The sequence below is a fragment of the Mytilus californianus genome, unplaced genomic scaffold (genome assembly GCF_021869535.1).
Source record: "Mytilus californianus isolate M0D057914Y unplaced genomic scaffold, xbMytCali1.0.p SCAF_15, whole genome shotgun sequence".
NCBI classification, from domain to species: Eukaryota; Metazoa; Mollusca; class Bivalvia; order Mytilida; family Mytilidae; genus Mytilus; species Mytilus californianus.
The window spans coordinates 2,122,672-2,266,850 of NW_026262637.1; the positions used below are offsets into that span (position 1 = coordinate 2,122,672).

At 31.2% G+C, this 144,179-nt stretch overlaps 2 protein-coding genes and 2 long non-coding RNA genes across 13 annotated transcripts; 1 reads left to right on the top strand and 3 right to left on the bottom strand.

The window, feature by feature from the left end:
- Positions 1-4,768: 4,768 nt before the first annotated feature.
- LOC127725201 (uncharacterized) lies at positions 4,769-14,716 on the bottom strand. The gene is made up of 2 exons (XR_007992838.1): positions 13,817-14,716; positions 4,769-5,305 (listed from the first exon to the last, which is right to left on the bottom strand). It is a non-coding gene; the product is annotated as an uncharacterized LOC127725201 (long non-coding RNA).
- Positions 8,607-82,952, top strand: LOC127725203 (uncharacterized). Its single transcript, XR_007992840.1, has 3 exons — positions 8,607-9,216; positions 39,227-39,266; positions 82,769-82,952. It is a non-coding gene; the product is annotated as an uncharacterized LOC127725203 (long non-coding RNA).
- On the bottom strand, positions 28,778-99,380 carry LOC127725186 (endothelial PAS domain-containing protein 1-like). Of its 10 annotated transcripts, XM_052232031.1 has the most exons (11): positions 98,960-99,380; positions 74,212-74,399; positions 48,354-48,457; positions 47,178-47,267; positions 44,730-44,865; positions 44,312-44,385; positions 42,376-42,569; positions 35,588-35,694; positions 33,885-34,026; positions 31,794-33,017; positions 28,778-30,911 (listed from the first exon to the last, which is right to left on the bottom strand). In XM_052232031.1, the coding sequence occupies exons 1-11, from the start codon at positions 99,022-99,024 to the stop codon at positions 30,704-30,706; spliced, it is 2,532 nt and encodes an 843-aa protein (XP_052087991.1). In that variant the 5' UTR covers positions 99,025-99,380; the 3' UTR covers positions 28,778-30,703. The 10 variants fall into 10 exon arrangements, with proteins under 10 accessions (XP_052087991.1, XP_052087999.1, XP_052087994.1 ...); XM_052232039.1 differs by lacking the exons at positions 47,178-47,267; positions 48,354-48,457; positions 74,212-74,399; positions 98,960-99,380 and adding an exon at positions 47,130-47,160; XM_052232034.1 differs by lacking the exons at positions 47,178-47,267; positions 48,354-48,457; positions 74,212-74,399; positions 98,960-99,380 and adding an exon at positions 47,082-47,112.
- A 16,648-nt stretch (positions 99,381-116,028) lies between these two features.
- Positions 116,029-129,972, bottom strand: LOC127725938 (uncharacterized). The gene is made up of 4 exons (XM_052233244.1): positions 129,916-129,972; positions 122,385-122,577; positions 121,225-121,326; positions 116,029-116,123 (listed from the first exon to the last, which is right to left on the bottom strand). The coding sequence occupies exons 1-4, from the start codon at positions 129,970-129,972 to the stop codon at positions 116,044-116,046; spliced, it is 432 nt and encodes a 143-aa protein (XP_052089204.1). The 3' UTR covers positions 116,029-116,043.
- Between the last annotated feature and the right edge of the window lie 14,207 nt (positions 129,973-144,179).

Here is a 144,179-nt window from a genome sequence, read left to right on the forward strand (position 1 = left end):
ACGCTAAAGTTTGTCTAGTCGTATTCGGAACAACGATTCGGAATTTTTGTTAACCAATGCTCGTCAAATTCGTAATATTTAATTTGACTTTGCAACTGTTTTGATTCGAGCGCCTACGATGAGTTTTAAATAGACAAACGAGGATCTTATAAACCTTGATGAATTTTAACAACAATTGGGTTGATGACAATGCTGGTAGATGTTTCGTCCCCGAGCCCAGTCGTCACCACTTTTGTGATGCCATGCAATATCATGGATATGTTCATTTTTCGTAAATTTACTACGAATAAAATGTTGAAATATTCAAAACGCAAATTGTTTTTACCACCAGGTGTAGATTTCCTTGGTCGTAGTTCGGAAAACCTTTCGGAATATTCGGTTATTATTGATCTTTGTAATGTTATACTTGAAATTTTAACTGATTTGCTTGGAGCGCCACTGAGTATTATGTAGACGAAACGCATTTTGTGTTTGATAAAATCTATGCATAGGTTTTATCTCTTTCCATGGACATTGAGTCATGTTTCTTTTTTTAACGAGAATATTGTTACTTACTTAAATATACTGCTGATATCAATTTTTCATTTCTATGTTACTCTTTTTTTTTCTTGCAGATAATGTTTCATTGCAGTTTTTTGATTAAAGTCTTTTTTTACAATTTCTAAAACAATTTCTATGCATTTCCTGCCTAACTTCAGATACTGTGTCTCCATTTTTCTCAGTCGATATTACAAAGTCTCTATTCTTCACGAAAAATACTTATACAAATTCAATACCCACATCAATAGTGTTAACGAAATATTCTGAAAATCAACTTACAATTGTATGGGCTCACAATCAACAGAAACATTTACCACGTGAATCATGTAAATTCCGCAACTCTGGCAGGGAGGAGAAGGTATTGTTCTATCTTACTTATATGTTTGGCTGTCGAGTTGAGCGTACCTGATAAAGGTAATTTTGGACGGAAACACGAAATGTGGGCACGAAATCAATCAAATGTTTGTTTTTTGTTTAGATTGAGGAATATAGCTAAATCGTTGTACAACTATGATAATAATTGTATTTGGATACTATTCTAATCAATGTTCTCTTTAGTTTAAACATATTTCATTGTTTAAAAGGACTAATTGATCAGACACAAGTTTTTCGATTTAGTTACGTGCTCTCTTTAATTTTCCAATCTGCATAAGAATCAGGCAGTGGTGAAAACCCGACAAATAAAAACCCATTCAATTTTACATTTATTTATGTTCAAAATGTATTATGGTGCACGAATACAACATCGTTTCCTTTTTCTGTTCTGATATTACAAGATATAATTTGGTTGAAATGCACTAGAAATTATCAATTAAGGGGAGTTAACCAAAATTGTCTAGATATTTTTCGAATAACCAGACACGCAGACACAAAAGACCTACTATTTCTAACTCAGGGGAACTACAAAATAGGATGGTTAGGTCAGTGGGTTGCTTTATGGCCATGTTTTGAAATTCTTCTAAATTGCCTGATTATTCAGTACAAAGACTGGCACTTAATAGTTTATTTTTACCTAATTTTACAGGATAACATGCCTGGAGGCAACTACCATAACTTTAGTCACAGAATATGTTTATATGTTTTTTTTTCTACCAACCTATCAATTTTTCATTGTACATCAACAAAAAGCTTTATAAATGAAAAAAAGAAAATTCGGAGTTGAAAATCAAAGTATTGTAAGTACACTGATGACCATTCTGTTCTTTTTGATTCTTATTCACACTTATTACATCTCTCCACCTAAGTTAACTGTCTGACAAAGTTTTAGATCAGGGTAAGATGTAGCTTCTATCAATTTTCAAACTTGTTTACAATATATATATATATGACCCTATTCTTTCCCATGTATATTGTTATTTCTTTCTTGAAGGGTTTACAATTCTGAAATTGTATTAAGCACGTGTTTTGTAGTGAAAATCAGGATTTTGATAAATATTATTTTTTTTCAATTACTGAAACCTATTACATAAAAAAATTACCAAAGGATATGACTGTATTGAAGGAAATGTTTAGGACCATTTGTATTAAAAAATCACAAAGTAAGATGTGACATTTTTCCTCACTTGTTTTGGAGAAAATGCGATTCTCTCATTTTGCTCATGGTTTGTATATTAATAACAGATTTTCCAGTTTGTTCAAATGAATATCAAATTACAGATCTCCAAAGATAAGTTCCCAAAAAATGTTTTCTACAGATATTTTGATGTGAATAGAAAATAATTTAGATGAAGCAATGGATATGATTTAACAAGACTTGTTAACGTCAATTTCATAATTTTGATACAATGATAATGAGGAAAAAGATGACCAATAGCATTAAAGTCAACAGAATACATTATCTTTTAAAATGATATTTCCCATTACGTATTGTGTGTTTTAAGGGTTAACCCAAGGCAGTTAAGTACATCGAAATTTTCTGTAGATATTTATATATTAAACTACAGAAATTGATAGTAAACTGTAAGAATCTTAACTTCTTTTGTACATTGTACCAATTCTAAGATTCAATTCTCTTAAGTTTAAGTTACAGTAAATGGGCTATGTCACAGATTTTCTAAAAATTTTGCATACAACTTTGGCTCGTTGAATTTTAACCGAAAATTGAAAAAAAATAATGGATTTATTTGTTTTATTTCGGAAATACTACTGATTGAATTCTTTCATAATAGATGAACATTGATTTAGAAAGCAAATAAAATCGACGAAAAACGCTCATAAATCTGTCTGAAATCATCAAATTTCGAACTTCAAATACATATAGAACCTATATATTGTTGATACATAACTTTCCGTTTTAATGATGTAAAATAATAATAGGGTCACCAACTTCGTTTTTAATGGTATTCATGGTATTATGGTTGTGTACTAGGTAAAATGAGATAAATCATTATTTTTTTTCGATTTTCAGATATAATTTAACGAGCCAAAGTTGTATGCAAAAATTTACCAAAATCTGTGACATAGCTGTTCCTTTACCTTAACTCAAAGGTCTTAGTTCTCATGAAGCCTCGTAGTTATATCGGTCATATTTATACGTTTAGGCTTTACAAAAAATATGCTGTCAGCTTTGTGAATTTAAGTTAAGCATGTAAATTGGACCGATTTGAACTCAATTGGTAAATTCTTATCAACAAAACTACTCTCTGTCTTGTCAAGTTTCAATGTGATTTTATCCTTCCAAGGGACTATTCGTGTGTTGTTTATATAGTGTTATGTGTCTCTGAACTAAATAAATATTAAATGTTCATGTAGCAATCTCCCTGCAGTACTTGTATATCTAGTATATACTTCCAAATTTGTACGATATCACAGAGCTTTCGTTGAGCTATAAAAACTTCATTGATGAAAGATTGCTGCTTAAAAGCCAGGATTTTTAAAGGTAAAGTTGAAGTCATCTCGTCGAAAGATTTTCAAGCGCCATCAGGATTTGATTATTTTGTCTACTCGCTTTAGGACTATTTTGCTCTGACAAGGACCCCGCATGTCCACAATGTTATTTTACTGGTATTACTGGGTTTGTTACATTTCTGAATGTGACATTCATTAGTAAATGTGATTTTAGAATCATGTCACATGTGATAATGCATAGCAGGAGGTACTTACCCTGTAAGCATATCTGATCTCACTTGAACTTCATGCAATTCCGTTTTGTTTGCTGACGTTTTCATCTCACAGTTGATTCAGTCTTTGTTTTTCCTGTTATGAGTTCATCGGTTGAGAAATACCACAACCTCTCCTAATTTTTCCATTTGCGACATAATTAAATGAAACTTGGCATCGAATGTTTACAGTTAAAATAACACACATGACGGGTGCTACTAGTAGAGCAGGAACGACATATATTTTTTTTGGGGTTTGTCTTATTCCTCAATGTTTACTTCTATGTGTTTTGTTTTGATAATAGTTGCTTCTCTTTTGATTTTTTGTTTTCATGGTTACAATATCATGGTTTTGATTGCTCCTGTATCTTTGTTCTAAGACATTTGTTCTTCTTTGCAAACTTCAGATATATATGATGTTCTAAGTAAGTGTTGATTGATTGCTGGTTCTTTTAACATCTAGATATTCGATACAAATTTTTGATTTTCAGTGGCGGATCCAAGGTTATCAAAATAGGCCAGTTAAAAATCATACAAAATGTTCTGAAAAACACAACGTTTTTGCAAAAAGAAGGAACAGGCTTCTTTGGAGTCGCCCCTGGTTTTGTCCTCCGAAATAGCATTCAAATATTTATATGAAATAGTGACAAGATTATACAGTTTCAGTATGTTTGCGCTAAGTTGTTATCCATCTTTTTATTTGCGCTCTTTGATATAATAGTACGTCTTATTTTTATTTGTATATTCTGATTATTACTTTAATTATTGTTGTTATTATCAATATAATTAGTATTGTTGTTGTTATAATAATCATCATTATTATTGTAGTAGACTGTAAAGAAAGCCAATGTTAAGGCCAATTGCAATCAATAGTATGTTTTAATCGTAATTATGATATTATTTCTATTATTAGTATTATTATTGTTGTTATTATCATTTTTGTTGTTCTTGTTTTCAAACTAGTACAGTTGACAGATTTTGCATATTCCGTTGTTATATTTTTTAATTTTTTTTTTATCTTACTTTACTTCATCTACATCGTTCACCTTGCTAATATTTGTCATAACTTATATACTAATTTTCTTGCACTTTTACATTTTTATAGAGGATGCCACTGTTTTTTGACTGCAAGTATATCTAGCCTTCAAACAAATGTTATAGTACATTCGTGATCTTACATTGATACTTGCAAAATTTCCAGTTGAGAAATTAAAGGTGTAAAATTTGTATTTTAATAGTTGTCATCTTAACGTATAGATGGCCCTTTAATTGATAGTTTTGGCGTAATATTATTGTTGTTTTTGAGATAATGACTCATTAAGAGTTCTATTAATATTTAGTGGATTCTCGCTTTTTTTTTAAGCGCCTTTTGGCGGTAGAAAGGGTTTTTGGAAATGCGAGTGATGGTATATACATAGTGCAAACAGTTTAATTCGGTATTTTGTAGTTTTGTTTTATAAAACTACAAAAAAAGTGTTCCTTCGAATAGTTATATGAAACATATTATTGAACTCATCTGATCCTGTTTACAGTAAATTGATTTGATTTGATATCTATGGATTGATATTGTAGAATTTACAACCTGTTGGAGTTCTGCTGTGCAATCTCTTGAATTTCTACCATGTATTAAGTTTATACCTCTCGATTTATGTTGTAGTTAACAGTATCTAAAATAAAAAGAGACATGTATACGTCAATTTCACAACATCTCAGTGACAAACAAAAAGTTCCACAAATAACAAATAATAACAAACACAATAAAAACATTAGTCCTAAAGAATTACTCCGCACTCAAACTATGAAATTACAGTAAAAATTATATTGTTATAAAATGATGGTTTTGTAGATCCTTCGGCTTCGCTAGCACAGACGAATTTGTGATTCGATGCTTTTTTTCGTGAGGAAATGATAACATAATTGATTCTTTTTTCCTCAATGCATTTCAAATTAACTTTTCAGATTGTGATAAGAAGACAACTTTGGAATAAAGAGACTGCATAGGAAAATAAATATACATATTTGTGAATTGAGTAGACACGATGAGAAAAGTAAGAAGACAAAACGTATGCTTCTTTTTCTTCTTAATAAGATTTATTCACCTAATCAGATTACTAGAACAATATATAATCTTTCAATACAAAGTTCATATTTTGTTAACAGCCTTTGAGACTATTTTACGTTTTATGGATAGGTTATCATCAAATACTGCCAGTCACTGTATTAATTTCCAAATTAGGACTTAATTTCCGCACAAAATTTCATATTGGTAAAAGAAAATCAAAGTAACTTATTCGGATGAGATTGAAGTTAGCGTGCCGTCACGAGATTGAACTTCATAAATCTGCCATTTTATCAGGTGTATATAATATGAAAAACCACATGACGGACTGTCAACCCAGAGAAGTTCATATACGGATATTGGACAGTAATCTTGTTAATTATCCAAAATCATGCAACTTCTTAAAATTTGATATTGTGTTATCATTTCGCTTGAAATAAAATATTGAAATATGATTTAATTTTGAAAATGGAACAAACAATGATTTTGATCAACACTTTTTCATCATTTCTGATTATTTTATGATAATTTGTGGAGATTTATAAACCAACCTGGATACCAAGTGGCTGTTAACTGCTTTAACAGCAATCATTATTTTGAATCAATTATGAATACTTTTAGTTTCCTATCATGCTTAGCTTTGAGGGGTCAATAAAGTACTGCTATATGTTTTAGAAATACTTATTTTTTGGTTATAAAAGATTAGAAGATCAGTTCTGATTTTCCAATCAGACGACTATTCACCATATTCCAAATGACATGGATGTAAGTAGCAATAGGTCACCGTACGTCCTTCAATTATGAACCATTTTGGATTTGAATATGTGTTGTCTGATTTTTTTATTAGTGTTTTAATTGCTTAGCATTATCACCAATCAATATCTATATCTTAAATTCTTTAATATTCAGCACGATAAAAGAATTATTTCGAGATAAACCATAGATTATTAATTAAGCTATACATATATGTATCGTTCACTGTTATATTCATTGTATTTATGATCCTCACCTGAAACTTGACATCCCTCATTTTTTGATTATCTTAGGAATCCTCCAATTTTTTTTTACATTTTGTACCAAAAATAGACGTAAAGTAACTAGTATTTTATCATTATAATAAAAAAAAAATATTCTACCCTTTTACATGTGAACAAAATAGTCGAATATTTTATTTTTGAACAGCGGTATACTACTATTGCCTTTATTTAAAGAACAGGTCACCAAAAAATTTTATTTAATCATAAATGAACTTTTAACTTTTGTTATTAGCAAAACATGCAATAAAAAGAAAGAGAGAAAAAACAAAGGAGTAATCAAAACTCATAAGTCGAATAAAAACATAACAGGACCATGGGTAAAGAGTAATCCGACGAAATCCGACGAAATCCAACGAAGAGACAAAACACTACACTGAAAACTTGATATTGAGCAACAAGATTTCAATCGAAGACAGTTTGTGCTCAGAAGTTCTTGCTCCATTAGTAGGTAACACCATGTTACTCCTGTTAATGACGTTGGCGAGTTATGTCAGGTGAATAGGCCTCTTGCAATAACTTATTGATAAATGTCTCTTAGATATAACCAAATGCATAGACAATGATAACTGACAGCAAAAAGAAAATACGAAATAGGAGAAGGGAAATACAGTCCAGAAGTACCTGAACTATTTATGGGCAATACATATTGATTTATATTGACATATGCATATTATAATTCAATTTCTAAACTTTATTGTTGTTTTCGGGATATATATAACATCTCAAATATGATTTAATACTGTCTGATTGTGTTTTGGGCGAACGTTTTTCAATCAGTAATTCGGCACCGTCGGAGTAGAATATATTTATATTTTGTGTTACATTCACTAAATGCTCATTGCAGAAAAAAAAATTGGCAGTTTGTTTAATGATATATAACCTTAAGAATTGTAAGACTGACTAGTAATATGTTCTTGGTTTGTTGTCTTCAACATCTTGCATTGAGATTTATAATGTATGAACTTCAGAAATAACGATTCAGAATGCAAAGAAGATGGTAATTATTTGATTATTTTACTCTGATGTGATGGCATTTGTATAATTCACACCTCAAAAGAAATTTAATAGTCGTAGTTTTTCTGAATACTGAAAGAGAATTTAAATCAAGGCCTTAATTCAGGTATAAAAACTGATATATAACAAAACATTAAGTTTTAATGATTTTCTTTGTTCTTTCGGATCAGGTAAAGCATTAAGAGTTTCATTATTGATAAAATCATTTTATATCAAAAATACGTTAAGTACACATCATTTATAAGTTAAAATTAAAGTAAAATCTCTTATTTTCTGATCTAAGACGGAATTACGACGGCCGCTGAACCGTCTTTGAATCTAAAACTACTCAGCATTAATTGCAATTTGACACGAACGGGCCGACTTAATCAGGTAACAGGTTAATAATGTATTCTTTCCATGTTGATTAATTACCATGATAACGCATATTGGACGGAAGTCCATCGATTTGACTAATTGTCTACCGTTGTTTAATAAAAGATGAAAATAAAAATGAAATAAAAAATACAAACATGAAAGTGAGTGATCAAGTAAAAAACGTACCGTTGATGACATCATTAACCAAGTTTAAACATAATTTTGAAATATTAATGCAGTAAAAAAGCAAAATATACTGAAAAAGGTCAAATGTTTTAATCAAATGTAACCTTTGAAAAGATTACATAATTAAAGTATAAAAGCATTTTGTTTGGTTTGTTTATCCAATGAAAAGACTGAGCTTTTAGAGGCAAAGTTTATTTATATGAAAAAGTTACGAAAAAGCGGAATTTAACTATTTAAAATAATTTTCATTTTCTAATTCCTTTTAAAAATTTTGGATTTGTTTTTTTTGTGTTTTTTTTTCATTTTAATATTTTTTTCTGCAAGTGTTAACTTTTAAAACAGATAGAAACAAAATTGATAAAAATTCCGCAAACCCAAAATTTGCAAAACGTTGTTCATTTGGGAATTCAGGATTTGTGAGTGTTACATTAAGTGTTGTTCTACAATTTGCGCTTTTTGAGGGTCACTAAGATGATGTCATTCTCTTTCAAAAAATTAATTTGGAATTGTATTGAAAGTATGTTTTCCGTTAAACATCTATATTATTTGGAAAGAGTTTCTAAAATATTTCAGTCGCTGTGATAATATATTTGAATCCTACATGCAGAGGAATTATATATAAAAATTTGTACACGTTCTATCAAATCATTTGTTTAAAAAAGATGTTTTCTAAAACTACTGTATACTCTTAAGTATTGATCCATTGAATATTGTATATTTCTATTAATAAAATTAAAATTATTTGAGGTGATGAAATAAAGCTTTGTTTCAAATAATTTGTAGATAATTGATCATTTTACAAACCATTTCTCAGAACAATGATTTCCTGGTAGAAACATTTTGACACATCAGCATGCCATATAAGGCTTGAATGTGACTGGACTATCTATTAAGAAGCTATTCGACACGAGGGTTTAATAGTAAGGTAATGTTTTATTTTATTTTTTACACAGAGGAAGTGTAGGGTACATGACAATAAGACATCGACCCAAAGACAAAACGATTAAAAGACATTTGAGGTCAATATACTACCCTAAGCAATGTAAAATGTTATGAAATAAGTTAAAAATAAAAATAACATGCATATACTATCAACGTTTTTAACATCAACATCCAATTGCCTATTTGATACATCAGATAAGTAAACTAATTATAGAAACCAGGATCAAAATTGTGTACGCCAGACGCGCGTTTTGTCTACAAAAGACTCACCAGTGACGCTCGAATCAAAAAAGTTTAAAAAGGCTTAATAAAGTACAAAGTTGAAGAGCATTGAGGACCTACAATTCCTAAATGTTTTGCCAAATACAGCTGAGGTAATCTATTCGTGGGGTAGAAAATCCTTAGTATTAATATAAAATTACTGATGAGATTCGTGACCTCATCCGATTTGGCCGCCTAACTGTTTTGATTCAAGTGTCTTGTATATGACTAATCATAACGATACTCGGTCAAGTTAGAGCAACCAAATTGCACTGATTATAAGCTTGATTTTACTTCTTTCGTTGATCTTACTTGATTGAGTACCAGAATGTCCTACCACAGAGAGGTTAACCTGAAGAAAAATATATACTCCGGAGTTAGAAGTCGGTAATATGAAAATAGTCTATTGAATGCGAATTATTTCCCTTATTGGGAATATTACTGATAATGATTCGCTGCAGCTGAGAGCAATGGTAAATAAAGGCAACAGTTATATACCGCTGTAAATAGTAAAAAGTAAATAAAAAACAATGTATCACTTTAATGTACAAACATTATCAGCCTTAAAATAGAGCTTAATTACAAGTATTTTGAAATGCAAAAGACCATTAATAATTGTTATATTTATATAAACCAAATATTAATTTTAAATCAACAGGGGTTTAAAACTGATAATCGTTGACTCTTCATTGAGCTCCATTATCGCAAAGGAGTTCTACTTCCGACAAGGGAAATAACTTGCTTCAAATTTTAATTTTACAGGAAAATTAATGATTCCGGAAATGAGTTTCTGTAGATTTATATTGACAAATATGTGTCTGGCGTAAAAAAAAAATATTAGCATTGTACCTTTGTTGAGTTTTTGGGCTATCATATGAAAAAAAAAATGAAAACAACACGTTATTGATGTCGTGCGTCTCAGGCGCTTTTCTGGCTTTACATTCATCAGGAACGCTCAAAGCCGAATATTTGAAAGCCGAGGATGTATAAGAACCAAAACAGTTGAAGAGTTATATGACCAAAAAGAACCTACAAAAAATAACATAATTCATCTAAGGTCAACTTTGCCTGATGGAGTTGAAACCTTAATTTCTCTATAACTTCAAAATTTATAAACGGACAATTTAAGAAAGATTTGTTATAAATCATGTCAATACCGAAGTACTGACTACTGAGCTAATGATACCCTCGGGGACTTATAGTCCACCAGCAGAGGTATCGACCCAGTGCTGTAAAAAATGAAAACAACACGTTATTAATTTCATGCGGACATGTATATTACTACTAATTCGGGTCGGACAGGAAGAACACATTAAGGTAGTACGTATTTCAATCTAACTTGACAGTTCTCACGCATAGCTGTAACATTCAAAATATGTAAAATATATGGGTAATTTTGAAATGTAGACTTTAGACCTGGGATCACTGTTGGTCTTGTTGAAAGTTAATTTTGGTAAATGAAATAAATTGTATAAAATGAAAACAGAAGGACATATTTTACTTGTTTCTTAGATCCTATGTACCTGTTTTGCACTTCCGTGTGCAAATCTGTGCCCTCTTAAATTCAGTTAAATGTATGGTAAATGTTTTAGCATAAGTCAGGTTAAGATGTTTGGTTTTACATGAAATGAGTGCTACCTTATCTTAACTTAAGACGTAATGGCTATAAATACTGGAAATAGTGGAATCAAAAACAGAAGGCAACAGGGTCATGAATGAATGATTTTATACCCTAAAGATAGGTTGTATAATTGCCATTGAATAAGATATGATAAAATTCTCAATTATTAAAATTAAATGATAAGTAGGGTTTTTATCGTTAAGCAAAAAAACCCAGCTGTGTATCTACATATTACTTGGTATTCAGACTCATATGTGTAAGTCCAGAGGCATGTAACTACATTGAAATTGTATATAGGCCATTAGCCAACGTATATGAATGGTATTCCAAGTTTAAATTATATGGTAGTTATATTATATATTCTGAATTTTTCCTCGATGTTTTGTAGGTTTACTTTGCACAGAAGTTTTCTGTGTGGTTTATCTTTTCATTTTTTCTTCGTTTACTGCAAACAAGTGTTCACTTCTTTTTACTCATGATTTTGAATGTACCTTTTGGTATTTTCAACATATTTGTCATATTTGAATAGTAAACATGCTAACATTAAGTGGTTGTCGTTGGTTGCTTACTGTCATATCTGTGTATCGTTCATTATTTTGTCATAAATAAAGGCAACAGTAGTATACCGGTGTTCAAAAGTCATAAATCGATTGAAAGAAAACAAATCCGGGTTACAAACCAAAACCGAGGGAAACACATCAACTATAAGAGGAAAACAAATGAACAACAGGAACACCGAAGTGCAACAAAAACATACGCAAACACACATAGAAACGAACTATTTGATAACAACTGCCATATTCCCGACTTGGTACAGAACATTTTAAGAAAAAATGGTGGGTTGAACCTGGTTTCATGGGATGCTAAACCTCCCACTTTATTACAATGTTAAAAATTATCGCTAAAACACAACATGCAAACCATAGAACAACAACGAACATATTCCATCAGGTCATTGTTGGTTTTTTTTTCTTTAGCATTTTTTTCACATTCTATCATGCCGGTGCCTTTTATATATGACTATACGGCATGGGGTTTTCTCATTATTGAAAGTTGCACTGTGACCTATAATTGCTTAAATCTTTTTGAACTCTGTTGCATGGTTGATCTCATTGGCAATCATACCACAGCTCCTTGTTTTATATAACATAATAGCCATTCTAGGAATTTCAACACCAAAAGAAAAGAATAAAACAAAAGTACCAATACTAACGAGTTAATCTAATTTGGAGCAAGTGTAAAATGTGCTGTAATATAAACTGTACCTAGACTTATCAAACCATGGGTTTTGATTAGTTGTTCCATTGAAATATCTCTTTTTATGAAATTTATATATTTTTAAAACGTTCTTTAAATTTTGTTATTCATACTGTTTTCATGTTGTCTAGTGTAGCAAAATAAAATTGTGATCTTTATATACTTAAGAAATCGCATTTTCATTGTGAGTTGCATTTCGACACAAATATTCAAAGTCGCCAAATATTTCTTTCAGGATTTTTAAAATTATAAGTAATGATCCAGTGGTATATCCAATGACAGATATTATATAATGTATATGTGGGTCACAAGGTTATATCAATTATTTAACACAAATTGAACTTTAAATGATAGTGTACATTAATGTTTAATTGATATGGTTAAAATTATAAGTTAACTGTTTTACAAACTTTTGAATTTTTCGAAAAACTACGGATATGCATTTTGCTGAACCTTTTGCAATTTTGGGTCCTCAATGCTCTTCAACTTCGTACATTATTTGGTTCTTTTAACTTTTTGATTCGAGCGTCACTGATGAGTCTTTTGTAGACGAATATATTAAAATCCCCGTATCTATGATGAGTTTATATATATTTGCGAAAAGATCACAATAACAGAGTTAAAATAGAATAACATAACATCGGAAAGGTAGGTAGCTGAGAAAAAATATAAATGCATATTTACAAAATCTATGTTAAAAACATATTCAAAAGCTTTTGAAATATAGCAATAACAAGAAAAACACGTGTTTCTTAATATTGTTTAAATCTTCAATCTATAAATTTTTTATATTCAACATACACCAATTTAGGACAAGAAAATATGAAAAATAATTTTAAAATTCTTTTTGATATTAAACCTCAATATATAAATTTATTGTTTGCAGCATACCAGTTTTATGCATACATCATGTTGGGAAAATAATAGTTAGATAGCTGAAGAAGGTGCTGATATTTTTACAAATATTATATATTTTGTATGAACTATTTTTAACACAAATATTCCATCGTTGATACATCTTTGTATTCTCATTTAAAAGAACGTTTTGCGTATAACTAATTTTTTAAAACAAAGACTAAAATAATTATTATAGAACATCAAAAGTTTTTCATTTGATATGTGGTCAATCATGATTTGATCTACCTAACATTATTTACAATTTGGTTTTATATAAATTGCTTACTGTTCTGTAAAAGTTTTTTTAATTCATCTTAAGATAGCAGGTATCATTAGTTATTTTTCATTATGTTTAATCATTATGGATTTGTTAATTTTTCATACATGCAGCTAAAAATAATTTCAAAATTTATAATTCTGCATGCAGGTATCATTGAGATATTCAGGTAGTCAGGCGGTATTCAATAATTGGTTTTCTGCACAAAAACAGTAAATAAAATTCATAGCAATAATGTAATTAATAATTAACACTTGATCTGCCACTTACAATTTCCGATAAAAGCCTAATCCAATCTCGAAATGGACACTGATGGTGCAAAATCAAACGCAACTTATTTGACGTATTCTGTCGTAAACTATATCCGTACAAACATGTGATTATTCGAACGCAACTTATTTGATATACTCTGTCGTAAACTATATCCGTACACACATTTGGTTATTCGAACTTATCCATATAAGAATATTAAGAATTTCCCAGAATCAGTAATACACAAGTGAAGTACTTTCCAATGTAAAATTCCAGTAAACATTTTTTCCTTGTAACATATACAAACGGTTTGGATGTTACAGAAAAGCTTACAAATATCTAAATGAGCTCGTGACAGTGGCCTAAGTCTTTTTATTCATGTCTCGCATGCTACATGCAAATTTTCTACATTTCGTGTGTTTCTACATTTGATGGAATATAGATTAATTAACCATATCTAGAAGAAGTAAAAAAAAACGCGACAACACACTTTATTTGCGTGCAAATTTCTATAATATGGGTGCATAATTTTAATCATTATTATATAGAAATACCGACAAGACCGTGTTTCGAGAATCCCTAAATTGACAGAAAGTTACTAGATGCACGAACTTTGTGCGTGTATTTGTAAATGCGTGATACACTGACTTGTCAAAGTCTCATCCTTATTTAAAAGCTTGTAAAGTGACTAAAATCACCTCTAAACATGAAAAATTATTTAAGGAAATTGGCCGTTGAAATGAATTACGGCTTCAATACTAATATTTGCTTAAGACACGATTCAAACTAGGTTTAACAGGAATTATATCCTTATAGACACATGAAATAGCTACGATTATTTCATTCAATGTCGACATAGGGAAGAAAAGGCACTTATTTCACAATAACGTGACGACCATCCTAATCTCTTTTCAAATTTAAATAATTAAGAATTTTAGATCAAATATCATTGTAATGTCATTTATTTTAGATAACTTTTTTGTTAACATTTCTCAAACATAGTTTTTAAATGGAATAATGTAAACAAATACATCTTTTGGAATTGGAATATTTTTTATCATCTGAGTATGTTTTTACTTTTTGTTTTGTCAATTCGAAAACTAAACTAAACTTGAGAAGTTAAATGTATACTACAAAAAAACTGTATATTCTTCATACTTTAAAACGTATTTCCCTATATGGTATAACAAAAATCAGAACAGAATATACAACAACAACAACTATACAAATATTATTATAAATATTAATTGATAAGGTGTTGTAATAAATGTCAGAAAACGTCAAATTTTCCATGACAAGGTAATTGAAATATTCAGAAATATATTTAAGTGTAAGAAAATTTTTGATATAGATATTTCTGGAAGAGAACTGTAACAGATACTTGGATATTGAACCATTGCGAAAATTTCCATCCAATCATATGATATTATGTTTCACGTCAAGATTAATCTTCGACCTTTTACTTATCATTTAACCAACCCCTTTTCAATAGCTCTATAACTTAAACCAAATATTGTGTAAAAAATGCTTTCCTACCATAATCGTTTGGTATAATTGCTTTTGTATTACTGAAACTGCAGTAATTTTAGTTGCGATGTTGTACGTTAATATGTCAATGAATCTTGTAAAATTGTACTCATGCGAACTTGTAAGGGATTCCGCCTGGTTAATTTTATGTAATGACCCTATACATGACACAATCCATTTCCTTACGTTTCTACATGAAGATTTGGAATACAATAGATTATCTTGATTTTGTGGTGTTTTTAAACAAAGAATAATCTGTCATATGTACAAATAATAAATGTAGTATTCACAGTTCTACACTAGAAATACATAAATCACATTGTTTTACACCTGGTTTGGTTCTGGAACCAAATATTGACAGGTGGGAGAAAAACATCAATTTCAACTTTGACAGAAACATGAACTAATTATATTTGAAATTGTATTAGCTAAGGAGTTCTTTAATTAAATTTAACTTTATCATTAATAACGTTTGCTGATTATGTATAGCAATGCTTACTATTTCAATGAATAAATGAATTGAATCAAAACTTTGCTTTGCTCTGATACATTTCGGATTTGTTAAATAATATACAGATAAAACATTCACAATTTTCTTATCCTAGGAATAGATAGACCTTATCTGTGTTTGGCAAAACCTTTCGGAATTGAGGTCCTCAATGGTCGTCAACTTTGTACTTTATTTGGCCTTTTTAACCTCTTTATGTGAGCGTCACAGATGAGTCTTCTATATACGAAAAGCGTGTCTGGCGTACAAACTTTTAATCCTGGTATCTGTGATGTGTTTATCCATGATGAATGTATTTGACCACTTCGAGGCACATCCCGAAACTGCTATTTGAAAATTACATCTTATCTCCATTAATATATAAATAATGCATATAAACATGTATCGATTATTGTTTCATGAACTGAATGCTGATTCCGAATGCATACCCACACTAAAGAAACAGGGTTCTACCAATTCTGTGTTTTTAAAGTTGTATATTATGTATGTCCTAAACTTCATTTCCAAATGTCATGTTTGGAAGACCTAGTATAGCAGCAATTATGTTTAGCCCGGAGTATCCATCAGATATGAGCAAGATATCTTTTTTTCTTTAAAACGTAGATTTGCATTTGGAATTCGAATGTTCGTTACATCTGACTTTACATTGACTTCTATGTCTGGGTGGTAGTGCTTTTATAAATCACATTTCAAATAAAAATGTTATTGCGTTTTCTTTCGGATATCCAAAATGAGCATGTGTATAGGAATACAGCTTCTAGTAATATAGCAGACAGAATACAAAATATCAAATGTACTGATATTGAATGTAAATTCTGTAAATTACAATATCGTGATTGACTGGTTAGTCTTCGATCTTAGGACGAGCTTCGGAAAGAATTTGGTAACTAGACATTTCATGGAAGAATGGTCAATGATCAGATTGCGTCCGTTTGTTTTTTTTAGATTTATTACGTCAATCGGATACCTTATTTAGATGAGCAAAGACAACTTTCAACATCTCTGTAGAGGAATCACTAGATGACTTATCTTTTGGTCCAGTAAACTAGTTTTTTTATAGCATACCTACTAGTATTTGACTTTTTGCAAACTTTTTCTCATCTTGAATAGCATGACATACTTGCTACTGGACGTTTACCAAGCAACAAATTATAAATCAATCGATGTATATATCATCATAATTGTTAATTTGGTATTTTTCAATTTACCGAGTCATTTCATAAATTCTCTGAAAGTTGGTAAAAATCAAAATTTCCATATCCATGTTTGTTTCAAGAAAATACAATTAAACAAGCATCTCCCCTTTCTTCTGTAAGAGTACAAGTATGTTTAAATCAAATCTGATTACTTTTACTATACATCAATTTGATTATTTTACGAAAGATCTTATTTTACAAAACCTTCCAATAAATTTCCAAGTACAAATTTGAAAAAAAGGTTAATTAATATTCTGTATTCCTTTATAAATTGTTTACTTTTCTCATGTGGCGAGCAGTAATGAAACATTTTCGTAATCTCTCTTATTATTGTCAATTTGAACAATGTTCCTCAGACGACAAATGAACATTTCCAAGACAACAAATTCGAATATTACCATCGCAAAATAACTTTATTCATTTTTCATTTTATTTCTTTTGCAACTTAATTTTCTTGGTGTTCCCTTAGCGAAGCCGGTACCGATACATTGTAACAAGTTATTATACACATATAAAAGATTGCGTGCAAAGAACGGAAAGTGAATTCATGCTTTGCATCTCTGGGATTTACCTCGCGTGTGGAAAGGCAGACGATCACAAAATGTGATGGCAGCTGTCGAAATTACCATTAGATGCGACAGAATCGTTTGTTTACTAATTTAGATTGTCAAAAAGAAGGGAAAATGCTAAATAATTGTCAAATGGTGCAATATTTCAACATTTGGCAGTATTGTATTCATTGACGGTATCATCTTAGGGTCATTTTTTTCTGAATGCTAAAGGTCACTCAGTTACAACAGATAATTACAAATTTTTAACCAAGAATCAACAAAGTAACATTTTTTATATACTTTATATTTTGTTGCTTATTATTTTGAAAAAGAAATTACATTTGCGATATTACGAGGTAAAACTATATGTTACGTATAAAATATACAGTACGCGGCAAAATCGAAATTGCTCCGTGTATTTTTTCTTAAAATGTCATGTACCAAGTCAGGAATATGGCAGTTGTTATCAAATAGTCCGTTTCTATGTATGTTGGCGTTTGTTTTTGTTTCAGTCCAGTGTTTCTGTTGTTCCGTTGTTTTCCTCTTATAGTTGATGTGTTTCCCTCGGTTTTAGTTTGTAACCCGGATTTGTCTTCTCTTAATCGATTTATGACTTTTGAACAGCGGTATACTACTGTTGCCTTTATTATCTAGGCTATAAAATCAGTACAGTTCTTCAGATTGTGAGAATTTGTTATGTTTGCTATAATTCACATTAGTAAGGTTTATGTCACTGTTGATGGACAGAAAGTGGGTAGTGTACCTACCGATAAACTGTATGTGGTCGAAAGTATCGTTCGCCTAGTTGTTACTTCTCTAATTCATATATAACTAAAGATTTCCAAGTCATAAACACTAAACTGTTTTAAATTTAGGCTGCCAACACCCTATGTATGTGACCGTTTTAAAGAAGTGTTGCCATGTATCATTGGTTTGGGTTTAATTGTGTATCTATTAAATGGAGTATAAAAAAGCATTTCGAATGCAGAGATTTTGAATAAAAGAAGATGTGAGTAGCTGTTAATGACATAATGACTTACCATTTGAAGGTTAACACAGTGCACTCTGTAATTTATTTTGATTAAGAAAATTATGGTTTGAAAATTTATGTAATTATTGAAACATAAACTGTGTACATTGGGAAATCCTAAGTTATTCAATTATCTTTCTAAATATTTTGTCATATATATACATATAATCAATTACAAATTAGAGTTGAATAAAACTATCGGTAATTTATTTCTATAAACTAAATTAATGTCTTTTCATAATATTGTACTTGTTAAATGTCTATAAGATTCTTCGGAAAGCATGTCTTGTATTTATTTGAAAAAAAAAAACACAAGAACTATTTAAGGTCATTTAAAGTTATGTCTTTGAAACATTATTTAGTTAAATTATGTCAGTGTAAATTGAATGTAATTATAGATACTTTAGTGTAATTTGTTTGCTCAAGTAGTGAAAACCAAACAAATAAATTGCTAAAGGAGTAAAAAAAATATGTCGGACACTTAAATTATGATCATACAAGAGCTTTATAATATTAATCATTTTGTCAAAATAAAAGTTGTAAGTTGTATTTAAAACTTGTCATAGAAAATTGCCTATCTTATATAACAAAAGTCGTTGGTACAATCTCAAATATTCGTTAATAAATATATTTAAGATTTTTGTTTTTCTCTTATAGCAAAAAAAAAAAACAAAAACAAACAAGACACATGGGTCCGATATGTTTATACCAATGGCTATAATTCTACAATCACTTACTAAATGTGTTATTTTCTTCATTGATATTGAATCATATATGAATGAGATGCATAGCAGGAGATCCTTTACATGTCCAGACACCTCGTCGCATTCCTGTCCATAATTCGTGTCCATAATAGATAAACATAGGGGATGTTATATATGCATTTTTGTTGAAATAAGCACTTAAAATAAAGTCGAGAATGACTGTTTAATTTGGTATTAGATTTCTTTTGTTTTTTATAAGTATTTTAGGGTATGACTATGTTCCCTTCTATCTATATTATGGTAAATGATACACAACAAAGCTCAAGATATTGTGCAATGTCTTTTAGTTGGTTACTTTTGTTGAAATAAAGTTTTCTATGTAAAGGCTGTAAAGTATGAGAATGCAGACTTAGTTTTCTCTAAATTTGTATAAATTCTTACAAAATTCACAGATATTTGGCGTAGTGAAAAAGCGGCAAACAACATGACCCTCTTAAAAATATTGTTTTATTTATATTGTACATCTTTTATTATCTTTTGTCTCAAATTATGAGAGCAACATAATTTGATATCACAATACTTGTACCGAATCAGCAGACAAGGTAAGGAACAACGTGCCAAAATAACTTTCTACTAGCAATTTAAAAAAACTGAATAATAATGAAGAAACGTTTTCATATAAGTTGTAGCCAAACTAAAGTACTAAATTCAATTGGAAACATTGTCTAGTAGTCCTATGAAATCACTATTTTGTTTTAACAAAGGCAAAACGCAAGTATGGAACACAAAAGGAAAATGATAAAGGTCTTTTTTCCATTTCCCTGTACTACACAGGACAACAAGAGTAATTGTGATTAAATATAAAATTTAATATACGTGTTAAGATATTTTAGAGAAAAGAATTATGAAATCGTAATAAAAACAACAATGTCATGCAGGTATCACATCGTAGTTTGCATCTAGTGGAAAGCTTGAAACAAAGGAGCACAATGAGGATTCTTTGATATTCAATTTTATAGAAGGGGTATAATACTAAACAATATAGTAAGTAAACACTTTTACCTTGATTGAAAAATACGATCACATTAAAATATGTATCTTCTTCCTTGCAATGTATGTCAGGTTATAACAAATAAATATCACAAACGGCATAGAAATAGCCTGTAAATAATGATAATTTGTGTATTTAGATATATATAATATATATAGAAATAGATATTTTATAATTCAAATACATAAGTTGGATAACCTTTTGATAAAAATACACAGCAAAATGACAATTATTTTAATTCAAACGTAAAGATTTATCTGTTGATTATTATATAGTATTTATACTTGCCTTATCAAATTAACATGTTTGTTTAATTTGGAAGAAAAACATAATTATATGAATAATGAGTTAGTCCCCTTTAAAACCTATATGCAAATATCGCTTACCATTGAAAATGAATTAGTTAGTTTTAGTCATGTATATATAGCATTTCAAATATGTTTCAATATAACAGGTCGGAAAAGGGAGGTAACCTTTGTGATACATTGTTTGATAAAGAATGGTAAATGTTAAAGTTTGGACAATGTATCATCATAATTATTTTCTCTTTAATTCGACCTTAAGTTTTAAATTTTATGTTTCCTTAAAATCTGTAACTATAACATGATGATAAATAGATACCATTAACTTCCTTATAAGTAAAGGTCTTCTGATAGCTTTAACATTATATTAGCGATATCCGAAGCAGGTTATAGATAGTAATCTGCCAACAGCCAGTAACAGGGTCCAATAGTGAAAATCTATTAGATATATTTTTGAAAAGATGTTCCAGTAAACTTATAATAAACATCTCCATATATTTAAATAACACGTGCAATAAACAATTTTCTTCTTCCTTCTGATTTGAACAATATTTACTTCCATATTTTACATACAAGAAATTATGAGAAATTCACCAAACCTGGTGGCCACCAATTACAAATTACTTAAACAGTAATGTTAAGATCGGGAATAAATCCATTTCAAAGCATTCACCGTCGTCTGGTAATTTCTTTAAGTTTTCGCCTGATTCTACAAGTATATAGTGTAAAAATAAATAAGCATGCGGAGAATGACTTTTATGAAAATTCTGTTAGTCGGTGATTTTTTAAAAATGAAGCATGGGTTGAAAATTGATACTTTTACGCGTCTTTAATCAAGTCCAACAATGTAAAATCTGCATTTGCATTTATGAGTTCATATCTTTCCCTCTGATCAATTTGAACTGTAACTGATTAGACAGCAATGTTTATAACGCATTTGCGATGCCTTGCGCCCTACACTATATATGAATACAGATTTCATTTGGCTGATGATGTCTTTTTTTTACTGGCTAAATATAGAGTTGTAAGGTTTAAGTCTTAAGTGTTTCTTATGAGTTTTTACAACCACAAGGTTGATGACACTGATGATAGACGTTTCGTCCCAAAAAGGTATCACCAGCCTAGTTAAAACGTCATTGCTACGGTCTTTTGTTTGTAAATCTAAGACTCATAAAAAGCTAAAAGCGTTCGAAATAGTACGTTTTTACCCCACGGCATACATTGGCATGGCCAGATTTGCACAAATTTGGGTTGGTTTTAACTTTTTAATTGTAATATGTAATAGATTTTGCACTTTCCAACTGCTATGCGGACACTATCACGAATTGTTTGAACGATACGATGTCTCGGTGTCACAACTCACTAGCGACATGTTTTAGCGATCTACGATCTTTAAATAGCAGTATAGGCGTCTGTTCTTAAATTTAATAGATTATGTCTTATATTCCAGAGTTTGATATTTGACTGAGAATGAATTTGCATAGCGGTTGATGCATGCATAACATGAGACGCTTACCCTGTCAACGCACCGGTTCTCGCTCCTTTCGAAATTCATGTTATTCTCTCTGTTTTTTGGTGTTACACTGATTTATTTCGTCCTAATCGTTTTACGAGCTTTGAAAATCGGTCATCTATTGTCGCCTTTATGTATTATGGTTCCACTATAGAAGAAAGACCAGACGCTTTACTTAAACATAAGCCAGGTATCTTTAGTGAGTTTTTGTCTAACACATTACAAACAAGCACATTTTTTATCGACCCTCATGGTAGTGTTGAACAAATACCAAAAAACAAATATACACATAAAACAAGTACCAAAGAGTAGACAGTATGAAGACCCATTGGTGGCCGTCGGCTGGTGTCTGTTCTATGGTCGGGTTGTTGTCTCTTTGACACATTCCCCATTTCCATTCTCAATTTTAGTAAAGTATTTACCTCAAACAAATACAGTGATCAAATGGAAGAAGCAGAACTCTGTATATTATTTCAATGTGTTCGAGGCAGATATATATTTATTTGATACTCATAGCTCATGTAATTAACATAAATAATTTATGAAAATAAAGATCGCATGTATACAAAGTTTTGCCAGTGCAGTATCCTATTTTGCATGATTCATAAACTCACCATAGATACCAGAATTTAAATTGATACATAAACTCACCAAAGATACCAGGATTTAAATTGTATACGCCAGACGCGCGTTTCGTCTACAAAAGACCCATCAGTAACGATCGAGTAAAAAAAGTTGAAAAAGCCAAATAAAGTACGAAATTGAAGAGCATTAAGGACCCAAAATTCTGGAAGTTTTTGCCAAATACAGTTTATTTTCTTTTGTTTCCTATTCTGACATCGGACTCGGACTTCTCTTAAACTGAGTTTTACTGTGCGTACTGTTTTACGTTTGTTTTTGGAAAATGACGCTATCAGCGGCATGTTTCCGATACCATTGACCAGAACTAACGGAAGTTGATTATCCCTCCGCCTACCGCACTCGGTTTCATATTTAACCAGTTTACATACGTTATTTTATTTACCAAAAAGATATCTTGAACTGTCCATATGTTTTTTGTTATTAAATGGTATTTGGAGCTATCCCTTTGTTATATTTTTCATATTTATTCGAGCTTTGACTTTTATGCACATGTCTTACAATCGTAAACAATCGGTATGTATACATGATAAATAGATCCGTTTTGTTATGGTGTTGGACTTTTTACCCTCCAATGATCAGCAATCGCTAGACAAAATAGTTCTAAATATTGTCAGCCTTTCATGCCATTTCAACTTTACAATCATTAAAAAAGTTATAATCGGAATCATTTTGATATTCATTGGATAGAAACTGGTCTTTATCCAGATTTACGAAGATTTTAATAATCGGAAATTAGTAATACGGTTATACCCACGCGGTGCGTATGAATCTTTGTTTACAAAGTTATAGCAGCAGAGTCTGTAACTGTATCATTATTAATTAACTACACTGTTATTGTACTTAATATGATGAAAACTGCATATGCAATATAAGATGTCAACTCGGCCAATACAGATTTTTTTTCCGTATTTGCCGAGTTCTGATCCGGCCAAAACAGGATTTCGGAACGTCTCTAGTTTTTAGATCGTAAGTCACGATAAAACTCAAACTGAAAGTAAACAGTTGTTTGTACGACGCAGTTTTTATTTACTCACCATAAACAAGCTGAAACGTTCAGTATGGCATATATGTTATGTTAAAGACGGTCCCATTCATTTGAAAAGCATTTTGAAAGTAGACGATGGAATTATTTCAGGTTTGGGGAACGAGTAAATTATCACAAAGTTCATTTCTTGACGACCTCATAATTTCATCATGTCGATGGTACAAATCGATTTTTACTGTTTACTTTCGCTTCTCATGTTTTGTAAACGGTCTTTTATTTTTAAACCCGAACCAGGCATATGCATTCTGTAATTGCGCAAATCTTCGTTCTTTGGTCAATTGGCTTATGGATAGTTGTATCAATTTCAACTCTTACATTATTTTTTTTTTAAATATATTTGCATTACACATGCAATGGCAGTACCTTTCCACTTACTATTTATGTGTTGTGTCTAAATTAAAGTTGTAACACTTTATAGTGACTGGAAAGGGTAGAAAAATTCATCAGATGAGAAAAGGTTGAAGATACATGGAAACGGCACCAAATCATTAGATATTGCATCTTATAAAAAGAAACTGAGATTTGGATAGTTCCACTTCAAGGTAAAAATGTTTATCTCTTGTGAAATGAAATAAAAAAATATTGTAACACTGCAGTTAATTAATAAAGATACTATTACATGTATTTCTGTATTGGCCTTATTGTTGGTCCTCGGCTTCGCCTCAGACCAATACACCAAGACATGGACCAATAACAAGGACAATACAGAAATACTTACGCAATAATATTATAGAATGACAGTATGGTTCAATAGCGGGAATCAGCCCCTCAACTACTTTTTACATAAATATTAACTTCTGGCTTCAACTCCTTGTTCGTTTTGTCTGGAGATCTTGTTGTAGTTCCAGTTAGGCAAGCATTTTAGAGACGTATCCCGTCCATCCTCTCTTGACTTGTAATTTCTGGTGATAGATTTTGCCGCTTGACGTTGTATCCTTTCAAGCTTGTTTTTTTTTGTTACCGTGTAGGGGTCCCATACTATGGCTCCATATTAAATTGTAAGATCCATTCCTAAAGGTCTAGATCATTGTTCTAATCTGACACAAATTTCAATAACTGGAATGCTACCCAAGTTGAATATATGGTGACCTACTAGAACAGCATTATCACTATTGAAATTGTGTTTAATACCATGATTGTTCAATGTCATTAACTTAAATGGAGACAGACATTTGGCCTGAAAGGTGGTGTGGGAGTGCAAAATCAAAAACTAACTGACTATGATATATGGTTAAAGAATGAATATCAATTACATGGGTCAACATGGTCAAGGGCAGAGTTGTTATGAAATAACAATATGGCAGAGAAGTGGTTTCAAGTTTCATATAAAGCGACCTGACTGACATGAAATAAAAAATCAAAGGAGTATCCCTATTTGTCTAATCTTCAAGGTGAAATAAAACTAGTAAAACAATATTATACTATTGTCTAAATCTACAGAAATATAATTTGCTTCAAGTAACAGAAATAATTAGGTCACTAGTAACTTATTTAATGAGTATGTGGGGTATAAGAGCTTGATAACAACAGGCTCTTCATAATCATTTGGTTTGAAAAGGATGCTAGTAGTCTATATTCTTGATTTAGAAAAATGTAATTGTAAGACAAAAATCACATTACTTAGAATACTTTAGATCATTCAGGTAGTCTTTATTTATATGTACAAAAGAACAGCCAGTAGTCATTGGATATTGTAGATCATTCAAATAGTCTTGACCTATTTATTAGTACAAAAGAACAGCCAGTAGTCATTGGATATTGTAGATCATTCTGGTAGTCTTGACCTATTTATTTATAGAAAAAAACAGCCAGTAGTCATTGGATACTGTAGATCATTCAGGTAGTCTTGACCTATACATTTGTACTAAAAAAACAGCCAGCTGTCATCTTCACATAACACACACATATACGAATATCAATTATATGCTTACGAGACATGTTGGAATGTTAAACTAATTACGGTATGTGAAAATCAAGACTTGCATAAAAAATATCACAATATTAGAGACAGTGGCGTCATTTTTCCTCAGAGCTTTCAGCTCTTTGATTTCTACATTGGCTAGAGGTATAGGGGGAGGGTTGAGATCTCAAAAAACATGTTTAACCCCGCCACATTTTTGCGCCTGTCCCAAGTCAGGAGCCTCTGGCCTTTGTTAGTCTTGTATAATTTTTAATTTTAATTTCTTGTGTATAATTTGGAGTTTAGTATGGCGTCCATTATCACTGAACTAGTATACATATTTGTTTAGGGGCCAGCTGAAGGACGCCTCCGGGTGCGGGAGTTTCTCGCTGCATTGAAGACCCATTGGTGGCCTTCGGCTGTTGTCTGCTCTATGGTCGGGTTGTCGTCTCTTTGACACATTCCCCATTTCCATTCTCAATTTTATTAGGTAATCCATTCCTGCGGTAGAAAGTCCTTAGAATTTCAAACAATTTAAAGTTTTGTAAATAGTTAATTTATATTTATGACGATATAAATGATAATTCATGTCAACACAGAAGTTCTGATTACTGGGCTGGTCATACCCTCGGGGAGGTAACCTCCACCAACAGTGGCATCGACCCAGGGGTTGTAAATAAACTCATCATAGATACCAGGATTCGAATTTGATACGCCAGACGCGCGTTTCGTTTACAAAACTCATCAATGAAGCTCGAATAAAAAAAGTCGAAAAGACCAACTGAAGAACGAAGTTGAAGTACATTGAGAACCCAAAAATTACGAAAGGTTTTGCCAAATACAGCTACCGTTTATCTGTACAGGTTATTTTACGTAACGGGTGATGTTATTTGTCATATAGATATTGTACATACCTTTATACCGGTAAGACCTCTACACAAAATGTGTTTCCATTGGACAACCGGGTTCTAATAATTGTAAATAGTTATCAAAGGTACCAGGATTATAATTTAATACGCCAGACGCGCGTTTCGTCTATATAAGACTCATAAGTGACGCTCAGATCAAACAAGTACAAAGTTGAAGAGCATTGAGGACCCAAAATTCCAAAAAGTTGTGCCAAATACGGCTAAGGTAATCTATTCCTGGGATAAGAAAATCCTTAGTTTTTCGAAAAATTCAAAGTTTTGTAACAGGAAATTTATAAAAATGACCATATAATTGATATTCGTGTAAACACCGATTTGCTGAATACTGGGCTGGTGATACTCTCGGGGACGAAACAAATTAAGAGAAAGATGACGCATCAATGTGAAATTGACTACCGGGCTTGTGATACTCCAGGGAATAGGTGGATTAACATCAAAATATGAAGAAAAACACAATTGGACAAACCAGAGATAACAAAAGTTGATGAAATATCGTCGGATAACAGGGCTTGCTACTTCTCAATGAAAATGTTAAATTACTTAAAAATCACAAAAAAAATAAATTGTACATTGTACCTTCAATAATCTAGAAAAGTCATTCAAATTTTCATTTTAAATTTCAAGTCCGACTTTCTTTCTTTGACTTTGTTTGATTGTCAAACTTTTACTTGTTTATACAATATTTAGTTTACAAAAACCCATTTTTCAAAAAAATTAAATTCAATGCACATCTTACTTTTACGCACAACTGTACAAAAGAGTTTTAATGAAAGCTATGTGTTAACAATTCTGACTGCTTGCCACAAGATAACATTAAATGACGCTTTTTTGTAGTCTTCAAATTAAGAAATAATTATTTTGTGTAATGCTCTATATAGAAATAAGATGTGGTATGAGTGCCAATGAGACAACTCTCCACCCAAGTCACAATGTGTAAAAAGTAACCATTATAGGTCAAAGTACGGCCTTCAACACGGTGCATTGGCTCACACCGAACAGCAAGCTATAAAGGGCCCAAAATGACTAGTGTTAATCAATTCAAACAGGAAAACCAACGGTCTAATCTATATAAAATACGAGAAATGAGAAACACTCAAGAACCACATCAATCTCAAGGCTGGTCACATATTAGAATCCTTGATCCTTGCCTCTTGGTGTCACGTTTTTCAGAATAAAATGAGGAATTTAACAGAAGACCTTCCATTTCTCGATAATGTCAACTATGGTTTAATTTGGTATGACGATTTTCAAGAAGATGATGAAAATGTGAATTGCCTACATCTGGCAGATGGACTTATGGATGTATAGACTGACAACAAATTCAAAATGATGACTAGTACAAGGCATCTGGCCCAATAAGAATAATTGTATTGCAATTTTCCAACTAACAACCTTAACTTTAACAAAGGATAACATATTTCACCAATTAAAAAGTCTGTAGAAATGAATTCAAACTGCAATTTTATTTTAGCAAATTGGTGTTGTGAATGGACAAAACCTTTTGATTATACACAGTAATTGAAATCATCACAAACTGTTTAACTTAGTGGTGTTTGTATAATATCATTTTTTCCATCTCTACATTTAAACAGATTCTTGCAGTACTATCCTCCAAGAATTGTGTAGTATTAAACATATGTTTGAGCAACCGATGAGTCTTTTGTAGAAGAAATGTGCATCTACACAATTTTATTTCTGGTATCTATGATGAGTTTATGTAATACTTTTTCAGGATTTTTTTTAATTCATATATCTTACTCGTTTCTAGTAATCGATGCATCATGATCATATACTGAGGATTCATTATTATTTGTGGGATAGTTATTTTTGTGGATTTCATGGGAATAAGTGAAACATGAAGTTAAATGTCCGACATAATACAATTTTCCTTAGGTTGGTATGGAGAATTGTGAAAACCATGATTAATGTATCCATGAAAATACAATTTTTCCTGAAAATTGGTATGAAATGAAAATATATGACTTCACACTCAATCAAGTTTTGACTAAAATCACCCAGGTTGACTGCTTGATATGTACATCAGACATGGTGCTTTAAAAAAATAAATAAGACAATAGCTATTTGTTAATAAATTGTTTATTTTATGTAATAAATGATAGATTTTAACATGATGAAGCACCAATAAATAAAAAGAGCATAATAATGACACCCTGTAACATAGGAGTAAAATGAGATTCACTAGATGTAAAACACATCCTTATCTTTTGCCTAACTATGCAGAGTTCTCAAAACGTGGTGGTCCGAAGGTTTTGACACCAAATTTTGCAAGAACCAACAAAATTTTGGTTTTTTGCAATAGAAATAATAGTGAAGACCAGCAATTTTTTTTCATGGACAACCAGGAAAAAGAGATTTTGAGAACTCTGCAATGTTAATTGGATTCTATGAAACATTATCAAAATATTTCTAGTGAATGTAATGATGAAAAACAGCTATATGACATATACATGTACTTCTAGTAGTTCATTTCAAGGTTTTCTCCAATACATCTTCTCAATTCCTTCAAATGCTTTTGTTCTTAGTATAGTTTTAAAAGATTGGTATATCTTATCACCAAAACAATAAATGAACCAGTAGAGCTGCATATTTCATTAATAGCTCCTAGCAATCAAAAGGAAACATTTTAGATATTTTATCTATCAGTGTATCATTTAAGGATTCTAATTGGTCAAGGTCATTCAATGTTCAACACAATAGCTATCCATTGGAAAATGGAGAAAGCATACTAGATTTGTGCAATATGTTAAAGGTTTCTTAATACATAGAAGTCAAATAATATGACAGTGTAGAAAAAGGAGTTAAACACAATCATATGAACAATACCTTTAAAAACATATGAATTCATGCACAGAATATGACTTTTGCTCATTTCTGAAAACTACATGGTGACATGTAATTATTTACATCCTTGTCCATTGGTATATGATAGAAAGTTGTCTCATTAGGAGTCATACCACATCTTTGTTCACTTGCTACATTTTAACTGTAGGTGTACAATTGATTGATTAATTGGGGTTTAACATCACTTTCAGCAGGATTGAGCTATTTCATGGCGGAGGAAGCCGGAGTGCCAAAAGAGTGCCCAGACCTTCGATAGGAAAATTGACAATCCTAGTCAATTAAGACTGGAGTTGAATGCACCTGCCATGTGCCTTTTCCAACTCACAACCTCAGTGTTGACAGCCTAGTGTTACAGTAATTCGACAACTTAGATCACTAAGCCACGGAGGCCCTTACATGTAAAAAAAAAGTATCTGAGTATTCAAAGCTGCTGAACTGTCAAGTGTTTCTTTAACTTAAACAAGGAAACATACAACAATTAACAACAAAACATTTTTTTTAAAAACAAAGTGTGCGTTTTTAACACCCTGTTTGCTCTATAAATGATTATTATTTACAAAATGACAAAATTATTTACATTCATATATCATCTAAATGTAATATCTTTATGCACCAATATGTTCAAAATAAATGCAGCTTTTACAACTATTTTCTTCAAAAAAAGCTATATGATTCAATTTATAAAAAAGAATCATATTTTTCTCTTAGATCACAGAGAAAAGACTTTCCCCTACTTTTAGAAATTCTGTAATAATAATCTCCAAGGTCTGATAATTGAATTGCTTGTTTAGTTTGTAATGTGAAGAATGTTATCTTTACAAATGAATAAATTTGAGTAGCTTGTGTAATATTTAATTTTTTTGACAACAAAAATATAGCCTGGCTATTTGATTAATGGCAAAATAAATCAGCAATATGTATGAGTGACCACTACATATTATATCAATATATAAACCACTATCCATAATTATGTGTAACAGTAACACACTACACATACAGTGCAGTAATTTATGTATAGTGAATATTACATGTACCACATATAACAGCACTTTTCTATGTTTGGGACTTTTCATGTTTGGCAAAGTCATTCTCTCTGAGTATTAAAACACATCACAATATCACAAAATATAACAAGTGTTTTCTATTCACTGAATAGTCACTTTTGAGATATGTGCCATGGTGTCTGCTATTATTCCCCTTGACTTTTGATGACAAGAATAGAGGTCATTGTGAACTGTCCAATCTTTAGGATCACCGTAGGAGGAGTGTGGTGTGTGGTATTGTACCCATGGAGATGTTTTTACAACGGGAACAGGTATGCCGCCTCCAACTAATGGCTGCTTCTCACAGGACCTACAGAAAAAAGTTATACAACAATGTAAGCAGAATCTTTATATGAAGCAAAAGAAACTAAATGTACATATCACTACTCATAGCCTGGGTGAACCTCTCTCTTCATACCAATTACTAATCCTATTGGACATGTCTGGTAAAATACACGAGTGTATGAATATTCACAACAATAACTTATCTTTTTTCTGATAATGTATAATCTTTAATAAGTTAAATGAAATAAGGCCTGTCAATAAAATTATTTTCTATTTTTGGTTGCGATCATTGACATCGAAATTACTTCACATGCCGTTGGTTAAGATGTCTGACTGAGCAATATTTTTATGTGGAAGCTTTTTCAGTCATCTGCCTGTCTTAGTGATGTTTGATTACATTTTAAGTTCGTCTCACCAGATGACAAAAAAAATGTGATAACAAAAATACCAAACTCTAAGACAATTCAAAAACGGAGAACTACACAAAACCAAAATCTCTACTACATCAACTGTTCTAGGGAGTTTTGTGATGCCAGTTTTTACAAGTCTAAGCAGAAAGTTTTGTGATGCCAATTTTTACAAGTGTAAGTAGGAAGTTTTGATGCCAATTTTTTATTATTTTGTGTTTGTGAGTTATTTTTCATTCATCATTTAATAACTTCTGTTGTTACATTTGCAATCATTTCATTTAATAATATTTCAAAGTACTTTTTGTTTCATTTCAATCTTGTAATTGTCTGTGTTATCTATTGTAGTTTACATAGATATTTGTCCATTTAGAAATTTTTGGTATGACAAAGGATAGAAATCCATATTACAATATATTTCACATTCAACAAAAATATCAGAAACTTAATTTGTTAATATATAATATTTTCTTTACAATCATACTACTTAGAAATCTTACCTATTAGGTGGTGACCTGTCCATTAAATGTATGGGTGTGTGTATCACTGATGCTGGGGTAGCCCCTGTTACAGGACTACTGGTAGACAACATTCCTCCATCAGGTTTACCATGGTTCTGCTTGGGACTACAGCTATGATCTGACCGAGGTGTAGAATTAGGACTGGAATTTTTCAGACAAGGATTCCATGAAGAGCCCGGACTACTTATCACATTCCCACGTCCAGAGTTATTGTAACTGTTTGATAAGTGTCCATTCACATGATCAGAATTTCTAGAGTTTTGAATCGATCTCGGACTAGTATTATTTTTTATCACTGAATTATGTTGTAAAGGAATAGTCAGACCTTGACCATTTTGTCCAAGGTCATTTGTAGAGCAAATAACTTTTGTCTCTTTTGAAGTCAAACTTTGTCCGTGAATAATTTCAGGTTTGATCAACGACGATGAGGAGTACCCTGTCCCATGACTGACCATTGAGTCAACACCATTCACGTAACCAGCACTACCGTACATTGATGACGACCTTAAGTCAACCGGTTCTAAACTTCCATTCAGCCGAGGCTGAAGTCGGTCACTACCGTATTCATATGCATATTTTCTAAAATCGTTGTCAAGTCTTGATAAATCCTCACCGTAATGTACCTTTTTGGCAAGTTCAAGTCCATAACTGTCACACCCAAACCCATACCCATATTTTCCAGCAGGTGTCATTATATCAGGATATCCATTTCCATGGTAACCTAACGTATGTTGATACTGTCTCCGATGCGAGTCCAGATAATAACCATTAGCATAACTATGCTTCTCAGCTTCAGTGAAACCATAAGTATCCGCGGATGGATAAACTGTCCCGGGAAAACCAGTATACCCATGTGGACGGTAAACTTCAGGTTCTATCCCAAAATTATTGGGCGGATATGGATACAGAATTTCCGGTTTAAAGTCACTACCTTCAAAGTTCCCGTATTGTGGATAGTTACCACTGAAACCATTGATTCCATTGATAATATCTCTACATCCAGTTTTTCTTTTTCTCCCTGGTGACTGTAAATATTCTCTACCCCCCTGATTCTTCTGTTTCTTTTGCTTTCCATTTTTCATTTTTGACATCATTTCATCATTAGGAAAGTCAAAACCTGAACAAATATCTAAATCTAATAATGGATAGGGCAATTTGAATTCATTTCCTCTCTTGTGGAACAAATCCTGACCTTCATCATCACTGAAAAACACAAAAATCCTTACAAATCTAAATGATAAAAAAAACAAAAATCCTTATATCAAAATATCAGTGAAGATATAAAACCAAAAAGTAAATTGATTGATTGGTGTTTAACGCCACTTTCAACATTATTGTGTTATTTCGTGGTGGTCAGTTTTCATTGGTGGAGGAAGACAGAGTGCCGGTAGTAAAACTGACAATTCTAGTCAATTAAGATTGGGTTCAAGCGCACCTATCACTTGCGGGATTCGAACTCATAACCTCAGTGTTGACAGGCTATTGATACAGTAGTTGGACCACTCTACCACTACTTAGACCACTGGGCTACCGAGTCCCCCCAAAAATTAGAAGGACATAGTCTATATTATAGTAAATAATTACATCAATCTGTAGTCTTCTCTTTCGTCACCTCATTATTGAACAAATCTCAGATAAACAAACTTATCCAAGTTTTTGACAATAGTAAAAGACATTTTAAATTTGTAGAGCAAAAAGACAAGTTAAAAACACCGTACCCTCCACAACTTCATTGTGTAGGCTAAAATTTAGATTTCAAGAACATAAAAATATTAGACGTTAAATTCAAATGATTTTGAGTGGTGAATAGTTTTATATATAAATCGAAGTTTTATAAACCAATAAAACGTACAATTAGTGGACAAACCACCAATTACCAGGACTTTAATTTCAATCAATTTCAACGTAGCGTACATACACAACTCAGTTGTTTATGATGGCATATGTAACTTACTGGTTTTCACAGCTGTTTTTAAACATGTAATTTAAAGAACGGATTCCATTTTTGTGTAAAATCATTTTGTGTTTCATACATAATTTAGAACTTATAATTGATGTTGATATACTCACGTGAGTTGTCTGTGTGTACAGATAACAAAATCTGGTTTACTGTTTTTATAGATAACTTTACAACTAGACTGTAACCATATCCAGCGGAACTCTTTAGTTAACCATCGATAGGCTATCAGTCCAGAACTTCCTGTCTTTATTACTGAAATAACCAGTGTTGATAATTATTATTTTACATACTGTATGTATACATACTGTGGATTTAAAATTGAGAATGGAAATGGGGAATGTGTCAAAGAGACAACAACCCGACCAAGGAGAAGAAAACAGCCCAAGGCCACCAACGGGTCTTCAACACATCGAGAAAATCCCGCACCCGGAGATTGTTTATTTCATGGTTTCTGATTTTTGTGGATTATGAAAAATTTGTGAATTTTTTTTTATATTTTACTTCATGGTTTTGACTGTTTATAGGGAATTTGCATTTTGTGGAATATTAATTCAAATTTGTGGTTCACATATGCCCCAAAAATCTACGAAAAAATTAGAGCAAAATAAATAATAATGAATCGGCAATAATCAACACTGAACTATAATAAACTCTAAAGTGACAGGTTTTATTTAATTAAGACTGGGCAAAACCTTCAGTAAATTGAAAATGATGCAGCAATTAAAGCTTATCAATGCTTGTTTGCAAATTGCTCTGAATTCTTTTTTTTTCTATCCTATCTCACCTTATATTTTTATCGAAAACTGTAAAACTGTGATTTTTTTTCATTCTGTTGGCAGAGAAAAAAATTAAGACCCTTTCGAAACTACAGACTTTAGAACGCAAAAAAGATGCAATTTGTTTGTTTAAACTCAATCACATTTTAACATTAGGAAAGAAATAAGTAATTTTAATTTTATTGTGTTTATGTCAATGTTCATTTATGAATGAAAAAAAATGGTATTATGACATTTATGTACATACTTATTCTTCGGGTCATAAGAATAAAGCAGGGCTTGCTACATGTGCACAGAGAAGATTATAAAATAAAATCAATTTGATCAAACACTAACTTTTAATATTTTAATGAAGCAATATGACAGTGCACAAACCTTGAGGAATATTGACTCTTGAAATACAATGTTTGTTTTACTGATAAAATTTAAAGTTTTTCTGTATCTTTCCTTATTTACATTCTCTCTGTCTTTCCTAACTTACATTCTCTCTCTCTTTCCTAACTTACATTTTCTCTCTCTTTCCTAACTTACATTCTCTCTCTCTTTCCTAACTTACATTTTCTCTCTGTCTTTCCTAACTTACATTCTCTCTATCTTTCCTAACTTACATTCTCTCTCTCTTTCCTAGCTTACATTTTCTCTCTCTTTCCTAACTTACATTTTCTCTCTCTTTCCTAACTTACATTTTCTCTCTCTTTCCTAACTTACATTCTCTCTCTCTTTCCTAACTTACATTCTCTCTCTCTTTCCTAACTTACATTTTCTCTCTCTTTCCTAACTTACATTCTCTCTCTCTTTCCTAACTTACATTTTCTCTCTGTCTTTCCTAACTTACATTCTCTCTCTCTTTCCTAACTTACATTCTCTCTCTCTTTCCTAACTTACATTTTCTCTCTGTCTTTCCTAACTTACATTCTCTCTATCTTTCCTAACTTACATTCTCTCTCTCTTTCCTAACTTACATTCTCTCTCTCTTTCCTAACTTACATTTTCTCTCTCTTTCCTAACTTACATTTTCTCTCTCTTTCCTAACTTACATTCTTGATGAGCAGCTGAGAAATAGTTGAGATCATCAGGGTGTACCAGGTCATAGCCAGACTTTGTAGCTAACTCTCGGTCAGAAAATCCAAACATCATTTTACCCCTGAAATAAAATAATATCACAAAATATAGCTGAAATCCCTAGTAAACTCTGTCAAAAAAATCCAAACATCATCTTACCTCTGAATGCCACTGGACGTTAAGCAACCAACAATCAATCTTACCTCTGAAGTAAAATATTAGATCAATAGTGAAGAAAAGTTTGCATATGAACCTCATAATAATAATAAAGTAATTTGCAGTGTAATTCTAATATGGAAATGTAAGCACATAAATATTTACAGAATTTGGTTCAATCTTTAATGTAATGCCGTTCAAACATGTTTTTTTTTTGGGGGGGACCTATCTCAGGAAAAGGTCTCAGTAAACCAATCCCCTTGAAAATATTAAAAACGCTTAAAACTATGCTGTCTTTTTTTTTATTATTCTGTTATTTATTACTTGTGATATTCATTGATCTGGACGTGCTATCTTGTTGATTTGTTCCTTCAAGGTCTTATATATTTATGACAAATATTTTACCCTGAGCGATAGCGAGGGGTAAAATATCGGCATAAAGGGACAACCCGTGGTAAAATCACGATATATTCAAGCCCCATGAATTATTTCAATTCTAATAGGACAAATACGGCAATTGTTTTGGATCGAAGCGCTCTAGATGAAGGCACTATTAAATTGACGTAAAAGACCGGAGCAAACTGAATAAATGACATGCTTAAACTATTTACAATAACATATTTAGATAGGTTTGGATGAATCTAAATGATAATTGTACTTATATGTCTTATATGTATAAAAAAAATGGCTTATATAACACATTTTAGCATCGTTTGTTTACGTTTCCTTGTTGTGATGATTTTCGATTTCACAAGCGTGTATTTTCCCATAAAATGCTTATATTCTTACGTCATTGTTCTATGACGTCGGGTAGCTCATTGATAAAAAAGCATATGACGCAGGAGTACGATTGGAACAGCCCAAACAATATATTCATATTTTACCACGGGTGTGTACTCAAAGCGTTTGAAGAACGTCATGTTAGAATTTGATGTATTTATGTTAGTGAAACCTTACATTATTTAAAATTATACATTCCATAATTTCTTGGAATACAATGATGATGTAATGTCTCATGATTATATCAAATATATCTGAGCACTGATAAAAAACATTAAATAATAATGAAAATCTTATATATCTAACATCAAAGAAATACCTGAGCAAGATCATGTATAGATACTTTATTTTACCCAAAAATTAGAAAAAAAGAAATCGGAAAAGTTTGCCAGAGATTTTAACAAGATATAATTCAAACAAAAATCAAAAGCCATCAATAGAAATTTAGAATTTATAAAATCCCAATAAATAAAAGAATTGTAAATCAATATGATGCTGAGGTCTCCAATCTGAATTCTAAATTGTAAAAATGTGAATTAAATTACATGTGATTTCATTTAATCTGCATATTTTGTTAATATCTGGTGATTTGATCAATGCAAGGTTGTTGATGTAAAGCATGATAAATGGCTCCACTGGGGACAAGACAAACTTATCCATTCAGATCCGGATGTCATTCAAATAATTGTGGCATAAAATTTACTGCATGTTAAAACAAAATCTACATTTTCTGTGTGAGGTATTAATATGTTGCAGTGGGAAAAAATGACTTTTTAAAATTTATCTATATATTTATCTTTAATGTCATACATCCTAAAATTCTCATTTTACTGAAGAAATAACAATTTAAAGCATGGTGTATTTGGATCAAAATAATATATTAGTGGAAGTCAATGTTACACAACTGGTCATAATTTTTGGAAAAAATAAAAATAAGAAGATGTGATATGATTACCAATGAGACAACTATCAACCGAAGTTCAAATGAAGTGTACAGGAGACAAAATTCTTGCAATACACTACAAAATATCAATGGAACCGTGTAGGTATTGGTGCTCTCTATGGGAATATGATAGAGGGTCTATAGGATGAACTGAATAGCTCTCATCTTAAAGTAAACCCAAGCCAACGTTCTGACTTAGGATGACATTCTTTGATAGTCATTAATAACCCCTTTATAACAGAAAATTCTAATTTGGGAGTAAACATTGTATAGTCTCCCCTTTATTACAGAATACGGAATAGATTTTACAGAATCAGATTTATCATTAAAAATAGTCATTGAATTATTCAATTTGATAAATTTGTATGCAGGCAATAATTGGTTGTCTTTTGTTAAATCTCAATGTTTTGGGAATCTGGTGGCAAACCTTTGATTGCCTCAGTTCGGTTAATTCTACATTTGTTTTATACTTGGGTATATATAAAGATTGATATATTGTAAAAAATCCTGTCTATTGGTGAAGATGGTATGTTGACTCTTCTCTTAAATGTCTTTTTGTTAGTTTGCTGTCCTATTTACTACATTCATACCCAACATATCTTATTTGTAACATATAGTTGCTAACACCTACATCATTTGGACTCTTGTAGATAGTTGACTCATTGGTAATCATACCACATCATCTTATTTATATATATGTACATAAATATGGGATGTACCTTTAATGTCTGTTTATGCAAAGTCACTATGAAATTTTATATCTGTTTAACATCATATCATAATATTCATATAAAGACAAGGCATTGATATGGTCATAAATAACATACAAAAATGTCAAGGTCAACAGAAACATGGTGAAGGTCAGTATAACACTTTACTTAGTCATACTATAATACCAAAGTAACAAATCTTATACAGATATATATATACTCTTGCTTTTGATTATTTTTTTTTTATTTCACACTAACCCTAACCTTAAAAGATTGACCTTTTAAGGGAACAAATTGGAAAAGAAATTATCAAAACTGGCAGGTTTTTTACCATATGACCCATCTCCCCCCCCCCCCCAAAAAAAAAAAAAACAAACATAAAACAAAAAAACAAACATTATTTATAGTTGTGTGATTGGTTTTTTTTTTATGTTATTGATATTTTACTTTAAAAAAACAAAGAAGTTTTTGGGCTTAATTTATTTTTACAAAACATAAGTTTAAGAAGATAAGACTATTCAGTTTATCTGAGATATTAATACAATTTTAATCTAAGATAAAATTCATAATAATATCATTTTCTATATCAGAGAATAGAGATAAGGAAATAAATTCCAACTCAAGACAGAAACTCAATAACACAGATTCACCAAATAAAACAATGTGGAGGTCATCATACAATTAAAAACAATTAAAAAGCCCCACATACTGTCAAAATGTCAAATTCCAGAACCTCGGGCAAGGTAAAAATGAATTAAACAATAATCATATATAAAAATAATACCAAAAATTACCAAAAGGAAGTCTTTATATTTCAAGGAACCTTACTTTATAATATTTTTAAACCCTTATACATTAATTTGTATTGCCATTCTGTATCATATATGTTCTCTCAATAGTATGACCAATGCATTGAATGGCATACACACCATCAAACAATCAAGAAGTCTAATGTTGGTGGTTGACATGGTCTGATGTCCAGTATTATTGGTCATTCCTGTTTTACTTTGTTTGTATCATTTTAGATATGTTTTCAAACAAGATAGAAGTGACACACATTTTCATGTAAGTATTCACTCAAACTTGTTTTTAGTTCTATCAAAATTCCACCCACTACTTGTTTAATGCTATGTCATAGTGTGTTATTTTATATCTGAGAACTTCAGATGTATGAGGTCAGAAATGAATGGATAGAGACTAAAGGATGAGGTATGATAGCCCATAAATCTTTTTAATTTGTCAGTTGTAACCTACATATTGAAATTGTATACTTGTCATGACAACAAGGATGTAAGTTCTAGGGTTAATTAGAAAGGACAGGTTATGATCTATTTCATTCGGTAGTGTAATATCAGCCATGGGAAAAAGTTATAAGGAAATTTTTATGAATGACCAGTTTGTGGAAAATGTACTTTAGTCATTGTTACTCATCAATTTTGTTTATCATTTATTTACTACTTTATCAATTTATTTATAGTTTTGAGGTTGTGAATGCTGCTACATTTAACTCTATTATATCAGTGTATTAAAAGTATTATATATTTCAAATCCAAAAGTTTCCATTCTTCTAGCAATTAAACAGTTAACATTTTTCAGCCTTATACAGTTTATATTGATATTTTACCAATACAATGAAATGTACCCTTCAAACATCATTTTAAAAAACTTTTCGCCAAACATTTTTTAGGTGTCTGTTTTCATATCTCAAAGAATAAAACTAAATAAAAAGAGACTGAGGACAGCATTATTGAGCATTATTGAAACCAATATCAAGACAAATATATTCCAATGCTTGTTTCCCCAATGACCTTTGATTTAAAATTAATGACCTTGACATGAAAAAGCGCCAAGATAGTATGACACTAGACAACTTTTCTTTCTAAATACTCATTTTCTTATCAAATAAATAATTAATATGTGATATAACTTAAATCTGATATTCAAACTACATTACGTAAGCATCAACATGAAAAACAGCGATACAAATTCTGTAAGCGCCAAGTATTTTTGATTAAGACAAATCTACTGCCATATTACAGGTCACAAATTAATTACATCTACATTTAAGTCAGAGAAAACCTTACAACTGTCCATCTGTAATGTTATATTCTAATGAAAAATGATCTACATATTTTTCTGACAATGAAGTGACATGTATTACCATAAGCTTACAAAACATGGCTAGTTTATCAAGGATAAAAATATCATTTAAATATTAAATTTCACTGTCAATTTGTACACAATTCACAAAATATTGTCAAATAAGACATAAATTTATATCCCGGATTCTTATTCAGGTCTTGACATGGAGTTTTATCTGAAATCTGATCTTACCGTATCCAATTCAAAACGGTAGATATTGTTACGAGTTCCAGGTACATATCAAGAAAACATCTTCATTAAAAACACAAAACAAACTTAGAAAGTGGGCTGGGAAGGGTAAACTCTTTAATAAACAGGACAAGATTGTCATAAGTTACAACAGGGACCTTCTCTCAGGTTGTAGCGTGACCGTGGACAATTTGAAATACTAATGATTAAGTTTATACTTATGAGGGTTACGCTGTGAGAATGTTAGTAACTCACCAGTCTAAGATTTATGATGTCAGGAGATCACATTTACTGTACTTATGTAATCCCAGTACATTCGCATCAAACAAATTTGACACGTGTGGGTTTCTGTCTGACAACTGTACTACTGATCAAATTAGTATTTAATTTATCAGATTGTTTATCAGATTCAAAATCAATTTCAATTTCAGAAACTGTGAATTTTTAATTTATTTGAACTAGTATTCCGAGAACAAAATTATCAAAGTTTTCCCATAATAAAATGTCTGTCCAATATATATAAGTTGGGCTCATGTGATAAAAATGTGTATTGCTATGCTGATAAGGACTAAGAGTATTTCATTAAATTTCCAGAAAAAAAAAACCTCAATACATGTACTTTTATTCTACAGAAATCCTAGAACCTTGATACTAATTTTTTTCTCACTAATAATTGTTAACTTGTGATAATTTTTCTAAAATAAATGGCAAGAAGTAATAATGGGTAAATCCACCATTTTTTCCCTGTTTTTAACCACAAAAATTACAGCTTAAAGACAAACTAATTATCTGCATAATCTAGTATATGATGTATCAGGTTTAACAATTGTACATCAATGTGACAAATGATTTGCCAAAAATATACTGGGAAAAATTAATCTGCTTGTTATTATCTCCCCTGATACTGGTACACATGTCTTTAAATTTATATGCCTACAAATAATTTATTGTGATGCAACTTACATCTAAAAAAAGGAATTGTTAGTTTTAATTCATATTTATCCTATACTGTACCATTTGAATTAGTAACTGCAATTATTTATAATTGAACGGGATAGAATTTTTACATACAATAATGATAATTTGTTAGTTTTGTCCCACGTAGAAAAAAAAGATGGAAAAAACTGACATAAAAAAATGTAATCCTTGATTTATGACATGCTATATAACACGTTATACCTATAAATTTGATGCTTAGATAACCCCATCTGTTTCTAGATTACCAAACAACTTCTACTTTCACAGATAAGTTACTAAACCACTTTGACTTTCACATATTATCAGATCATATTTTCAAATCAGATACATGTATGTAGCAAAATAGCTCTAATATGTTCTAAACACCTGCAGCGTATAAATGTATATATCACAAAATACCTCCAATCTGTTAATTCTACTTTCATGATATCTCCAATATGTTTAAAAAAACATATTTGAATGATTTTTAATAAAATTTGATACTGAAAGGTGACCTGTAAATTTTTCAAGTGAATAATTATGAAATATTTGACTAAATCTAATCCATGTTAATTTTATTATTTTTGAGTGTGATAGTGTTGGTGATCTGTTACATGAACTTATATCTGGGAGTTAAATATTAGATATTAATAAAATTATATCTCCGTACCATTCAGAACAATACGTTGGCATGACAGGGTACTCCGTATCAAATAGTCATATTGAAAAAACAGGGTTGAATGTACTTGTCAAGAACTGTAAAAACAGATAGGAGGACAATAGAAAAATTATCATCAAATAGTCATAAAAAAAGAGGTTTATTGTACTTAAAAAAAAAATAAGTGTCGACCTAAGAAAAAACTAACAGTGACAAAGAAAATCTTACCGATTATCCATTGACATTGGAGAGAAGTCCATTTTATGTTTAGATTTAAATGTTAATTCTCTGGACGGCAAGTCTAGCAGTGAGAGTGGCCCAAAAGGACAACATGTGGCAAACAGTCCCATCTGTGGCTCATCTGTCGATCGTGGAGCAATATTATTATGCAACAATCGGATCCAACCATTTATTTCTAAGGTCTGCAAAATAGTAAAAAAAAAGTCCTGTAAAATTTCTTGTTAAAAATCATTGTTCCACAGGAAACTGTGATTCAAATTCAGTGGTTGTTTTTGGTTGCTACCATCTTCATTTTTTGTTTAGTTTTTGCGTGTAAATCACGTTTTCTCATTTGAATTGTTTACATTTTGTCATGTCAGGTCCCCTTACATGACCTATAGTTTCTTACATCCACTTCATTTGGTCTCTGGTGGGTAGTTTTATCATTGTCAATCATACCACATCTTCTTATTTTAATCTATGCAATAAATAACACTTACAGTTTAGTCAGTTATTACACTAACATTCATAGAAGCTCATTTAAAAGTTTCTAAGTATGCATAATCCATACAAGACATAGCCAGAAATTAGTAGTACTTTTGCTAATTAATATTCATAATATGTAAATGAGAATTGTACCACGTGATAATAGTTTGAACTGGACTGGCTTGATATCATTAAAATCTTTAAAACACGGATATTATAAGTTGCCCGTCACAGAGTCCTTGTTTATAATCACTCTGATATTTCCGTAAAGTTGTCAGGCGGTCAAAATCAAATTAATGAACGCGAATTTAGTGAATTTTTCATGTTTTCGTGAGTTTATTCTTCTTGAAATAGGGGCATTTTAACTTTACGTGGGAACCTAGAGTTCAATGACTACACATACAAGGTTTGGACTTGCTTATTCTTTGGACATTCAAGTTTCAAGTTTCATCCCTGCAACCTGTTTTTGTAATGACCTTGTTAGCCAATTTTCAAAACGAAGTTTTCAAATTTGGCGTTTCAGCCATTTTAGCCTGTATTTTATACTGCAATGTTAAAAGCCTCTCGCTTCGATTTTTAAAATAGCTCAGGAACCTTGATTTTTGCAACGACAGTAATTATGTTTCGTTTAAATGGTGTATATTGTTGTGTATATTTATTTTCTGTCCCCGCAACCTGTCTATCACTTAAATTAAAGTTAAAACAGACATTTTTTTTCAAAATTCCCTATCATTTCAATATAATTTCTGTGACCCGTATCCGATTTCTTTAGTATAATATTCAAATAAGCAAAGTGGCGTTGATTTCTGGATATGAAAAGTTTACGATGAATGAAAATAAAGAGTTGTGACATGAGCGCATGATAAACCCACCACTTTTTCAATGATTAAAGTTCCATAACTCATGTCAACTCAGAATTTTATAAAAAAACTAAAGTGAGATTATTTCAATAGATATAAACCAGTCACCAAAGTTTCATGAAAACTGCTCAAAGCATTATTGAGCTATTGTCAGAAAACTAGAAAATTCCTTCCTTTTTTATAAATAAAATCCCATAACTCAGAAACATAAAATTGAAAATTTATAAAAGTCGAAAAGGATCTGACGTCAATAGATATAAACAATTCACCAGAGTATCATGACAGTATACAATAATACTTCCTGTAAAGGGGTATATAAAAATAAATTAAAGAACAATCATAATGTTTACTCCAATATAGAAGAAAGGAAATCCCTACCTACATGTAAATGTTTATAAACAACTGCATCTTTCACTGTAAAAATGGTATGGAAAAACATAGTGTATAACAATGACCCTCCTCTAATATAACCCAGGTAAATTGATGTAAACTGTATAGTCACTGACCTTGGTCAGAGGAATCAATGCACTAAGATGCTATGACTTAAAACTTTTGTTGACAAATCTGAATAGGATGGAATTATAGAGGTTTCTACTTACAATAAATCCTGATGTATTGTCTAACAAACATCTAAATCTCACTGTGAAAGATCTATGTAGGTAGTGGTAGTTTTCTGTAAAATAAATCAAGAAAATATCAAGTTAGATTTATTCTCTTTGTAATAAAATAGTTCTTTTTTTTTTTTCATTAAATCATAATCTTTTTGTCAAAAATCTGTGGCAGAAATTAATCTTAAAAGACCAATAACAAAAAATCGTTAAAATTTTTACTGCTGAGAAATTGGTTAAGAATTTATTTCCCTAACAACCAATCCAAAAATAAAATGTAAAAAGTTAGGTCCAGATTGACTCCAGATGTGCAAGGCTATTACTACTGAAACCAGGAACCAGAACTCCATGGAATTCCATGCAAAAGTCAAAGATCATATTTTCTGATTCTGATGTAGGTTAAACATACCTGGCATCATTATTTCATGTAAGGTCATAGATGATTTTTCCTGAGGAAGTGTAGAATTCCAAGTCAGTTGCTTTTTAAATTCTTCTCTGTCTTCTGAGTGAATCAACTCCATCACACTCTGGTGTATAATGTCTGACTATAAATAAAACAAGGGGTAGGTTAATGCTTAAACTATAGAATCACATTTGAGTGGATCAACTCTATAACACATTAATGTATAATGTAGAATTACAGACAAGAAATCTGTGGGTTTATGATTGAAATAAATAGAAAAACCATTCTACAAATATCTTTTGTACAATAATGTACAATATCATTCAATATACATACTGTGGATTTATAATTATTCGTTGGATACCAATTTTCGTGGGTTTCGTGGTTACAGGTGAACCACAAATTCAAATGTTCAGTTCAAAAATTAATTTTCTTTATAAGGTTTGTATGCAGTGATTGGAAAAACCACAAAATCAAATAGCAACAAATATGCAAGTTTTCCTGAATCCATGAAAATTGATATCCACAAAAATAAAAATCTACAGTACTTTAAGAAAAAATTCATAAAATTGAGGTCAATTATAAAAATTATTTTTTTCATTTTGGTAACACTTTCAATTTTGATTATTTCATTTGAAATAAGAACCTGTATTTTTCTAACATTTCATATATAAGATGTCAGTACAATTATATAACATCAACTGATCATTTCCAGAAAATGTCGGGGAGAATTTTGTAATCTGTTACAGAAGTGAAAGATTGCTTTACGATTGGAATAAATAACTGTTTACCAACTGATTTTGAAGTCTCATTTAATTCCCATAATTCGATCAGTGATAAAATTCTTCTTTAATTTAAGTATCAATGTTATGTTTAAGTTCATCAAGTAATGATCAGGCTGTTCTCTTCAAAGGCTATCAATGTCACATAATTTTGGACTCTTGATTAAAAAATCCTGAATCCGACCCGTTCCATCTTTCTCCATATAGATTGATGGCGTAATTGTATCTTTAAGATTTAATCACATTGTAGGTCGGAATTATGCCATCTTGAAGTTTAAAGGGTCAATCAATCAGGGAATCATAAAATACAGCAAAACTACCTCCAAAAAATAGGAGATTGCACTTGGGGGAGATAATTAATGTCAGTCTTTCCCAGAAGCTTAACAGTAATCCTAGCTTAGTCCTTCTAATACCGCTAATTAATTGCCATGCTTAACTTAAAATCAATAACGAACTTTCAGTTTCCTTAAACGATTTTACTATTTTTATGAGTCAAGAACAAAGAGGAAAGATCGGTAAGATGCAAGTTCTTCCTCAGTCAATTAGATATAAATAGCTTCAAAACAACAGTAATTATTGCATTAAAGTATATTAAGTTTGCCAATTAAGTTGGAATTGACTTTAAGATGTACGGCATCTCAATCAAGTTATTCACTAGGCGGAAGCACAGCGACTTGTATTCTCTCCGTTACTTGCGACCAGGGTACCATTAACAATTTTACGCTCAGAGATCACAGTGAGAATGGGATTTAACCTTCAGATGCTTTACACGTCTGTAAAAAACAAATCAACTTTATGGTCATGAGTTTTATTGCATCATAGTAATTTACCATCAGAATGGAATGGGGAAAGCTAAATTAAACACCATACTTTCTCAATTTTCTGACTCGTAAGAATGGACATTAGACTAAATATGATTTCTTTATGTTCAAGAAATATCTATTTTCATCTGAATGATGTACAGTTATATGTATACATTTATTATTTGTAATCATATAATATGGCAGACATCTCCTTATTTATATCCAAATATAGCTAGTTAGAAATTCAAAATTTTACAATAATTCCTCTCACTGAAAGAAAGCTAGAGACTGTTGGTTATTTAGGAGGGTACAACATATTCATGAAATTTTCACCTGTAGACCTAGTTTGGTGGTCAAGGTACTTAAACAGCCTCATCATCTGATAATTTCCAACACATGACATAAAGGTACATGGGTATCCATTTAGGAGGCCTTACCTGATGAAAGCCCAGATATGGTTCCTCTGTTCCAGAATAGACTCTTACCTGATGAAAGCCCAGATATTGTTCCACTGTTCTGGTATGTAGACTTACCTGATGAAAGCCCAGATATTGTTCCACTGTTCTGGCATAGACCCTTACCTGATGAAAGCCCAGATATTGTTCCACTGTTCTGGTATAGACCCTTACCTGATGAAAGCCCAGATATTGTTCCACTGTTCTGGCATAGACCCTTACCTGATGAAAGCCCAGATATTGTTCCACTGTTCTGGTATAGACCCTTACCTGATGAAAGCCCAGATATTGTTCCACTGTTCTGGTATAGACCCTTACCTGATGAAAGCCCAGATATTGTTCCACTGTTCTGGCATAGACCCTTACCTGATGAAAGCCCAGATATTGTTCCACTGTTCTGGTATAGACCCTTACCTGATGAAAACCCAGATATTGTTCCACTGTTCTGGCAGCAAAGAACACTTCACCATCACAGGTCACAACAAACAGGAAACCATACAAAGCCTACAAAACATATTATAGAGGCTGGAGACCTTATATCTGATGTTTTATCTCTTTCTTTAGTCTAAAAACTAAACAAAGCCTGTTAAATATCATTACACTAGAACCTTAGAAATCAATTAAAACTTATGTGCGCGTGTGTTTGTCTAGTTTGAACAATATCTGTTGAAAAACCAATCATTCATTGGTTAATTTGGCTGTATAAAAAGTAGTCTCCTAAAGATGAAAATACATGTACCAATACTGAATAATGACACTCATGTGATATTGTATTAATTCAATATCAACTAAATTATTTCTACTGTAATACAATTCATTTTTAGTGGGTTACAAGCTTGTATGAGGGAAAAGTTGACTCCACTGCTATACCAACTTTAAGTTTTACATCCCTATAACTTAAATAAACTGATATCATTTCATTACAATATACACTAATAACATTTAAAACAAACTGTCTACAGCTAGAATAGGATCCCAGTTCAGTACTAATCAATGAAGTCCCTTAATAAATCTACCATCTTTTAAATGACACATTGTAACGAGATGAAAATTATGTATAGGTGCTTAAATTTGTGTATATTCAAAGGGTATTCATGACACTTTCAACTTCTGTTAAATTCTATGTGATTCTGAAATGTATAGCAGTCTTCGCACTCAACCACAGGCCCACCAGCCCAGGCTTGTAAAAATGCTGTCAACCTGTAAAATTCATCTTTACAGGCCAATAGAATCTAACAAAAATTTTTGTAAAATTCAGCTTCGGGCCTGTAGATTCAAAAGTTTATCGTGAAGACTGGTATAGAGTGGAAGATTGTCTGAGTAAAGGGTCCAAATTTCATTTTCCATTTAACCAGGATATTATAAAATGACCATACTGTAAAAATTTAAATGGCCAGGTCAACACCAACTGATTCAGGGAAAAGTTTCCTTCATAATAATAAAAATAGTTGTTGATTAGTGCTTGAACTCATATGTTTCTGCAATACATTCTATCTTTTTTTTTAAACCACCCTTACAGCAAAAATAAGTCAACGTTAAAGTTTCCACTACTGAAATAATTCAAATAAAGGTTTTGTTAGTAAAACTTACTTGTAAAATACTTTCTCCTTCTGAGAAGCCATTATGAGGAAAGAAATGAGATCGACTAATGATATGGTGATGTGATTCTAAGTTGTATCTGTCTGGTAAAACAGCTGTAATATAAAATAACATGATAAACTCTGTTGTGTCTGATGGGTAAAACAGCTGTAATATAAAGAATAAAACAACATGACAAACTTTGTTGTGTCTGATGGGTAAAACAGCTGTAATATAAAGAATAAAACAACATGACAAACTTTGTTGTGTCTGATGAGTAAAATAGATATAATAAAAAGATTAAAACAACATGATAAACTTTGTTGTGTTTGATGAGTAAAATAGATATAATAAAAAGATTAAAACAACATGACAAACATTATACCTGCAGTCACTGTAACACCACATTTTGCATTGGAGAGCATATTTCTGATTCTGGTTTATTATTGTTCTGAATATGAATGAAATATTTCCCACTGGACATAAAGCAAACAACAATCAATTGTTATCATTTCTAATAGCTATAAATAAAATCCTTTTTTAATTTTAAGATTTGTATACAAAATTAAACATAATGGATTAATGGATTAGTGGACTAGTGGTTTAGCACAAAGGTTGACAGCACATGGTAGCATCAAACAATTTGTTCATATGTATTAGGCTTTCCTGGTGAATATCTTAGTTCCAAGTGGTCAAGTTGAAATCATCCCTTCGTAAATTTTACGGACGCCATCACGAGTTGGTTGACCGTTATGGAATATCCTTTTCACAGATGATACCAGACATGTTCTTAATGTCGTAACTACAATCCCCTCCCTTTTTCCCGAATGCGACCTACTGAATTAGACTTATCACCAGGTTTGTACTAACATGAGCAACACGACGGGTGCCACATGTGGAGCAGGATTTGCTTACCCTTCAGGAGCACCTGAGATCACCCCCAGTTTTTGGTGGGTTTTGTGTTGCTCAGTCTTTAGTTTTCTATGTTGTGTTTTGTGTACTATTGTTTGTCCGTTGGTCTTTTTCTTTTTTAGCCATGGCATTGTCAATTTATATTCGACTTATGAGTTTGATTGTCCCTCTGGTATCTTTTGCCTCTCTTTTAGAAAACAATATATATTAGTCATGATGAATAATGGGAATAAATGGGATACAGAAAAATCGTAAAGCCCAAACTAGATAGAAAGAAAGAATATAGATAGACTAAAATTGACTGGAGAATACATTTATATCAAAATACTACATATGCAAGCAATGTATATCGAGACGTAAATCTGAAACATTTAAAAGTCGATTTTGACTTCAAAGTAAATCATAAAACATCTGCATGAGATAATAATGTTTAATGATGATATGACCTTGTACGATCTGGTATGCACAATCTTCTGAAGAAAAAAAAATATGGGCGGGACTTTAATATCAGTAATCGAAGAGGTCAGACAGGGTTGACAATTAACTCTCTTTTTCTGCTTGATTTATCGTAAAAAATGTGAATATTTGTTGACAGTTTAAAAAAGATAAAGATAGCAAATTAGTACGCTAAATGATTCACAGAAGATTTGACCATACAAAGTGTTATATCCTATATAATTGATGTAGGATTAACTCAGACTTGTGAAATGTTAATGTATAATTAGGCATAATGGTTTCTTAAAAAATTCAAGGCAATTGATGTTTTCACTGCAATTAAAATTGAAGCATAAAAAAAAAAAAAAAAAAAAACTCTTTAATTTTTGACTTTGTGTGGGTAATATTCAGGGACAAATATTACTTGTTCAGGATAAAAAGTTGATCGAAATACCCTGCTTTTAACCAGTCTGATCTGCTTGCTACCTCAAAAAGTGACAATCTGTAAGAGGAGTAAGAAGATAAGTTCTGGACACATTGTTCAGTCTGTGAGTAAATCATACAGTTTTGTTTTTCTTCTAAGAATCTGTTTTAGTGGAAAAGCAGCAGATATAAATTTTTAAAGACTTAGGTTTGACCATGCCAAGTAATTTACCTTTGAAAAAGGACTCATTCTTCAATTAAGTGGAGAATAGTATTTAGACAATATGTTTATTTAAATAGTATTCTAAAAAAATGGAAATGTACAAATTGCCATCAAAGGCATTGATTGACCTTTTATAAAGTAAAGTCCTTTTCTCCCAAAAGGCATTGCCTTAAGGAGAATTTCTTACTTTTTTGTACAATTTAAAAAAAAAAAAAAAAAAAAAAAAAGATAAAAAGTACATTTTTCAAATCATCAGAATTTTAACCAAATATTCTCCAAAGTCTCCATAATAACAACATAATTCATTATACAAAAATTCTTTCCCTTCAATCATTGGTTGTTCAAACTTTCGTAATCTATACCTTATACACCTTCAACCTACTGAGATCTACATTATGATCAGTTTTTTTTTCCATTTTCATGTTTATCAAATTCATTTTTAGCATAGTCCATAAGTTGTCAGATTAATCGACAACTATTATCAATATCATATTCTATCAATATTTCACAAATTGTAGCTTAAATTTATGACTTTTTCACTACTAAAGAGATCATCTAATTTTTTTGATAGCACACCATGAGAAATATAATTTTGATTTATTTTGACGTACTTTTCATTATGTGTCATTACAAAATGGAGAAAAGATGAAAAGGCAAATATTACATTACTACAATAATTGAAATCAACGTCTATTTAATTGTCTATCACAAAGGAACTCAAAGCTCTTCCTTTCACTGACATAGAGGCTTCAGAAGGGGGGATGTCCCAGCTTATTTAAAAGAATGGTGTCTTAAATAATCTGAATCTGACTTTTACATTATTTAAGAAACATTTCAGTATGACGACTATGTCATATTTGTCTAATAGCTTTTCAAAACAAAACAGAAGTAAAAGATAGGTGTTGAGAAACAAGATGAAAATAAATGTTTCTAATTTAATTATTGTACCCTTAAGAAAATGTATTCAGTCATTAAAGAACTTGAAACTGTTGCGTTTTAAAACTTTAACATTTAATACAAAAACTGAGAAAATTTTCTCTGATACTATAGCAAAGGTGGGTTCAAAAGAAATTTCTATATTATTCTAAGCCCTGATTTTTTTTAATGTCATATATACCAGGTACATTTGTTTATGTATATATACTCTGCAATATTTGAATAATTATGCTGTTCTTGTAGAGAAAAAGACATTGATTCAACTTTATTTCTCCTGTACTGAACCTCTTTGAACAGACAAACTATTGCATTGAAGCAACTGCATGCTCAGATCTACATATGGAAATTTAGTCAATATACAAATTTCCCTTAACTAAACTTCCTTAGCTTTGTACCCCAGAATTAAGACATATTGAGTCAATCTATAAATGTACCCTGTACTGAACCCCTCTGTATATATGAACAGTGTTGTATAATTGGCATTAAGACATTGTCTAAGAAAGTATGGATGTCAACCACTTTAAAAATTGCCATGAAATTTTACCCCATGATTGATTTGTTTTGAAAGGTAATTAAAACTATAAATCAAAACTAAATTTCCGCTCCATTTATGTATGACAGTGGAATTATCATCCGGTAGTTGCAATGATGGTTGACAATGGCCCAACATTACAAGTAAAACATGTTTAAATTAGTGCTTCAAAGTAAAGGATGCTTCATACCTTATAATTAGACAGAAGACCTTTTAGTTTATACAACCTGGAGTATAGATGCTAGGAACGAAAATATTAAATATTATCACTGTTCATCAAGGACATATATACAACAGCAGTTCAAGATGTGTATAGAACAACTATCATAGGCTGGCCTGTATAAATAAAAGAAGTGTGAAATGACTCAATGGTACAGCAATCCAACAACAAAAATACACCAAAAATAAATACCAAGAGGTCACCATACAATACCGCAGAACGAGTTGTGATATCGAAGTATATTTCAGGGTTATATTGAGATACTGAGACTAATTTCAAATTTATTTTTAGACCAAGGGTGATACTGTGAAAAATTCTTTTGCTGAAGGTCATATGGTTTATTTCAGTGAAATATGCTGGTTTACTGGTTAAATGACATTTACAGTAGACTGCTTTATAGCTCCTCTGTTTTCAGGGACATTTTTGTTAACAAAGTAATCTTTCTGTTGATACAGCTCTCAGGCACTCTGATGCTGTCCTTGTGACGTTTTATCCCTAAAAGTGCACCAAATCAAGCAAATAAGGTGCGTTTGACTTCAGACTAAGATATGAATTAGCATTAAAAGTACAAGTATGTTGATATTTAATTACATTATATTCTGTCACTTCAAAGCTGATTTTAATTCCTTGTAATTTGTAAATTACAAGCCAATATATTCTGCTCAGCCATCCATCTGACTTGAGATGAGAGCTAACTTATGTAAAAGTCTGATTTTATCTTCTAATTGTCATAGAATTTTGATTGATGATATTAAACTAAATAGAAGACCTATGATTGAGAAAAACAAATACAAATCACATTGATCAAATTGCCCATGTATGGTACTGTAGCGACATGTTCTCCTAGCATAATTAAGACATATACATGGGCTACCAAAGGCAACACTAATATGGTTTTTATTGACACAGTAATTAACGATCTTTGTTGTGGACATGCTTGACCGGTCGCCCATGAAAATAGCTACCGTATGCTACTTGAGAGTTGTGTAAATACCATACAAGCAATTTTATATAACCAATATTTGTCATAAATGTTTTCCATTGTAAATAAATTTCCCGGTAGAAATGTTGACTTATGAAATAATTAAACACATCAAAGGATTAAACTTTACTGTTGCAGCTTAATCAGATTAACAAATTATACATCATGTTGTGATTAACATATTATACATCATGTTTAATTTTAATAAACAATTTGTATACAAATATATTTTCTTTTAAATTACAAATTAGTTTTATTGGAAAGCTTTGACCATAGATAGATTATGCTATTAATTTTTTGTGTTTCTGTAGAGGTTGCAATTCTGTAAATATAGACAATGCAATTTCCCATCGGAACTCCTTTTACAGCCTAAACTGTACCACTTTTACTAGGAAGTTTCGTAAAATATTATATCCTAGAATGAAAAGCTCATAGGCACTACTATTTTTTTTAAAGGTCAAAATATAGAGCTGTGCTGCATATTTTCAACATTTATAACTGGGGTACAAATCTAAGGAGGTTCAGTAAAGGGAACTTCTAAGAGTTTAAACTTATACTTAAATTCTGTACTACCCCTCCCTTCACTTTGGGTCTACCACAGATTTCAATTTGGCCGCTATTGTGACATGTGTATTTATACTGGTAACATTCCCAAGTTATGTCGCTACGAGATGAAAGATAGAGATCATATCTGGGAACCAGTAAGTAAAAAAAACAAAATATCTATGAATATTATATATCTCCCAAAAGAGGTGTGGTTTGTGAAACAGCTGTATTTACAAAGTGCAACCTAGAAGGCAAATCCAAAAAAGCATTTAGGCAATCTGATGAAAATACAGATCCTATGTCCAAGCTACAGTGATCTGACAACATTCTGTTCTACTTTCTGTTTTGGTAATTATCAGTGAAATTCCTGCTCACAAATTTTGAAGGTGTGGCATTTAGGACACATACAATTTCATAAGAATAAATGTAAACAAATAATTTAATTATCTCCATTAAAATAATATGGGAGACAACTCTCCCACACAACTATATAAAAAGGACATCAATTGGCTACTTTTCAAATCAGAATAGACAATTATATTTGGTGGATATTATCCAGTGTCAACATGCGCAATTTAAAAGTTCCACTCCAGGCATGGATTTTAAAAGTAAGTCCTGCTATAAAAATCTTTGCTCTATAGGCAATGTGAAAGTCTAGAAAGGTTGTTTTCTTATTGTTTTTTTTTTTACGGCAATAATGCTATGAAAGAGATGATAGAATAGTCTCCTAACAAATATCATTGACATGACCTGGCACAAATCTTGTTTATTTCTTCTGAGATTAGACCACTCTGCTCTCACTATTATATATATGACATAATGTTCCTTCTTTAAAAGTTTAAATTTTCCTGAAGTGTTGTGTAAACTTTCTTTTCCTGTCTCCTTATTTAGTAAAATAAAACTCCTTTGAGTATTCTAACAGCTGTAATCAAACTATAAATCATTCTCAATGACTCAAAAGTTGGACAGCTTTTTAAAAATATCTCCTCTGACTCCCCATCCAGACAAGCGGTATTCCTGAAGGAGATGAAATCCATCACAAGTTTGTGTTGGTAATTAAAATATTAATTGTTCAAGGTGAGCATGTTTTCAGCTTATGTGTGAACACAAATTTACATATAAATTGTATTGGTACCACAGTTACATAAAAATTGCATCTATCAATAAATGTTTTTATAAAGGTGTAAAAAATAAGGTTTTTTTGTTGGCATATGGAAGAAACCATCATAGAAAAAATATCCAGCATCTTTTAACTGATACATCATTTTTTCACAGTGTGGACATCAGACTGGCTGATTGATCCTATGAGAAAACGAGAAAGTGTTTCTGAAGTAGAAGCAGAAGGTTTACTCTGAAACTGTATAAAGAAATGTAACTTTTCACTCATTCTAGGTTACCAGAATCCATTAAAGAAAACTTGGAGTGAAATAATTAAGAGTTAGAATAGCTGAGGGTTGAACAAATGTATTTTTTTCAAATGCCTCCATCAAAACAGAACAAAATTGACACTCTACTACCAATTGTTCCAAAATGAGGCTTCCCCAATTGTGGTCAGTATAAATGGACACTGATTTCTTGTGATAATTAGCTTTTGAGTATAGTAATAAAAAGATACTACTACTAGCATCTTTAAAACTGCCATGAAATACTGTCACATCCTCAATTTATAAATCCAGATAATCTAAATATTATTTCACTTGGTTCACCCAGGTTCTTGTTGCTGTCATTTATTTTGCTTGTTCAGCATTTAAAATAAATATTCTTACATTATTGGTAAATTTAATGTTTATAAAACAAGTTTATAATCGTTTTATCAACAAAATAATTTGATGAAAACCAGATGTAAGCGATAGTATGATTATTGGGTTTTAACAAATGGCTAGTTCAATACCTGTTTATATTTGACATTCAGCGTATACAGGGTACATTTAATGTAAACAATCACCCATGATGTATGGCTTTTCTATTTTTATTGCCGTTAGTCAATTCAGCGGAAAATTCATACAAAAGTTCTAATTTATAGTGTAGAGATACAGGCTGGCTACAATCATCATATTTCTGACATGTATGATTCATAAGCAATGTAAAAATTCTCTTCTGATGAGAACAAGACACAAATTTAAACTTTTTTTTTCACAACAAGTGGACAGATCAGTAAAATATAAATAAAATGACAATAGTCAATACATTTATGGATTAAGAAAGGTTTATAAATTTTGTATTAGAACACATCTAATGCAAACAAGACAAAAAAAGTATTTCAATTAGCAAATCTAAAATTTTGGGTTAACCTATTTTTTCCTAACTGTTTTAATTAGTTTATACTGTGGACTTATTCTGAAATTCTGAAAAACTCAAACCATATACATGCATTAGCCAATAGTCTTGCAACTGGTAAAAAAAATGTATTTTACTCTCATTAACAGTTTAAAATGAGATAAAAAAGAATCAACAAAGAATTGTAGAGGTCATCACAATCTTTGCAGTATAACCATCTTTTAAATACAAAACGATACAATAAAATTATATGTGGTTACTGGATAATAAATCTAAGATACAGTTTCGCACCAAAACCCACCAAAAAAAAAAACCCCAAACACATTCTACTGTTCAATACATCAAATGGATGGCAATGTAGTATCTTTCTGAGACGACTTGAAAACCTTGAAACATTTAATAGCGTAGGATGTTGAAATAGATGGCATTTGTCTGAGTCCATCGAGTGCTTGTAATAAGGCTGTCAGTACAAGTTGTCACTCGACCTCTGTGTTAATGATTAGGTAATTCACGGTTGTCACCCTTGCCGATCAATGCAAGCTCTTATTTAATGTGACCGTAAGTCTATGGTGACGAATGCTATTAAGACAAAATACGTCCTTTTCCCTTTTTCTGACATTGATAAGTTTAATTCCGTTCAGAATTCATTACATTGTAACAAGTTAGTTATGGAAACTGATGGCACTTCATTCACAAATCAAAATATCCACAGAAAGTAATTATAAAATGGTAAAAAAAAATATAAAAAACTACAAAAGGAAAAAAAAATGGGCCTTTTAGAAAAATTATTAGTTTTATTGAATTTCACCTTAATTGTAAAATAATTACTTGAACTTTTGATCAAAGAAAACTTTATGTAGCAAAAATATCACTGATGAAAATCATAAATATAATCAGATGAAAAAAAATCCCCATCACTTTGATTGATACAAAATAGTTGCCTTTTGACAATTTTCCAATAAAATCCTAGAAAAATATTTAATAACTGTAGATTTTCAAACAGCTGAGATTTTACCTGTAAAGCCGAATGAAATGGAACTTTGTTCTAAAGAAAATTTTAGTTGACAAGGGACTATGTTATAATCATCATGTAATTAATTGGAAAGTTGATTTTATTTCTGTCAATAATTTTGACCCCAGGGAGATGATGACTGTCAGATTTAAAGACCTGACTGTCGCTATTGTAGGCTCTGGAATCCTAACGGGACATTGAGCAAGTTTTAATTACAATTGAAGGGCCATTTATGGAATACATTGTAAAAATTATACAAATATTACATGTTTATTTTTATATTGGTTCTGTGAAGAATAGTCTTTAAAACTTTGCTACTTCTTCAAAAAAAAGTTATTTAAAAAAAAGTTCATGGTTTAACAGTTCAGAGTCACCTGAATTTCTACCATTAAATTCATAAATCACAAAAAAATATTATACAATTATATACTATATACATCAGTACAATACATGTGACTTCATTGGTGCTTTTAACAGGTGATTCAGATTCTTAATATTAATGCATAAAACATCTTTATAACATCAACTTATTGCACTATTATAATAACTTTTTGGACATAAACAAGAGTATTTCTATTTTAATTTTTTGGACATAAACAAGAGTATTTCTATTTTAATTTTTTGGACATAAACAAGAGTATTTCTATTTTACAGAAGGTTGACATAATGTTAGACGATGTTTCAATATACCAACTCTCTTCCACCACTAAAAAAAGGGAAAGACAAAAAGATTTAAAGGATATCAGAGGTGCTTGTACATGAAAAACAAGCCCATGGAATATATATATATTCTATAGCTGTTCTTTACATTCTAATTATCCATAAAAATGTTAGAGGCTAAAACTGATATCTATCTAGATCTGGTTATAATGCTTTGAATCATTTATTAAACTTAATACATCACCTTTTGTTTTATACAGGTGACTTGGATTATAGTGTATGAAGACTTTCTCTAATAAATGTGAAATGTTTCTGTTAATATTCTATCTGATCCTTACATGTCAAAAGAACGGTAATTAAGTCTCTCTCATCAATTCAGATAAGGTCTCATTAGAAAAGACATTAGACCTTCGGGATATTCCATGTAACGAGACTTTGGCTACCTGGATCCTTTCAGGTGTAAATGATTACAATCTTGATCTATTGGTTAATAACTCCCGATATTCTTTTAATACCGGCCTATGTCTCCACCTGACTCAGGACGTATGCAGATAAATAGTAGGACACGTTTCTTGTCATAGATTGGTCAGGTGTGTTTCTGTTGGTTAATGACAAAATAAATTTCATTTTACATGGACATGACTCTCGCAATAATAAGCCTCATTTTCTTTTCATCTAAATACAATTTTATTTCTCTGTAAAAATAATAATCAATAATGTAAATTTATAAGAAGGATAATTCGTAATCTTTTCCACACACTTAAGAGTAGTTAGCATTCATAGCAAGTCATATTTACTATATATGAAACGAATGTATAGAATTGTTCCGCTATTCAAGCAAGTTACTGCTAAAAAAAATTTATTGAGCCAAAATGACCGATCTGATTTTTCAAAGAAAAAATTTCTTTGGGATCTTTATACTCAAATCTAAATTTTATGACTTAAACCACACATGTGTTTTATCCCATGAAAATAATCCGTTCAAATTTGATTATATTTAAAGCTATTTTATTAATTCAAGATTGTTAGGTAAAAGTGCTTACAACTTTACCTTAGATTTACCAAAGTTTTACATGAGACAAGCTTTTTCAATACTTTCTTAACATATTACAGTTTAAACAAAATCAAAATATGACCAATTAGAAGAAAACTTAGAAAACACGTACATACATTGACATAGTTCTGGTTGTAATTTTCATCAAACATGTATAAAGAGCTGTCAAACTTTTTGTTGCATCATTTCTATTATGATTAGTACTTGATTTTTAATTTAATTAAATCTAATTTCAAACTGCTGCACCCAAGCAATCGTAACCATACAATATGGTTCTACGTCAAACTGCTGCACCCAAGCAATCCTAACCATACAATATGCTTCTATTGTAATCAAACTTTGATGAAACTTCCTTTTTTTACCTGATTATTGTTATATCTGCCATAGTAACAAGGTAGGGTGTCCATTTCTCCTAATTACAGATCAATTATTAATTACAATAAGAGAGATTGTTCTATGATTGACAGTTCAAAGTTAGATTTCACTTTCCCCAGAGGTCATATAATCATCTTGTTGAATCAGACATATCCAATTTAATATGAAATAACAACTACATTAATTAAGGCAAATTCTTAATCAACTTTTGTTGCATTGTGTTATTAGTGCAACGATAATCAAGAAAACTTGTCCCTTTAAATGTGAAACATGGTCCACGCAAGATGTTAAAACATCTCTCTAGAAAAATAGTTAAGCTGAGACTAGCACTGTAACTTCAAAGTATATCCTCCTTTCTTTTCTGTTAACTCATTTACATATGGTTTACTTTTTTCCTGATCCACATTTGAATATATATCAAATTAGCAAAATTAGAAACGCATTTACTTTTGAATTCTATAAATATTTTAGAAATAAATAAAGTTAATTTGTTTTATTTAGATCCATAAGAAGCACAGGTGTAAATAAATTTGTCAGTAATTAGTGTATAATTAATTACCATTGATGTCTTGTTAAATGTAATAGCTACTAGGTTGTAAAATCACGGTCCGATTGTTAAACCGACTATCTCCTTGCATGCTGCATGCAATGTGTCGTGGAAGCCGCCATGTTTTGTTGACAAGATCATTGTTTATTGCCGTTATAACATACAGACATAACAAATACAAACCGTTCACCGTATCGCGTGCAGGACCAATTTGTTGGTGAGAGGAATTGTCTTTCTAAGTTTCCTGAAATAGGCGCTTAAAAAGAATTTGACTGATCATGTGATATTTCCGTAGAGCCGTCACGATACATTTAGTTTTTATATACAGATCAGTAAACTGTTATATGTTATAGTAACGATGTCTATGGTCGAGTTATAAATACATACACAATCGGTATTCAATGACAAAAATTACTGGTTTGCATGTGACAAACATTTAATTATAAATTATACATAACTCTATAGTATTAAAAACACATTGTAATGTAATGTTTGTCTGCAGCAAGTTATAGAGCATTGGGGTCAAATATAATTCCATTGATAGAAGTCGTGTATAATATTTAGGCTTGTTTTCTAATTTAGTATAACATAGACCAATCTGTACAATTTTCCAATCATTTTTTGTTTAAATTTTTTTTTTTAATTTAAGGTTAATATATCTATTTTCAGCAACATATAGTTAAGCAAGAATTTGAGAAAAAAATTTGTGGACAACTGCATAAAAATAAAAATTCTGTAATATTAAAAAAAAAGGATAAATATCATCAAATTAAGTGTAAAAAAGAAAGTAGAAATTGTTTGCAGTATATTTTAAGACAAAACCATAAGTCAACTCTATTGAAATTTCATGATCATACTTTATAACATAGCACTAAGCTTTACTACTTTTAACGGACAATAGCTACGATTTTGATGACATTATTTCATACAATAAACAAGAAATTATTGAATACATTAAAGAGCTCTCAATAAGTTTGTGTTTCCGGTGAATGGTTGATAATCCACACAGTAGAGGGGAGTGAATAAAGATGTCATCCCATTCAATAAGGCGTGACGGCATATCATCAACCTTATCACCTTCTTTATGTCAACGACAACTTTCACAATGGGGGTTCGATAGTCTCTTTTGTTGGAGACGGTATTAAAATCATATGATCTTATCAAGCACTCGATGAAGCAAATAAATATGAATTCTTAATGCTATAAACAGACAAAAAATGATTTTTTATTAAGAGTATTCAATATCAGACAAAAGTTGAGATTTTATTTATAAAAGCATGGTTTATTAATTAAACAGAGAAATTTTAGTAATAAGTCAAATTATGATTTGGCTTTCTTATCTAAAAAAATATTTGAAGCATGTTCCAATAAAAATATTCATCTTTTATTAATGTACCCTAACAGATCATAAAAAGTTTATGTAAATTAATTAAAAAAAAAAAGAAAAATGGTCACTATATGAATAATTCAATTTATGTCTGTAAGTTAATATTCTTGAATCAAGTTTTTGATTGAAAAAACCCCACCCCACAGTTACTTTAAGTTATAGGCTATAATTTCAGTTAAAAGTTTTGAAACAATACAAAAATTACAGGTTAAAGATAATTGTAATATAAGACCTCTAATGGAACTCAAACATTTCTCTTGGCCAAGAGTTGGTTTTAATAAACTAAGCTGACTTTCCATCCCTACAAATTTTTAATTACATATCAATACTGTAAAAGAACCCATAATTATTGTCTGGCATATTTTATATTGCATAATATCATCAATGTCGTTAATGGAATAAACACAGTCCTTCGTTGTCTCGATGGTGCCGAGCATCATTTGGAGAAAAAGTAAGTGATAATTAAATCCATCACGTTCTGACAGTATATGAAATGACTGTCAGTACAGAGTAGGGATGAACAATATCTTCATTTATACTTCTTATAAATGAATCAATTTTGTTGTAAATAAAATCATGTGGTCCACCATTGTAGAGATTTCAAAGTCAAGTATGAAACTTAATTCTGATTTTGGAAATACTAATAAATGTTCTGGTTTAAGGTATACAGTTATATCTAAAAAGGCAAATGTTGTTCAACAATCCCTTATGTTAAATTAACACTTTATATCTATGCTGTCAGTAAATTGAGAGTAAAGATGTAGGTTTATAAAATAAATAAATTTAGTTTAAACTTTTATTTTCTTTGGATATTTAAAAAAACCAAATTCAAACTCTTAATTAAAACAGAAAATATTTCAGATAGGAGGTTAAAAAAAGGGTTGGTAAGGAAACTTCAACAACAGGTGCATTTTCCTTTTTTATGGATTTTATCAGAAAACTATACTTGTCTATCACTCACATTATTAGACCATCATATCACTTTCAATGCATTCTCATAGAAAATTCATTATTTACAATACTTTTTAAACTCCTTGAACTTTTCTTTGGTAAATTCTTCCAAAATTCATTAAAACTGGTTTGCTTACTTGTAATGCTTTTTTTATAACATACTTTAAATACCCATACTTCAAAAAGCTAATTATATTTTTGCAAATACTATTTACCTGCTTCAGTTTATTACAAAATTCTTTTTCATAAATGTTTGATTTCTTTATTTGTCCATATAATGTTGCTGCATATTGTACCCTTAAATACTGTATGGAATAAAGTTCATTCTCTTCAATTATTAAAATTATTAATTGAGAAATTTATAAAAAACTTATTTATTAGGGTCAACAAGGATGAAATTTTCATATTAATAAACACATTGTATCAATTATATCAAGTAAAAATCAACATCTGTTTACGGCTCGCTCGAATGGATATTTTGTTAATCAAGCAATGTATATCACTAATTAATTCCTTTTTTACCAATAAGAGAAAATATCCTTTCTTTTCAGATAGAAATGGTAATTTAGTGTAATCGCATTGTACCGACACATGTTTAATTTCTCCTACATTCAAACATCATGGTTCGGATGATTTTTAAGGCTACATTTAAATGCAACAATCCGATTACGATTATTTAGGTAAATTGACTCAGGATATACCTGTTTCTAATCTAACTAAGGAATGAATTATAACAAAAAGTATGGTTAAATTCAGGTTTTGTTTACAAGGTTAATTTCTCTGACTGATTTAAGTCTTTCATCTTTTGATAAAGACAGATTTAATAATAAAGAAGTTTAACCATAGAATCAGCTGGAAATTTCTTTACAAATTATGCATCGGCAGTTGGACATGAAACATATGCAAATATTTTCTTTTTTCTGTCATTCATAATGTTTTTATTGGGCTTATTTCAAAGAAATCAATCAATTGCAGAAAGAGAAATAAGAAATGATTTGAGACGGTAATAAATTCTTTGCTCCATGAATGAACTATTTAATATATTCCCTACTTTTCTAGACTCTGGCCAAATTAGACTTTAAAATTGACATATAAAATGTGCTCTTCTGATTCAGACTTAGATCAATTAATTTTTATTTCTTTAGCCACAAACATATACTGTAATGTTTTTTCCCCCTCCATTGGGTAAAAACATATTTACTCAAACCTGCAATGGACTATTGCAAGACAAAATCAAAACCTAAGTTAGTTAATTGATAGGTCAAGATAGGTTAACTGGACCAAGACAATTCCATACAATAAACCAATCTCTTAAACAGTTAACTGGACCAAGACAATTCCATACAATACACCAATCTCTTAAACAGTTCACTGGACCAAGACAATTCCATACAATACACCAATCTCTTAACAGTTAACTGGACCAAGACAATGCCATACAATACACCAATCTCTTAAACAGTTAACTGGACCAAGACAATTCCATACAATACACCAATCTCTTAACAGTTAACTGGACCAAGACAATTCCATACAATACACCAATCTCTTAAACAGTTAACTGGACCATGACAATTCCATACAATACACCAATCTCTTAAACAGTTAACTGGACCATGACAATTCCATACAATACACCAATCTCTTTAACAGTTAACTGGACCAAGACAATGCCATACAATACACCAATCTCTTCAACAGTTAACTGGACCATGACAATTCCATACAATACACCAATCTCTTAAACAGTTAACTGGACCATGACAATTCCATACAATACACCAATCTCTTTAACAGTTAACTGGACCAAGACAATTCCAGACAATGGTGTACACCTATCTCTTAAACAGTTAACTGGACCATGACAATTCCATACAAGACACCAATCTCTTAAACAGTTAACTGGACCAAGACAATTCTATACAATACACCAATCTCTTAAACAGTTAACTGGACCAAGACAATGCCATACACTACACCAATCTCTTAAACAGTTAACTGGACCGTGACAATTCCATACAATACACCAATCTCTTAAACAGTTAACTGGACCAAGACAATGCCATACACTACACCAATCTCTTAAACAGTTAACTGGACCAAGACAATTCCAGACAATGGTGTACACCTATCTCTTAAACAGATAACTGGACCAAGACAATTCCATACAATACACCAACCTCTTAAACAGTTAACTGGACCAAGACAATGCCATACACTACACCAATCTCTTAAACAGTTAACTGGACCGTGACAATTCCATACAATACACCAATCTCTTTAACAGTTAACTGGACCAAGACAATGCCATACAATACACCAATCTCTTTAACAGTTAACTGGACCAAGACAATTCCATACTATACATCAATCTCTTCAACAGTTAACTGGACCGAGACAATTCCATACAATATACCAATCCCTTCAACAGTTAACTGGACCAAGACAATGCCATACAATACACCAATCTCTTCAACAGTTAACTTGACCAAGGCAATTCCATACAATACACCAATCTCTCAAACAGTTAACTGGACCAAGACAATTCCATACAATACACCAATCTCTTAAACAGTTAACTGGACCAAGACAATGCCATACAATACACCAATCTCTTAAACAGTTAACTGGACCAAGACAATGCCATACAATACACCAATCTCTTAAACAGTTAACTGGACCAAGACAATTCCATACAATACACCAATCTCTTAAACAGTTAACTGGACCAAGACAATTCCATACAATACACCAATCTCTTAAACAGTTAACTGGACCAAGACAATTCCATACAATACACCAATCTCTTAAACAGTTAACTGGACCAAGAAAATTCCATACAATACACCAATCTCTTAAACAGTTAACTGGACCAAGACAATGCCATACACTACACCAATCTCTTAAACAGTTAACTGGACCACAGACAATTCCATACAATACACCAATCTCTTAAACAGTTAACTGGACCAAGACAATGCCATACAATACACCAATCTCTTAAACAGTTAACTGGACCAAGACAATTCCATACAATACACCAATCTCTTAAACAGTTAACTGGACCAAGACAATTCCATACAATACACCAATCTCTTAAACAGTTAACTGGACCAAGACAATTCCATACAATACACCAATCTCTTAAACAGTTAACTGGACCAAGAAAATTCCATACAATACACCAATCTCTTAAACAGTTAACTGGACCAAGACAATGCCATACACTACACCAATCTCTTAAACAGTTAACTGGACCAAGACAATGCCATACAATACACCAGTCTCTTCAACAGTTAATTGCAAGATAACATAACAACCAACAACTCAAGAAGGTGTTCAATAAAAAGCCATTTTTTATCTGGACTGCATGTTTTATGGACAAAACTCCTCTCTAATAGCTAAGTTTGTATCTAGATATGTTTAGAGGTATACTGTGATCTCTCATCATCAGATTTACAGGATACAATTAGTAACAAGTATTAAAGATACCATATTTAAAAAATATTCAAAATATTCTTCTCCTGTGTTATTTTGCTTCCTCAATGCAAAAATAGTGCAAAAACATATATGAAATATAAACAGGAGAACATTACCAGTTGACATTGAGAAAAATCCTAGCCATGCAGTCTGAATCAAACAAGCCAACAAGTCTGACTTCACCAAAGACATTAAAGGGGCCAGATCATTTATATTTGATTGGCATAACATCATTGTCAAAAGAGACAGAACTTTGTCAAATTTTAAACCTAATAGTTTCATAAATTACACTTCTTAGTTAAATTACCACTATCCCTAACAATAAACAAACCAGATTGGAATCTGTTATGACCCCATGGACCTCTAGCTCACACCCAGTCTATGTAACAATCATCCCGACTATTTATCAGATGTAATACACAAAGAAACACATACCACAAAAAATTTTTTTTTACAAATTTAAATGTAAAATATATATTGTTGTCTAAAAACACGGAAAACAATAGAAGTACTTTTAGTGTCGATGTTTTGTTTATTTCTGTGTTTCAGTTTCATGTTCGCTGGTCTAATATAGGGTAGACACAGACATAAGATACTCCTCATCTGTTAGCTAAATTATCATATCAATATATTTTGTGTAATAATGAAATATAATAAGATATGATATGATATAAAAATTTGTTTGACATTTTTTCAGCTATTAAAGTGAAATCTAAACTTGAAATCTACATACAATATTGTTATATAGATCAATATTACAAGTTTACATACTATTTTCAGGTCAACAACAAAGGACATTTTGTAGTACATTAGACAAACAACTTGTATGGTGACAGAGGACATTTTGCAGTTTTTTATACAAATGAATAAATAAGATGCATTTTGACCACAATTTCTTTTGTCTTATTCAATTCTGGAGTTTAAGCAAAGTATCATGATGAGACAAAAATCACAGTGTCGCCAGTTTACAGTCATATAAAACGAGTTTCTAGTATTACAATGTTAAGGAAATTATTGAACCAATGCATACATATATATACTAAACTAACTCCTCTGTGCACTTATTTTTCCAAACAGTTATTGCAAATCCATTACTTATGACTGACCAAAATATTTTCATTTGTTGATTTTTGACAAAAACTTATGGCTACTAATTAACTTTCAGTGCCGAAGTTTACTTATCATGACCTTGATAAATAATCAACACAGAAAAATGAATGTTTCAGTGTGCATGTGTATAATTTGTGAGATGATAGAGTGATATCATTTGATTTTCTTTAAATTTTCCATGCATTCCCATTTAATAATTAGCTGTAAACTTTGTCATAACAGTTGTTAAATGATATCGTGTATCAAAATATTTTTAGAATCATGTAGTTTAGTAAAACATTTTTCTTTTCATATTTGTTTACTTTTTCTTGTCATGGTTTTTCCATTGGCATTTGCACAGTCTCGCTTGTCAAATTTCTAATGAGAAGTGTCGTGTTAAAGTTACTGCCAATAAATTTTGGAATTTGCGTTGAAGGTTTAAAAGTTGTTGAATCTACAGGATTTGAGGTATATGTCCTTCAAATAGCAACCCAATAACATATCAAAAACAGAAAAATGCAATTTATAATGATTTTAAAAGAGTCGAAAGTAAATTTTCAGTAATGTTAACAGCGACCAAAGTCTATTAATTTATACTAAGTGGATGTTAGGTAGCCATCAATTAATTTAGTTTTATGCTGATTTGAATCTTTTTAGCTGCATAATCACATGCTTCATTTACAAAATTCAAAAATCTCTAAAACCCCATTTTGGCCTCAGAAAATGACAATGAAACATCTTCAATATACGACGATTACAGCAAGACAATGTTGCTTTTAAATATAACTACGATGTTTACTTCCGTGAGGAAATGAGATGTCTTTCCAGCTACGATATAAATAATAATCAGTACTTTATGATCCCACATCTTGTCCAGTGTATGAATACACCCCAATAATGGCCGACCAGCCGCTTGCTCTGTTTCTAATAGGAAATAATTAACAGTTGTTCACTAACTGAATGGCACAAGAAGATGGAATGGTTGTTTTCTAAAACTTTTTAATGTCTTGTGCAAGTTAATACACTCAATTAATTCTAACATTCAGTGTAATTTTATACCACTTGCAATGTTCGCTGCCATATTTGAATAATGACGTCTTTTAAGAAATCTACGGGATATGACACACTCCGGATGCTTACGGAGAAATATTTTGTACAATTTCCTCCTCTTTTGAATCACATAAGAGTCGTAATAATTAGCAGAACTTGCAGAATTATGGGTAATAAAACCTTTTATTGTCGTTACTTTACCTGTGAAAATTAATGTGTAGATTTTATACAAATTGGTGTCAAGCCGAGTGATAAATAGACGCAGAGAAAGGTTTCTATTGAATAGGTATCTATCAGACAATCAGGTAACAAAGGCAAAACATTTCACTACCTGATAAACGCCTAAATCTTATAAAAATATTTATCCAAGCACTTCATTATCTTTAAAGTCTATAATTACTTATTGAAAAAAAATTATAATAGAAGACATCTTATTGACAATATCACTTTTGCATACATTCTAAATATTTCATAAAGTATCTCTTTAATAGAGTACAATTTCTTGTTATGTGAATAACATAGGATCTACAGTCCAAACATATCCGAAATTCAAAGATGTCAAAATTTCCACATCAATAACAGTTAAGTTGTTCAAGAATATGTTAATTTAAAAATTCCACTATTGAAATTCATTGACATGAAAATGAAAAAAACAAAGGAGATGGAAGATACAAAGAGGAGTTAAAAGTGATAGGTCAGGGAGAAACTGACAATGCCAAGGAAACACGTGAAAAGATGGAATATAGAGCTAAGGGCTGACTGGTAACACTGGCATTTTCCAAAGGAAAGCAATTAATAAAATGTCTACTGGAATCAAATTAGTATCAAACTTTAAGGAAAATCTTTTTCCAAGAATTAAATCATATATTTTGTTTTGCTTAACAAAATGCATGTGATCAAAATAATAAATGTAATATATAAATCAGAACATGTGGTATGATTGCCAATGAGAATTTTTTTAACTCAAACAAAAAGGTACATCTACGCGTACCAGTTTTCAAATTTCTGTAATCATACAACAATGTATCTGATTAAAGTTTAAAATAACAAAGTTTTTTAAAGTTCTAATCATTGAATGTTATTACTGCCTTTTGTAGAAAATTTCAAATAAAGGTTACAATTAAATAATCAACGGAAATGTTGAAAAATCAAGTCATGGCAAAACTATGCAACACCTGTCGAGTTATCAACGATCTACAAAAAAATATTTACATAAAGAAAAACTCTTTCTTTTGGCTTCCTTTTCCCTCTCAAACTTTACCCTATCACTTACAAATATGTTTTTCTTTTCAATAAAGTAACAACAATGATCACTATCTTAAAAACAATCTGATTAACCCCAAAAACAAGTTCTAACAATCAACCTGAAATATTACAAATTACAAACTTGATTTGTCAAACATAAACGCAATTAAAAACTCATGATACAATAATGATTTTAATTTTCTTTTATTATTATCTTAAATTTATTCTTTCAATGAATTGTGTCTCCTGCGGAAATGGTATGAAGTACTTTTTGAACTGTCAACCATCCAGCTCTTACAACACCCAATCAATGTATAATTGTAAATAAAGCAATCGTCACTGGCCTGTGATGAGCCTAAGATTAAATCACAAAGTTATTAAATGAATTGTATTTATGTAAATAATTGTTTCTATTGTCTGTGTATTGATTGGACAAATAAAGTACAATTTGTACTCTAAGTTGAAATAAAATTTTGTGTCTATAAATCAGCCATTAATTGGAATTATCAGAACAGATATATATGTAATAAATTTATCCTCCATTGAGAGCATTTTTTAATGAAATTTTAATATGGTGAAGTGATTAACACAACATTATGTAAGTGTGACGGGGTAGCAATTTTCTAAAAACAATGAAATTCTGCAGTGACAAAACACGGCACTGGCACCTTAATTGACTATGAGCACCGTCATCAAGTTTGGCTATGTTATCACTGAAACTGTTCCCAAGTAAAAATCCCTAAATTACCATCAGACACAGATATATCCACAACAGGAGATTTCACATTAGCCAGAGGACACAGATATATATATAATAAAGCTCTTTGGTGAACAGTCGGGTAGCACAAACTTTCAAATGTACTACAGTTCCCATAAAGTGTAGTACAATAGCATCAGGATATGTGGATCAAGAAATATTGAACATCAATTAAGACTGTACTATATATAACAAGGTGATAATGGCACTATATTGTTACCTGGTGAATGAGGTAATATCATTAATTATTGACCATTAGGGAGGGCAACAATAGTGTTAATATACATTGTTCTTTCTAATTACAGACCAATCAACTGGCTTTCATTAAAAGGAAAAACAAGGTGGGACAAGGATATGGTTTCTTTATTGTAATGCATGTATGTTCTGTTAAATAAAAATATTCTTGCATTGTTTTCATAATCCTCTAAAGTAAACCTTTAACAACAGATTCAAACTAAAACTGAATCTTCTACAGATGGCATTAACATTTTTCAGCCATGAGCATTTGCACTTTCAAAAATAAAGAAACAAAAAACTGCAGATTCTGTTTTCTCTCTAGAGTGAAAACAATACATGCAGCACTTGAGACTAGAGAGCTACTTTGCAGATCTGCAGATAGTATTTTCCACTAAATATAAACCAATTATTGCATATTATGTTTAATCTTTGTGATCAGAACAAAATTTCTTTATGGTATTAGTTTAACACTCATCTGATCTTGTTGATAAGCCAGATATATCAATATTTTCACCAAGTTTTATTTCAATAACAGCTTCATATTTGATTATCCCCTTTGAAGATAAAAATCACAAAACATCATTAAATTCCTTCTCTTCAACCAAATCTGTATCATTTTAATAACAAATAGTCAAAATTCCAGATTTTTATGAGATTAATCAAATCAATTTACATTTTTCGTAATTTGCATGAGTCAATTACCTCCCTTGAATAGACTTCAATGTTCAATTTCTAATAATACTAATTAACATCACAGTCAAAAAATCATATGAGGCTCTAGAGGAATTATTAACTATAAATTAATTGTTTTTTTTTTTAAATTTTATGACTTAATTACAAGGTGCAACAACTTTGCCCTAAACTGAATTTTAAAATATGGCAATGAAAAAATGCATGAAATTTCTCAAAAACTTTAGGTATGGGTTTTCCTGTATGAAAGCAAAAAGTTGTGTATTTGTTTTTGTTTGTTTACTATGTATTTTAGTTAAATATTTCTGGTGCAAGAGAGGAGTATATTTTTTATTCTGTATATATACCTTCACTTTGAACAATGCAATGATCACGGTTTTACATTACTGTAGTTTTTTGCCGTTAAGTCCACATCCCTCCCCCCCCCCACTTGGTATAATAATTCAGATCCTTAATCAACCAGGTAGACGTACAGATGGTGGGACAATTATAACAAGTAAGCCACTATTGTTTATTGATCAGTTTAATTCACCTGGGCCAAGAAAGGTAATTGTTGGTTACTGGACCATAATTTCACCAAAAACTCAAACAGATGTCAAAATTCTTTTAACATCATCAAATATTTAAAACCAAACGATTGCTTAGATTTGATTGCTTAGTTTTTTTACGTTTAATTAATGAGAAATGAGGATATGTTGATTGGCCTGAGGGAGACAATTTAATATGTTTTAATTTGATCTGACAGAGTCTGGTTTTCTGTGTTCCCCAAGACTTCACAATCTGTCAACAGGAATATAATATAACATACCTGAAATAATGGTTTAATCAAAAATCCATTAACAATTATATTTTATTAGAAAAAAACATGATTATTTGAGTGTAATTTTGTGTAATTAAACAATTGAGGTAAACAGACACAGAATCAACATCAATTCCTGATTTCTCTGGCTGGTATGGTGATCAGGTTTGATTTCTCTGGCTGGGATGGTGATCAGGTTTGATTTCTCTGGCTGGGATGGTGATCAGGTTTGATTTCTCTGGCTGGGATGGTGATCAGGTTTGATTTCTCTGGCTGGGATGGTGATCAGGTTTGATTTCTCTGGCTGGGATGGTGATCAGGTTTGATATCTCTGGCTGGGATGGTGATCAGGTTTGATTTCTCTGGCTGGGATGGTGATCAGGTTTGATTTCTCTGGCTGGGATGGTGATCAGGTTTGATTTCTCTGGCTGGGATGGTGATCAGATTTGATATCTCTGGCTGGTATGGTGATCAGGTTTGATTTCTCTGGCTGGGATGATCAGGTTTGATATCTCTGGCTGGGATGGTGATCAGGTTTGATTTCTCTGGCTGGGATGGTGATCAGGTTTGATATCTCTGGCTGGGATGGTGATCAGGTTTGATAAATAGAAAAGTTTTAGTTAGAGGGCTTCCAGGAGGTCTAGGAGAAAAAAGGGAAGGTTGTTTTTTTTGTAATGTCTAGAAATAGTTACACAATCACCATCAATGCTTGAATTGTCTGGTATAGTGGGGCATGTGATCAGGTTTGATTCAGAAAAGTTTGACTTTTTGAAGGGCTATTAGGAGAACTATGAGAATCAAAGTACTGAAGTACTGAACATCGGATGACCACAAGTTCTTGAGGATGGTCAAAAGCACTTGTCTCAGAAAAAAAACAACATATCTCTTTACCTGAAACTGAGGTTAATGTACAGAGATATATTTTTTTCTAGACAAGTGCGTGCGAGTATGATGAATAAATGACAGGAAATTCAACCCGTAATAACTATTATATTGTAGTGATACAAATCAGTATACACTGATTTGTTGTTATATATTATATTAAAATAACAGTTTCATATATATATGATTTGCATCCGTTTGTATATCATTCTATTCTACTGTTCTAACAATAGTGCAATGCAAGTGCATGGTGGACACTTTTCTGTAAAAATTCGATTTTTCTAAGATTGGATACGAGTAGGCATTCATATTTTCCCGCAAAAACAATTACAGAGTTACCGGTCCTGTCGCAAAACGTTCTTTGAGATATTCTTCCGCATGCTTTAACACAATTTTTCGGTACGTGTGCATTGATATTATCAATGATTTTTTACTTATATATATATATATCTAACTACAAAACATTTTCACATTATTAATTTATGTTGTAAACAAAAATATTTTTATCAGTATTCATTGAAGAGATGTATTTATATCAAATGACAAGGAATGTTATTTTGCACTCGTTTATGTGCGCATATTTATCATGTTTATAGATCGGTTACAAACCCAAAACTAATTTACATAATGGAAATCTAGGCGATAGCAATACATCGGAATGACCTCAAGGTCATCGCGATGTAAAAAAGGAACACAAGTTATTTTTATTCTACATGAACCATCCTAACTTTGATATTGTAAGGCTATTTTATCATGGCACTGACATTGATATTTTTTTATATTAATGCCTCAATTAAATATGAGTACAAAAAACTTTTTTTGTAATCCATTAATTTTGCTAACCAAGGATTTGTATTTGTATACAAATCATTGTGGTAACTTATATTTTCTTGCAATAAAATATTTTGGTAATATATATTTTGAAAACAAATGACTGCAGACCAAGACTTCTCCTCGGAGGAGAAACATTGTGGAAAACTGTTATGAAAGGTGTCAATTCTGATCAATTTACTCCTGAATTTGATCTTCGTTGACAGAATTTTGCAGTTAAAATGATATGATGAATTAAGTGTTTTGTGGTATTGAATTTGTCTGGTGAATGTGAAATGGTCAGGCAATGTTGTCATTAATTTAGCATGGCCATATGATAATACCAAGCTTATTTGTGTGGTCATCTCGTAATAACGCTGCTGACATCTTGATTTATTGACAGTAAATGTTTTATATGAATGCGAAGAAAAGTACAAACTTTTGTCAGTGACCAGGCTAAGGGGAAATAACTCATTTCAAACTTTGTACCTGACTATTAAAATCTGGGACCAAGTAAGAGCAGCATTGAGAGTGAAAAGATCAAGGTTTGGTATATATTGAAGAAGTCAATTTGTTCTGGTTTTTAACTGATACAACCATACACTAAAGTGAATCTTAAGAAATTCTTACATAAAATGTATAAAATACAATCCAGATGTGTCAGTGACAGGAGATAATGTCAATCTCTCAATGGTTGAAAAGCATGTACAGCATAAAAATGGTAAACTGAGGGCATAACCTGCTGGAAAAATTGATAGAAAAAAGAAAACCTTTAGCAGCAATAAATCATTTTTTCCTACAGCTGTACAGTAAATATGTTTTATTTCTGTATTTTCCCACCAAAAATATTATAAATAGCAAAATTCTGGACCAGGATAGAACAATTACATCTATGAATAATATGAGCAATAATGCTTAATGCATTCTTCATTAACTATTTATGATCTAGTCCTTTTGTCTTACATGTAACAAGAATGTGTCCATAGTACATGGATGCCCCACTCGCACTATCATTTTCTATGTTCAGCAGACCTTGAAATTGGGGTCAAAACTCTAATTTGGCATTAAAATTAGACAGATCATATCATAGGGAACATGTGTACTAAGTTTCAAGGTGATTGGACTTCACCTTTATCAAAAACTATCGTGACCAAAAACTTTAACCTGAAGGGGAACAGACGAACGAACGAACGAACAAACGAATGGACGCACAGACCGAAAAACATAATGCCCCTCTACTATCGTAGGTGGGGCGTTAAAATAAACTCAGGATAAGTTACTAACTGTACAAGTAGCTTTAGCCTACTTTATCAATGAAGGGGGGTTCATATGTGTACAATCAATTATGTGGTATCTTACCTTGAAAATAAGCTTTAGTCCTGAGAAAGCTGACAGCAAGTCTTAGAATAGACAGTTTATCTAATTTTGATATGACACTTTGTTCAAATGGTAACAAGCTAGCTAGATGATCAAGTTCAGAGTTAAGTCTCTCTCTATGCCGTTTACTTGGGTTACTTTTAGGAGGGTCCTTTGATGGTGCTTTTACACTGCAATAAACAAAACAAAAAAATTAACAATATTAAACAAATATTATTGAAATTTTCTGAGAACTGACAAAAAATAAAAGTTAAAATCAACTCAAAGACCCAGAAAAAGTGAACAGTTTTGTCAGCGGTGGTCCAAAAGATCAAGAGGTCTCCTGAATAATGTCTTTCATGGTCTAAATTAACTTAATTCTTTCAGTGATCATAGGTTTTGTTTGGCGTATTAAATTTTCTAAATTATACAGTAAATATTAAATAATGGTTAAGTTGAGACAACATGGAGAAAGAGAGCATTAAAATCAAATTAAGCATGTAATAAATGGTCCACATGTTCACACATTTTTACACAATATGACCATAAATGACTTCACATCTGAAGAGCTCTCCAAACTGAAGTACTCTGTAAATATTTGTTGTAATCATTACAAAAGAGAACTCTTGTAAAAGCTGACAAGTCACTTAACCAACTTGTTAAGATGTCAAACGCCATTCAAATGTAACTGTTTTTATCAAGTGCCATTCTCTCTTTAAATCAATTTAACATTTCTTCCTCATACTTAAAAATTCTTCCTATAGTTTTAACACTAACTTTTGTGTTGGAGGAGGACACATTTGATTACAAAGTAAAAAAAGCTTAACATTACAGTATTTACTTTGTCTTCCTTTGTTAATTTCTAAAAGTCTTCATTTAACATACTTAAATATCAATTATTTTAATTCTTATTATATTTATATTGTATAAAATTTAGTAGGTTAAAATTATTTTTAATTTTTTAAAGTTTTTCAATTATTGAAAGCAGAATTACGACTTTAAATGTAGTATTGGACCAAAAACATGGAAAATTGACAGATTTCTAAAAATGAGATGACTATTAATTCAATCGGAAATTAATCTGGCCATTTTAATAATGAGATGACCAACCACCAACACAGCAGGATGTATCATAAACCCTGCTAGTTTGATTGACAAGCACAATGCACATTTCACAATATTTGATAATCTCATTTTGAGGCAAATACACTCCTCAAAAATTCCATCATGCAACTTCATTATACGGACAATTACGCTTCAGTCACAACTGTTTGACTAGCATACAATGACGGAGGTCCGAGGGGATCGGCTATCATTATTCTAGGATAATAACAAATGTCTCACAACAAATTAACCCCTCATTATTTTGTTTCTCTCTCAATTGACTTGGATTTTGGGGCCACTTCAAAGCACTCTAGAGACCAGATCTTCATCACATCTGTTAACTAGATGTTTCAAATTAGAAAATCTTATAAATTTCTATGAATCTCAATGTATAGAAAGATGTTAAATATAGGATTGCTAAGTATGCCCCGGAGGAATATTACTCTTCATTTTTTGTCCTGGAAATTCATCTCATCTTCAAACCGTTAGCAAAATATTTGTTCAGTCTTGTAAATCATCTGCCAGAAGAATATCTACCAATGAGAAATTTTGGGTACTTTGTATACCTTTACAATGATGATTTGTGTAGATTTTTAAAGAAGTATTCTAATTTTCATAAGCCACAGGCATTCAGATTTTTTTTCTCAGGATGTCAGCTGGATTTTATCTTTTGACACCTCACATCTTAAGTTTGTTAAATCTTCCCTTTTTTTGGTTGGAAATAAAATTACAATAGTATTTTATATGATGGAATTTTGGCAGCAAGTTAAAACAAATTGTAGATGGAAATTAAGATCTACAGCAGTGCACATTTGTTTCAATGCAGAATTAATAGAGAATATAAATAGTTTTTATTGCTTCCAATTAAACATATTCTTATTTCTCTTTTTAAATAATGTTTGACTACAAAGAGTAATAAAAACCAGGACAAAAGAAAAGTAAAGTCAATACAACATCCAGTCTTTACCAAATCAAAATTTATCACACTCACAATTAAATTCAGGGAATTAAAAAAAAATTAGAATATTCTCCAATGAAATTGATTAATGCAGTATGTTCCCATTAAAGCAACAATAATTAGATTGTTAATTCTAGAATGCACAGAAAATAACATCCATAATGTTGTCTTATCATTTCTCCCTAGTGTAGAACTATAGTTCCCGCCACAAAACAACATCAAACTTCCAAACCATCAAAGTCTAATTTAAAATATCATTAATATCTTGTTAAATGAAAACCCAGAAGCTTGTAATTTCATCTGAGACCCGTCAAATTGCCCCGGGCCATGTAACTGTTGCCAAATGATCAAATATTGCTTTTTATCACCAATAGACAACAAGCCGATGTCAGCAGAGTAATTGAATTTTCAAGCATTAATGTCGAATTGGATGCCAATTTGGTAATATCATGCTCAAACAATCAGGGGTAAATCATGCATCGGAGTAACACCATACCGGTATTTCATTCTACATCAATCGCAGGACAGAAATACACAAATGTTTTGCCGAACATAAAAATATATTTCATTTTAGTTGATTTGATTACAAGACAGTAAAACGTTCGGAGCGAAAATAGATATAATACAATGTTGTTCATTTCTAATCAAATTAAGAGAAATAGATTAACCTTATCTGCATGGTATTTTATGTGTCAAGCAACACATTACCAGTGAACAGTCCTTACATGGCACGCACGACACGAAACTTTATACTAAATATTACAATCTGTGCAATATTTGTATCTTTAACAATGTCATAGGGTTTGATTAATATTTAATCAACGAAAACAATTGTCATTTTGACATTTTGGGCACTAAAGGCCAGAGGATTTCTGATCTAACATAGCATTGCACAATTCACAATACTTTGATAAGCTTTAAAAATATCCTTCTACAGATTGATCATTTATATGTTTTCATTTTTGTGCCTGTCCCAAGTCAGGAGCCTCTTACCTTTGTTAGTCTTGTATGTTTTTTAAAAATTTTGGTTCATTTATATGTTTCAGAGTTTAGTGTGACGTCCATTTTCACTGAAATAGTACACAATTTTGTTTAGGGGCCAGCTGAAGCCCGCCTCTGGGTGCCGAATTTTCTTGCTGTGTTAAAGACCTATTGGTGGCCTTGGGCTGTTTTCTGCTCTTTGGTCGGGTTCTTGTCTCTTTGACACATTCCCCGTTTCCATTCTCAATCTTATTTAAAAGGAAAATAAATGGAGAATGTGTCCATGGGACACAGATGATGCCCCTGCTTGCATATAACGTTATAAAGGGACATAACTCAAGAATGGTAAAAGTGACGCCACCCAAATTCGATCTTGATCTGAGTTTTGTGGTAATAAGCATTGTCTTTCATAACATTTGTTTGAGGCAAACTAAAGTTAGAGAACAGAAACCAATATCGGGACTTACGTACAAGGGTAACTCCTAATGCCCCCTCTGCTGTGTCAAGACAGTGAAAATAATTTAAAAAACAATCACATGAAATAGATGTATTTAAAAGAACCAGCATAGTTATTGCTGTTCATGCCTCATTCTAATCCTTGAATGACAATTTATCCAAAGTATGTTTCTCAGTCAGTAAATCTTTGTGTCATGGTCTAAAGTCAACACATCACAATTTCCCCTACAATTACTTGCTACGTTATTCAGTTACTATGAATGGAACAAAAAAGTGAAAATTCTGATTCTTCTATATAGTAAACTCTGAACAATACGAAACTTTGGTAAAACCAGTAATCAAATTGGTACATCACTCACAAGCCTTAAATGTATAGAGCAATAAACATTCAAACTTTGGAATAAATTCTCTTTTTACTACCAGAAACTGCACATTTAAATGTGATAAATGTTGACAGAGGTACTTCTTTCAGAGGGGAACAAACAGGGAAACATCCATGTCATTTCCAATTTCATCTTTATAAGCTTTATGCAGAAGGATTTTCTTGTCAGCCAAAATGTTGCATTTGTCTGTAAGTAAAAGGGATTTTAAAAAATAATTTATTTTGATTTATTTTAGAAACAATTAAAACTTAAAACTGATTTGAATCCCTCTTTAATGTACCCCTGAAAAAGTACAAATGAGCAACATTGAAATGATTTATGCAGATTGATAGTGAAAAGTAAAAGGTCCAATTATCTGTCAAGGAAATAACAGTTATAAAACTCACTGACATTTTTCTCTGCCTTTAAATTTACTGTTGAATTTGTTTTGAAACTGAAACGTTAAAATTATACAGTGTTTACCGGCTTATCTCAATCAAAAAATAAAAATAATGTCCCTGGTAGGGCTATGTTGAGGAATAGTATGAACTTTGATAACATGTGATTTTTCTTAGCAGTTCCCAAACTGACAAATTGTCTATCTGCAATAAGTACATAGCCACCTATTCTTTAAAACCCAATGAACTGTAAGTTTTCCAAAACTATAAGGAACATATACTTAATTGTTTCTGTGTTGAAATAGGAACTTCTTATCTGAAGAAACAAAAACCCTTCTTGGTAAACAAAACTCTATACAAGCTTTTACTGTGTAATGTGAAAGGATATGTAAGGTAAATGCTGTTGATACAGCAGCCGAACAACACAAAAAAAAACCCCAAAAAACCCCAGATATCTAAAGGTCAACACACAGTCTTCACCAATGGATCAATAGAGTGCTATATAATACAGAGTTTAACAATGGACCAATAGAGTGCTACACACTAATACTAATACAATAGTGCTAATACAGAGTTTAAAGAGTTTTGATTAATTCAGCAATCTTTACCGAACATCTAAAATTAATACAAAATAATTGAAAGAATGAAAAATTACATGTTTGTTCTATGTATCTTCATTTGACTTGTGTGGATTCAGTCATTTTATTTTTTTACAGTCACTTCAGAAATATACACGTGGCAAAACAGAGTAAAAATAAAAATCACAAATGCGTAACATCTTACTTCTGACATTTGTTAAAAGAAAAAGCCATCAAGTCAAATGTAAAACATCAAATAAACAAGATAGAAAATAACAAAATAATAAGAATAAAGATGCAGGTGTAAGCTGAAAGACTTCTTCCTAGCACTAGACAAGCACACATTTAATGTGGTGGTAACAGACTTCTTCCTAGCACTGGACAAGCACACATTTAATGTGGTGGTAACAGACTTCTTCCTAGCACTGGACAAGCACACATTTAATGTGGTGGTAACAGACTTCTTACTAGCTCTAGACAAGCACACATTTAATGTGGTGGTAACAGACTTCTTCCTAGCACTGGACAAGCACACATTTAATGTGGTGGTAACAGACTTCTTACTAGCACTAGACAAGCACACATTTAATGTGGTGGTAACAGACTTCTTCCTAGCACTAGACAAGCACACATTTAATGTGGTGGTAACAGACTTCTTCCTGGCACTAGACAAGCACACATTTAATGTGGTGGTAACAGACTTCTTCCTGGCACTAGACAAGCACACATTTAATGTGGTGGTAACAGACTTCTTCCTAGCACTAGACAAGCACACATTTAATGTGGTGGTAACAGACTTCTTCCTAGCACTAGACAAGCACACATTTATTGTGGTGGTAACAGACTTCTTCCTAGCACTAGACAAGCACACATTTAATGTGGTGGTAACAGACTTCTTCCTGGCACTAGACAAGCACACATTTAATGTGGTGGTAACAGACTTCTTCCTGGCACTAGACAAGCACACATTTAATGTGGTGGTAACAGACTTCTTCCTAGCTCTAGACAAGCACACATTTAATGTGGTGGTAACAGACTTCTTCCTAGCTCTAGACAAGCACACATTTAATGTGGTGGTAACAGACTTCTTCCTGGCACTAGACAAGCACACATTTAATGTGGTGGTAACAGACTTCTTCCTAGCTCTAGACAAGCACACATTTAATGTGGTGGTAACAGACTTCTTCCTAGCTCTAGACAAGCACACATTTAATGTGGTGGTAACAGACTTCTTCCTGGCACTAGACAAGCACACATTTAATGTGGTGGTAACAGACTTCTTCCTGGCACTAGACAAGCACACATTTAATGTGGTGGTAACAGACTTCTTCCTGGCACTAGACAAGCACACATTTAATGTGGTGGTAACAGACTTCTTCCTGGCTCTAGACAAGCACACATTTAATGTGGTGGTAACAGACTTCTTCCTGGCTCTAGACAAGCACACATTTAATGTGGTGGTAACAGACTTCTTCCTGGCACTAGACAAGCACACATTTAATGTGGTGGTAACAGACTTCTTCCTAGCTCTAGACAAGCACACATTTAATGTGGTGGTAACAGACTTCTTCCTAGCTCTAGACAAGCACACATTTAATGTGGTGGTAACAGACTTCTTCCTGGTACTAGACAAGCACACATCTAATGTGGTGGTAACAGACTTCTTCCTAGCTCTAGACAAGCACACATTTAATGTGGTGGTAACAGACTTCTTCCTAGCTCTAGACAAGCACACATTTAATGTGGTGGTAACAGACTTCTTCCTAGCACTAGACAAGCACACATTTAATGTGGTGGTAACAGACTTCTTCCTAGCTCTAGACAAGCACACATTTAATGTGGTGGTAACAGACTTCTTCCTGGCACTAGACAAGCACACATTTAATGTGGTGGTAACAGACTTCTTCCTGGCACTAGACAAGCACACATTTAATGTGGTGGTAACAGCTCAACAATCATCAAATGCCAGTGGCAAACCGTCAATAAAGGAAAACCATCTTTAGAGAAAATGCCAAGTTTGCAGTCTGCAAGGTTTAAAAAAAATTACATAAAATCTTTACAATATCCAATCAAATATATATGGTTCTTGTGTTAAATCCAAGGAATCATGAGGATACTTTGCAATGTTTAGTAAAAAATGTAGATATCCCGACAGATACTTTGCAATGTTTAGTAAAAATGTAGATACTCCTGACAGATATTTTGCAATGTTTAGTAAAAATGTAAATATCCCTGACAGATATATGTAAATAAAACATTTATACATTTATAGAAAACCTAATCATCCGATTCAATATTTATGTGGTTTATTTCTATACTGAAACTGTCTGGTAGAAAAGAAAGTTTAACTTGCTTCAGAACCAAAACTATTTAATGTAAATCTACCTGTTTTAATTAGATTTTCTGAACAAAAACTCAGTTGTGCTGAAGGCCTTGCATCATGTCAAATTGAACTGAACATTGCCTCTGAACAATAATGAAAACACAAACGGATAATTCAGTGTTTGTTACGGAGTTTCCACATTTTAAATACCGTATTTATATACTGGTATAATAAAAGATTACATGAAGCTTACGTCTTAAGTTAATTGTACCTTACATTTATATGAAATAGATAAAATCAGAACCCCGACAGAATAATATACGTATCTGTTCCTACAATCAACAATAGTTTAAGTGAATAAATTGTTTCTTCGTTAAAAAAACGTCTATCCACACAACATCTTGTGCAGTCTAGCTATTATCACACTTGTAATTGAATTAAATTAAGTAATTCTTCTTAATTATAACAAACCAAGCCAAACATTGCATGATAACTGCAGGAATCAATTGAATATTAAGAAACTATTATAAAACTCTCGACACGCCATGTTCAATTATATACTTTCCTTTTCTCTTTGACAAAATAATTGGTACAAACAGTCAACACCACTTTTTCCAATGTTTTATTTCAAATGCAGACCAGAATCTTTTAATTAAAACTACTAATAAAATGGAGAAATACAAATTCTGGTCCTATAAACTGACAAACACATAATAAATTATGTATTATCTCATTGAAATAAGTCAGAGATTGCTCCAACATCGGACGGCCTTCTATATGACTTGCTGAGGTCCAACATGCCATGCAAGTCATAAAAAAGTCTTCAGACGTCAGAGCAATTTACAAGGACTAATGTACATGAGTTAGCTGAATAGCTCAGCTACTTAATAACAAAACAAAGTTCACCAGAATCTCAGAACATAACATTCACAGAATGGATGCACTTTTAAACTGTAAAATTTTCAAATATGGATGTGCAGAAATATGTAATCAGTTCATACTTGTTATAACCAACTCAGGATCCCTGCATATAAAATGTCCATGTACACCGCAAACACAGTATCAAGTATTCAAAATATCAATTTTAACCATGTAAACATAGAATGATGGTGATCTGGTCAACACTGAAATTTCTTGAAAAAAAAAAAAAATGGCTTTCCGAAATGTTTCAAGCATACGCCTGTAAAATTCAATTCAAGATTGCCTATCAGGCTTAGTAATTATAAATAACTTTTTGCATGGCTTATTCACTGTTAAGAAATTATTTCTATATTTTGCTTGATTTTTCTATGAGCATAAGACTTCATAAATTATTTCTATTTCCAAAGAGTACCTGACATGAAGAATATACTTAATCTTCAAAATAAATTACAATTAATTCATTTTTCTTTTCATTTCAGGCATTGATAAGAAATTCAAATCAAAAAGAAAATCAACTGGAGTGAAAAAGTTGATGGAGAGCCAAATTGTTGAATGTCTGGACCACCAAAGATCAGGACATCGGAGAAAGTCTCTTTCGTTCCTCTACTACAATTCCTTTTGTTTACATTGAAATGTAACGTTATATAAAAATGAGTAACAATCTATCACATTATATTTTCTATATGATCGCCATTGTTTACATCCACATCAGTTTTCAACTTGCCCGTCTGACATCTGTCAACAGATTCTACCCTGGCATGTCAGGAGTACAAACGCACTTTGTTTTCTACTCCCTGAACGATTAAGTCATTCGTAAACTGTCAAAAAGAACTGTGAAATGTGAAACCATCTCAAAACACCTCCGAATAAAGACATCAAATTCTCTACCACTCAATTTCCCTGAGAAAAAATGTCATTTTCTGCCATTTAAAAAACTTGTACAAACATTTTACTTTATAATTAGACATATTTCATGCTTACATGGCTTAAAATGAACATTAATTATTTAGAAAATGTTAAAATAAAATGTAAACAAGTATGAAGCAGAAACATTGTCCATGTTTATGTGCTTGACCGTTGTCGAGGACCATCAAGGTGACCTCTAGATGACCTTTTTGTTTAACATGTGTTGTTTAGTTGCTGTCCCAATGGTGTTTACTCCTAATCTACTCTTATTCATACCCAAGTTAGGAGATTTGATATCGACTGAGATTATAGAACTCATTTCCTGTGTTTCATGGATACATTACATTAGCCAGCCTTGATAGAGAGTTATCTCCCCACTATAAAACTCATTATCTCAACACAAATCATATCTACAAATCTAGATCAAGATAGGCAGTATTAATAGATGGTGAAGATTTGAATTCGGATGTAGGTAAAGAAATCGTAAAACAAATCAGTACAAGCTTTATCAACATTGGTGCATATCTATGTTATAGTGGTATTACTCATAACTTCTATATTTAAACAAAATTCTCAGGTCTCAAATAATTTAAACAAATTATTGTGAGTGCCATACCATAATAATTAGTATGTTACACAAAGACTGACAGTTATTAGTAAATTCTTACTGTAATTTTAACAGGTTTTAAGTTCCAATTCTCAATGACGATACAAAGTATTGAACTTTAAAAGCCTTTTTAACAACACCTGCAATTTAAAAGTCAAGTTCTTATACTGTTTAAAACTTCTACGGCTATCTTCAAAAACATTTCCTTTACAGGTTAGATTTTAATGTTAGCCCTGAATAAAAGGATATGTGGTGATTGTACATCAAGGAGACTGCAACCCAATGACACACACAAAAGTCATCCTGCATGTAAAATCAGGAGACACCAAACAACAAGTTAATAATAAATGCATGTTTTTTTTACCCAGCATATATATAAAAATGATATGTAGCTGTTTCAAAGTATAATAATAAATGCTCTTAATCTAATTAAATATAAAATTTAGGAAGAATCTGCTGTCCATTATAACAAACAGTCTAGTTATTCTTCCAATTCCATACCCTAAACCTACAAAAAACAAAAAACTAACGCAGATAATCCTATAATAAATCAGAATGAGTTCAAAGCAGTTGAAATAGAGATGTGGAAGACACCAAAGGGATAATCTTATTCATAAGTTAAAGACAGACTGACAATGCCATGGTGAAAAATGAAAAACAACCAAAAGACAAACGACCCTCTACAAAACACAACATTTAAAACTAAAGACTGAGCAACTTGAACTCCACCAAAAAAAGAGGCAGAAATTATTCTTGATGCTCAAAACATATATATAGCAACACATATTTCAAGTAATGGACAAATAAACTTTCATTCATATAATCTTAAAATGATAATAATGTAATTCAGTATTGTACATTATATTCAACATTTGACATCAATATATCTTCCAGGTGACTGACCAAATCACAACATCAAATCTAAATTCTACAGCCCTAATTATATTGATTCAATTAAACTTAGGAAAAAATCAACAAACCGATAAACAAATTAAAGTGTTTAATTCTGACATTTTTGCCGAATGACACAGATCAATTTTACATTGGAGCAAGGTAACAAGATTTGTAACGATCCGTAGACCACCAACAATTAACCTTGCCAAGACATCTGACATCTGACTACCACAGGGTCAAACAGCTGACAGACACACCCTTTTTACTTAGATTTTAATTTTCATTATCTTAAAACAGGAAGTTTGATTAATTTAATTAATCTGAACTATTTGAATTTTGCAATTAACTCAAACTTGTGTTCAAAATGTTAAAGTCTGCTTTTATTATAGGTATAAAATTACAATATTTCCTGAAAGGCCATCCATGAACATATTTTGTAACCAATGTTCATTGACTGCCAGTACATCTATGAAGCATCAGTAATAGCTGTGACATTTTCTGGGTAGATTTTTCTTTCAGCTTTGAAGAAAATGAGTAAATAGCTTCTAATCCATGAAGGATAATCTATAGCTTTATACAATAGTCTCAAAGGCCAATCCATTAGGCAAAATCACAACTTTAGAAACACTGGTGTGTTAGATATTCACTTTGGAAGAGGTCAAACTTTCAATGCAATAATAATAATCCTTACTCCAAATCTATATCTATGCACTTACTTAACAGTCTAAAAATTACAATAAACTAAATTTATATAAAAAAAAGATCAGTCCATCATTTTATATTTAATACTAAAGGTAAACAGATGATTTGTAAATATGATTCTAATCTATACAGTCTGAGTCTAAACAACAGATACAATAGTCCTAAAGATTTGCCGATCCAAATCGTCCTTGATCTGAGAACAACTGTCTGTTACATCTGTACACATAGATAACATCTCTATTTTCTGTTTTCCGACTCGGCTCTATTGTACATAACTAAAATGGTGACATAATTTTTTAAATGTACCTCAGGAATCCCTATTGAAACTAGCATCGATTATTAATACATGGGGGCTGTATATCATGTTGTTTATTTGTGATTCATATTATTGCATAAAAAAAACAAAACTGTCAAAATCAGATGCCAATATATCCATGAATGTACACAGATGCCAATATATGTACGAATTCTGTTTACCTACCCACCTTAACATGTGGTATAAGAAAAAAAAATACAGTCAAACCTGCATAAAAGTCACTTTTTTTTTCTTACGGATGTAGTAATATATATGCATTTTGAACCTTAATTCAAAAGTCACCTCATATATAAGGGCAGTTATCTCTAGTCCCAAGTGAGACCTTTATACAAAGCTTTAACTGTACTGTATAAATAATTGTCAATCAATGCCTCTACATCTTTTTCAGTCAGTCAATTCCACAAAATTATTTGAATGTTGTTTTAATAGATTTTATTTCATAATAATTACCACTTTTTGACTAATCATGAGGGTTTACATGTATCTTTAACCATTAACTGATGATGCTACTTGCATGACTGATTTATTACTTTTATATAACGTCCATTTCAAAATATTCAAAAATTTACTGACCCCCTTTAAAAATATTCTTAAGCTTTCGGACAAAATAAGACTAATTGTAAGTCCAAAAGTTATATAATTTTGAGTCCAAAGATATAAATAATTCAAAACTAACATTATAACAAAATAAGAAATGATTGAGTTCACCTGCCATCATTTAATGGAGCCTAATATGGGTTCTGTAATACTTTATAGGTCTCCTGTCTCTAGTCAAACAAATGCACCTAATGCCAAACTATCAAATTTTCCTCAATTATTCAATGATATAAATGAAGAGTTGAGGGCAGTGAGTTCGGCTCCACCTTTCTTTTACTTCTAGTTAACTGTATTACAGGTTCTCGATTTCCTTTCGGTACAATTTACTATACAATACCACATAAATATCATTTATTATTAGACAAGTAACACTCCATACGACTAAAACTTGTGTTCATTCTCCGCTATAAAAACATGAACCCTATAATATTTACTCTGATAGTTGAGATGGTTCAATGGAGATTTAGTCTCATTCTGTTTATACATTGTACCCATCAATGAAAATCTGCAACAAATTGAAGGGAATAAAACCACAATTTAATTGGCCATTATCAGATAACTAACTTTTGATAACTGGTCCGAGTAGTCTGTATAGAGTGACCAGCTATGACACGGGTCAGTGGTCCATTTAGCCCACGACTCGCTGAGGCAGATGTAATTATATATAAATCAGTATGTCAAGGTATCAGGTAAGAGAACTTTGGGGGAAGTTAAGACCTACAACGCAGCTGGTATGAAAAAGAAATAAGCGTGGTTGAAAATAAAGATCTTAGTGTTTAAATAAGTAATAACGTATATCAACAATCCTGGGAAAATGAAAAATGATACTGAAACTAAATGTTTTTTTTGGTAAATAATCCAGTATCTGTCTTTACAAATACAACTAGGAAATAAGTCACAGTTGATGAAATGGCTCATTTAGGTGTAAAAATGACATGTGAGAATTCCTACATACATGTATACCCCAATTATAAAAATTGTGTAAAAATATACCCAGTAAACCAATGAAATTTACCAGTAGTTCTAAACAAATACTTAAATTTGAAGAAATTCTATACCTTTATTTTCAATCACTTTCCATATTTCTATGCACGACATCTAAATTTTTAACTGGAAAAAAAACTTAGGAAATGGAAAACAATATTCCCTAATCAAATTCAACTTTGTACTGAAGAAAAAACCAAATATCTGATAAATTCATAAAAAAAACCAGTATATTCTTTTTAACTGTATTGAAGAACAGATACTGTAAATTCAGAAATTATTGCGTGCATTTTTATATTGAGATTTTTGAAGAATGGACAAAAATGTGAGATTTATTATCGTGACTTCATACAGCTATATGGATCAGATACTAGAATGCAAGTTCTTATTGCTGTGATACTCACCCTGTCGCTTTAATCACATTAATAATAAACTGTTAACACAGATATATGTCTCACCTTTTTTGTAATTTTGATAATGCAAATGTTGAAATTAAAATAGCAATACTTTAACATGTAAGTTATGCAAATATGTAAAGTCAATGAACCATGACTGAAGGTACATGGTTAAACAATCTCCATGGAAATGAGATGTGCCAATGGTAATACAACTGCATACCAAATACCATTGACTTATCATAAGTCGTTCACTTTAAACAAACCTAAACACAAACATTAACTTGTAAACTATGTAAAAGTTTCAAAGTCAATGAACCATGATGAGGGGGTAGGGCTATATAATCTCCATGGAAACGAGACATGCAAATGCCAATACATTTGCATACCAATATCATTGACTTAACATTAGTGGTTCATCTTAAACTGATCTAATCACAAACTAAAACATGTAAATTAAGCATAAATTTTCAAAATCAATAGACCATGACTGAGAGGGAGGGGCCAAATATTCTCCATGGAAATGAGATGTGCTAATACTTATACAACTGCATACCAATTAACATTGGCCTACCACTAATAGTTCCCCTTAACCTGACCTAATCACAAACCTATACATGTAAACTAAGCAAAAGTTTCAATGTCAATAGACCATGACTGAGGGGGCGGGGCCAAATAATCTCCATGGAAATGAGATATGCCAATGCTTATACAACTGCATACCAAATATCATTGACTACCACTAGTGGTTCACCATAAACTACACCTAATCACAAACTAATACATTGTTGATGTCGCCGCCGCTGCCGTCGGAAACAACATACCTATGTCTCGTTTTTTGACTCCGACAAGGCAAGACAAAAACCAAGCAACAATTTCTAAATTTATTTCAAATAATACATATTTTAGTAAAATACATGCAAATATTCAGTCTTAGATATTTTTAAAATATCATAAACTAACTGCATCTATCAGAAAAGAGACTGAAATTTATAAAAAGAGGAGATGGCATGGCATTAGTTTATCAGACAAAAAAGTCTCTAAACAAAACCAAAAAAGACTTTATTTGGACATAAACATATAACTTCCTACTACCTAAAAGACAAACTGGTGTATACATGTATCCTACATGTCATCATATTATAACCTCAATAAATATTACAAATATCTTAATAGAGGTACAATAAAAACTAAATAAACCCTATCTGTTGATATAAATTTTGTATTCATTATTACCTCCCATCTTGATAACAATCATTTTAATTCATTTAATTCAAAATAATTTTTCAGTCATTTACAATTTCCAAACCATTACCTCTGACATGTTTTAAAACCAGCATCACTCAAATACTTCAGAAAATGAAGCAGAGACTCACACTTTTAAATTTTTATAAAACATAAAAATAAAAATAAAAAGAAGCTAAATGTTACATATATCAGACTAGAAAAGAAAGCATGTTCAAATATGTCCATGCTTCTTCAAATACTGTAGGTTCATTAACCTTGGTGTCAATAATTAATGGCAGCCTATTTTTCAAAGGGGCACTGAGAAACAAACTCCTGGCATCTCTGAAGAAAAGAGGCATTCAACATTGGACTTGTAACATTGTATACAGTATCACTTGCAGTGTATTGAATACAACCAGAGTTTATGACTCGTCATTCAAGATATTTCTGCCTGATAAGCTGTTCACCGTTCCGAGGAATGCTTCCATTCAGATTTAATTCGGGAGTTTACCGATCCTAGCATATTAAACATTAATATTGTGAAATTGGATCCCGTGTCTTTTGTTTTTGTAAAAATATCCACTGTAACTACTAAAGATTAAGGTTGTAATCAGGACTTTATTTCCATCTATGTAGGAGAGGACTTGTAATATCAATGGCTTAAATCCCTATTCTAAAACAACAATTTAATAAAACTGTGAAATTTGAGAAAAAATCAGCTTGATTCTTAGAGAGAAAAAAAACTGCATAGTATTTAATTGATATATATTTATTTATACAAAATAAAAGGAATGAGATGTGGTATGATTGCCAAAGAGACAACATTCCAACAGAAACCAAAGGAACTGGTGTAAACAACTATAGGTCACCATTAGGCCTTCAACAATGAACAGAACTAGTACTATATAGTATGATTGTCTTAGTTTAAAAAAAATTTGATGAGTCTCTGTGAAAATCTTACTAGACTTAACTACTAAAAAACTTCTGATGTTCTATTAGATACTAAATCTCCAATATTCCTTACTTCTCCATGTATACTTTTTACCACCATTAAGCTGTAGGATTTTAGCATATGTTAAAGTTAGTAGATCAAAGAAAAGAATAAGAGACTGGTGTGGAAGAAATCTCATGACCTGAAACAACCATTCAAGCACTAATATCAAAAATAAAAATAAATTCTGACCAGGACATTCCAAACACTCATAACAAAAATACATTTCTGACAAGGCCATTCCAACATTTATCACAAAAAAACATCAAAACAATGATCTAAAGGGCAGTTATTTTATATGTATTTTATTTATCAAAGGGATGCAACCATTATTTTATAATCACTCAAATTTATAACTGTATATCTTTTGGTGAAACTCAGGGTAAACAAATAAATCACTTTACCACTGACATAGTATGTTAATCCATTGTTTTTATCATAGTCTATGAAACAAGAGTGCACACGCTGAAATGTCTCGCCTTCTTTACTAATCATTGATATTATGTTGATAGTCCTAAATATAAAGCTTTACTACAACTATCACATACACTTAACATGATCCAAGAAAATGAGGTCAAGGTCATATAAACCAAACAAGAAATACATGTACACCTTACAATCATTCAATACACTAAATATAGTTGACCTATTGTTTATAGTTTCTAAGATACAGACTTAACCAAGAAAACTAAACATTGACCAATGAACCAAGAAAATGAGGTCATGGTCAGATGAACAATGCCAGGCAGACATGTACTACAACTTGCAATCCTTCCATACAACAAATATAGTTGTCCTATTGCTTATAGTATCTGAGATATGGACTTGACCACCAAAACTTAACCTTGTTCATTGATCCATGAAATGAGGTCGAGGTCAAGTGAAAACTGTGTGACGGGCATGAGGACCTTGCAAGGTACGCACATACCAAATATAGTTGAACTATTGCATATAGTATTAGAAAAAAAGACCAAAACTCAAAAACTTAACTTTGACCACTGAACCATGAAAATGAGGTCAAAGTCAGATGACACCTGCCCGCTAGACATGTACACCTTACAATCATTCCATACACCAAATATAATAGACCTATGGCATACAGTATAAGAAAAACAGACCAAAACACAAAAACTTAACTATAACCACTGAACCATGAAAATGAGGTCAAGGTCAGATGACACCTGCCAGTTGGACATGTACACTTTACAGTCCTTCCATACACCGAATATACTAGACCTATTGCTTATAGTATCTGAGATATGGACTTGACCACGAAAACTTAACCTTGTTCACTGATCCATGAAATGAGGTCGAGGTCAAGTGAAAACTGTCTGACGGGCATGAGGACCTTGCAAGGTACACACATACCAAATATACTGTGGATTCATTTATTTTCGTGGGTATCAATTTTCGTGGATTGAGGAATACTTGCATTTTCGTGGATATTTGATTTCGTGGTTTTGCCAATCTCTGCATACAAAGCCAAATTAACATTTGTAATTCGTTGAACATTTGAATTCGTGGTTCACCTGTACACACGAAACCCACGAAAATTGGTATCCAACGAATTATAATGAATCCACAGTAGTTATCCTATTACTTATAATAAGAGAGAATTTAACATTACAAAAAATCTGAACTTTTTTTTCAAGTAGTCACTGAACCATGAAAATGAGGTCAAGGACATTGGACATGTGACTGACGGAAACTTCGTAACATGAGGCATCCATATACAAAGTATGAAGCATCCAGGTCTTCCATCTTCTAAAATATAAAGCTTTTAAGAAGTTAGCTAACGCCGCCGCCGCCGCCGGATCGCTATCCCTATGTCGAGCTTTCTGCGACAAAAGTCGCAGGCTCGACAAAAATCAGAAACTCAAAAACATTTGCAAAACATGGGAAAAAAATCACTGAATTCAGAATATCATTTTAATTCTTCAATTTTACAGTAAAAACTGACATTTATTATATATGTGTGTATATCTCAAATAACCAGAAACTAAAAGGAGCTCTTTTACATGATATTTCTATTCATGCTGAAGTTATTTCAAATGTCTGCAATCTTCTTTTCACAAACTTGTTGTTACTTTCAAAAACACAGTCAAAATTGATTATAAAGTAAGAACCTTTCATGAAACTAGGTTGCAGCAACCTATCAAAGATAATAATGTTGGGTATTATTTTTGAGTAGCTTTCTATGTCTTTTTGATTTTTCCTGCACTGGATATTTTATTCAAAGTCTATAACGTACCTGAACAATATAAATAGTCATATGTGTAAGTATTATATGAAACTCTGTAATACTGGCCACTGAACATTGAAAAACCTTAAACTGGTCAATGATAGAAAAAAAAAATAGATTTATCTCTTAGTTTTTGATAAAAAAAATTCAGAAAATGTTTTTTGCATTAAATAGTTGTGTCATAAATATTTACACTTGTAGAGTGAAAACATTTAATAGACTCATGAATTAGGACTAGTAATTCAGATGACCAGTTTTCCCTATTAACAGAGGACTGCCATGAATACATACTATTCAATGTTTAGTACATAAAGTCTACTATTCATGGCCACCTACTAACTTGATCAGAAAATTTAGATTTTGAGAATAGATTATTTATATTATTCATTCATTGAAACCATGAAATACTTTGTCTGTTAATCATTTTATACAGATATATTGATGACTTTATTTAAATACTTAATCTTTACATCACATTTTTATTTTCTTGAAATGTTCAGATTTTAAACGAGGTTTTAAAATCAGCCGCCGTAAAAGATTTCCATATGTGAAAATAAAAGAAGTCATTAATCAAATTATGTGTGTACAGATGTCATAGTTTACAATAGTAAGTCAGTATCAATCAATTGTAAGGATAACAGCCTCTGCTCTGACTTAAGTCATCTTCCTACATTCAACTTCCTGAATCTGAACATTAAAAAAAGATGGGACCTGGCTTAAGATCAACATGAAAGAGTGCCATGATTTACTGGAACACATACAGAAACAGTGCCATGATATACTGGGAACACATACAGAAACAGTGCCATGATATACTGGAACACATACAGAATTAGTTGCTGGAACAATTTCACAATAAATTACCTGGTATAGAGTTAACAATACCTTTAAGGCCTCTAGTATTGATGTAGTAAGAAGTACATTCTTAAATATTTACTGCTACTCTAGAACGATCATATTAGGGAGTAATCAATAATTTTCATATAAAAAAGTCTTTCCATAAGTTCCATCATTCATTGCCCATATAAGGACTTTATGAAACTAAGTGTTTGACTTTCACATATATGAAGAAATGGAATATTGAGACTTTGGCTTATTGGCACAATAAGCAAAATATATTGTATCAAATACAAGCTTGGTAAATTTAAAATATTTATCATTGCAATGTTTAAACTTGTAATTTTCTAGACCTAAGGAAATGCCCTAATTAAGACATAAAAACATCTGACCATGGGAAGTTATTACTCTACAATTTTGTCAATATTTATCCCTTTAAACTAAAAAGCCACTGTTTACAATCAAATTTGACAAAATGAACAAAGTATTCACAGTTTAAGTCCATAATTTATATTTTTTTCCATGGTTCTGTTGACATGTACACCCTAATAAACAGATCAGGCCCAAGTAAATTGCCGGAACAACTGTAATTTACCTACTGCGTAGAGTGATTAGCATACCATTCAAGACGACAAACGCAATTTGATAGTCTCTAAAGATGGCGAAAAAACATTCTTAACTGTACCTATGTGTATTTGTGGTTTTTAAAAATGCTGCACAACAAAGGTAAACAAAACTAATCCGGGTTAAGTGCATGTTTTGCAGTAGATATAGCCACAAAAATAAATGCTAGTCCTCTTTACATTCATAAACATTAAAACATCAGAATAAAATTCAGAATACATGATCTCGATGAAATAATCTTAGCTACAATGTTTGGTATTATTACCCAATGTTTGATTACAGATATAAAATCTCAATCGGAAATTTCTCCATTTGTGAACCTCATATTCAAAGCTAAATTGACTTTCAGTAAATAGCAGTTCATCCAAAAAAGCTATAAAAACTGTGATATGGAAGATTATACTATAATACTCAGTTAGAATCAATAAAGAAATATCGTTGTCAGTTTCTGCATTAGATGGGTTAAGTGAGGTTTTCTAGTAACTGTTCACTCGACCGTGAAGTCGACTCCTCCTTCGATATGGAAAATGAAAGGGATGATGAATAACCACTCTGTAATTATTAGAAATGGCAAATGATATCCGTAAAACATCTAAATATCCTCCCGTAGGACTACAATGGCTTTTTTCATTGTCATCATTTGCATTTTGATTTTGATATTTGTTTACTTCTGTTAGGCCTACGGCTAATAGAGTAGACAGCGTATGTAAATTTGATCGTTTTACTTTCCGAACTAAGCTTTTATAAATTGTTGATGAGACTTAGTTGTACTTTTATAGACTTGCAGAGTTCTTCTCCCTACAACAAGTCACTTCATAGAAATTAAATAAAATTCCAGAAGAAGAAAAATATATAGTTTTGATTTAAGAATCCTGTAAAAAAAATGTCCATATGAAAAAGTGAGATATAGTACAAAATTCAACTCCAATTAATTGTTTTTTGTTTAATGTCTACAAACAAGTATTTCATGGCAATCTCCTGACTTGCGAGGGACTACAAGGGTCTTCTGATGTTTACGACAGGGATACACTCTGTATTTGCCAAACTAAATGACTCAAGTTTGAAAAAATATAGGCTGAAACAGTCCAGAAGACAACTTGTGCAGAAGACATAACCCTACAATATTTTCTCAACTTAAAAAAATAATCCAAGTAAAATAAGAAGCAGAAGCTAGGCTAGCTGATTTAAATTAATGAAAGATTTTTGTTCTCCAACATCTGAGTTCTCTTAAATGGCGTCTTAGTGACAATTCGTATATAACAAAACACATAGATTAAAGTAAAGATTTATTAACATATGGTTTATTTGTGAGTGCCTTAAGAAATAAAACATGTCCGAAACAAATGTAAACTTTAGTCAAAGTGCAGCTGTATATCAAAAAAATAAACAGCAATATATTTACATGATCCAAATAGCCTACTTTTAGGAAAATTTTGGTACCCAAAAGTTTTTTTAACAATGCACATGGCTGGATTTTTCTAGCATTCCTGTGGGTCTGATAAAATGTTTATTCCTAATAAGAAATATTCAAGATTATGGAAGAATTGAACAATGATCAACTAAACTCATATTACTATGATTACCAAGTAACTTGAATTTACAGTTAAAACTTCCTAAAATAGCATTAAAAGGAGCACTCCCAAATATCATTGAAAAACTCCTGAAAACCCATTTTAAATCCTGAACACTGAGTAAGTAACTGATTTTTATTAAAACTAACTAACATTAAAAAATTTACATATAACAAAAACTTTTTCTTACTGGGATTTAATTACTACACCATGCTGTAATCATTTTTTTATTGGAGTTTCTGTTTATGCATTTTCTCATTAATATAACAAAACATAGACTGAAATAAGTACTGCACAATTTTCTATTGTCATTTTCCAAAGTATTTATCAAGACAAAATAATTTAAATGACTATGCACAATTCCTTTTATAAATTGCAATAATTGCAAATTTGTCCAGGTGTTTATTGAACTAAATAGACAGGACTCCAGTCAGAAGTTAATAAAACTCAATTTCCTTTTGATCATAATTGAATAAAAAACTAAAAACGACCATTATATAACATGAACATTTTGACCCCAACCTTCCTCATAGATTCAAATAATAACAAGACTGTCACAAAGACATCATACAAAAACTTCACTGTTAATTTTCATTATACTCATTTTAAAAATTAGTTTTTGTTCACACCTAATTAACTGTCGGTAAAAAAAAATCACATGTAATTTTCTGTCCTTGCTTTATTAAGGTCCTTCTGGGTTATAAATAATACAGAGAAAATCTATTTTAATATCATAAAATTAGTCAATAATTTATTTCTTTATTATCCATTTCCTGCCCACTTTATAAGAGAAAAAATCCCTTATTTTTCAATTCCTCAATTTTACACCTGGTATGGTAATTTAAACCTGTGTGACCCCTCCATACCTGTAGAATACTAAGGTATCATTATTGTCAAATTAGGCCACTTTAGTGTCCTATGAGATGTGGTATAATAACACGTTCCTGTACATAACCACCCCTCCCCTCGTGTTTACACCTTGTTTCCATATTGTACGACAGATGGAACATCGCACCCTCATATCAAAAGTAATCAACGTCAAATTTGCCATCCTTCCAATAAATCTACGACCTGCGTCAGTCTTTCCTAATGAAAAGTCGTCTTAGATTTCAAGAAATAGAAAGAAAATTAAATGACTTTATGACATTTTTAAAAGCACATATCTCATTGTTTTCTTACAATTTTGTAATTTCTACCACTGTGTTATATGGATTTTTGTATTTTCTTATTATAACAAAATTCTTTTACCTAAACCAAATATTTCAGCATAATGCTTACTTATGTTTCTCTGGAACATAACTTTGTTAATTTCTGATTGTTTTGTTATCTTGCATGTAATCAGAAGAGATTATCATTCAAAGAACCAGGAAATATATACCAACAAAGGTCCGTCAACTTGAAAGAACAAAGGTTACTTTTAGAGAAGGAAACAAATTATTTCTTTGTAGGTAAAATGTATTATGTTTTTCTTATATTCTTGAAGCGACACATTTCAGATTCCATTAATTTCATATAGTATAGAAGTAAAGAACACTATATTTGACACAAGATTTTACAATTAAAAAAAACCCAAAAATCAAGTCCTTAAAAAAAATGTCTCTTAACTGCTTAGATAGGGAATAATAGTAAAAAAACCATGGCATCAATTATTCTCAAAATATTCACTTTTTGTGCCACCAAGAAAAAAATAAACTGTACATAATTCTACTTCTTTTACCAATTCATCTTGATATCAAAACAGGATGCAGGAATACATGTAGTTAGAAATTTGGCATCTGGAATAATCATAATTTTGTGAAGACACTCTCCAAGTTTGTGACTATGAGGAGGTGATGAGGTTAAGGAGTATTTCTATTATATTAATCCATCAATAAAGTATAACAATCACCTGATAACATTGATCTATGATCAGGACAGACTTGACAATTACTTTTATCAGGTGAAATCAACACTTCAGACCAAAAAATGCCCCCAAAACATTCGTTTTTCTTAATTATATTCCGACCATATGCCACCGATCACCTTAAGTTTTCTCCTTGGAAGAAACAAATGAAATGTGAGGTTTATTGCCTAATAGAGATGAATTAATTTGGGTTATTGTGTTTTTAGGAGTCAATAATTTTTGGTTCATATAATTTTATTACATCTGAAATAGACTTTGTTGTTTCTCTGTATGAAGCCGACATTATTTTAGTAAATTAAAAGTAAATGCATTGAAAGTAATAACTAATTAACATTGATGGTGATTGGAGAAAATAGAATGTTTAAAGCCCACTGATTCTTCAGTAAACATTATATTAATTATGAAATAATATGTGAAAAAATGATAGATCGTGTGGAAATGTTACTTTGATGTAAAACCTTGTGAAAGCAGCTACATACAGCGGTTATGTTTGATTACCGACAGTTTATTACAGAAATTTGGACAAAACAACGTTTGAATCAGAAACTTAGAGGAATGTTTGTATGACAAGTTAACTGGGTTAAAATAAAATACAACACAAATTTTCCTTATTAGTAATTATTTTGTTGAAAGAAGTTTTTGTTACTCTTTATTTCCTTAAAAAAAAATTTGTAGGTTAATCAGTGTAGAACTTCAGAAACAGCTAAAACTATTAAATACTATAAATATATGTCTAGATAATATACCTACTTACAAAAAATAAATAATGACAAAATCAACAATTATTGTTTAAATATGAATTTTAGGAGATGTGAGGTATAAATCAACGAGACAACAACCCAACAACGAAACATAGTTTATTTATATATAAAAACATTAGAAACAGATTGATTTTGTCAGAACTGATTTGAGTTGTAGTTTTTATGGGAAACCCCTTGTAACGTTACATCAGAACAAACAAAACAATGCCACAAATTGAATCTAATTACACTAATTATATCGACAGGAATATTTCAAATTTCCTACAAGGCCGGCTTCAATAGGAAATATAAAATTGATGAGTTAGAACTGGGTTTAACATTCAATACTCTTCAATTGGGTTATTGAACACAGAGACACATATAACTTATTTATGTTCTACGATTCATTGGGTACAATTAAAAGCATAACTCCCGAGTAGGAATAGAGATAAAATTTGTGTAAAAACAAAACAAAAATACTACTGATGGATTTTTTTCTCATTATCTTGAATGAAATTTATCTGGATAAAATTTCTTTAAATGGAAATCTAAAAATTCTGAATGATTCTAAAACATTTAAAATGTATTTGTATTAATAATTTATTTAATATAAAATTGTAGAATATAAAAGATAATTAATATTTCATTTTTTTCTTATTATTAAACGGAATAAGCACTAAAAAAAAAAATAAAATATATTCAAAAACTGAAATATTTAATACTTATAAAATAGGGAAAAAAGAACATATAACAACTCAAAAAAGATTTGTATTTTTAATTCTCTTATTATTTAGAGCACAGTTAACATCAAAGAAACATTTATTTGCAAATAATTGCTACAATAGTCATTTACCATACAAAGAATATTTGATAAAAAATCTATCAGTTAAATAAACCCTACAAAAAGTCAGTGTTTAAACTCTGTATGATAATTTTATCAGATTTAAAACAATATATGTTACATTTAAATTTATGTTTTTAACTAATTCAACCTGAAAAAATGCCAAAATGGCTTTTAAAAAATTGTTTGAAGGATTTAATAAGTGCATTCATATAATAAAAATATGAATAAGATGTCCAACTATTGCTGCAAATTGAAACCAAAAACGGCAAAAATAAAAGGAACTTTCCTACCTTTTTACAGTTCTCCTCCGACGCTTTGTTGCATACATAGTTTTTATGACCCAATCGTCAACCATTCAGGCGCTATTAGCTCATACACAATCACTTCACATCCGCTTAACAAAACAATAAACAAAACCAAACATCCCAAAAATATTGCACTTTAAAATCAGTATAACTTCCGTCTTTAAGTAATATTCATGATAATATTTGTCGTTTCGTTACTTATCGATGTAAAATAAAAACAAATCTTCGTTACTTTTCGTAACGGAACTGTCTGGTCATAAGAAGGCCGATTTTGGTCAATTTTAAACCTTACGGACAATCATTATATTAGTGTTATCGTTAAAATGCATACATTAACAGTTTTAAAATACAACAATCGGGGCAATGATTTTCTGACACTATGGACTTATTTTTCCATCCAATTCCATGTTAACTACCCTCTGCCACGCGACCTGTCACAGAACCAATTAATCCCACCCACTGACATTTATCCCGCCCCATTCATCAATCACTACCAATGAAAACAAGGGAAGCGTGAACTGTTCTTTTGACAAAGGTAAATGAACAGGTGAGTCCATCCTATATTATCTGATTAGAACCAATGTTCCAATTATCATCATCAAAAGATGACAAAAAAAATTCTAAACATTAATTTACAATGTGACAAATGATTTTCTTTGGATATCTGTCGCAATCTGGAAAAATTATGATTTTCTGATAAAGGTTTATGTCATTAATTCTCAAAATGTAGGAAAAGAAGATTTATGATAAAGTTAAGTAAGAGCACAAAAAATGAATTAAGAAAGACAAAAGAAAATATTAAATAGAAATATCTGAAATAAGCCTCTACATAATTACTGCTAATAAAATCTGTGTAAATATGAATAGTCAGACAATAGGATAAATACATTTTTCTTGAAATAAACATTTTTTGTAAGGGACAATTGTTCAATTCAAGGAAGTTTCTTATTTTTACTAATATTGAATTCCATAGAATATCAAAGTATCATGTGCTTTATCAGAATCATAGCTTTTCAAAAGTCCTTCATAAATGTTCATTGTGTTTTAAAAATGAGACTTTTCCAAGGTAATAAAAACTTTAATAAGTCATCAGAGATATAGAAATATGCATAAAAATAAAAAAAATAACTAACATTAGACCAAAAATAAATCTGATAGCATATTTTGTTTTCTTGGAGTGACTTACTATAAACAGAAGCATCTGAAAAAAACATAGTTCAGTTGATATTATAGCATCAAACAAATTGAATTGAAAAACCTTAGAAAAAGTAGGAATGTTTTTTTTAACATGTGCATAAAAATAAGAAGGAAATGGTATTTAAAAAAGTGTGATTTATCATACAATACATGATTGCCTAAGGGAATACATCTCTATACAAACTGAACTCCATCAAAGGTCAATTTTCTTACAAAATATTTTATTCCATCTTAGTCTTTAACACACAAGAACAGAAAAGGCTGAATCCATGGTACAGAATGCCTGAATCCACGGTACAGAATGTCTGAATCCACGGTACAGAATGTCTGAATCCGCCATACAGAACATTTTGAATTCCTCATACAGATAATTAAGTCTGTATCCACTGTTCAATATACTACCTAATTCAATGTACTACTTACCTCAAAATTATTTCCAAAAGCTCGGAGACCAAAACAGTTCTCCATTTCGAAGAAAACAAGACAAAACATCTAAAAGTACATCAAAGAAATATAAACCATTTAAATAGCACCTTCAATAGCTAATAACCTTTCTACTTTAAATTCCCCAACCCCTAAAACAGAAGTTGTATGATATCAGATCAATGAATACTGGTAAGTTCATGATAAAACATACCACATAGAAGTACTGTTTTAATGGACTAACTGTTCAGATTGAATGAGTCTTTTTAACTAACTTTTGTGCAAGTCCAGTTGATACTGTGGAATTTAAGTGTCAGAACAATAGGTCAGTAAACTCCAGATTTCAGGACTTTATCAACTGCTTCATTTTTTCATCTCTAATACATTGAACAGTTTAATTGGTAAAAATACAAACTAAAAGATACACTAATTTTCCAAAAATGAAATGAACTCAATACAGATTATGAATGTGAGAATCCTCGACAATTAACCATATTAACAACAGTTTGTATAATTTCTGTACCATAATTACCGTTACTTTTAACATTGTCAGTTTTCTTTAGGTCTTCTGATTCGGTAGCTTAACTCGTAACACTTCAAGTCATCAATTTCACAACAGGATCCATCATTAAACCGTTGTTCATTTAATTGTTGTCTCTTTGTGCTGTATTCTACAAATAATTATGGCATAATGGTTACAACATCTTAAACAGCATCAAGTTATGAAGACTGATTCAGTGATTTAAATAACTTATCTTTACTTACTGTTATCTTGTGATGAATGAAGAAGTCAAAAGGTTTACAGCCTGAGTACAGACCACCTTAACCTATTTAAATTCTTTAATAGTAGTTCTGACGAATGTTATTCATATAATGATATGGTACATTAATATCAGTATACAAATATATGAATAAAAGAAGATGTGGGTTCACATCAATAAGACAGCAACACAAAAACAAAATTACAAAAGACATATATGGTACGATTTTGCTCATTGTTGAAGGCAGTACAGTGACCTATAGTTGCCTTAATCCACTTCATGGACTCTGTTACATAGTTGTCTCATTGGCAATCATACCACATGTCCTTATTTCATATAAAGGGTAAAATCATCAATATACAGGTGTCTATACAGTACTACAAGCTTTACATTGTCCTTAGTCTATAAAAGTGGTGAATAAGTTTTAGATCTGTCATTACACCAAATTTTCCAAAACTCAAATACATTAAGATATGACTTAGGACAGCTAAGGATGAGGTTCCTAACTTGGATCAGGCACATGAAAAATGTGACAGGGTCAATTGTTCTTTATCCAGATCATAAAAAAACTGATTTAACCCTTTCCTAAACAATGACGCTTTTATAAAGCCTCCCCCTTTAACATTAATAACGGATACCCTGTACTCTGTAATGACATATTTGTATCAGACTTTATCATATTTGTATCTGATATAAAAAAATATATACTTGGGAATATCTTACATGATTTTCCTTAATGAGATAATTAATTGCACCGTGCATTATTATCTTAATCCTGATTTATTTTTTAATCACTGTTAATACATTTTTCAAAGTTTTTATGTCTTTAAAGTAAGAGAATTTCCAACATTTATTGAAATATTGAAGTATCTTATCAATTTGAGAGCAACCTAACGTACAATACAACTAAAACATATTTGAATGTTAAATATTCAACATAGGGTGTTAAAACAGGTAGACAGATGTATAATTATACAATATCTTAACTTCTAGATTGCTGTCTTGAAAAGTTGTGAATAAAATGAAACCATGAGAGACTGTAAAAGATCTGTTATTAATGTCAAATTATAATGTTAACATATTAATAAGAAATCTTTAACCATGAGGTCAATAATTAGGACTGATGATACATCTTATGTAGGTTGTTGTACTGTGCTATATATTAGTAGATTCCTGTAATCACTTTGTATGTTTTAGACAATTAAGTTAAAAACTAGAAATATTTCTTCAATGAAATCCACAAGTTCAGAAGCAATTGGCTGGGAAATATTTCAAATTGTTGTCCAATGATAAATCTAAGAAATTACCAAAAATCTTCACCTAAAAAGTAAAATAACAAAAATACCGAACTCCAAGGAAAATTCAAAACAGAAAGTCCCTTATCAAATGGCAAAATCAAAAGCTCAAACGAATGGAAAACAACTGTCATATTCCTAACTTCCCTGAACATGGGACACTTTCTAATCTTGTCAACCAAACAAGTTGTATGTAAGAACAACATATTTTCCCCTGTAATTTTGTGAAAAAGGAAATATGAATAACAGGATATTTGGGGGTAAACATTAATGAATTAGCTACCCAACAACAAAAGCTGATCAAAACAGACATAAAAACAGCAAACTAAAAACAAAAGTTGATCAAAAAGAGATCAAAATAAGATATCAATAAAAAGGGCAAAATAACAACAAAACTTGATCAAACATCAATGAAAACAGCAAATTTACAACAAAACAAGATAAAAATAGACATCAACAAAAACAGCAAAACAGCAACATGAAACTTGACAAAAATATAAAACAGCAAACTTACAACAAAACTTGATCAAAATAGACCAAAAATAAAACATTAAACTAAAAACAAAAGTTGATCATAATAGCGTCAACAAAAACAGCAAACTAACAACAAAAATTGATAAAAAAAGACATCAACAGAAACAGCATACTGGCTTAAACAATAGATTGATTGATTACTATTTGTTTAATGTCCAGCAGGAAATATTTCACACATATTCAGGATGAGTTCAACAACAGACAAAGTATGACAAGCTAAAAATTCTCCAAGTTTTTAAATATGTGTATTGTATAAAATAAAGGCAAATATCAGACACCAAATTTTAAACTGACAAATAAAGATAACAACAAGCTCTGATAAGATGATGATTACTGACAGACGTATGCCATCTTGCAACTTGTGGTGAGAACTCAACACTCACCCCTTTTCCATATCAACCAATGGAGGAACAAAAAGTAATGATTAAGAATACAAAACCCAAATCAAACCTGTAAAAGCTCTGACTTGTTTTAGTAATACAGATAAACAGACATAATAAATAATGATGGATTGGTATATAACATTCAGTGGCAAATATTACAGGTTTATCAAGATGGAGACGTCAATGTGATTTAAATATGAACCTTGTATTGTACTAGTCCTGTATGCTGAGCCTGATTTTGTCCATACTAATTCAGAAGATCACAGAAAGACATGTCCCCCTACATGGCTAGAATATTTTGACTCTAAGCCAACCAGTCTTTGCTCTAACTCCTAATTGGAGAAGCAGCAATTTTTAGTTGATACATAAAAAATAAAACAAGTCTTTGTAATGTGGAGCAAGGAATTTGTCTATAAGCTACATGTTACATTAAAAAATAAAGGACTAATTTAAATATATTTTTGAATAAGATTTTTTGTGGAGAGATTGATACAATTAAAGATATATTTGTAAATATTACAGAGATAGAATCAATATTTTTACAAAAAAATAGGTTCACAGTTTTTTCCAAAGATAATGAAAATTTCCTATATTAAGTATGAATGAATAATATTTTGGTACCCATCTTTTAAAATGTTATTTTCATGGAATTTTTTTTTTTCAAAAGCAAGATGAATTTTTGATGGATATTGTCCGTAAAAAAAATCCAACAATTTCTTAAAAATATAACATATGATATTAATTCATTGGCCTGCTGGTAATCACCTTTTCTATTCTAGATGAATTAACTATATAAAATACTAACACCTTAACCTCTAACTTCCAACAGAGTTAAACACTGCTAAAAGCATAACACCTTGGTAAATTAAACAAATTTCTACCTGATTTTTTTATTGCTACAGGTAAGTAGATCAAAGACTTTATAATTACTAACCCTACAGTGACAAGAAGACAACTGGACTGATGATTATCATCAGTTGCTAATTACTGTTGGTCAGTCTGAACACCTGACCAATGTCCAATCAGATCATCACCAATATTTATTCATTCGTAAATCAAAGAATTATAACAATAAACTTAGCATTATTGTGATTTTAATTCTCTGAGGATATTAAGACAGTTGTACAGAATACTGATATCAAAATTATAAATTTTACAGCACAGGTTTATCGCTAAACACATCTTATAAACTTTACTGTGGACATATGCAGGGGAGTAGGCCAACCCAATAAAAACTGCACAACCATGACAGTGAAAGTAAACTTCAGTGGAATTTAATGGTGTGAAAAATTAAAATGTTATATTACAATGTTTAAAATAACTGTTTTATGTTTAATCTATAAATCATGATAACAATGATACAATAATATTTCTTTATCCATCTGTCTCTCTCTCAAGATTACTCCTGACATTAACTGAATTAAACCATAAAAACAAGGGAAAAAATATTGCATTTATCTTGTAATACATTTTTTCTATTTAAAACAACAGATATTTTAATGGTAAAATTAACCTTCAAAAGAAGTGACATAATCAGTATTTTCATCTATTCTACAAAAAAATATTAAATCTGAAAAATATTCTATTAGACAAAAAAAAAAGTTAAGACATATTTGTTGTTCTGTCTTTATCTTTGTCTTTTTTTATTTTGGTAATTTTTTCTTATGCTGTTTATTTTATGGTATTGGTACCATTTATTTTTTTTCTATTTTGAACATTTTTTTTTTTTTTTTTTGTAATTAGATAATTTAATAAATATTTAATGGAATATAGTCATAACAAATACTTAAATATTAAACCATGTCATTCAGTAATTATAAATGTTCCAAACTAACAACTTAACATCCATAATTTTCATTTTACACAATATTGAATACATTTAAAATTAACATGACAATTAAACACAACAAAGCAACAATATAACAGTAAAGTTAGTAACAAGCATAAAGGGAAATAACTCCTGGTGTATACAAATCCATTTGTTTCTTCTTTTAACTGAAAAATCAGAATTTTATTATGCATTCCTATCTTAACATAAAACTGCAAGATCAGTTTGGAGGCAAATTAACTTTCTAAAACCAGTATCTACAGGGAACACATTCCAAGTCACATGAAATGACAAGAAAACTCAGCTTTACAAAAAGGTTACGGGGCCAACCATACAACCAGTATCTACAGGGAACACATTCTAAGTCACATGACATGCAAAGAAAACTCAGCTTTACATAAAGGTTACGGGATCGAATGATCAATTGGGCTAGCACAAATGTTTTATCTTAATTTTCCAATTTAAAGAAACTTTAAGTAAATTTGTTCCAATTCTTTATACTTTTCCATTCAATGAACTAACTTATAAAGAGCTATGTACTTTAATGTCTCCTTCACTCCTACTGTGGATTCAGTTATTTTCATTGGTAACAATTTTCTTGGATTGAGTAAAACTTGTAGTTTCATGGATATTTGAATTCATGGTTTTGCCAAAGTCTGCAAAAAGCCTATACCAATTGTCCACATCATTGGACATTTGAATTTGTGGTTTAATTATGCTCATTAAACCCACGAAAATTGATAACCCCCAAACTTTAAAGTCCTGAATCTACAGCATATGAATGAGTCCCACTGGACACGGTAAAATGTGGGATACAGTTCCTTAACATGTGCTAAAATGACTTAATCTAAGACTTTATATATTTTAGAGTAGATTTCCTGTAATTTTATGAACATGATGAGTAGTGTAGTCAAGTATGACAAATATGAAACAGCATTAAACAGGATTTTTTGTTCTTTTATTTAGAGATATATCTGTATTTTTCATTAAAACTAGATAAGATCTTCCAGTGGGATACTTAAAACAGAAAACAAAAAAACTATAAATAATATTTCATTTTCATCTCTTATTTTCTGGGACTCATAAAGCATTGAGCAACTCCCAAAAGTAAAAATAAACATTTATTTTTGTCAATAAAATGATACAGTTGTCCCAATATTTACCATCAATTAATTGTACCTAAATTACATTTGATGAAGCTTTAACTATATAGTAATAAAATTTCCATCAAAAGCACAATATTTATTTACTGACAACATGAGGTGATTATTTCATAAAGTTACAAGTTTACACAAAGTTTTATCATAATGATAACTGATGGTTGCTTTTCTAAAATGACATCAGTAAAATTGATCAAATCCAGAATGACTCAAGCTAAACAAGAAACCAATAACTTAAGTATTGTTATTGATGTCTATTTTAGTATGAAGAAGATAGGCAACAAATTGTCACTTATAAAGTGTGTGGTGACCACTGTTTTTTTATTTTTGTTTTGTTTTGTTTTGTGTTCTTTTTTTTTTTTTCTTGGGGGGGGGGGGGGGGGGGAATCTGGAACTCAGATAGATGATTACACCACAGCTGAATGTAACCCTGCAAATGTTTGCACCTGTCCTAAGTCAAGAATCTGATTACAGTAGTTGTCGTCTGTTTATGTAGTTCATATGTGTTTCTCGTTTCTCGTTTTTATATAGATCAGACCGTTGGTTTTTCCGTTTGAATGGTTTTACAATAGTAATTTTTTGGAGCCCTTTATAGCTTACTGTTCGGTGTGAGCCAATGCTCCGTGTTGAAGGCCGTACCTTGACCTATAATGGTTTACATTTATAAATTGTAACTTGGATGGAGAGTTGTCTCATTGGCACTCATACCACATCTTCCTATATCTCTTTAAGGATTTTTTTATGAAATTAGATGTATTCCTTGTTGTTCATATAAACAGAAAATAAGATGATGTGGTATGATTGCCAATGATACAACTATCAGCCAGAGACCAAAGGACGAGGATGTAAACAAAAACAAGTCAATGTACAGCTTTTTACAATGAGCAATAACCATACTGTAAGCTATTAAAGGCCCCAGCATGACAAAATTTGAAACACTTCAAAAGAGAAAACCAACACCATGATTTTAAGCCCCTTACTTTTCATTCTTTTTCTAAGATACGAAACTCAAACATATAGTTAATAAGAGAAGAGACTGTTCTTCACAACAGAAATTTTACATTGAACTTTATACACTGTACAACTTTTACAACTTGTATTAAAAGATTAAAATCAAACATTTTCCATCATTTTAAACTTTAATGTCCATTACGACAAAGAGTCAATAAAATAGACAATCTTAACACAACTTGTTGTTTTTATCATCTTAGTCACTAGAATAAAAAGTAAAATTAATTTGAACTGATTCAATAGTTTTATGACCTTAAATGCTTTCATCCCTTTTCTAAACTTTACGCACCATCTTATGAGCTCACTGACAAGAAGCAATTCTGCCATTATGCAAAGAATACAAGACACCTTTGAAATTAACAATCAGTACCTGATCATCAACAGAGACAAGAGAAATCTTCTCTTTATTTTAATGAACAAATAAAGAATTTTTAAATCAATATTTCTTTTAAAGGTTTTGAAGACGCGTTACAAGAAATAACAGGATGTTCTATTTTATAAATTACCTGATTTCCATTTGGATAATGGACTCAAAACATAGGTAAACAATTAACAGAGGAAACTTAGCATATTGGGACGATGTACCTGGCTAGTCAGCGATGAATGGTGATTACAAACACCCAGGAGACTAGGAATCTCCGCTGTGAATCGGTTATTAACTGTAATATCCTGAACATTTACAAGACAAAGATGTTTGTCGGAGAAAGTGTTTCCTTCTCGAATAAATTAATGATCACAATGATTCTACAGGAAGTTATGATAATCGTAGTAATAGCCCCGTTCCCTTTTATCAAATGGAAAACCCATTTAAGTTTTCAGGAATCTAATTATTCAATCTCAAATTGTAACCACAATTTAATGGGCAGAAAAAAATATATGTCAAAGTAATAAATCATTTATTTAAAATGTACTTTTTATTAACCCAACTCAAAAATTCATTATGGGTCATCATTGGCAAATCTAATGGATGTGCTGATTTCAATCTAGATTTTGTTATCTCTTTTTTTAGTTTCATTTATCGTTTTAATATTTTATTTTCTTCACGAATTAACAGGGATTCACATATTCTTTATCAAGTTGCATATTATAAAGCAAAAGAAATTCTTAAATTAGCATATGCAGTATAACAATATAAGATATATGGAATAAATTAAAAAATTTGATATTAATAATAATAATAATAATAATAATAATAGTGCATTCACTTAGATTATTTAGTATATAAATATACACCAATCTGAAAGTAATTAGTTTATACTGTTTAAATAAATTAACAACTTAAAAACTGAATTTTATCTACAAAAAAAACACTTATTTGACCTCCAAAATTTTGTAAAAATAAATAATTCTTTAATTCTTAAAAAGATAATGTTAATCTATCAATAAATGCCTGTACCAAGTCAGGAATATGACAGTTGTTATCCATTCGTTTGATGTGTTTGAGCTATTGAATTTGCCATTTACTTAGGCGTTTAGAATTTTCCTCGGAGTTTGGTATTTTTGTAATTTTACTTTTTACCACATTATTAAATCTACAACCGGCTGCACTATCAAAGACATGTTTTATTTTCAGAGCAAATAGTTCTAACACAAACAAATCAATTTGTCAAAACTTTGTACATATCAAGAGATTTTCTTTGTGGAGTAGGATATTAAATCTCCCTGTTCATACATGGCTTAATTCTATTGGCAAATTTCTGACAATTTACTTTAAATGTCAATCGCTATATTACAGGGGTAAAACATCTGATTATGAACACTATTACTTGTGCATTATAAAGCTACAGATGACTCAATCTGTCAAATGCACCTGCAGCAATAGCAAGAAGTTTAATTTACAGTTATTCAATGGCATGTATTTTGATTTAAACATATATCATCCAATCATGAAGCCCATTGATAATTTGCTCAATGGACTGTTACAATGGATTGGTTTTAGCAAATGCATGACATATTTAATATCAAATGATTAGATAAATGAAAAGCTGTAAATACTTGGCAGAAGCTTGTTGCATTTCACACTTTTGAATTTTTTTATAAAGGAAATTTCTCATTCCATGTGAAATTTAGGAGATACAATGCAACTGTATTGTATTTTAAGCTTGGCCTATGTAAAACGTAGGTTTAACTGTCTCATATAGAGTTTACTTAGCAAAGCTAGGTAAACGGATATTTGCTTACATATATAGGCCAAGCTTAAAATACATTACAGTTATCTCCATTCGAATACAAAACTAACAGATATTCAATTCAAGACCATATTTTGGAGTAAAAATCATGTAAATAGAAAAATCGCTGAAGCATTGTTTCAGTCTTTGGAATCTTACAAGTATAGTATGACTTCATCGATAAATGTTCAAACATAACTAGAGGCTCATCTGTATCTACTGTTGTTTTCCAAATCATGTAAAATAAGGTTAAAATCATAATTAATAGTATTAGATACCCTAATAATGATTGAGGCCAAGTTTGGTTTAATTTGGCCCAGTAGTTAAATTAAAAGCAGGTAATCCCATTGTAGTGTTACAATAGTTACTGAAGACCCCTTATCATTATTCAAATTAGTTTTCAAGTTGTGACCATTTGAAATTGTTTTTTTTACAATTTTCCCTTAGACTTCTATAGCAAACTTTTCCCTTAAACTTCTGTAGTAAACCCCTATGTTCGATTTTTAGCCATGGTGGCCATGCTGGTTTTATGACAGGGTCAACAGATATATTTTTCAATCAAAATACCCTATTAAAAATTATGGCTGAGTTTAATTCTATTTGGCCAAGTAGATTAAGTGGAGAAGATTTTTGTAAAAGATTACAAAAATTTACGAAAAATGGACTATAAAGGGCAAAAACTCCTTCAGGGGTCAATTGACAATTTTGGTTATATTGACTTATTTGTAGATCTTACTTTGCTGAACATTATTGCTGTTTACAGTTTATCTCTATCGATAATAATATTTAGGATAATAGCCAAAAACTGAAAAATTTCCATAAATTTACCAATTCAGGGGCAGCAACCCAACAACACGTTGTCTGATTCGTCTGAAAATTTCAGAGCAGATAGATGTCAACCTGATAAACATTTTTACCCCGTCAGATTTGCTCTAAATGCTTTAGTTTCAGAGATATAAGCCAAATACTGTCATGTTTGACTTATTTGTAGATCTTACAATGCTGAACATTATTGCTGTTTACAGTTTATTTCTATCTATAATAATATTCAAGATAATAACCAAAAACTGCAAAATTTCCTTAAAATTACCAATTCTGGGGCAGCAACCAATCAACGGGTTGTCTGCTTTGTCTGAAAATTTCAGGACGGATAGATCCCAACCTCATAAACATTTTTACCCCATGTCAGATTCGCTCTAAATGCTTTAGTTTCAGAGATATAGGCCAAAAACTGCATTTTACCCCTATGTTCTATTTTTAGCCATAGCGGCCATGTTGGTTGGCAGGTGGGGTCATCGGACACATTTTTTTAAAACTAGATACCCTAATGATGATTGTGGCCAAGTTTGGTTAAATTTAGCCTAGTAGTTTCAGAGGAGAAGATTCTTGTAAAAGTTAAAGAACGATGGACGACGACTACGACAACGAACGCCAAGTGATGAAAATAGCTCACTTGGCCCATTGGGCCAGGTGAGCTAAAAACTAGACATTTGTTGGCTTTATGTACACTTCAGAACAAAAAAAATTGATAAAAAGGATAATTTCAAATTAGACATCTGCTTATTTTGTTTATTATCGAAGAAATAATATATGGATAAATTCAAAAATTCAAAATGGCCTACGATTTTGCTTGATCAACATCATATATTTTGATGGGGTAGATTCCACAGTCTACCAGTCTGTAACTAAGGTGAAACAAATTAATTCCATAAGAACCAAAAACTTTAAGACTCATATGAGCCTGTTTAGATCAATTTACAGCCATAACTCATGACTAGGAATCTATATTTTTTTATATGATCAAGTCAGTACCATCTATTTTATTTCTTTAAGCCGCTATTTAAAATAAGGGGGCCTGGCCTCACAAGGAGTCTTAATGTCGTTCTTGATTTCAATCCTCTGAGTGTTTCTCAAAAAGATTTCTCTATATTTCCTAGACTTTTATTTAAGGAAAAAGTGGTGGAGTACAGATCAATGAGACAGCAACCCAATGACAAAAATAACCAAAAGATATGTAGTGCTTTCTAATTCTAAGTCATTCAAAATAGTCTATTCATCTGTGAAGCATTTAGAAACGTAGAGATAATTTATTTACAATAACCTAAGGAACATTATTGTTGTTTCTTTGCTTCACCAGTAGAAAAGAAGTTCTAAATTATTATAACCAACAAACATGTTACTACACATGTACATGTTACAATTCTATTTTCTTATTTGTTTTTAAATCTGCTAAATTCTAAATTACAGTGTCAAGTATAATTTTGTTTAGAACTTTTCATACTTTACTAATATATCTCCATATTTAAAGGCATCACATATTTCTCATTTAAAAAAATCACACTTTTCATTATTCTGTGGTTTATGACAAAGTAAAAAATGTTAAATTTCTCTGTTAGAAGGAAGTCAAACACTGTAATGCTAGGTACTCATGAAACAAAATGTACATGCCCCCTCTCCTCTTACACTAACACATGGGGGCCCATGTTCTGTAAACTTCAAAATATGGTTCCAATCCACAATTTGGCATGTATTTTTTAAAATCCACATTATAATGAACCCAGTGAAAACGAAGGGATGTACTAATGGCCGGTGGACACAGAGGCTGGAAATGTAAAATCTACTACTATTATTACTACAGGGTATTAATGTTATATCTATAAAATTGAATTTATTTACAATAAACTGAAAATATGAATATTGTTATAATTCAATGTCATTTACCACTGGTATCATCATTAAATGCCCTTCACCACTATTAAATTATAGTATAACCTACCTCAGGTAACATTAATCAAGTTATAGTATAACCTACCTCAGGTAAAATTAATTAAGTTATAGTATAACCTACCTCAGGTAACATTAATCAAGTTATAGTATAACCTACCTCAGGTAACATTAATCATGTTATAGTATAACCTACCTCAGGTAACATTAATCAAGTTATTGTATAACCTACCTCAGGTAACATTAATCAAGTTATAGTATAACCTACCTCAGGTAACATTAATCAAGTTATAGTATAACCTACCCCAGGTAACATTAATCAAGTTATAGTATAACCTACCTCAGGTAACATTAATCAAGGTTTAGTATAACCTTCCTCAGGTAACATTAATCCAGTTATAGTATAACCTACCTCAGGTAACATTAATTAAGTTATAGTATAACCTTCCTCAGGTAACATTAATCCAGTTATAGTATAACCTACCTCAGGTAACATTAATCAAGTTATTGTATAACCTACCTCAGGTAACATTAATCAAGGTTTAGAATAACCTACCTCAGGTAACATTAATTAAGTTATAGTATAACCTACCTCAGGTAACATTAATCAAGTTATTGTATAACCTACCTCAGGTAACATTAATCAAGTTATAGTATAAACATTAATCAAGTTATAGTATAACCTACCTCAGGTAACATTAATCAAGGTTTAGAATAACCTACCTCAGGTAACATTAATTAAGTTATAGTATAACCTACCTCAGGTAACATTAATCAAGTTATTGTATAACCTACCTCAGGTAACATTAATCAAGGTTTAGAATAACCTACCTCAGGTAACATTAATTAAGTTATAGTATAACCTACCTCAGGTAACATTAATCAAGTTATTGTATAACCTACCTCAGGTAACATTAATCAAGTTATAGTATAAACATTAATCAAGTTCTAGTATAACCTACCTGAGGTAACATTAATCAAGTTCTAGTATAACCTACCTCAGGTAACATTAATCAAGTTATAGTATAAACATTAATCAAGTTCTAGTATAACCTACCTGAGGTAACATTAATCAAGTTCTAGTATAACCTACCTCAGGTAACATTAATCAAGTTATAGTATAACATTCCTCAGGTAACATTAATCAAGTTATAGTATAACCTACCTCGGGTAACATTAATCAAGTTATAGTATAACCTACCTCGGGTAACATAAATCCAGTTCTAGTATAACCTACCTCAGGTAACATTAATCAAGGTTTAGAATAACCTACCTCAGGTAACATTAATCAAGTTCTAGTATAACCTACCTCGGGTAACATTAATCAAGTTCTAGTATAACCTACCTCGGGTAACATTAATCAAGTTATAGTATAACCTACCTCGGGTAACATTAATCAAGTTATAGTATAACCTACCTCAGGTAACATTAATCAAGTTATAGTATAACCTACCTCAGGTAACATTAATCAAGTTATAGTATAACCTACCTCAGGTAACATTAATCAAGTTATAGTATAACCTACCTCAGGTAACATTAATCAAGTTATAGTATAACCTACCTCAGGTAACATTAATCAAGTTATAGTATAACCTACCTCAGGTAACATTAATCAAGTTCTAGTATAACCTTCCTCGGGTAACATTAATCATGTTATAGTATAACCTACCTCAGGTAACATTAATCATGTTATAGTATAACCTACCTCAGGTAACATTAATCAAGTTATTGTATAACCTACCTCAGGTAACATTAATCAAGTTATAGTATAACCTACCTCAGGTAACATTAATTAAGTTATAGTATAACCTACCTCAGGTAACATTAATCAAGGTTTAGAATAACCTACCTCAGGTAACATTAATTAAGTTATAGTATAACCTACCTCAGGTAACATTAATCAAGTTATTGTATAACCTACCTCAGGTAACATTAATCAAGTTATAGTATAAACATTAATCAAGTTATAGTATAACCTACCTCAGGTAACATTAATCAAGGTTTAGAATAACCTACCTCAGGTAACATTAATTAAGTTATAGTATAACCTACCTCAGGTAACATTAATCAAGTTATTGTATAACCTACCTCAGGTAACATTAATCAAGTTATAGTATAAACATTAATCAAGTTCTAGTATAACCTACCTCAGGTAACATTAATCAAGTTATAGTATAACCTACCTCAGGTAACATTAATCAAGTTATAGTATAACCTACCTCAGGTAACATTAATCAAGTTTTAGTATAACCTACCTCAGGTAACATTAATCAAGTTATTGTATAACCTACCTCAGGTAACATTAATCAAGTTATAGTATAACCTTCCTCAGGTAACATTATTCAAGTTATAGTATAACCTACCTGAGGTAACATTAATCAAGTTATAGTATAACCTACCTCAGGTAACATTAATCATGTTATAGTATAACCTACCTCAGGTAACATTAATCAAGTTTTAGTATAACCTACCTCAGGTAACATTAATCAAGTTATAGTATAACCTTCCTCAGGTAACATTAATCAAGTTATAGTATAACCTACCTCAGGTAACATTAATCAAGTTATAGTATAAACATTAATCAAGTTCTAGTATAACCTACCTCAGGTAACATTTATCAAGTTCTAGTATAACCTTCCTCAGGTAACATTAATCAAGTTATAGTATAACCTACCTCGGGTAACATAAATCATGTTATAGTATAATCTACCTCAGGTAACATTAATCAAGTTATAGTATAACCTACCTCGGGTAACATTAATCAAGGTTTAGAATAACCTACCTCAGGTAACATTAATCAAGTTATAGTATAACCTACCTCAGGTAACATAAATCATGTTATAGTATAATCTACCTCGGGTAACATTAATCAAGGTTTAGAATAACCTACCTCAGGTAACATTAATCAAGTTATAGTATAACCTTCCTCAGGTAACATAAATCATGTTATAGTATAATCTACCTCAGGTAACATTAATCAAGTTATAGTATAACCTTCCTCAGGTAACATTAATCAAGGTTTAGTATAACCTACCTCAGGTAACATTAATCAAGTTATAGTATAACCTACCTCAGGTAACATAAATCATGTTATAGTATAATCTACCTCGGGTAACATTAATCAAGGTTTAGAATAACCTACCTCAGGTAACATTAATCAAGTTATAGTATAACCTACCTCAGGTAACATTAATTAAGTTATAGTATAACCTACCTCAGGTAACATTAATAAAGTTATAGTATAACCTACCTCAGGTAACATTAATCAAGTTATAGTATAACCTACCTCAGGTAACATTAATCAAGTTATAGTATAACCTACCTCAGGTAACATTAATCAAGTTCTAGTATAACCTACCTCAGGTAACATTAATCAAGTTAAAGTATAACCTACCTCAGGTAACATTAATCAAGTTATAGTATAACCTACCTCAGGTAACATTAATCAAGGTTTAGTATAACCTACCTCAGGTAACATTAATCAAGTTATAGTATAACCTACCTCAGGTAACATTAATCAAGGTTTAGTATAACCTACCTCAGGTAACATTAATCAAGTTATAGTATAACCTACCTCAGGTAACATCAATCAAGTTCATAATCTTCATCCATAGATACTGGTGACAGCAGTGTTGTTCCTACATTTATTTCTTCCATTGAAAAATCTGAAAATCACAAACCTTTTCATTTTCATGTTGTCAAGTATAATTTTCTAATAGCAAATTATAATAATATATTTAGAACTATATTTAGTGAGTGTATCTTTCTAACATAAAAACATGTGTCTCTCTTGTTTCTTAATGTTTAAGTTAGGATAGTAACTATAAACAAGAGGCTCCTCAGAGCCTAAATCGCTCAGCTGTAAAAAATTTGTCTTGTTTTGCTGATAAAAAATAAGTCAAATAAAAGAAGAATGTGTCTGAGGACACAAATGCCCCCGTTCAAGATTGCTCGTAATAGGTGAAAATACATTGCGGACGGACGGAAAGACAGATGGAAGGACGGACAGAAGGACAGAAGGAAAAACGGACTGAAAGAAGGAAAGACGGAAGGAAGGATAGATGGTCAAGGGTAACACTTAATGCCCCCTTTGGCTTAGCGGTGGGGGAATAAAAATCGTAATTTTAAAGGCAAAAACTCCTATAAGTTGTACTACCTTTTTTGTAAATCTTGGATTGATGATAATTTTTGTAGAGCCTACGAAATTTATTTCGAGAAAGCGAGACATAGCAATCCTAGATTCCGTCGTCGGCAACAACAACATTAAGGTTCAGTCTGTGGTCAAAGTTTTTTTGGACATCAATAACGTTGTCAAACCTACATGGAATTAGATGAAATTTGGACAGAAGCTTGTTTATGACCAAAATACAGTATCCAGAGCAAAATTATGAAAATATTTATTTTTCATTTTTCCGTATTTTACTGATAAATGGACTTAGTTTTTTGTACAGTTAACATTCATATTCAGTCTAAGGTTAAAGTTTTTCAGTCATCAATGAAAGAACCTTAGTGAGCGCGCTCACATACCCCACGTCCCCACATTGTCATTGGAGAAATAAAAAATAAGTGTAAGAAAAAAAAATTGTATCAGAAAAAAAAATTGAATCATAATTTCCTGTCAATATGCACATCTACATAGTATGTTCTTATTATCTACACAGTTTCATGAAATTCTGTTGTGTGGTTTGAGAGAAGTTGCGATGACAAAAGGTTGCAGTAGTATATTGGGCAAATAAGTTCAAAGGGGCGTAACCCCTGGAAAAAAAATTGAATCGTAATTTCCTGTCGATATGCACATCTACGTAGTATGTCCTTATTATCTGAAAAGGTTTCATGAAATTCTGTTGTGTGGTTTGAAAGAAGTTGCGATGACAAAACGTTGCAGTAGTATATTGGGCAAATAAGTTCAAAGGGGCGTAACTCCTGGAAAAAAAAATTGAATCGTAATTTCCTGTTGATATGCACATCTACGTAGTATGTCCTTATTATCTGAAAAGGTTTCATGAAATTCTGTTGTGTGGTTTGAGAGGAGTTGCGATGACAAACTGTTGCAGTAGTACATTAAAGTAAATAAGTTCAAAGGGGCGTAACTCCTAGAAAAAAAATTGAATAGTAATTTCCTGTCGATATGCACAACTACATAGTATGTCCTTGTTATCTAAAAAGGTTTCGTGAAATTTTGTTGTGTGGTTTGAGAGGAGTTGTGATGACAAGAAATAGGACTGACGGACTGACAGACTGACGGACTGACAAGACTGACAGACTGACGGACGGACGGAGAGACGGACGTACGGGTCAAAAACATTATACCCTCCGCAACTCGTTGCGTGGGGTATAATAACTTTGTCAAACACTCATGGAAATTGAAGAAATTTGGACAGAAGATTGTTTATGACCAAAATACAGTATCCAGAGCAAAATTTTGAAAATATTTATTTTAATTTTTCCGTATCTTTCTGATAAATGGACTTAGTTTTTTTTTACATTTAATAAATAGATAGTCTGGGGTTAAAGTTTGTTACACTTCAAATACTTTGTCATAGAATTTTATGAAACTTTTTTATGATTAAGATATAATGTCTGAAGCATGCTTTTAAAAATATATTTTCAATTTCAGTATTTTTCTGATAGATGGACTTTTTTACAGTAAACATTTACTGATAGTCTTGGATTAAATTTTTTTGACATGATAAGTTTATTTACCGTCATGGATTGTTATGAAACTTGGACAGAAGCTAATCTTCAAGACCAAGAAATAGCATCTAAAGAGAAAGTTTGAATCTTTTTTTAACATTCTGTATTTTACTGATAAATGGACACTTTTACACTGACAGCAGCAATCGTAGGCGAGACACAGGGTTCCGTGGAACAACTTACAAATTTTTTATGTTTATAGTTTCTATCATCTACTATCTATTATAGTTTTCAAGATTATAGGCAAAGACTTGAAAATTTGTCAAAATTCCCCTAACATTTCAGAGCAATAACTCCTACAAAAAGTCACCTTAAGGGAAAACGATACAGTTTTGATCCAACAGTGAATGCTTGACAAAAATTTGCATTCAAGCTATTTTTCACCTAGACAATTCAGATACGTAATAAAAAACATACCTTCATGTGCTACTTTTAGAGATAAATCTGGTCGTAATTTTAGACATTTACTAAAAATTTTGGTATCCTTGACATTTCTATCCTTTGCATAGACATACCCAACTTTTTTGTTTCTAAATTTAAGGTAAACACAGGCTATTTTTTGTAAAAACATTTGGAATATCTTCTTTACATAAATATCCTCTTCATTTGTGTATCAATTCTTCGGATATAATTCATTTCTATTAAATTTTCATGATTTTAGAAAACTAGAGGCTCTAAAGAGCCTGTGTCGCTCACCTTGGTCTATGTGCATACCAGTATTCAACAAAGGACACTCTCTAACATTGTAGACGAGAATAGAATTCATGACAAAATCTCTGTTATGTTGATCTTGTATTACTCATCATTTAGTCTGTTTAGTTTCTCTCTATCTTCCTTAGTTTTTGCTCAAAACAAAAAAGAGGGTAAAGAAAATCCTCATTTAAGGGCAATCACTCCTATAAAGAGTGACAGTCTACTAACTATATCGGCAAAATTTGACTTGTTAGTAGATCTTGCCTTACTGATCAGTTTTGTGATTTAAAGTATCTATTTGTCTATTTTAATTTTTATCATATAAGGCATAAACGCAAAAAAAAAATGGTAAAAATCCTCATTAAAGGGCAATAACTCCAATAAGGAGATGTCGGATGATTTCCTCAAAATTGTCTTAATTGTAGATCTTGTCTTGCTGATCATTTTTGCTTATTTAAGTTTCTATCTATCTATTATAATTTTTAAGGCAAAAACACAAAAAATTTGTAAAAATAGTCATCAAAGGGCAACAACTCTAGTAAGGAGTCGACTGACAATTTCGACCATCAGATTTTTTTATAGGTCTTGTCTTGCTGATCATATTTGCCTACTTAAGGTTTCTCTCTATCTTCTATAGTTTTCAAGATAATAGGCAAAAATGAAAAAAAATGGGAAAGTTGTCAATTAAGGGCAATAACTCCTATAAGAAGTTGTCTAACAGTTTTGACGTATATTGACAAATGGTAGAGCTCAAAAATCTTGCTCCTGTCAGATTTTCTCTATTTATAAAGGTTTCCAAAATAATAGAGAAAACTTGCATTTTACCCATGTTCTATTTTTAGCCATGTTGGCCATCTTAGTTGGCAGGCAGGGTCGTCGGACATATTTTTTAAACAGGATACCCCAATGATGATTGTGGTCAAGTTTGGTTAAATTAGGTCCAGTAGTTTTAGAGGGGAAAATTTTTGTAAAAGTTAACGGACGACGATGATGACCACAACCACCACAAACGACGTACGCCTAGTGATGAGAAAAGTGGGCAGGTGAGCTAAAAAAATGATATTCTTTGCTGTATATTTATCTAATGTAAAAAAAAATTCCATCAGTGATTTGTTCATAAAAATTGGTACAAATAATTTTCATGCATGATCAAGCCAAATGTCATTTTTAAAAAGAGGGGTTCATGTACGCGTTTTCAAGCTAACAATTAAAATCAGTCAAAAAATGTATATTTTCCCGATATGTCATAGTTTGACGTCCCTAGTAGCATTTTTTAAGATTTTGTATTAATGATCATTTTTGCTGTTAGGTGGTGTTTTATTTTCAATTATATTGTAATAATCAAAGTTGTTGATTTTAGAAATTTCACATGCTGGCTCACTCCTTACATAGGATAGAAAGATAGACACAATATTTCCCCCATCAAATCTTAAGGAGACACAATTATTTCTTCATTTTCCCCTTATTTCTGCTTGATTTCTCTTTAGATATTTTATATCAGTTCATATATAAATCATTAATATTGGTTAATATTGTCCTGATAGATATTTATATTGTACGAGCTTGTGAGTTCATTATATATTCTATGAGGAATAATATTCACCATTATACATGAAATAACCCTTTAATTTTATAGGGAAGCTTTAAATACTGCTTAAAACATAATTTTATTACTGATAACTTCAATAATTTGAAGCTTTATTTGCACGTTTGACACTAACTTTTTGCTTTTCATTCTTGGGAAATTTTATGTTGCTATTAACAATTATGACAGATATTTCCCTCTTTTCCTTATATTTTACAGCTAACTATATTTTGTACTTATGATACTCACCAAGTATGTCATTTTTTACAACTAACTATATATTTCTACCTATGATACTCACCAAGGATGTCATTTTTTACAACTAACTATATATATATTATACTTATATGATACTCACCAAGGTTGTCCTTTTTTACAACTAACTATATATATTTTCTACTTATATGATACTCACCAAGGATGTCCTTTTTTACAACTAACTATATACTTTCTACTTATATGATACTCACCAAGGATGTCCTTTTTTACAACTAACTATATATATATTATACTTATATGATACTCACCAAGGTTGTCCTTTTTTACAACTAACTATATATTATCTACCTATGATACTCACCAAGGTTGTCATTTTCTACAACTAACTATATATTTTCTACCTATGATACTCACCAAGGTTGTCCTTTTTTACAACTAACTATATATTTTCTACCTATGATACTCACCAAGGTTGTCCTTTTTTACAACTAACTATATATTATCTACCTATGATACTCACCAAGGATGTCATTTTCTACAACTAACTATATATTTTCTACTTATATGATACTCACCAAAGTTGTCCTTTTTGGAAGGCATTAACCTGTAATAGATCCTGTGGAAGAATTGACTTATTCTTCCTCTCTTTTCAATATCATACATGTCAAAGGAGTCTTCTAAAATCAAAAAATCATTTTATTGAACAATGGTAATTCTTTAAAATAAAGTGGTGTCTTATTCTTACATCATATGCATAAATAGCTGCGAGGGTGTTATCTTTATAAATAAAAAGCATTGTCAAACAAGGTGAAGTCAACTGGCATTTCAACATGAGGTCAAATAAAATCATTTATGTACCTTAATGATGGATTGATTTTAGTTTAAACAATATTTATTCAGATAAATCATCACAAAATGATATGATACAATTGAAATAAATATTAAGGATTCAGAAACAAGCAAATTTGCTTTTACAAATCTGTCTCCTATAAATGGATTGATTATTGGTGAATTAACCCAGTGTCAGTACACATGTTAGAATATCCCTACATGTTAACAACTAGATACTAGTGCAATAAAGAATTTGTTAATGTTTAAAAAAAAAAAAAGAAAAAAAATATTCCTACTAAAATTTATTGATAGCTGTTGTCATCAGATAACCATTGGGCAATGATATTTTCTGCACTTGAAAATGTTTTTATTTGCATGCTTAAAATTATACAAATATGCCTATGCTAAAAAAATAAAAACTTTAGTAATCATTTTACTGTAAATTTAGAAATTTTAGTGATTTTTGAAGAATGGAGAAAAATGTGAGATAAATTATTGAGATTTGAGAGAACGGTGTATACAAACATTACAAATAATGTTATCAGAATTAAAGATGTCAGTTTTTATATTTGCCATAGGTTTTTAGTCACAATTTTGCAGATAACAAGAATGTGTCCATAATACACGGATGCCCCACTTGCACTATCATTTTCTATGTTTAGTGGACCGTGAAATTGGGGTAAAAACTCTAATTTGGCATTAAAATTAGAAAGATCATGTCATAGGGAATATATGTACTAAGTTTCAAGTTGTTTGTACTTCAACTTCATCAAAAACTACCTTGACCAAAAACTTTAACCTGTAGCAGAACAGACAGAAGGAAGGACGAACGGATGCACAGACCGAAAAACAATCTTATAAATTTCTGAATATACAGTACTCTACATGTAATATATTATTATACCTTCAATATCAATGGACAGTACATTTCTGACATTTTTCACATTTTTTGGATCATAGTCGTCATGTAGTGACTGAAAATATCCTGCTTTTACTGGAGATATCTCTGGTGACAGTTCTCTGTAACGTTTCTGCTTATCTTTCCTACGTTTATGGTTGGAGATATGTAGTAGGACAATAATCGTCACTGATAACGCCTGGTGTATTAAGGAAAAATAGGTTACAGTAAAACAGAGGAACGACTTAATGCTTTAATACCTAGATAAATGCCAGTCAAACTGATTCATATGTGGTCATTGCAAAAGATAAATCTGGATTGATTTACTGCTATAGCTTATAATAAGTACAAAAACAAGAGTTTACAAGTCTTAACACTGTTTTATAGGATTAATTTAATCCTGTTTAAAACATAACTAAGTCTTTGATATTGTAAACGATTCCCTGCAACTATGTGTCTCGTCTGTGATTGCTGTTTACAGTATAAAAGGTCAATGTAGACAAAGCCACAGACTGAACATGTTGTGTCCTCTTATAGCCATTTATTTAGTATGAGTGGATAGTTGTCTCATTGGAAATCATACCACATCTCCTTATTTTTATATTTATTAAACAGTGATAATATAATTTTTGGATTAATCAATTTAATTTTTTTCACCAAACCAACAAAGGAATATGATCTACAAATCCACAGATAAAGGATACAACTCCCACTAAGATATGTTTCCAATAGCCTTTCCTTCCTTTGTTACACATCTGTAATCGTCCTGTTCTGTTATTTATCTCCTGATTGGGTAAAACCAACGATTCCCAGCCTGGGTTACAGATACAGGCACTTTTGTTGGGTAACAGTATCCCATGATTACATGCCAGTCTCCTCTGCAAAAGCATTTAAAATCAAAGTACTGAAGTACTGAACATCGCATGACCGCAAGTTCTGGTGGATAGTCACAGGCACTTGTCTCAGAAAAAAAATCATATCTCTATACCTGAAAGTTAGGTTAAGGTACAAAGATATATATTTTTTTTTCTGAGACAAGTTCCTGAATAAATAACAAGGAATTCAACCTCACCGTAATAATTATTATATTGTAGTGATATAATCATTTGTTATCAGTATCATCTGGTTTGTTGTTATATTATATAAATATTTGTATAACAGTTATATATATAGCAGATCATCTTAATAACTCTACCGACAAATTTTCATCCATTTATACCATCAATCTATTCTACTATTCTAATGATAGTGCAGTGCAAGTGCATGGTGGACTCTCTTCTGTAAAAATAGGTTTGATTTGAGAAGGCATTCATATTTCTCCCGCTGTCATTGCAAAACGTTCTCGAGATATTCTTCAGAATGCGTAACACAAATTTTCTGTATTCATAATTTGTTACTGATATATATATTTCTCACGACAAAACATTTTCATATCATCTATCTATGTTCTTAAAAAAATATTTTCATGAATATGTATTGATGAAATTAATATATAACAAGCGATAAGAGATATTCATCCACAAACACAATTTTTCGGTACATGTGCATAGATATAATGATTTTTTTTCCTTATATATGTTGTGTACAAGTTATCATTTTGTACAAATCATAATTTGTACAAAAAAAATTGTACAAATTATAAATTGTATTTTGACTTTGTACAAATTGTAATTTGTACAAAAAGTGCTTGTAAAAATTACAATTTGTACAAAATTTGACTAAAATTCACTCATAACTTGTACAATAATTTAGAGTGTGAATTTTGTTATAAAAAAAAAGCATTGATACACTTAAGATTTTTTATTCAATGACCCCACAATAAACCTTATTTACAAAGTACAAAAATAGTTCTGTATTATTTGTTTGAGCATGCGAGTGAATTACGGCATCAGGAATTGCACAACATCTTTTGCTTTTTACATTTACATTTAGACGTGCTTCATCCCCCTTTACATTTACAAGGAAGAAACCCCTGACAACCATTTTTGAAAGCTTTTTAACTGGTTCATGTAGCGAAAGTTGAAGCTCAGCAACCATTGCTGCGAATAAAGGTGTGTCATTAGCAGCTTAAATTTGATTTCTCGACATATATCCTGTTAAAATTTCTACAGCTGTTCCAATGCGATACCCAAATTCTCCTGATTAAATAATTACACCTGAGATATTTCGAGGATCAGTTGGGGCACGATCATGCTGAGGAATTGGTATGATGATCCCCCATAGCAAGTTCTGATAATTTCCGTTTCGTTTTCTTGGTTAGATATTCGGCTTGGATCTGTGGGCGCATTACATTTGTGCCCATTTGGGGATTAACAAAATTATGTTTGCGCGCAGCTTTTGGTTACATTTGGGCACATTCATTTTACAGGTAAGCCAGGTAAACATAAAGATTTCATAATAAATATGACTATAAATTGTTGTATTTCATAATAAATATAACTATAAATGACAAGATTTGAAAGTATTTGTTGGTTTAAATTATATATTTTTCATATTGAATTCTAAAAAATGAGTGGTCTTGAGAAATAATTTGTATTTTCCTGTACCTGGGATTACCTATAAAATAAATGCGTGCAAATGAATTCAAAAGCTGCGCGCAGACGTAATGATTTTTGCGCGCAAATGTAGTGCACCGGGATCTGTTGTCCAGACAGCGCACGCTTCCTGGCACGTATGATTGTTGTTTCAATGTCAGTGTCATCCTGATTGTCACTGGGGCCAATTTCTATTATTCTTTTAGAATTGTCACATGGGCCAATTTCTATTGTACTATCAGAATTAACTGGCGTGCATGTATCAATTACATTTCCTGTCTCCATCTGGGTATTTTTTTGTATTTTGTAAATGAGGTTTATTGTATGGTCATTGAACAAAAATTCTATGATGTGTATCAATTGTTTTTATAAACAAATCCGTACTATAAATTATTGTACAAGTTATAAGTGAATTTTAGTGAAATTTTGTACAAATTGTAATTTGTACAAGCACTTTTTGTACAAATTACAATTTGTACAAAGTCAAAATACAAATTATAATTTGTACAATTTTTTTGTACAAATTATAATTTGTACAAAATGATAACTTGTACACAACATATATATATATATTTCTCACGACAAAACATTTTCATATTATTTATTTATGTTCTTAAAAAATATTTTCATGAGTATTCATTGAAGAAATGAATTTATAACAAGCGATAAGGAATGTTATTTTGCACTCAATAATATCCATGTATTTAAACGAAATACATTCGGTTATCAGTCAAAAGCACAAGGGACGTGTCCAGAAATTTCTGTGGCAACATAACACCGGTATGACCTCTCAAGGTCACATCCAATGTAAAAATCATAAATCAAATGACATATATGTTAAGTCTTATTTCACTGGTTAGTGTCATGGCAACCAAAATGTTTATATATGTATGAACCCATTTATTCATGCAACAAGTTTGAAATGTGACACAGGTGAAATAGCTCTGTAAATTTCATTTTTGTACATTTTTATCAAGAAGTAAAGGTTATTTTTATGGAGTTCATTACTGTGCTTACTCCTTCTACCACTCAACAAACTCATGTCATTAGGAGTTTATCCAGTTTTGAGTGAGTGAGTCAAGTTAACCAATCTGATAAACTCCATACAATTAATTTTTATTTAACAGTTATGGGAATAAAAGGATGATGTCATGATGGGACAACAACCTCACCACAAAATTACCAAAATACATAGTTTGTTAATGTTAAACTGCCAATATGAGTAAAATTTCTTCTCTAAAGGGTAATTGTGATAACACAAAGAAATATATTGTTTTTATACATCAGATAGATACCTCAGTCATCCAATCTACTTCTTCATATTCAGCATGATAATTGTGTTTCCCTGACAACAGCTTCTTTTCTTCCTTAGTCATAAACTTAGGTCTAGCTACATTCTTACAGGAATTACTTTGGATATCAAAAACCTATGAAAGAATAGAGACAATGTGACAAAACACTCAAGATACATTATTTCAAAATAAACAGCTGCGCCATGAGCGCATGATATGCCAGTCTTCTTGTGTGTGAATTTTTATGCAATAATCATAAATTGTTTCTGACATACAGCGCGACATGCGAAAACCCCCCTTTTTTTTTTAACAAAAAACTCAATATCTCTAAAATAAAATTTTGAATCAAAACCAAAAAGTACACAAATCTTAAGATTAATATAACTAAGAAGTGTGTAAAATTTTAAGCAATAATCATAAATTGTTTTTGAGATACGGCGCGACATGTGAAAAACCCCTCCCCTTTTTTTACAAAATACTCAATATCTCTAAAATAAAATTTTGAATCATCACCAAAAAGTATACAGATCTTAAGATTAATATAACTAAGAAGTGTGTAAAGTTTTAAGCAATAATCATAAATTGTTTATGAGATACGGCGTGATATGTGAAAAAAACACACACCTGTTTTAGTTACTCCCGTAACTTAAAAAGTTTTAATCTTATTTTCACCAAAAAGTATACAGATCGTTTGACCATCATAAGAAACAACTATGTTAAGTTTCATGAAATTTGGATAAGTCGTTCTCAAGTTACGGTGCGACATGTTTACGCCAGACAGACAGACGGACAGACAGACAGACGACATTTGTATACCATAATACGTCCAGTCAAAATTTTGACGGGCGTATAAAAATGTAGATGATGCCCCCACTTGCAAATAATGTTTAAAGGAACTTAACTCAAGAACGGTAAAAGTGATGCAACACAAACAGAACTTGATCTGTGTTTTGTGGTAATAAGAAGTGTGTATAAGTTCCATAGCATTTGGTTGAGGCAAACAAAAGTTAGAGAACAGAAACCAATTTGTGACATACAGATGGACAAGGGTAACACTAAATGCCCCCTCCACATCGACAGAGGCATAAAAATCAATTTGAAAACATCTTGTTGGACCGAAAATTTTAAATGAAATACAATGTGTTCGAAAGGCATCACACTCACACCACATTAAAATATATTCAGTAGTAACTTTGAGCAAATTATTCCAATGGTCTTTTATTTACATGTACCAATCAAAACTAGCCATCAATTCTTCAAATCTTGATGAAAAATTTGTATATGTGATGTTAACTGGGCTATGCATTAAAATTTTACTGCTGTACCTTAAGCATCCAAATTATTCTCATTTTATTTAAAGCACAATGGTCCTTTTGTCAATCACTTTAAACATGTTAAATCATTTTGAAATCTTTCTGAAGCTATTTTATTACTTGAATATATTTTTAGAACTCACTTAGTCAGATAATCAAATGAGACTAAAATCAAATTATAAAATTTTGAATTATTTTCTTTAATTTTCCTGAAAGAAAGCTAAAAGTTTACGATCAAGACCTAATTTTTAGAAATAAAGAACACCACAAATATTTTCTAGAAAATGGTATTCTATATAAATGAATGCAGATTATATTCATGGAGTATACTGTAAATTCATAAATTATTGCGTGCATTTATTTTTACGATTTTTGAAGAATGGACAAAAATGCGAGATTAATTATTGCGATTTCAAGAAAATCTGGATACAAATATATGTATCGAAATTCAGAATGCAAGTTCTTATTATTGCGATACTCATCCAATCGCATTATTCGCATTAATAAAATTTTCGCAATAATTTCTGAATTTACAGTAATCATTTGTGAATTTTAGCAAAAATTAAAGGACGAAAAAAGATTATTTATCAAATTAAGGAGATTTTTTAAAGGAAGTAACAAAATAAATGGTGGTACCTGTTTTATTTTATATTGAACAAAATATTGTTAAATAGTAACATTTGCAGTACTTAAAAGCAGTAAATGATCTCCCCTGACCAAATCACAAATTCTTTGATTGGTAAATAAATCTTTGCCTGATGTGTCTCTCTGAGGATAAGATATTTAAATAATCAAATGTCCACAATAATATGAATGAATTTTCAGTTTTTTATGTTTGAATTTTAAAACATATGATATAAACAATGCCTAATATCCAACATGACAATATATGTTTAGTTTGTTTCTTAGATCACCAACACATTTCAACATTCAGGTATTTAAAATTTATGGCAAACAAATTTTTTGAATTTTCTACGTGCGGTGGCCTAAGCCTGTTTTTCTGCTCTTTGGTCAGATTGTTGTCTCTTTGACACATTCCCCATTTCCATTCTCAATTATAGAATTCCTTTTCCATGCACTAACCAAGAAAAAGTGTTACAAAGCAAATAAAACTTTTGAAAATTTGTCTGATTAGGCTAGAAAAAACATAACACTTTTAGTTTCTATATGTGCCTGTCCCAAGTCAGGAACCTGTTGTTCAGTGGTTGTCGTTGGTTCATGTCTGTCATATTTGTTTTTTATTTATTGTTTTGTTATAAATTAGCTAGCTATTAGTTTTCTCAATTGAATTGTTTCATATCTTTCATGTCAGAGTCTTTTATAGCTGACTATATGGTGTGGATTTTTCTCATTGTTGAAGGCAGTACTGTTGCCTATAATTGCTTACCTTCATTTCATTTGAACTTTGGTGGATAGTTGTCTCATTGGCAATCATACCACATTTCCTTATTTTTATTTATATACATATATATCATACACTTCCCAAATGTTATTGAAACCGGGTCTGGACCTGCATTGCTGCATGTGAATGATTGAGGTAACGTCATGTATACTGGAATATAACTGAAGTCAAGAAAGTCTTCACAAAAAATTTCCTTGTACAATGAGTGTTGTGATATTTCAAACTATTGGCAAACAGGAAGTGGCTACACGGCAGATGTTAAAATTATTTACTCACTGCAACTCAAAATAAACAAGCTGCAGACCAAATATTAAATCATTACTTTCAATAGGAGCCTAGAAATCTTTGACAAAACTTTTCTTTGTACAATGATATAAAATTTCAAACAATCAGCAATCAGGAAGTGGAAAGAGATAAAATTGCATACTCACTACCACTCAACATTATCAAGATGCAGACTAAATATTAAATAATTCCCTTCTATAGAAGCCAAGAAAATTGACCAAAGATTTCTTTTTTCAGACAGATGAATGGAGTCAAGCTGTTTTTAGACCTGCTTCCATCTTAAATGACATATGTAATAAGGAGATGTTGTATGACTGCAAATAAGACCAAATGACTAATGGTAAGCAGTTATAGGTAATCATAGACTTCAACAATGCGCGAAACCCATATGGTCTAGTAAGCTATAAAAGGCCCTGACATGTACACTTTCACTGAAACCTGAAATGGAACTGGCTGCTTAACCAAGGTAACATTTTTACTACTGAAAAAATAATTTTGATATAATAGAATTATACCATAGCTGGTGGATTCTTGTTACTACCAGGACAGTCAGGTAACGGTGTACACAGCCTGCTCATCTCGTTGAAGTAGTTACGATGTCCATGGTACTTACCATAGCAGGTGGATTCTCGTTACTACCAGGACACTCAGGTAATGGTGTACACAGCCTACTAGTCTCATTAAAGTAGTTACGATGTCCATGGTACTTACCATAGCTGGTGGATTCTCGTTACTACCAGGACAGTCAGGTAATGGGGAACACAGCATACTAGTCTCGTTGAAGTAGTTACGATGTCCATGGTACTTACCATAGCTGGTGGATTCTCGTTACTACCAGGACAGTCAGGTAATGGTGTACACAGCCTACTAGTCTCGTTGAAGTAGTTACGATGTCCGTGGTACTTCATATCACACAATACTGGAGAACAATGATGAAATCTGTCCTCATCTGGTGACGGACATTTGTGGGGTATTCGTATGTCAAATAAATATTCTGTAATACAAATATAATTATAATTATTGTACCTCAATGTTATATAACTTATTAGAATATTACAGAAAATAATATAGCTGGAAAATGATGTTTCTATATAAAGATGTAGAAAAAAAAGAGGTGCAAGATACAAAAAGGACATGCAAAATTAATATGTTAAATTAGTGATAATCGAATCTGTAGGGATGGGCTATCCTTTAGTGAGTTCACTCACATGTCTAGATAAGTATAATTATCTCCCTTTAACATGTAGGCCCACGATTCTTGTAAATCTTGTCATATATATAGTGAAATGATTACTGCATGCAAATTGCTGAATATTTCTCTTGTAGAATGTAAACTCTATAAGAAGCTTTTGTAGATAATGTACTCACAGTATTTATGCTATAACTGTAGTATATTAGTGTTTATGCTCTAACTGTAGTATATTTTAAGTGTCAAAATGATGAGGCTGTTATGTTTTTATTGTTTTTCCTGTTTGGTATAGGTATATTAAGTATATATTGCAGAATTGAAACCATTCTACAGTGGTAGCAAATTTCCTTCTTATATTCTCTTAGAAAAGCAGGCACAAACCATATATGATAATGACTTAACTTGAACTCTGGTTGAACTCAAAAAAGGATACTCTATGTATACAAATTATCTCCCCTTTAGCATGTGGACCAAGATTACATTCCTTTATGTAAATCCTCAGCTAGTGTCCTTCAAATGTGTAAAGTTTCACCAATATCTGTCAAGACCTTCAAGAGGTGTTGTGCTTACAGGGGACACTTGCAATATTGAAGTAAGTAAGTTTGATTATCTCCCCTTTAACATGTAGAACATACATATCTTTTTTTCTAGTCTATCCTCGTCAAGTACTTTAAAACTGTTAAATTTTCGTCAATATCTGTTAAGGCGGGGCAGGAGGAACAAGAAGGCACAAGTGTCATGCTATGCATTCTCCCACTCTTAATTCAAAGTATAGGAAAGCAGAAGGCACAAGTGTCATGCTATGCATTCTCCCACTCTTAATTCAAAGTATAGGAGAGCAGAAGGCACAAGTGTCATGCTATGCATTCTCCCACTCTTAATTCAAAGTATAGGAAAGCAGAAGGCACAAGTGTCATGCTATGCATTCTCCCACTCTTAATTCAAAGTATAGGAAAGCAATAGGTAGATGTGTCATGCTATGCATACTCCCACTCGTAATTCAAAGTATAGGAAAGCAGAAGGCACAAGTGTCATGCTATGCATTCTCCCACTCTTAATTCAAAGTATAGGAAAGCAGAAGGCACAAGTGTCATGCTATGCATTCTCCCACTCTTAATTCAAAGTATAGGAAAGCAATAGGTAGATGTGTCATGCTATGCATACTCCCACTTGTAATTCAAAGTATAGGAAAGCAGAAGGCACAAGTGTCATGCTATGCATACTCCCACTCGTAATTCAAAGTATAGGAAAGCAATAGGTAGATGTCCCACAAATCCAATAAGGCTGATGACCAAATATGAACTCATTCTGTTTTGTAGAAATTGAGTAAAATGTGACAAAAATTTTAAATATTATATACTCAATAAATTGAAAAGATCAAAGTATCCATACCTGTCAACTTTCAATTTCCATAGGGGTTTTAGTGCCAGACATGATGGACAAAGAAAGATAATTTTGTTTCTAATTCCTTGTGAAATATTATAGACAGTACTCTAAATGATTTGATATTAATTTAATAACAAGAATGACAACACCGTAGGATCTCTTACAATTAAGGTAATGTCCATAAGCTACTATTAAATATGTTCATGGTAGCACTACAACTCAAACTGTTTCAAAGAAAGCACACTACATTGACTTGTACTGAACTTGATTCAAATCTTAATAGTCTGACTTAACTTAACATCAATAAAAACATTTTATGAACAATTATTTTACATTATCTGTATATGGTTGCTTGAACATCTTGAGTGGCTCATCATCTAGTCGTACAAAGAAGTTACTGAAATGACACAGGTTTCTCCTATAGAACCCCAGGGTATACTCACCATTAACAAATTCAGGTAAGAATGACACAGGTTTCTCCTATAGAACCTAAGGGTATACTCAGCATTAACAAATTCAGGTAAGAATAACACAGGTTTCTCCTATAGAACCCAAGGGTATACTCACCATTAACAAATCAAATCAAATCAAATATTTTATTGTCGTATAAACTTTACAGACTGTGACCAACATGTATTAACACAATAAACATATATACATACATATCAAACAAACACAATAAAAACAGCATCAAAATTTATAAAAACAAACAAGCTGTTAAGAGTCCCCTGCCCTCAGTTCTAATGACTTTTTCAAGAAGGATCCTAACTTATTTGTTTGTAAAGGCGTTGGTGGATTTAGTAAATAATGAATTTTTTCTTCTTCATTTAAATTATTAAAGTTATTATTTTCAGTACATATGTGTTCAAAAAAGGCATTTCTTAGTGTTTTACTATAATCACAATAGAGTAAAAAATGTTTCTCATCCTCTAGTATTTTACATTTATGACAAAGTCGTTCCTCTCTTGGGATTTTAAAATATCTCCCCTTTTCAATTGAGAGGGAGTGATCACTTAGTCTAAATTTAGTGATCAATCTCCTTATCTGAAAGAGGGACGAAAGATACCAGAGGGACAGTCAAACTCATAGATCGAAAACAAACTGACATTGCCATGGCCAAAAATAAAAAGACAAACAGACAAATAATAGTACAGATGACACAACATAGAAAACTAAAGACTAAGCAACACGAACCTCACCAAAAACTGGGGGTGATCTCAGGTGCTCCGGAAGGGTAAGCAGATCCTGCTCCACATGTGGCACCCGTCGTGTTGCTTATGTTATTACAAATCCGGTAAATAGTCTAATTCGGTAGGTCACATTCGTGAAAAGGGAAGGGTATTGAAGTTACGACATAAGGAACATATCCAATATCATCTGTGAAACGGTTATTCCATAACAATCAACCAACTCGTGATGGCGTACGTAAAATTTACGAAGGGATGATTTCAACTTCACCATTTGGAACTCTTGGTTTAATAGCTTCCTAGTGAGCAGCAATCCTCTATCAAGGAAATCATGATAGGAAATACAAGCCCGGGAATATCGTATCAATTGGGAGATATATACTCCGTATGCAGGCGCTGTTGGAATGTTGCTACATAGAAATGGAAAGTTCACAATTGGGAAGCTGAAATCATCTCTTTTGTCGTAAAGTTTTGTTTTCAACCGACCCTCATTGTCAATTTCTAGATGTAAGTCAAGATATGAGGCAAACTTAACTGTATCTGTAGTATCCTTTATCTCTAGTTCGATGGGATAGATTCGTTCAACATAGTCAAAATTAGATATATTTAGATAAGTTTCTAGTTTGCAATCTTTTTAAAGTTTTTTATATAGATAAAATTTACTTTTATCATCAATGTTTTCAAATTTAGTTTCAATTAAATCTTCATATCTATTTTTCATTTTTAACTTTATATCGTTTTTTATTTTATTTACATCTTTTATGTCTTTACAATTAGAAAGAATATTAAGGTCAATATTAGTCTCTTCAACAATATTTTTTGCATATGAATACCATGAATAAGTTCCAGTCAAATCTAGAGACTGTGCTAGAGAAAAAGCTTCCTTTATCAATGGATTAATATTATTATTATACAGTCTAGCTAAATATAAAAGGGTTTGTGTTTTAATAAAACATTCTATAGGCAATCTTCCTAATTCAACTCTTGATTAACAAATTCAGGTAAAAATGACACAGGTTTCTCCTATAGAACCCCAGGGTATACTCACATTAACAAATTCAGGTAAGAATGACACAGGTTTCTCATATAGAACCCCAGAGTATACTCACATTAACAAATTCAGGTAAGAATAACACAGGTTTCTCATATAGAACCCCAGGGTATACTCACCATTAACAAATTCTGGTAAAAATGACACAGGTTTCTCGTATTCCAATGTTGTGTTGAATATAATCTGTAAAATCTGTGTAAAGTTGTCTGCTTTAAGGAACAGTATACAATTACCAGCCATGTCATGTGGATACTGTAACAAACAACAAGTTCATTTAATAAGGGGAGATAATCTGTGTAAAGTTGTCTGCTTTAAGGAACAGTATACAATTACCAGCCATGTCATGTGGATACTGTAACAAATTATAAGTTCATTTAATAAGGGGAGATAATCTGTGTAAAGTTGTCTGCTTTAAGGAACAGTATACAATTACCAGCCATGTCATGTGGATACTGTAACAAACAACAGGTTCATTTAATAAGGGGACATAATCTGTGTAAAGTTGTCTGCTTTAAGGAACAGTATACAATTACCAGCCATGTCATGTGGATACTGTAAAAAACAACAAGTTCATTTAATAAGGGGACATAATCTGTGTAAAGTTGTCTGCTTTAAGGAACAGTATACAATTACCAGCCATGTCATGTGGATACTGTAACAAACAACAAGTTCATTTAATAAGGGGACATAATCTACCTCCATAATATTGTGAGAAATAAGCCCTAAAGGACAATCTAGACAAATTTTAATGTTCGTTCAAACAGTTTTATTCATTGGCTTAAGATAAGTGTTTATCATAAATATCAAACTGTTTTCTTGAAAGCACTGTTATCAAATCTTGAATAAGAGAGTCATTTATGTGCCCAATCATTTTATACACTAATGATTCAATGATAGTACCTTTAGAATTGTTTTGAACATAACCTAAGATTATAAATTTAAGGCTTAATTATCTTCAGTTTTGAAAGAGAGCTTAAATGTCCATAACAAATCTGAGAACAAATATTGAAAAGAACTGAAAGATATCTGTTTCAATTTATAAGTAACTGAAAATATTCATAAAGGTGTTTTTTCTTTTTTTGAATTGTGTAAAGGGGGATAACTCAAATAAATATTGTGGTTATACTATCATGGAATCTCATATTGCACTTTTTATTTAATCATGCTTAGAATATTTTTAGCCAAAGACTCCTTACAGTTACTACTTCAGTCGACTCAATTAGTTTAAATTGATTTGGTCATGAAAGACACTCAAATTCAAGCTTAATTATGAAAAATTTTATTGTATATGCCATAAAACATCACTTTTCAGATCGTTTTTATCTAAAATGTAAGCGGCTGCATTTATGTTTAGTCTCAACCTTTGTATTATCATCAAATGCAACATATATTTAAATATCAAGACTGAACACAAGTGCTTCCACTTCCATTTTAGACAAAAAACATCAATTAATTAGCACAAATGCGAAATTGTGAAGATTTCAGTAATTTTGCATAAATTAATGATGCTAGAACCTAATGCATGTGCATTGTATTGTCAAAAACAGTCCATATTTTAGTAACAAAAGTGTTCTACTTTCCAACTAGAGGCTCTAAAGAGCCTGTGTCGCTCACCTTGGTATATGTGCATATTCAACAAACGACACTCTCCAACATTGTAGACGTGAATAAAATTCATGACAAAAATCTCTGTTTTGTTGATCTTGTAATGCTGATCATTTATTCTGTTTAGTTTCTCTCTATCTTCTTTAGTTTTTGCTCAAAACACAAAAGAGGGTAAAAAAAAATCCTCATTTTAGGGCAATCACTCCAATAAAGAGTGAGTCTACTAACTATATTAGCAAAAATAATAGATCTTGCCTTGCTGATCAAACGGATTAAAGTGTCTATTTATCTATTATAATTTTTATCATATGAGACAAAATGCAAAAAAAAATATGGTAAAAATCATCATTAAAGGGTAATAACTCCAATGAAGAATTGTCGTACAATTTCTTCCATATTATCTTAATTGTAGATCTTGTCTTGCTGATCATTTTTGCCTATTTAAGTTTCTATCTATCTATGATAATTTTTAAGATATAAGGCAAAAACGCAAAAAATTGGCAAAAATCATCATCAAAGGGCAGTAACTCTTATAAGGAGTCAACTGACGATTTTGCGGAACTTGACTTGCTGATCATTTTTTTCAATATAATGTTTCCTTCTATCTATTATAGTTTTCAAGATAATAGGCAAAAATGAAAAAAAAAGATAAAATTTGTCATTTAAGGGCAATACCTCCTATAAGAAGTCGTCCGACAGTTTTGACATAGATGGACAATAAGTAGAGCTCAACATTCTGAACATTTCTGCCCTTGTCAGACTTTCTCTATTTATAACAAAATAATAGACAAAACTTGCATTTTACCCTTATGTTCTATTTTTAGCCATGTCGGCCATCTTGGTTGGCAGGAGTGATCATCGGACTCAATTTTTTTACTAGATACCCCAATTATGATTGTGGCCAAGTTTGGTTAAATTTGGCCCAGTAGTTTCAGAGGGGAACATTTTTGTAAAAGTTAACAGACGATGACGACCGACAACGGACGACAGACGCCAAGTGCTGAGAAAAGCTCACTTGGACCAAAGGGCCAGGTAAGCTAAAAATAGCTAAAAAGTTTACATTTTTAACAAATTTGTAAAAAAATGATATATTTGGGGCCAAAAAGGGGTCTTACCCGGCCTACTCCTTTATTTTCCACTTACCGTTACTTGCAATACAATGAGCTATAATACATACATGTGTAGGATATATAAAAGTTGTGGTCTTTGTTTCCTTTGACTTGATTTGTCCTATATAACCCCCATAAACCTTCATTATCTACAATAAATATATAAACACTGAATCTCTTCAGATTAGTCAGTTAGTTCCCCCTATATCTAACATTAATACAAAGGGGATGAGGGGTATATTGTCAAAGACACAGCGACCCAACAACAAAAAAACAACACAAAAACATTGAAGTCAATCAAATCAATTGAAAAAAGTGATTTAAACCTGTTGTTGAAGACTGTATTTTGCCTTCTAGGTGTCTTTTGGTTATTTTTGCTGTTGGGTGGCTGTCCCATTGACATATATACCACATCTTTGATTTATGAGTATATACTTATTACATTACAATAGGTGATATTTAGTTTTGCCTATGACATCCAACCATTCCACGAGATTCATCCACCAAGGTTAACAAAATCAACTCTTATAACCTATGATACTGGCAACTTGGGGAATTAATAAATTATGTATTCTTTGTCACACACAAAAGCTTGATAGAGACTTACAATTAGCCAGCTCTTTACTATTCAACATCATGTTTCACAATATCTTAACTAACCCTGGTGGCTTAGGACAGTGAAAGTTTAGTACGGGTGGTAAAATATTTCTTAAAAGAGGAGTTTCAAGCCATAAAGATATACAGAAATGATATAAAAAAAATGATTTTCAAGTCATTAAACATGTTAAAAAACAAAATAATTGTGAGAAGATGGCAAAAATTTTTATTGTAATTTACTTTGCACATCCCACTGATGCCTATGTACTTGTTCTTTAAGATATAAAACCTACTTCACAGTCATCATCTTTCTTTCCTTCATCGATACAACATTTTTCTACTAAAATTTCTACATCAACGGCTGATGGTCTTGGGTTGTTCACGTCCATATCTAAAATATCGACGTAAAAATGTACCACCAAATATCTAAGAGTCAATAATTATAGAATATCAGACTTAAACTGTAAATAATGAGAAATTTCAAATGTAAATAAGAATTGTTACTTTTCTAATTTCATCAAAGAACATTCCATTTTTCTTATTATGCCTTAATTTTTGGGGAATAATTACATGGCACTAAGTACATTTAACCAAAAGAACAATTAAGATAGAAACTCTAAATGGTTGTCATTAACCTTAGGTAAGAGGTAAGTTTATAACATATAGTAAGCTTTAAAGGGGTCACTGATGGCAAAATGTGAAGTGTTTCTTTGTTAGTCCACTGAAAAAGATTAAAAGGGAGAGTTGAGGTCTCAAAAACTAGTTTGCCCCAACCTCATATTCATTTGCCTGTACCAATTCCAGAACACTGTCAATGTATATTAGTTCTGCCTTCCAGAAGAACCCCTGGTAATTTTGTTACAAACAATGCTATGATATCTGAACCTGTTGGAACAATTATTCTATACCCTTTATTCCGTTAGGAACAAATACTGTAATATTTGTTTGAGTGGCAATAATATTCCAGAATACTTGTTCCATTTCGACTTGACCGGTATTTTATGAAGAAACTTCTATTTTATGACACCTCATAAAACATTGTCTCATGTCATATCCAGACATATGTTTTTGTCACATTGGAGAATTAAAGGATTTGACATTGAATGAAGATCTTTGATGGTTTCTATTTCTATTTCTAAGGTAGCACTCCACAGTTAGGTGTGTAGTTTTGCATTTTGGCCCCTGTGGATTTTTCAAATATGAGAGTTAGTGTGCAATAAAATTCATTTTTGAATAGCTGAAGATTAATATAGCCTTCATAGTGGGTTTATAGGAACATCAAGATTGTGTAATGTATGTATTATGGGCCGTTTTCTGTATGACAGTCTACATTATCATATCCATACCAGACATCGGTCCGACAATTATTGTAATGTTTCTTTCCAACTTTTCTTCGTGATTAAATTTTAGGAAAAAATGAGGCAAAAGACACCCATTTTTTATTTGATCATTTGGTAGATTAATGTCAACAGTTTCAGAAAAGGTATCATTGAAATTCTAGCTTAAACCAAATTTTGGGGGAAGATTCATTTCCCTTTTTGCAATATTTATGGTAAATAAATGCAGAATGTTGCCATGGATACACAAAAAAGGAATTATTTTTTCACCATTATAACTTTTGAAATCAACTCTATGGAAGATACTGATTACATACATATGCACATGTATGACACAAACAGTTGGCTTAATGTACTAGAAAGCCAGGAATAGAAGATGTGGTTCAATTTTAATCTTATTTTCTAACTGTGGAATGCTACCTAATACAAAAGGAAATGCCAGTACCAAGTCAGAAATATGACAGTACCAAGTCAGGAATATGGCAGTTGTTTTCCATTCATTTTATGTGTTTGAGCTTTTGATTTTGCCATTTTATAAACATGATAAAGGACTTTCCGTTTTGAATTTTCCTTGGAGTTCAGTATTTGTGTTATTTCAATTTTTAATATTCAGACTCTGAACATATTCTATGAACACTTGTTATATATTTTTTTAATTTTAGTTCATTTATATGTTTTGGCGATTAGTGTGATGTCCATTTTCACTGAAGTAGCACACATTTTTGTTTAGGGGCCAGCTGAAGCCCGCCTCTTGGTGCGGGATTTTCTGGCTGTGTTGAAGACCCATCGGTGGCCTTGAGCTGTTTTCTGTTCTTTGGTCAGTTGTTGTCTCTTTGACACATTCCCCATTTCCATTCTCAATTTTATTTGTCTATTGTTGGAATATATGCTGGAATTCACTGAAATTAATCTTATGGATAGGGAGGATACACAATTGTATACTGTAAATTCAGAAATTATTCTTATGGATACTGAGGATACACAATTGTATACTGTAAATTCAGAAATTCTTCTTCTGGATAGGGAGGATACACAATTGTATACTGTAAATTCAGAAATTATTCTTATGGATAGGGAGGATACACAATTGTATACTGTAATTCAGAAATTATTCTTATGATCGATAGAGAGGATACACAATTGTATACTGTAAATTCAGAAATTATTCTTCTGGATAGGGAGGATACACAATTGTATACTGTAAATTCAGAAATTATTCTTATGGATAGGGAGGATACACAATTGTATACTGTAATTCAGAAATTATTCTTATGATCGATAGAGAGGATACACAATTGTATACTGTAAATTCAGAAATTATTCTTCTGGATAGGGAGGATACACAATTGTATACTGTAATTCGGAAATTATTCTTCTGGATAGGGAGGATACACAATTGTATACTGTAATTCAGAAATTATTCTTATGATTGATAGAGAGGATACACAATTGTATACTGTAAATTCAGAAATTATTCTTATGGATAGGGAGAATACACAATTGTATACTGTAAATTCAGAAATTATTCTTATGGATAGGAGGATACACAATTGTATACTCTAAATTCAGAAATTATTCTTATGGATAGGGAGGATACACAATTGTGGTGTAATACCACCATTGATTTTCCCCTATTAGTCTTTGTTAAATTTGCACTTTTCAATAAATTGTGCAGAATTTATCTTTGTTTCAAATAAAGAAATACTTGGCATGAGTAAAGTTTTATCCTGTTCAGTACTACAGACAAAATTTCAAATAACATTTCATTGCATATAAGATAATAACCATATCTAGAAGTTAACCATTCAAATTTTCACCCCTTTTTTCTGTTTACAAGCTGTAGTAACCATGTAACCTCAAGTTTCCAAAATATTCTATAGAAACCCCAAATAAAAAAATAAAGGTGCTTTGAAGATATATGTTTATGACTCAGAAATTTTTTACTGCAATGAAATGTAGGATTAATTTCATACAACTGTCAAATTCAAGGGAATAATTTTTTTGACCCTTTTTCATATGCAACTGGATGTGACGTACTATGATTTGGTAGTATTACACCTTGTATACTGTAAATTCATAAATTATTACCATTTATGAAGAATGGATAACAATGCAAGATTGATTATTGCAATTTTAGAAAAATCTGCATACAGTTATATGTATCAGATATCAGAATGTGATTTCTTATTACTCACCCAGTTGCATTTTTCGCATTAATTAAAACCTTGTAACAATTTCTGAATTTATAGGACCTATAAATATGATAGTAAGTACATACAAACGACTAAAGGGACCTATAAATATGATAGTAAGTACATACAAACTACTAAAGCAATGCTTCCTATTCCAGTATTGGTTACACCACTTTCCTGAAAAATAATACTCTCCATAACTGCCTGTCTCTTTCTGTTGCTTGTCACTTCATGCAATTCAATGTTAATAAATGAATTCAGATCTAGATATTGCTCAAAGTTATAAGTTGACAGTCTCAATAACTAGTTCCTTGTCGTGTTTAGGTATACTTATGGACTTTTCCTTGTCGGGTTTAGCAATACTTATGGACTTTTCTTTGTGGGGTTTAGCTATGACTTTTCAATCAACGCATTTCTTCAACATTTCTTTTAGGTTTTGATATTCAAATATATTGGCCTGTTGATTTTAATATCAGTAAAATTAGTACCTTTAAATGTGATTACCCAGATCTCTGTGTATCATTTCAATATTTCCTAAATATCGAAAACTAGCTCGTACAGACTTTTGGGGTGCTGGAATTATATTACTCACTTCAGACTGTTTTTAATATCTTAAAATATATATACTTGAAGCGATTGGTCTAGAAAATATTATCATAATCATGATAATGGACTAACTGTTTTTACACTGCTAGTTTTAACTCACCATTTATATAACTGAACCTCTTAGGTATCACAGTATATGTTATAACATGTTTACCTTTATTACAAGAGGCTGTTCTTTGGTCAGTTTTGTTTCTGTATACAAACTATTGGTCAGCAATAATAACAGTACAAACAGGAATTCAAATTCCATTTTCCTGCAAAAATACAAATGTGTAAAATATAAATAAGTGACTCAATGGGGCTTGTATAGTTATTTCATAGTATAGCAGCTATGAGTCAATTGTGTAGAATGTTGAGATATAAACTATATTATATATGCATATCAAATGATAAAATATAGTTGTTTGGATTATTAACTTTTATTAATATTTACTTTACAACTCTTTTCAATTAAGTGTTTAAAATTCAGTTAGACAAATCTAAATTTGCATTTCTACATTAATTTCCCTAAAAGCATTTTAATGAATATGAATAAATCGGGTTTGTAAATGAGTCTGAGACAGTAATCCAAATGACATAAAAAATCTAAAAAAATACATCTTACATGTCAAGACAACTTTTCTAGACTTGGGATGTTTAAGTATGCTTGGCAAATTGTATAGACATATATTCTGTATGTGCCTGTCCCAAGTCAGGAGCCTGTAATTCAGTGGTTGTTGTTTGTTGCTGTATATCATATTTGTTTTTCGTTCATTATTTTGTACATAAATCAGGCCGCTATTTTTCTCGTTTGAATTGTTTTACATTTGTCATTTCAGGGCCATTTATAGCTGACAATGCGGTATGGGTTTTACTCATGGTTGAAGGCCGTACGGTGACCTATAGTGGTTCATTTCTGTGTCATTTGGTCTCTTGTGGAGAGTTGATCATTTTAAGTGTAAAGAAGACCAATCAGGTTACTTAACAATGCTTAAGATTGCTGACCTTTGTCTGATTGTAAGAGTAGTTAATGAATATTTGATTACAGAATATTTGACTGCTGAAATAAGTCACTTTGCAGATTTCAATGCAATCAGAACAGAGGAAAAAAATCATTTGAAATGAGTTACCCAAATACTGTAGGCATATAAATTACAAAAAAATCAGACCTAAATATATTCTAATCTTATCAAAACAGATCTAAATGGTGTTTATAATTGATGTTTAGACTCATAAATCGTACAAACTTTCATTTAAAGTTTAAACACTTCCACAGGTACAAGATTCAATTTTTCTAATATTTGTATACTGAATTGTACCTGAATGTGCTAATTTAAAGGGTGAAGGTTTGGTACCATTAAAATGTTTAAACCCGCTGCATTTGTTTGCACCTGTCCTAAGTCAGGAATCTGATGTTCAGTAGTTGTCGTTTGTTGATGTGGTTCATAAGTGTTTCTCGTTTTTTATATAGATTAGACCGTTGGTTTTCCCGTTTGAATGGTTTTACACTAGTAATTTTTTTGGGGCCCTTTATAGCTTACTGTTCGGTGTGAGCCAAGGCTCCGTGTTGAAGACCGTACTGTGACCTATAATGGTTTACTTTTATAAATTTTGACTTGGATAGAGAGTTGTCTCATTGGCACTCATACCACATCTTCTTATATCTATTAACAACTGCATTTTCCATTGAAAATTAAAAAAATAAGAAGGTGTACTGAAAATGAATATTTTTATGAATGATACAGTACTGAACAGATGTCTGCATACATTAAACATATGGGCATATGTATCCGTTCCACAGCAAGTGGGTTAAGTTGGCTGGAGTTTTAAGCCAACTTTAGGTCAAATTCAAAGGAAATTGCATGGCATGGCTTCGTCCTTTATTTCACTTTATACAGGTAAAATTATTGGAGCCCTATGATTGGTTATTTTGTGGTTATCATTATGCCTCAAATAGAGCACTGGTCCGTTGTGATTGGTCAAAGTTTCAGAGAAATAATTTAGACAGTCATAAAGAGGGGTACAAGTCAAATTGGCACCTGGTCAATTTAGCACCTATAGAAAAAGTCAAAATGGCACCTGGTCAAATTGGCATCTAGTCAAATCGGCACCTATTTGAAGTCATTTCAGCATTTGATAATTTAACTGGCACCTAATATTATTTTTACCATTTTCTTTTATTTCTATTTGAGAATAGTTTTTTTTTTTTTTTATATATATTTTTTGGCAAAACTTACAATTTCAGAGGTTTGTTTCGTACATTGTTAACAACTCAGCACATTATTAAGCTGGAAGAATACACAATTAACAATAATCAGTTAGCTTTCTGTTTCAAGTTTTCTCCATTATTCTATTTATAATGTTTAAATTGGTTATCACTTTGAAAACTTATGAACTTTTATCTATTTCAAACAGTAACACATGTGTTGTTTTAACAATTTTTATAATAAAAAATAAGTAAACAAAGAAGCTATTACACAAGCTGTTGTTTAATCCACAAATGAGGATCAGGATAAAAACTAATATAATCATTGTAATTTAAATTGTTTTTTTTTCTGCATTTCCTGTCTACTTGTATATTAAAAATGAATAACGTTGGAACCAATCTTGAAGCCCATGTTTACTAGGAATGTGCAGTTGTCATGAAATAGAGGTTCCTTTATGATACAAGTTCCAATAGGAACAGATATACATGTATTGTATTATGGCCCCATTGTTTATAACAAAGTTTCCATTG

Excerpts from the sequence above, each read along its gene's own strand:
- LOC127725186 (XM_052232031.1), bottom strand. The coding sequence starts at position 99,024 with ATGGTTGACGATTGGGTCATAAAAACTATGTATGCAACAAAGCGTCGG. Across the intron at positions 44,386-44,729 it reads ACATGAAATAATGATGCCAG|AAAACTACCACTACCTACAT; the intron begins GTATGTTTAACC and ends TTTATTTTACAG. Across the intron at positions 35,695-42,375 it reads CCAATGTCAATGGATAATCG|GGGTAAAATGATGTTTGGAT; the intron begins GTAAGATTTTCT and ends ATTTTATTTCAG.
- LOC127725938 (XM_052233244.1), bottom strand. The coding sequence starts at position 129,972 with ATGCTGTGTTCCCCATTACCTGACTGTCCTGGTAGTAACGAGAATCCA. Across the intron at positions 122,578-129,915 it reads ACGAGAATCCACCAGCTATG|GCGTTATCAGTGACGATTAT; the intron begins GTAAGTACCATG and ends TTAATACACCAG. Across the intron at positions 121,327-122,384 it reads ACTGTCCATTGATATTGAAG|AAGACTCCTTTGACATGTAT; the intron begins GTATAATAATAT and ends TTTTGATTTTAG.